Source organism: Passer domesticus, chromosome 32 (genome assembly GCF_036417665.1).
Source record: "Passer domesticus isolate bPasDom1 chromosome 32, bPasDom1.hap1, whole genome shotgun sequence".
Lineage (NCBI taxonomy): Eukaryota > Metazoa > Chordata > Aves > Passeriformes > Passeridae > Passer > Passer domesticus.
In genome coordinates this window covers 1,165,708-1,299,247 of record NC_087505.1, presented here as the reverse complement: position 1 = coordinate 1,299,247, position 133,540 = coordinate 1,165,708, and the positions used below count along the sequence as shown (strand labels likewise).

Below are 133,540 nucleotides of genomic sequence, written 5' to 3'. Positions count from 1 at the left end.
AGTTCAAACCAAAAGCTGCGGTTTGGTCCCAGGAGGGGAGGGAGGGTAAAATGGGGATAAAATAGGTAAAAAATACAAATTAATAATGTAAAAAGAAAGTGATTAAATGAGGTTTAAAGGGTTAAAATTCGGTTAAAATTTGGGATATAATGGGTTAAAATAGGGACTAAAAATGGGTTAAAATAAGGATTATAAAGGGTTAAAATAAGGATTATAAAGGGTTAAAAATAGGGATTATAAAGGGTTAAAATAGGGATAAAATTGGGGGGAAATGCAGGGATAAAAAAGGGATTAAAAGGAGCTAAAAATAAGGTGAAATGGGTTAAAATGGATTAAAAATATGAACAAAAAATTAGGTAAAAATAGGGATAAAATGGGGCAAAATAGGGGTAAAAATGGGTTTTAAAATGGGTTAAAAATACACATAAAAATGGGCTAAAAATTGGGATAATGGGTTTAAAAGGGTTACAAATAGGTGTAAAAAGGGTTAAATAGGGGTAAAAATAAGTTAAAAATAAACGGAAATGGGTTTAAAATAGGGGGTAAAATTGGTAAAAATGGGGATTAAAATTGGGAAAAAATAGGGATTAAAAATGGAGAAATATAGAAATTAAAATTAGGAAAAATAGGGGGAAAATGGGTTAAATATATGAAAATTGGTTAAAATAGGGATTAAAATTGGGAAAAAATAAGGATTAAAGAGGGTTAAAATAGGGGGGAAATGGGTTAAAATCTATAAAAGAATGGGTAAAAAGAGAGGGAAAAAATGGGTTCAAACCATGGAAAAAAGGGCAATGCTCCCCCGATCCCTGGGGAATGGCAGCTGGCATCAGAGGTGGCATCAGCAGGTGACAGGGGTGGCATCAGGAGGTGGCAGGGTGGCATCAGGAGGTGGCAGTGCTGGCCGTGCCCCAGGCCCTCTTTTCCACCAGGGCACAGTACCTGTCGGGCACCCCGCTGTCCCTGCGGGTGACAGAGGGGACATCAGCGGTGCCAGGATGGTGACAAGAGGTGGCACAGGCGGTGCCCGAGGTGGCACAGGGGGTGACAGAGGGGACATTCAGCGGTGCCAGGAGGTGACAAGAGGTGCCCGAGGTGGCACAGGCGGTGCCCGAGGTGCCCCCGCACCTGAGGCGCTGCAGTTTCTGCTGTCCCACTTGTGCCAGGTGCTCTGCCCGCTCCCGTGCCCGTGACAGCTCCCACTGTCCCTCCTCGATGGCCGCGGCTCTGTCGCGCCTGTCGCCGCTGTCGCGACTCCCGGATCTGCTCCTGCAGCGCCTCCCCGTGGGCGCGCTGTGCCCGCTGCCGTGCCAGCTGCTGGTCCTGCTCCCGGGCCAGCTGCTCCTGCTGGGCGCTGGGGACACGGGGACATTGTGACATTGGCACTGTGCCCGCTGCCGTGCCAGCTGCTGGTCCTGCTCCCGGGCCAGCTGCTCCTGCTGGGCACTGGGGACACGGGGACATCACTGTGACACTGGCACTGACACTGGCACTGTGCCCGCTGCCGTGCCAGCTGCTGGTCCTGCTCCCGGGCCAGCTGCTCCTGCTGGGCGCTGGGGACACGGGGGACATTGTGACATTGGCACTGTGCCCGCTGCCGTGCCAGCTGCTGGTCCTGCTCCCGGGCCAGCTGCTCCTGCTGGGCGCTGGGGACACGGGGACACCACTGTGACACTGGCATTGTCACTGTGCCCGCTGCCACTCCAGCTGCTGGCCCTGCTGGGCACTGGGGACACGGGGACATTGTGACACTGTGACATTGGCACTGTGCCCACTGCCGTGCCAGCTGCTCCTGCTGGGCACTGGGGGCACGGGGGATACGGGGACATTGGAACTGTGACACTGGGGACATGGGGACATCACTGGGACACTGGCACTGGGACACTGGCACAGTCCCCGGGGTGACACGGGGACACCGACACCGTCCCCTGGGCACACCTGGCACAGCTCCTGGGGTGACACCGGCGTCCCCAACCCCCCAGCTGTCCCCGTGCCACCCCCGGTGGTGCCACCCACCTGAGCATGGCGAGGAAGTCGCGGCGCTCCCGCGGCAGTGCCAGTGCCAGCTGCTGTCACCTCGTGTCCCCGTGCCACCCCCGGTGCCACCCCCGTGCCACCCACCTGAGCATGGCGAGGAAGTCGCGGCGCTCCCGCTGCAGTGCCAGTGCCAGCTGCTGTCACCTCGTGTCCCCAGTGCCACCCACCTGAGCATGGCGAGGAAGTCGCGGCGCTCCCGCTGCAGTGCCAGTGCCAGCTGCTGTCGCCGCTGTGTCGCCTGCTCGCGGCGGCCCCGCTGCAGCTCCTGCAGCAGCTCCGCGCGGCGCCGCTCCCGCTGCAGCTCCCGGCGCCGCCACTCCCGCTCCGCCGCCTCCTGGCTGCGCCTGCAGCGCAGGGCCTCCTGCGGGGACATTGGGGACATCGGGGACAGGGACAGGGTACACTGGGGGCATTGGGGATATTGGGGACATTTGGACATTGGGGACAGGAACAACTCCCGACAGCGCCGGTCCCGCTCCGCCGCCTCCTGGCTGCGCCTAGAGCGCAGAGCTTCCTGCGGGGACAGTGGGGACATCGGGGACAGGGACAGGGTACACTGGGGACATTGGGGATATTGGGGACACTGGGGACATTGGGGACAGGGACAGCTCCCGACAGCGCCACTCCTGCTCCGCCGCCTCCTGGCTGCGCCTGGAGCGCAGAGCTTCCTGCGGGGACACCGGGGACATCGGGGACAGGGACAGGGGACACTGGGAACACTTGGGACATTGGGGATATTGGGGACAGTGACAGGGACAGGGGGACACTGGGGGGCATTGGGGGACATTGGGGACACTGGGGACATTGGGGACAGGAACAGCTCCCGACAGCGCCGGTCCCGCTCCGCCGCCTCCTGGCTGCGCCTGGAGCGCAGAGCCTCCTGCGGGGACACCGGGGACACTGGGGACACTGGGGACATTGGGGACAGGAACAGGGGACACTGGGGACACTTGGGATTTTGGGGACAGGGACAGCTGCCGGTGCTGCCACTCCCGTCCGCCGCCTCCTGGCTGCGCCTGGAGCGCAGAGCTTCCTGCGGGACACCGGGGACACTTGGGATACTGAGGACACTGGGGACAGTGACAGGGACAGGGGACACTGGGGGCATTGGGGACACTGGGGACAGGGGACACTGGGGACACTTGGGATATTGGGGGACACTGGGGACAGAGACAGCTCCCGACAGCGCCGGTCTCGCTCCGCCGCCTCCCGGCTGTGATTGGAGCGCAGAGCTTCCTGAGGGGACATCGGGGACAGTGACAGGGACAGGAGACACTGGGGGCATTGGGGACACTGGGGACATTGGAGACAGTGACAGGGACAGGGGATATTGGGGACATTTGGGACAGGGACAGCTCCGGGCAGCGCCAGTCCTGCTCTGCTGCCACCTGGCTGCGCCTGGAGCGCAGAGCCTCCTGCGGGGACATTGGGGACACCGAGAACAGTGACAGGGGACATTGAGGACACGCGTGGCATTGGGGACAATTGGGACACTGGGGACAGGGACAGCTCCCGGCAGCGCCACTGCCGTTCTGCTGCCTCCTGGCTGCGCTTGGAGCGCAGAGCCCCGGGGAGGTGACAGCACCTGGGAGGTGACAGAGCCCCGGGGAGGGGACAGGGGTGGCAGTGCCACCCACCTGCTCCTCCTGCCAGCCCCGCTCGTGCTCCTGCGTGGCCTTGAGCCGCTCCAGCTCCCGCTGCCGCTCCCGCCGCAGCCGCGCCCGCTCCGCCTCCAGCGCCGCGTCCCGCTCCTGGGGACAGCGACAACGATGGGGACAGGGACAACGATGGGGACAGGGGGACAGGGACAGCGACACCGCTGGGGACAGGGACATCGCTGGGGACAGGGACAGAGGGACAGCGACACCGCTGGGGACAGGGACACCGCTGGGACAGGGGGACAGGGGACAGGGACACCGCTGGGGACAGGGGGACAGGGACACCGGGACAGCGACACCGCTGGGGACAGGGACACGGCTGGGGGACAGGGACACCGGGACAGGGACACCGCTGGGGTCACGAGGACACCACTGTGACACTGGCACAGCTGTGTCACAGGGACATCAGCTGGGGACAGGAGCACAGTGGGGGACAGAGCCCTGGGAAGGTGGCAAAGCCCTGGGGAGGTGACAAAGCTCCGGAAGGTGACAGCGCCCTGGGGAGGTGACAAAACCCCGGGGAGGTGACAGCGCCTTGGGGAGGGGACAGAGCCCCGGGAGGAGGAAATGCCACAGGAGGTGACAGCGCCTCATGGTGGGACAGCACCCGGGGGAGGTGACAGCACCCTGGGGAGGTGACAGCGCCCCGGGGAGGTGACAGTGCCCTGGGGAGGTGACAGTGCCCTGCCAGCCCCCCCTCACCCCCTTCTGGCGCTGCTCCTCCAGGGCCCGCAGCTCCGCTCGCCTGTCGCGCTCCCTGTCGCGCTGTCGCAGCCGCTCGTTCTCCGCGTCCACCGCCTTCATCTCGGCCAGGAGCTGCCGCTTGCGCTGCTGCTGCTGCTGCCAGGCCTGGCCGCACCGCGGGGACACCGCGGGGACACCGATCCCGTCACCGCAGAGCCCCGCTAACCCCGCCTTCCCATGGGGATCCCAGTTCCGTGGGACCCCCAAGCCCCTGGGATCCTCCATTTCCCGGGATGCCCAATTCCCTGGGATCCCAAACCCCTGGGATTCCCCTGCTATAGATCCAAATTCCATGGGATCCCAAACCTCTGGGATCTCCCATTCCCTGGGATTCCCCATTCCCCAGGATTCCCCTGCTATAGATCCCAATTCCCTGGGATCCCAAACCCCTGGGATTCCCCTGCTATAGATCCAAATTCCATGGGATCCCAAACCTCTGGGATCTCCCATTCCCTGGGATTCCCCATTCCCCAGGATTCCCCTGCTATAGATCCCAATTCCCTGGGATCCCAAACTCCTGAGATCCCCTTCATTACGACCCCCATTCCCTGGATCCAAACCCCTGGAATCTCCTTGCTATAAATCTCAATTCCCTGGGATCCCAAATCCCTGAGATCCCCCTCATCAGGACCCCCATTCCCCGGGATCCCCATTCCCTGGGATCCCAATCCCCTGGGATCCCAATCCCCTGGGATCCCAATCCCCCGGAATCCCCTTGCTATGGATCCCAATTCCCTGGGATCCCAAATCCCTGGAATCCCCCTCATCAGGACCCCCATTCCTTGGGACCCCCATTCCCTGGGATCCCCAGCAGCTCCGTGTCCCCTCCGGCTGATGCCACCACGTCCCCAAGGCCACCAGAGCCCCAATCCCACCCCACACTCTTCCCAACCCTTCTAACCCGAGTTCCCAAATTCCCGAATTCCCGCTGGGAATCTCCCACCGGGAATCTCCCACCTCGCGATCCTCCCTCTTCATCTGCTCCAGGTGCTCCAGGAACCTCTGGCCCTCCTGGAATTTCTGCTCAGCCCTCAGTGCCCGCTGCTCCTGCCGCTCCTCCATCTGCTGGAGCACCTCCAGCTTGGTGCTGGGAATTCGGGAAGCATTCGGGAATTACTTGGGAATTTGGGAATTCAGGAATTTGGGAATGGAAAATTCTGGTCTGGCTCCAGAACTGTGGAGTGCACGGGGTGGGGAAGGGAAAGGAGGGGGAAAGGGAAAGGAGGAGAAAGTGAAATGGAAAGGGGGGAAAAAATTCCCAGATCCACTGGGAATTTGGGAAGCATTCAGGAATTACTTGGGAATTCAGGAATTCGGGAATGGAAAAGTTCTGGTCTGGTTCCAGAATTGTGGAGTGTATGGGGTGGGGAAGGGGAAAGGAGGGGAAAGGGAAAGGAGGAGAAAGTGAAATGGAAAAGGGGAAAAGGGGAAAAGGAGAAAAAAAGGAAAGGAGAAAGAGGGAGAAATGAAAAAGTGGAAAAGGAGAGAGGGAAAGGAGGGAAAAGAAAGGAAAAGGGGAAAGGAGAAAGGGGAGAAAGGAAAAAGGCAAAAAAAAAAAGGGAAAAGAAGGAAAAGGATGGGAAAGAAAGGGAAAAGGGGAAGGGGAAAGAGGGAAAAAGAGAAAAGGAAGGAGGGAAAGAGGAAACAGAAAAGAAGGAAAAGGAAAAAGAGGAAAGGGGGAAAGGAAAAGGAGAAAGGGAAAAGGGAAGAGGAAAAAAAGAATGGGGAAAGAGAGAAGAGATAAGGGAAAAGGGATAAGGAAAAAAGAGGAGAGGGAAAAGACGGGAAAAGGGTAGAGGAAAAAGAAAGAGGAAAAGAAAAGAGGAAAAGGAAAGAGGAAAAGGAAAAGGAAGCACAGACCTGATGAGCTCCTGCTTCCTGCTGCGCTCCAGCTCCTCCTGCAGCTGCAGCTCCTTCTCCCGCTCGCTGTCCATGAGCCGCTCCAGGCGCTGCTCCTCCGCCCGCAGCTCCCCCTGCATCTGCCGCTTCTCTGCCAGCTGATGGTCCAGGATGGAGCTGCAGCGGGCACTCAGCAGGAGCTGTGGGAAATGGGAATGAGAAATGGGAAATGGAAAAAGGGAAGTCCTGGAGCAGCTGCTCCTGCCTGTCCAGGATGAGCTGCAGCGGGCACCCAGCAGGAGCTGTGGGAAATGGGAATGGGAAATGGGATAAGGACAAGGGAAAACGGGAAATGGAAGCCCTGGAGCTTCTCCAGCCTGTCCAGGGTGGAGCTGCAGTGGGCACCCAGCAGCAGCTGTGGGACATGGGAATGGGAATAGGGAATATTCTGGAAGGCCTGGCAGTACCGAGTTCAGGTGCCGCATCTCGTCCTCCTGCTCCAGCCTCATCCCGGCCGCGCGCTCCAGCAGCTCCCGGCGCTCCCGCTCCTGCTCCCGCTCCAGCTCCGAGCAGGCCTGAGCCTCCCGCAGCTCCTCCTGCCGCTGCTCCTCCCTGCGGGCCCGGCTGCGTGCCTCCTGCGGGACAGGGACACGGCTGGGACAGGGACACTGCTGGGGACACTGCTGGGGACAGGGACACTGCTGGGGACACTGCTGGGGACACTGCTGGGGACAGGGACAGTGCTGGGGACACTGCTGGGGACAGGGACACTGCTGGGGACAGGGACAGTGCTGGGGACACTGCTGGGGACACTGCTGGGGGACAGGGACACTGCTGGGGACACTGCTGGGGACACTGCTGGGGACAGGGACACTGCTGGGGACACTGCTGGGGACACTGCTGGGGACAGGGACACTGCTGGGGACACTGCTGGGGACACTGCTGGGGACACTGCTGGGAACAGGGACAGTGCTGGGGACACTGCTGGGGGACATTCCTGGGCTCCTGCGGGACAGGGACACTGCTGGGGACATTTTTTGGGACACTCCCAGGGACATTCCCAGAGCCTACTGCAGGGACAGGCCTGGGACATCCTGGGACATTCCCAGGCATTCCTGGGGGACATTCCTGGGGCATTCCTTGGGGACATTCCCAGGGCCTCCTGCAGGGACAGTCCCCAGGACATTCCAGGCGCCCTGGCACGAGGGGAGTGGGGAAAGTGGGGTCGGGAAATTCAGGCTTGGGAAATTCAGGATTGGGAAATTCAGGCTCGGGAAAAGCAGGACTGGGAAAATCGGGCTCAGGAAATTTGGGATCGGGAAATTGGGGCTCAGGGAATTGGAGATGCCCACAAAAGCCGCGTCCTGGCGGGATTTGAGGATCCGCAGCCGATCCGCGCGCTGTCGCCCCGGAGCCTGAGCCTCCTCCTGGATCCGCTGGAATTCCTTGGTGCCGATGATGAGCGAGGCCGGGGACCGATCCCTGGGAATTCTGGGGGACAGGGACCAGGATCAGGGACACGGGGACAGCTCCTGGGGTCCCCAAATCCCACCTGCGTTACCAAATCCCTCCAGATCCCCAAATCCCCTCAGGGTCCCCAAATCCCCCCTGAGCCCTGAAATTCCCGAGTCCCCAAATTCCCCCTGAATCCTGAAATTCCTGAATCCCCAGATTCCCTCTGAGTCCTGAAATTCCTGTCCCCAAATCCCCCCTGAGTCCTGAAATTCCTGAATCCCCAGATTCCCTCTGAGTCCCCAAATCCCACCTGGGTCTTCAAATCCTCTCCAAGTCTCCAGTTCCCTTCTGGGTCCAACTTGTCCCTGAGTCCCCAAATTCCCTGGGAATTCTGAGTCCCTGAGGGTCCCCAAATCCCCTCTGGGGTCCCCACATCCCCCCGAGCCTCACACGAGCTCCCGGACCACGTCCTTGGTGAAGACCCGGATGGTTTTGGGTTTGTCCTGAGGCGAGGGCACCGGGCCCGGGGCGCTCCTCACGTCCCGGAGCTGCACGATGGGGCTGGAGTGGTCTGAAATCTGTGGGAAAGGACGGGGTGAGACCCCAAAATCATCACCCAAATCCACCCTCAAAATCCCATAAAAATCACCTCAAAATCCCCCAAATTTTAGGGTGAGATTTTGAGCTGAGAGACCCCCAAATTCCTCCAAAATGGCTCCAGCTTCACCTTTTTCACATTCTCCCCCTCCTCCTGCTGCTCCGTGTCCCTGTCCTGGTCCGTGTCCCTGTCCCTGTCCCTGTCCTGCTGCTCGTCCCTGCCCAGCTCCGCGCTCCGCACGCGCCGCAGCTGCTCCTGTGGGGACATCGTGGGGACATCGCGGGGCATTCCCAGGAGCAGGAAAATCAGGAGCAGGAAGATCAGGAGCAGGAAAATCGGGATCAGGGAAAAGGGAATCGGGAAAAGCGGGATTGGGAAAATCGGGATGAAAAAAAACAAAAAGGGATTGGGAAAAGGGGGATCAGGAAAAGCGAGTGGGAAATTCGGGATCAGGAAGTTCGGAGTGGGGAAAAGCAGGGTCAGGAAAAAGAGGAGTGGGAATATTGGGAAAAGTGAATGGGAAATTTGGAAGTGGGAAATTTGGAATCAGGAAATTTGGGAGGGGGAAAAGCAGGGTCAGGAAAAAGAGGAGCGGGGAAATTCAGGATTGGGAAGATCAGGAAAACAGGGAAGACTGGGATCAGGGGATTTGGGATCAGGAAATTTGGGATGGGGAAAAGCAGGGTCAGGAAAAAGAGGAGCGGGAATATCGGGAAAAGTGAATGGGAAATTCAGAATGAGGAAATTTGGAATGGGGAAAAGCAGGATCGGGAAAAAGGAGTGGGGAATTCAGGATTGGGAAGATCAGGAAAACAGGGAATTTGGGCTCAGGGAATTGGAGATGCCCACAAAAGCCGCGTCCTGGCGGGATTTGAGGATCCGCAGCCGATCCGCGCGCTGCCGCCCCGGAGCCTGAGCCTCCTCCTGGATCCGCTGGAATTCCTTGGTGCCGATGATGAGCGAGGCCGGGGACCGATCCCTGGGAATTCTGGGGGACAGGGACCAGGATCAGGGACACACGGGGAAAAATATCCCGGATTTTGGGGGAAAAGTCACGGATTTTAGTAAAAAAATCACGGATTTTGGGGGGAAAAAATTCAAAATCTGGGGGGAAAAAAAACGGATTTGAAAGCAAATAATCCTGAATCTTGGGGGTAATGAATCCTCAATTTTGGGGAAAATATCCCCGATCTGGGGGGAAAATCCTCCAGATTTTCGGGAAAAAAATCCTGTGTTTTATTGATTTATTTTTTTTTAATTCTGAATTTTTGGTGAAAAAAAATCCCGAATTTGGGGGGACATAGTCCCGTATTTTATGGAAAAAATCGGGGAAAAATTGGCGGATTTGGGGAGCCTCACATGAGCTCCCGGATGAGGTCCCTGGTGATGACCCGGATGGTTTTGGGTTTGTCCCGGAGCGAGGGCAGCGCTCGGAGCGTGGCGGTGACATCCTGGAGCAGCACGATGGGGCTGGAGGCGCCCGCGGGCTGCGGGGAAGGATGGGGTGAGACCCCAAAATCCCCCCAAAAATCCCGTAAAAATCGCCCCAAAAATCCCGTAAAAATCCCCCCAAAAATCCCATCAAAATTCCCAGAAAATCCACGAAAATCAACGCCAAATCCCCTCAAAATCACCCTAAAACTCCTCTAAATTTTCCTAACTCACCCAAATCTCTTCAAATCCCCCAAATCACCACAACCCTCCCCCAAATCACCCCTAAATCCCCCCAAACCTCACCAAAATCACCCCAAAATGACCCAAAACCCCCCGAGATCAACCCCAAAATACCTCCGGTGCCCAAATCCCTCACCTGACGCCCTTCGCTTCCCCTCTCACTGCCCTCCCCCGGTGCCCCAATCCCCCCACCCCGGTGCCCCCCGGTGCCCAAATCCCCCCTCCCCAGCCCTGCCCGGTACCCCCGGTTCCCCTCCCGCTTCCCGACCCCTCACCCGGCGCTCTCCGGGCGGGCTCCGAGCCCCGGAGCTGCCGCGGAGCCTCCGCCGAGCCCGGGGGGGACGGGAGGGACCGGGGGGGTCGGGGGGGACCGAGGTGTCCCCGGGAGGTTTGGGGACACGGGACCCCGCGGTGTCCCCAGGGGGGTTTTGGGGGACACGGGACCCGCTGGGTTTGGGGACACGGGACCCCGCGGTGTCCCCGGGATGGCGGGGGGCGGATCCCGGGCAGGGGCGGCTGTCACTTGTCGCCATCGGTGGATGTCGCGACTGTCGCCAGGCCCGGCCGTGGGGGGCGGCAGCGGCTGTCGCGAGCTGTCCCCAACTGCCCCCGGCGCGAGCGGCGCTGTCCCCAACGTCCCCAACAGCCCCGGGGGGGTGGGGGATTGGGGGGGGTCCTGGAAATCCCCAAAATCCTGCAAAACCCCCCAAATCCCCGCCCAAAATCCCATAAAAATCCCCCCAAATTCCTCTCTATATTTCCACGACACCCCCCAAAATCAACCCCAAAATCCCTCCAGATCCCCCCAAAATCCCCCTAAACCCATCAAAATCCCCCCAGATCCCCCCAAATCCCCCTAAACCCATCAAAATCCCCCCAAAATGCCCCGAAACCCATCAAAATCCCCCCAAATCCCCCCAAAATCCCCCTAAACCCATCAAAATCCCTCCAAATCCCCCAAAATCCCCCTAAACCCATCAAAATCCCCCCAAATCCCCCCAAAATCCCCCTAAACCCATCAAAATCCCCCCAAATCCCCCCAAAATCCCCCTAAACCCATCAAAATCCCTACCCCAGCATCCCCCCAGCTCGCACGCAATTTTTATTTTTTAATAATAGGTACCATTAGGTGGTATTTTCTTACTGCCTGTCCCCGTGTGTCCCCTTAGGGTCAGGGGCCAGGTGCAGCACCCCAGAAAAACCCAATTTTCCCCAAAAGCAGCACAAGGCAGCGCCCCTGAGGGTGGGACAGCCCCGGAGCCCCCCCAGGAGCTTCAGGCAATGACCCCAATTACCCTAATTAAGAGGCAGGGATGGTGATTGTGGGGCAGAGAGTTACAGGAAGGTGTTGGGGGCTGAGCAGTGTTTAAAGTTTCTTTTTTTCAGGGCTTTTTAAGGCTATTTTAGGGGTTTTTGGTTTTTTTTTTTTTTTGGTGGTCTTTTTTTGTTTTTGTTTTTGTTTTTTTTTTGGTGTGGGAGTTTTTAAAGAATTTTCTGGGAATGTTTAGGATACTTTCAGAAGTTCTAAATTTTTTTAGGGTATTTTAAGGGCTTCCTATTTAGCACTAGTTAGAATTTCTTTGCCATTGTATCAGTTTCAATGGAGGTTACTGCCCCATTTCCTCATTTTTTTAAGAGGTTCACTTGAAGGAAGCTCTGCCTTTTTCAGCGTTTTAAGGCTTTAAAATTCCATTTCTGGGCACTTTTTCTGTGCCCCAGGACCAAATATCTCAGAGAAGGGTGAGCCTGGCATGTACTTAACCCTTCTGCTGCCTGGGAGGTTATTCTTTCCCTTATTTTTATTTATTAATTAGATAGCTCTAATTAGAGGTCCCAAGACCATTAATATCATGAATATTCTAATCATATGTGGAGACTACTTAGTAGTGACTAAGGAATAATTATGTAAATTAACAGCAAATTACCCAACTCACCTAGCTATGCTGCCTAAACAAAAAGTTTTATTTCTTACCAGTTTTCTGCCCTTTTGCTCCAAGTAGCTGTAGTTAAAAAAAATCAAACATTTTCATTCCTCTGAAGAGTTTTCTCCTACATCAATCCTCTTGAATTGGAGTCAGAAGAATGAAGCAGCTGCTCTGAGGGTGGGATTTGCCCCCTCCCTTTTTTTGGGGGTCATGGGAATGAGAGGTGGGCACCATCCGGGGTATATTAATGCCAGCTTGTGCTCGGGGATCTGCTAAGATAAAAAATCTCCTCTAATTTCAGAAAAAAAAAAGGCTTTTTCAGTAGTTCTGACCATCACTTCAGCAGGTGCATTTAGGTGAATAAAGAAAAACTGCCATGGGAAATATTGTAAAGCACACAGAATTGAACACAGGCACTATTTAAGTTCAGGATTTCAGGTTGGGAGTTCAGGTGCTGCTGCAATTTCTGCTTTTACTCTTGATTTTCCTTTCTAGGAGGAGTGCAACCAGGAATGACATCAAGGTGAGGAGAGCACGGTGAGCAGCAATCAGAAGCACAGATGGAGTTTTACTGCCCAATGCTCCACTTCAAGGACAGCCAGGAAATTCAGGGGTGAGTTTTATTTCCCAGGGAAAAGGCCAGGTTTGTGTCCAGGGGCCGGAGTGGCCGGTGCTGGCTGAAATTCCAAACGGATCGGGATTCCTACCAGAAGCAAGGTGCCACCATCAGCAACTCTGCTGCTTTGACAGTGCCAAGTGCCTCCTGCAAACTGACATCAGGAACCTGGCCTGGGGAGCTTTGTTTTGTGCAGGAAAGGGCTGCTGTCGGTGCTCTGAGGCTGGCTGGTCCATAGGGTTCTGAAAACCTAAAATCCCAGAGCTCCAGGCACAGTGAGCTGCAAAGGGGAACACAAAACTGCCACAACATGCCTTCCTCCACGGATTTTTCCTTGGAACCAGCCTCAGCCCAAGGCTGCTTTTACTGCCGTGGGTTAGGGTTAGGGTTAGGGTTACACCTAGGGCTAGGGTTTTGGAAACCACAAATCCCAGGGCTCCAGGCACACTGCAGCTGCTAAAGCCATCCCAAGGGGAACACAAAAGCACCACAACACGCCTTCCTTCACAGCTTTTCCCTTGGAACCAGCCTCAGCCCACAAGGGCCAGAGGCAAACTGACATCAGGGACCTGACACACAACTGCAGTTACAAGTGTTCCTTTATTCTCCTCAGTAGTACAAGCACTGTGGGTAGAGGCATCTGGTCCTTGTCCCCCTCCCTGTCCCCCTCCCTGTCCCCTGCTCCCTGTCCCCATCCCTGTCCCCCTCCCTGTCCCCATCCCTGTCCCCTGGTCCCTGTCCCCATCCCTGTCCCCTGCTCCCTGTCCCCATCCCTGTCCCCATCCCTGTCCCTCTCCCTGTCCCCATCCCTGTCCCCTGGTCCCTGTCCCCATCCCTGTCCCTCTCCCTGTCCCCCTCCCTGTCCCCTGTCCCCTGTCCCCATCCCTGTCCCTGTCCCTCCTGCTGTCCATGTCCCCATGTCCTTGCTCCTCTCCTCTCACGGCCTCCTCATGGTGCTCTCGATGAACGACTCCAGCACAAAGATGGTCTCATCCACCTGGTTCTCACTGGCGTCGATCCTGGGGGCACAGACATGTTGGGAGCTTTGTAACAAGCTGGCTCCGAGCTGAAGGTCACAGTGAGGTTAATTGGACCGAGATAGAGAACGAGGGGAGTTGCCATTCCAATTAAACTGTGTGTCCTTGGCCCATGGATGAAGTAATGCACAAAACCAGGAGGTAAAGCCAAACAGCTTGGGAAAAGTAGTGACAGCTGCACCAAAACAGCACGTGGATAGCTGGTAACTAATTAGCCAATGGTGAGCTGGGGTTTTGCACTATGCATGAGCTAATTAAAGGGTGTGTAATAATCGGCGATTCGGGAATAAAGACGAGACTTGTAGATCATCATCTGGTGAACGAGTCTTCCTTCTCTGTCACAGACAGTGACGGGCAGCCCCCCAGCAAGGTCCCCCAGCCTGTGCTCCCTTCCTGAATGGCTCCCTGTGCCCAAATTCCAGCTGGCATCACCTGCAAGTGCCCATCACCTGGGCAATCTCTGGATCCCAGAGCTGGGAAGGGCACAGGGATGGTGGGAACCAAATGGGAACCAAACTGACCAGACAGGAACCTGTGCCCCCTTCCCAAATGGTTCCCTGTGCCCAAATTCCAGCTGGGATCACTGGGAAGTGCCCATCACCTGGGCAGCTGCCACACCTGAGCAATCTTTGGGATCCCAGAGCTGGGAAGGGCACAGGGATGGTGGGAGCCAAATGGGAACCAAACTGACCAGACAGGAACCTGTGCCCCCTTCCCAAATGGTTCCCTGTGCCCAAATTCCAGCTGGCATCACCTGCAAGTGCCCATCACCTGGGCAATCTCTGGATCCCAGAGCTGGGAAGGGCAGAGGGATGGTGGGAACCAAATGGGAACCAAACCCTCCCAGAGAGGAACCTGTCCTGCCACAGACAGTGACGGGCAGCCCCCCACCGAGGTCCCCCAGCCCCATCCCACCCCCCCTCACTTGTTGACGTTGCGTTTCAGGTTCTCCAGCTGCTGCCTCTCGGGCCCCGTGATCATCTCCTCCACCTCGTGCAGCTGCGCCGCCTCGGCGCCCGTGGCCTGCATGGAGGCCAGGATGGCCTCCACACGCTGGGACTTCTCCAGGAGCCTCCTAGGAGGGAAGGTGGCCACGGGGAGGAGGAGGTGGTGGTGGTGGTGGCGGCGTGCCCGGCGTGCCAGGCCACCCCCGGGCACGGAGCTCACTTGTTCTCGCGCATCTCGTGCTGCCTCCGCTCCATCAGGTTGGCCACGCTCTGGGGAGGGAAGAGGTGGGGGAGCACTGTCACCACGATGTTTTTATAAAAAACCCTTTGCTGGGGTTTTTCTCCTGGTCTAGCTGAGAAACCTCAGGAAAGAAATGTGAGCAATAATTGTCTGGTGGCTGTGGGATGTGGTCTGGACACTGTTTACCATCAGGTGCATCTTTGCTTGGTCCATGGGAGTTGTTTCTATTTAACCAAAGATTGTTTGGGGACATGGTTTATTTTTATTATATAATAAAAAATAACCAATCAAAGATTGTCTGGGGACATGGTTTATTATTATATAATAAAAAATAACCAATCAAAGATTGTTTGGGGACATGGTTTATTATTATATAATAAAAAATAACCAATCAAAGATTGTCTGGGGACATGGTTTATTATTATTATATAATAAAAAATAACCAATCAAAGATTGTCTGGGGACATGGTTTATTATTATTATATAATAAAAAATAACCAATCAAAGATTGTTTGGGGACATGGTTTATTATTATTATATAATAAAAAATAACCAATCAAAGATTGTCTGGGGACATGGTTTATTATTATATAATAAAAAATAACCAATCAAAGATTGTTTGGGGGTATGGTTTATTATTATTATATAATAAAAAAATAACCAAAGTCCAGCTGTGTCAGACTCTCTGAGAGTCCCAAGCTTTTGTTATCACTTCCTTTTCCTTTTCTTTTCTCCTTTCCTTTCCTTTCTCCTTTCCTTTCCTTTCTCCTTTCCTTTCCTTTCTCCTTTCCTTTCCTTTTCCTTTCCTTTCCTTTCCTTTCCTTTCCTTTCCTTTCCTTTCCTTTCCTTTCCTTTCCTTTCCTTTCCTTTCCTTTCCTTTCCTTTCCTTTCCTTTCCTTTCCTTTCCTTTCCTTTCCTTTCCTTTCCTTTCCTCTCCTTTCCTCTCCTTTCCTCTCCTCCTTTTGCACCTAGGATATTTTATGAACAATCCTTTCTTAGGATTTTTCCTGTCCTGAGGAGCTGAGAGCCTCAGGAAAGAAATGCAAACAATAAAACCAATAACTCTCTGCTGCTGTGGAATGCAGCAGGGGCATTTCTCATTGGTTTATGCAGATTGGTTTTAATTAGTGACCAATCACTAATTGATTGGTCACTTATTTTTTATTTTATTCTTGTTTTGGCAGCCTTCTGATCTTCTCCTCTCTCTGTTCTTTCAGTATAGTTTTGATGTAATATTTTAATATAATATATAACATAATAAATCAGCCTTGTGATGAAAATGGAGCCTCGTGTGCTCACACAGGGGGAGTCTGCCAAGACAAGATCCTTTCTCTCTGTTCTTTTTGCTAGAGTTTTAGTATAGCATTATCATACAATATAATGTAATACAATATAATGTAATATGAAATGATATAATAATATAATATGATATGATATGATATGATAGAATATAATGTAAAGTAATGTAATATATATAATATAATTATATATTTATACATAATATAATATTTATATATAATATATATTCTATATATAATAGAATAGAATAGAATAGAATGTAATGTAATATAATGTATATAATGTAATATAATTATATATTTATACATAATATAATATCTATATATAATTATATATAGTCTATATATTATATAACTATATATAATATAATGTATATAATATAATATAATTATTTATATATACTATATAATATTTATATATAATTACATATATTTTCTATATATTATATAGTTATATATAATATAATTGTATATTTATATATACAATATAATATTTATATATAATTATAAATTTTTATATATTATATAGTTATATATAATATAACATAACATAATATAATACCCTGGGAATTCCTGCACAATTCCCTGCATTCCCTGGGAATTCCTGCAGGGGCTGCAATTCCTGCATTCCCTGGGAATTCCTGCACAATTCCCTGGGAATTCCTGCACAATTCCCTGCATTCCCTGGGAATTCCTGCACACGGGGCTGCAATTCCTGCATGCCCTGGGAATTCCTGCACAATTCCCTGCATTCCCTGGGAATTCCTGCACACCGGGCTGCAATTCCTGCATGCCCTGGGAATTCCTGCACAATTCCCTGCATTCCCTGGGAATTCCTGCACACCGGGCTGCAATTCCTGCATGCCCTGGGAATTCCTGCAGGGGCTGCAATTCCCTGCATTCCCTGGGAATTCCTGCACAATTCCTGCATTCCCTGGGAATTCCTGCACAATTCCTGCATTCCCTGGGAATCCCTGCACACGGGGCTGCAATTCCTGCATTCCCTGGGAATTCCTGCAGGGGCTGCAATTCCCTGCATGCCCTGGGAATTCCTGCACAATTCCTGCATGCCCTGGGAATTCCTGCACACGGGGCTGCAATTCCCTGCATTCCCTGGGAATTCCTGCACAATTCCCTGCATTCCCTGGGAATTCCTGCACAATCCCTGCATGCCCTGGGAATTCCTGCACAATCCCTGCATTCCCTGGGAATTCCTGCACAATTCCCTGCATTCCCTGGGAATTCCTGCACAATTCCCTGCATTCCCTGGGAATTCCTGAGCAGGATCTGTGATCCCTGGGGCCCGGGGCTCACCTTGTAGCACCTGTGCAGCAGCATCCGAGCAGCAGCCAGCGTGTTCACCGTGTACAGGTAAAAGGTGCGCGACGGAGCGTGGTCTGGAGTCTTGGGGATCTCCTGTGGGAGGGCACAGGGATGGTGGGAGCCCAATGGGAACCAAACTGACCAGAGAGAGCCCTTCCTGAATGGCTCCCTGTGCCCAAATTCCAGCTGGCATCACCTGGAAGTGCCCGTCACCTGGGCAGCTGCCACACCTGGGCAATCTGTGGGATCCCAGAGCTGGGAAGGGCAGAGGGATGGTGGGAGCCCAATGGGAACCAAACCCGACCAGAGAGAGCCTGTGCTCCCTTCCTGAATGGCTCCCTGTGCCCAAATTCCAGCTGGCATCACCTGGAAGTGCCCATCACCTGGGCAATCTGTGGCATCCCAGAGCTGGGAAGGGCACAGGGATGGTGGAAGCCAAAATGGAAGTATCCCATTCCCAAACGGTTCCCTGTGCCCAAATTCCAGCTGGCATCACCTGGAAGTGCCCATCACCTGGGCAATCTCTGGATCCCAGAGCTGGGAACCTGTGCTCCCTTCCCAAATGGTTCCCTGTGCCCAGATTCCAGCTGGCATCACCTGCAAGTGCCCATCACCTGGGCAATCTCTGGCATCCCAGAGCTGGGAATCACCTCCTGTGGAAGGGCACAGGGATGGTGGGAACAAAATGAACCTTCCCAAATGGTTCCCTGTGCCCAAATTCCAGCTGGCATCACCTGGAAGTGCCCGTCACCTGGGCAGCTGCCACACCTGGGCAATCTCTGGGATCCCAGAGCTGGGAAGGGCAGAGGGATGGTGGGAGCCAAATGGAAACCAAACCCTCCCAGACAGGAACCTGTGCCCCCTCCCTGAATGGCTCCCTGTGCCCAAATTCCAGCTGGCATCACCTGGAAGTGCCCGTCACCTGGGCAATCTCTGGCATCCCAGAGCTGGGAATCATCTCCTGTGGGAGGGCAGAGGGATGGTGGAAACCAAACACTCCCAGACAGGAACCTGTGCTCCCTTCCCAAACGGTTCCCTGTGCCCAGATTCCAGCTGGCATCACCGGGAAGTGCCCATCACCTGGGCAATCTCTGGCATTCCAGAGCTGGGAATCATCTCCTGTGGGAGGGCAGAGGGATGGTGGGAACCAAACCCTCCCAGAGAGGAACCTGTGCTCCCTTCCTGAATGGTTCCCTGTGCCCAAATTCCAGCTGGCATCCCCTGCCAGTGCCCGTCACCTGGGCAACCTGTGGCACCCCTCACCTGCAAGGTGACCAGGTTCTCCGAGAGCAGCCTGTAGAGCATGTCCTTGGCCTCCTTGGCTGGGATCATGGCAAAGTCCTCCACCTGCTTCTGCTCCAGGTGCTTCTTGCGCAGGAGCAGCCGGAAGATCCGGGCACAGCGGGAGCCAAACCTGGGCACCAGGGCTGGGGTCAGGGGGGGTGGCAAGGGGCTGGGCAGCCCAGGAGGAGGCTCCAGGAGCCCTTGGTCACCTCTCCTCCACGATGGACTCCAGCGTGGCCGTGGCCAGGGACACCAGGGCCTTGTGCAGGTCTGGGGGGGTTGAGGTCAAGGAGGAATCCGCAAAAATGCACCCAAGAATCGAGCGAGGTCGTGGCAAATCTGCCCAGAATTCCTACCCCAACATTCCACCCCAAATCATCCCAAAATCCTCCTAAGTCCCCACAAAATATCCCCCAAATCACCAAGAAATCCCCCTGAAAATCACCCAAAAAAACCCAAAATTACCCAAAAACACCCCAAAATGCGCCCAAAATCTGCCCAGAATCCCTACCCCAAAATTCCACCCCAAATCCCCTCAAAATCCTCCTAATTCCCCACAGAATATCCCCCAAATTCACCCCCAAATCACCAAGAAATCCCCCTGAAAATCACCCAAAAAACCCCAAAATCTGCCCGAAATCCCTACCCCAAAATTCCACCCCAAATCATCCCAAAATCCCCTCAAAATCCTCCTAATTCCCCACAAAATATCCCCCAAATTCACTCCCAAAATCCCCCAAATCACCAATAAATCCCCCTGAAAATCACCCAAAAAACCCCAAAATTACCCAAAAACCGCCAAAATGCGCCCAAAATCCCTACCCCAAAATTCCAGCCCAAATCCCCTCAAAATCCTCCTAATTCCCCACAACATATCCCCCAAATTCACCCCCAAATCACCAAGAAATCCCCCTGAAAATGACCCAAAAAACCCCAAAATTACCCAAAAACCCCCAAAATGTGCCCAAAATCCCTACCCCAAAATTCCAGCCCAAATCCCCTCAAAATCCTCCTAATTCCCCACAAAATATCCCCCAAATTCACCCCCAAATCACCAAGAAATCCCCCTGAAAATCACCCAAAAAACCCTCAAATTTACCCAAAAAAACCCAAAATGCGCCCAAAATCCCTACCCCAAAATTCCACCCCAAATCATCCCAAAATCCCCTGAAAATCCTCCTAATTCCCCACAACATATCCCCCAAATTCACTCCCAAAATCCCCCAAATCACCAATAAATCCCCCTGAAAATCACCCAAAAAAACCCCAAAATTACCCAAAAAAACCCACAATTACCCAAAAAACCCCAAAATTGCCCAAAATCCCCCAAATCCCCCAAAGGATACTGACAGTGTAGGTGCCCCCTCCACTGTCCCCCGACTTCCCCACAAACTCCAACTGCAAGGAGAAAATAGAGATTTTTACTTCAGGTTTGGAGTGGGAGGAGCAGGAAGATTTCAAGGAAAAAATATCTTTAACTTATAATGACAAGTTTTAACTTTTTAACTTAAAATTGTAACTTATAACTTAATATATTATAATTTAAATAACTCAAGTATTCTTAAATTACTTCAGCAGCTGTTAAATACCTTCACTGTCAGTAAAATAGAATACTGGATATTATTTAATACCTGATAAATAATTTCAATATCTTTTCAATATATTTATTGATTTAAAAATCTTCAGCACCTATTAAATACCTTTAATGTCAGTAAAATAAATACAGAATATCATTTAATACCTGATAAATAATTTCAATATCTGTTCAATATCTTTATTGATTTAAAAACCTTCAGCACCTGTTAAATACCTTCACTGTCAGTAAAATAGAATACTGGATATTATTTAATACCTGATGAATAACTTCAATATCTTTGATATCTGTTCAGGAACTTTAAATGTCAGTAAAATAAATACAGAATATTATTTAATACCTGATAATTTCAATATCTCTGATATCTGTTCAGGAACTTTAAATATCAGTAAAATAAATACAGAATATTATTTAATAACTGATAATTTCAATATCTTTGATATCTGTTCAGTAACTTTCAATGTCAGTAAAATAAATACAGAATATTATTGAATACCTAATAAATAATTTCAATATCTTTGATATTTGTTCAGTAACTTTAAATGTCAGTAAAATAAATACAAAATATCATTTAATACCTGATAATTTCAATATCTTTGGTATCTGTTCAATAACTTTCAATGTCAGTAAAATAAATACAGAATATTATTTAATACCGATAAATAATTTCAGTAACTTTGATATCTGTTAAATACCTTCAATGTCAGTAAAATAAATACAGAATATTATTGAATACCTGATAAATAATTTCAGTATTTTTGATAACTGTTCAATAACTTTAAATTTCAGTAGAATAGAATACAGAATATTATTGAATACCTGATAAATAATTTCAATATCTCTGATATCTGTTCAGTAACTTTAAATGTCAGTAAAATAAATACAGAATATTATTTAATACCTGATAATTTCAATATCTTTGATATCTGTTCAGTAACTTTAAGTGTCAGTAAAATAAATACAGAATATTATTTAATACCTGATAAATAATTTCAATATCTTTGATATCTGTTCAGTAACTTTCAATGTCAGTAAAATAAATACAGAATATTATTTAATAACTGATAATTTCAATATCTTTGGTATCTGTTCAGTAACTTTAAATGTCAGTAAAATAAATACAGAATATTATTGAATACCTGATAAATAATTTCAGTATCTCTGATATCTGTTCAGTAACTTTAAGTATCAGTAAAATAAATACAGAATATCATTTAATACCTGATAAATAATTTCAATATCTGTTCAATATCTTTATGGATTTAAAAACCCTCAGCACCTGTTAAATATCTTCACTGTCAGTAAAATAAATACAGAATATTATTTAATACCTGATAAATAATTTCAATATCTTTGGTATCTGTTCAGTAACTTCAAATGTCAGTAAAATAAATACAGAATATTATTGAATACCTGATAAATAATTTCAGTATCTTTGATATCTGTTAAATACCTTCAATGTCAATAAAATAAATACAGAATATTATTTAATACCTGATAATTTCAATATCTTTGATATCTGTTCAATAACTTTAAATGTCAGTAAAATAAATACAGAATATTATTTAATACATGATAAATAATTTCAATATCTTTTCAATATATTTATTGATTTAAAAACCTTCAGCACCTGTTAAATACCTTCAATGTCAGTAAAATAGATACAGAATATTATTTAATACCTGATAAATAATTTCAGTATCTTTGGTATCTGATCAGTAACTTTAAATGTCAGTAAAATAAATACAGAATATTCTTTAATACCTGATAAATAATTTCAATATCTCTGATATCTGTTCAGTAACTTTAAATGTCAGTAAAATAAATACAGAATATTCTTTAATACCTGATAATTTCAATATCTCTGATATCTGTTCAGTAACTTTAAATATCAGTAAAACAAATACAGAATATTATTTAATACCTGATAAATAATTTCAGTATTTTTGATAACTGTTCAATAACTTTAAATTTCAGTAGAATAGAATACATAATATTATTTAATACCTGATGAATAATTTCAATATCTTTTCAATATCTTTATTGATTTAAAAACCTTCAGCACCTGTTAAATACCTTCAATGTCAGTAAAACAAATACAGAATATCATTTAATACCTGATAAATAATTTCAATATCTTTGATATCTGTTAAATACCTTCAATGTCAATAAAATAAATACAGAATATCATTTAATACCTGATAATTTCAATATCTTTGATATGTGTTAAATACCTTCAATGTCAGTAAAATAAATACAGAATATTATTGAATACCTGATAAATAATTTCAATATCTTTGATATCTTTTCAGTAACTTTCAATGTCAGTAAAATAAATACAGAATATTATTTAATACCTGATAAATAATTTCAGTATTTTTGATGACTGTTCAATAACTTTAAATTTCAGTAGAATAGAATACAGAATATTATTTAATACCTGATGAATAATTTCAATATCTTTGATATCTGTTCAGGAACTTTAAATGTCAGTAAAATAAATACAGAATATTATTTAATACCTGATGAATAATTTCAATATCTGTTCAATATATTTATTTATTTAAAAACCTTCAGCACCTATTAAATACCTTTAATATCAGTAAAACAAATACAGAATATCATTTAATACCTGATAAATAATTTCAGTATCTTTGATATCTGTTAAATACCTTCAATGTCAGTAAAATAAATACAGAATATTATTTAATACCTGATAAATAATTTCAATATCTCTGATATCTGTTCAGGAACTTTAAATATCAGTAAAATAAATACAGAATATTATTTAATACCTGATAATTTCAATATCTTTGATATCTGTTCAGTAACTTTCAATGTCAGTAAAATAAATACAGAATATTATTGAATACCTGATGAATAATTTCAATATCTTTGATATCTGTTCAGTAACTTTAAATGTCAGTAAAATAAATACAGAATATTATTTAATACCTGATGAATAATTTCAATATCTGTTCAATATATTTATTAATTTAAAAACCTTCAGCACCTATTAAATACCTTTAATATCAGTAAAATAAATACAGAATATTATTGAATACCTGATAAATAATTTCAATACCTCTGATATCTGTCCAATAACTTTAAAATCCTTCAAGTACCTGTTAGAAACCTTCCCCAAACCCTCAGTGAAAATGTTTTAGCCCCGGAGGGAGGAGCGAGGGAGGACAAAGAAGGAGGAGAGGCAGGAGAAGCTCACCGGGTCATCGGCCAGCAGCGCCAGGTACTGGTCCAGCACCTGCTTCCCGATGTTGTACCCGGCTGGAAGAGACCTGAAAATCTAACAAAAATCAAAATGAAACCAGGGAATGTCAAGGGATTGCAGCCAGGGTGTTTTATGAGCAATCCTTTCTCAGGATTTCCCGTCCTGAGGAGCTGAGAGCCTCGGGAAGGAAATGTGACCAACAAAACCAATAACTGTGTGCTGGGAGTGCAGCAGGGGCATCTTCCCCTGGCCATGGGGATTGTTGTAATTGGTGACCAGTCCCAGCCTGTGCCGGGGCTGGGAGCAGGCACAGCATTTTGTTGTGCATTCCATTCCATTCCATTCCATTCCATTCCATTCCATTCCATTCCATTCCATCCCATTCCATTCCATTCCATTCCATTCCATTCCATTCCATTCCATCCCACTCCATTCCATTCCATTCCATTCCACTCCATTCCAATCCATTCCACTCCATTCCACTCCATTCCATTCCATCCCATTCCATTCCACTCCATTCCATTCCATTCCATTCCATTCCAATCCATTCCACTCCATTCCATTCCATTCCATTCCATCCCATTCCATTCCACTCCATTCCATTCCATTCCATTCCAATCCATTCCACTCCATTCCATTCCATTCCATTCCACTCCATTCCATTCCACTCCATTCCACTCCATTCCATTCCATTCCATTCCATCCCACTCCATTCCATTCCATTCCATTCCACTCCATTCCAATCCATTCCACTCCATTCCACTCCATTCCATTCCATCCCATTCCATTCCACTCCATTCCATTCCATTCCATTCCATTCCAATCCATTCCACTCCATTCCATTCCATTCCATTCCATCCCATTCCATTCCACTCCATTCCATTCCATTCCATTCCAATCCATTCCACTCCATTCCATTCCATTCCATTCCATTCCATTCCATCCCACTCCATTCCATTCCATTCCATTCCACTCCATTCCAATCCATTCCACTCCATTCCACTCCATTCCATTCCATCCCATTCCATTCCACTCCATTCCATTCCATTCCATTCCATTCCAATCCATTCCACTCCATTCCATTCCATTCCATTCCATCCCATTCCATTCCACTCCATTCCATTCCATTCCATTCCAATCCATTCCACTCCATTCCATTCCATTCCATTCCACTCCATTCCATTCCACTCCATTCCATCCCATTCCACTCCATTCCATCCCATTCCATTCCATCCCATCCCATTCCATCCCATTCCACTCCACTCCATCCCATCCCATTCCATTCCATCCCATTCCATTCCACTCCATTCCATCCCATTCCACTCCATTCCACTCCATTCCATTTTCTATTCCATTCTATTCTATTTTCTATTCTATTCCACTCTATTCTATTCTGTTTTATTCTATTTTCTATTCTATTCTATCCTATTTTCTATTCTATTCAATTTTCTATTCTATTCTATTTCTATTCTACTCCATTCCATTCTATTCCATTTTCTATTCTATTCCATTTTCTATTCTCTATTCCATTCTATTCTATTCCATTTTCTATTCCATTCTATCCTATTTTCTATTCTATTTTCTATTCTATTCTATTCCATTCTATTCTATTCTCTATTCTATTCTATTAATTTTCTATTCTGTTCTATTCTATTTCTATTCTATTTTCTATTCTATTCCATTTTCTGTTCTATTCTATTTTCTACTCTATCCTATTTTCTATTCTATTCTATTCCATTTTCTATTCTATTCTATTATATTCTATTATCTATTCTATTCTAATCTATTCTATTCTATTAATTTTCTATTCTATTCTATTCTATTCTATTCTATTCTATTCTATTCTATTCTATTCTATTCTATTCTATTCTATTCTATTCTATTCTCTATTCTATTCTAATCTATTCTATTTTCTATTCCATTCTATTCTATTCCATTCCATTCCATTTTCTATTCTATTTTCTATTCTCTATTCCATTCTATTCTATTCCATTTTCTATTCCATTCTATTCTATTTTCTATTCCATTCTATTTTCTATTCCATCCCATTCCATTCCATTCTTGTCCTTTGCAGCCTTCTGCTCATCCTCTCTGTTCATTTAGCACAGTTTTAATGCAGTATTTTAATATATAACCCAATTAATCATCCTTCTGATCAAAAATTTTAATATATAACCTAATCAATCATCCTTCTGATTAAAAATTTTAATATATAACCTAATCAATCATCCTTCTGATCAAAAATTTTAATATATAACCTAATCAATCATCCTTCTGATAAAAAAATTTAATATATAACCTAATCAATCATCCTTCTGATCAAAAATTTTAATATATAACCTAATCAATCATCCTTCTGATCAAAAATTTTAATATATAACCTAATTAATCATCCTTCTGATAAAAAAATTTAATATATAACCTAAATAATCATCCTTCTGAGCAAAAATTTTAATATATAACCTAATCAATCATCCTTCTGAGCAAAAATTTTAATATATAACCTAATCAATCATCCTTCTGATCAAAAAATTTAATATATAACCTAATCAATCATCCTTCTGAGCAAAAATTTTAATATATAACCTAATCAATCATCCTTCTGAGCAAAAAATTTAATATATAACCTAATCAATCATCCTTCTGAGCAAAAAATTTAATATATAACCTAATCAATCATCCTTCTGATCAAAAAATTTAATATATAACCTAATTAATCATCCTTCTGAGCAAAAATTTTAATATATAACCTAATCAATCATCCTTCTGATCAAAAAATTTAATATATAACCTAATTAATCATCCTTCTGAGCAAAAATTTTAATATATAACCTAATCAATCATCCTTCTGAGCAAAAAATTTAATATATAACCTAATTAATCATCCTTCTGAGCAAAAATTTTAATATATAATTAATCATCCTTCTGAGCAAATGGAGCCAAGCCCCGTGTGCCCACACCTGGAGCATTCTCAGAGGCAGACAGGATCGCAGGGGCTGGCAGGACCCACCTCGTTGGAGGAGAGGGGCTGCGTGTGGGGGGCCCCCGAGGCCGTGGTCACCTCGCTCATGCGCAGCATCGTCCGCACCACCTCGCTGCTGGTCTGCAGGGGGGAAACTGGGACTGGGGGGGCTGGGACTGGGGGGGGAACTGGGACTGGGGGGAAACTGGGATTGGGGGGGCTGGGACTGGGGGGGGAACTGGGATTGGGGGGGCTGGGACTGGGGGGGGGAAACTGGGATTGGGGGGAACTGGGATTGGGGGGGAACTGGGATTGGGGGGGGGAACTGGGACTGGGGGGGGACTGGGACTGGGGGGGGAAACTGGGATTGGGGGGGAACTGGGATTGGGGGGGAACTGGGATTGGGGGGGGGAACTGGGACTGGGGGGGGAACTGGGACTGGGGGGGGGAACTGGGACTGGGGGGGGGAACTGGGACTGGGGGGGGCTGGGGTGGGAAACTGGGACTGGGGGGGACTGGGACTGGGGGGGGAACTGGGACTGGGGGGGGAACTGGGACTGGGGGGGAACTGGGACTGGGGGGGAACTGGGACTGGGGGGGAACTGGGGTGGGAAACTGGGACTGGGGGGGGAACTGGGACTGGGGGGTAACTGGGACTGGGGGGGAACTGGGACTGGGGGGGGAACTGGGATGGGGGGGGAACTGGGACTGGGGGGGGAAACTGGGATTGGGGGGAACTGGGACTGGGGGGGAACTGGGACTGGGGGGGGAACTGGGACTGGGGGGGAACTGGGACTGGGGGGGAACTGGGACTGGGGGGGGGGAACTGGGACTGGGGGGGAACTGGAGAGAGAAACTGGGATTGGGGTGGGAAAGATGGAGTTGGAGTGGGGAAAGGAGTGGGAAAAGCAGGAATTGGAGTGGGAAAAGGAGAGAGAAAAGCAGGAATTGGAGTGGGAAAAGCAGGAATTGGAGTGGGAAAAACAGGAATTGGAGTGGGAAAAGGAGAGAGAAAAGCAGGAATTGGAGTGGGAAAAGCAGGAATTGGAGCTGGAATTGGAGTGGGAAAAGCTGGAATTGGAGTGGGAAAAGCAGGATTTAGAGTGGGAAAAGCAGGATTTAGAGTGGGAAAAGCAGGATTTAGAGTGGGAAAAGCAGGATTTAGAGTGGGAAAAGCAGGATTTAGAGTGGGAAAAGCAGGATTTAGAGTGGGAAAAGCAGGATTTAGAGTGGGAAAAGCAGGATTTAGAGTGGGAAAAGCAGGATTTAGAGTGGGAAAAGCAGGATTTAGAGTGGGAAAAGCAGGATTTAGAGTGGGAAAAGCAGGATTTAGAGTGGGAAAAGCAGGATTTAGAGTGGGAAAAGCAGGATTTAGAGTGGGAAAAGCAGGATTTAGAGTGGGAAAAGCAGGATTTAGAGTGGGAAAAGCAGGATTTAGAGTGGGAAAAGCAGGATTTAGAGTGGGAAAAGCAGGATTTAGAGTGGGAAAAGCAGGATTTAGAGTGGGAAAAGCAGGATTTGGAGTGGGAAGAGCTGGCACTGGAGTGGGAAAAGCAGGAATTGGAGTGGGAAAAGCTGGAATTGGAAAAGCTCAGTTCCAGACTGGGAAAAGCAGGAATTGGAGTGGGAAAAGCAGGATTTAGGGTGGGAAAAGCAGGAATTGGAGTGGGAGAGCTGCAGAGTGGAGGCACAGACCTGGTCCATGCGGCTGGCCACGGCGCTGACCAGGGCCTGGTCACGGAAGTGCTGGTGGAAACGCTCCAGGTTCACCTGCCAGTAAATGCCATCATCTGGGGGAGCCTGGGGGGAAAAGGGACAAAAAGTGGGGGAAATGGGCAGGAAAAGTGGGAAAGGGGCAGGAAAAGTGGGAAAGGGGCAGGAAAAGTGAGGGAAATGGGCAGGGAAAGAGAGGGAAATGGGCAGGGAAAGTGAGGGAAATGGGCAAGAAAATGGGGCAGGAAAAGAGACGGAAATGGGGCAGGGAAAGTGAGGGAAATGGAACAGGAAAAGTGAGGGAAATGGGGCAGGAGAAGTGATGGAAATGGGGCAGGAAAAGAGAGGGAAATGGAACAGGAAAAGAGAGGGAAATGGAACAGGAAAAGTGAGGGAAATGGAACAGGAAAAGTGAGGGAAATGGAACAGGAAAAGTGAGGGAAATGGAACAGGAAAAGAGAGGGAAATGGGGCAGGAAAAGTGATGGAAATGGGCAGGAAAAGAGAGGGAAATGGAACAGGAAAAGAGAGGGAAATGGGGCAGGAAAAGTGATGGAAATGGGGCAGGGAAAGAGAAGGAAATGGGGCAGGAAAAGAGAGGGAAATGGGGCAGGAAAAGAGAGGGAAATGGGCAGGAAAAATGGGAAATGGGCAGGGAAAGTGAGGGAAATGGGGCAGGAAAAGAGAGGGAAATGGGCAGGAAAAGAGAGGGAAATGGGCAGGAAAATGGGGCAGGAAAAGTGGGAAAGGGGCAGGGAAAGAGAGGGAAATGGGGCAGGAAAAGAGAGGGAAATGGGCAGGAAAAGAGAGGGAAATGGGCAGGAAAATGGGGCAGGAAAAGTGGGAAAGGGGCAGGGAAAGAGAGGGAAATGGGGCAGGAAAAGAGAGGGAAATGGGGCAGGGAAAGTGGGAAAGGGGCAGGGAAAGAGAGGGAAATGGGGCAGGGAAAGAGAGGGAAATGGGGCAGGGAAAGAGAGGGAAATGGGGCAGGAAAAGTGATGGAAATGGGGCAGGGAAAGTGATGGAAATGGGCAGGAAAAGTGGGAAAGGGGCAAGGAAAGAGAGGGAAATGGGGCAGGAAAAGTGAGGGAAATGGGCAGGGAAAGTGGGAAAGGGGCAGGAAAAGGGAGGGAAATGGGCAGGAAAAGTGGGAAAGGGGCGGGAAAAGAGAGGGAAATGGGCAGGAAAAGTCGGAAAGGGGCAGGAAAAGAGAGGGAAATGGGGCAGGAAAAGTGATGGAAATGGGCAGGAAAAGTGAGGGAAATGGAACAGGAAAAGAGAGGGAAATGGGCAGGAAAAGTGGGAAAGGGGCAGGGAAAGAGAGGGAAATGGGCAGGAAAAGTGGGAAAGGGGCAGGGAAAGTGGGAAAGGGGCAGGAAAAGAGAGGGAAATGGGGCAGGAAAAGAGAGGGAAATGGGGCAGGAAAAGAGAGGGAAATGGGGCAGGAAAAGAGAGGGAAATGGGGCAGGGAAAGTGGGAAAGGGGCAGGGAAAGAGAGGGAAATAGGGCAGGAAAAGAGAGGGAAATGGGCAGGAAAAGTGGGAAAGGGGCATGGAAAGTGAGGGAAATGGGCAGGAAAAGTGGGAAAGGGGCAGGAGAAGTGGGAAAGGGGCAGGAAAAGTGAGGGAAATGGGGCAGGGAAAGAGAGGGAAATGGGGCAGGGAAAGAGAGGGAAATGGGGCAGGAAAAGAGAGGGAAATGGGCAGGAAAAGAGAGGGAAATGGGGCAGGAAAAGTGGGAAATGGGCAGGGAAAGTGAGGGAAATGGGGAAGAAAAGGGGGCAGGAAAAGAGAGGGAAATGGGGCAGGAAAAGAGAGGGAAATAGGACAGGAAAAGAGAGGGAAATGGGACAGGAAAAGAGAGGGAAATAGGCAGGAAAAGTGGGAAATGGGGCAGGAAAAGTGAGGGAAATGGGCAGGAAAAGTGGGAAATGGGCAGGGAAAGTGAGGGAAATGGGGCAGGAAAAGAGAGGGAAATGGGGAAGGAAAAGTGAGGGAAATGGGGCAGGAAAAGTGGGAAATGGGGCAGGAAAATGGGGCAGGAAAAGAGAGGGAAATGGGGAAGGAAAAGAGAGGGAAATGGGGCAGGAAAAGAGAGGGAAATGGGGCAGGAAAAGAGAGGGAAATGGGGCAGGAAGCTAAGGAAGAGCAGACACAAAAGTGAGGCATGGGAGCCAAGAAAATTAGTAAAAAGAGCCTCGGAAAATGAGGGAAAAGCCAAAAAAATGAGGAAAAAGAGTGAGGAAAATGAGGAAAGAGAGATACAAGAAATGAGGTTAAAGAGCTACAGAAAATGAGGGAAAAGAGCCAGGAAAAATGAGAAAAAAAGAGCCATGAAAAATGAGGAAAAATAGGCACCAAACTGAGGGATGGGAGCCAGGAAAATGAGGAAAACACCACCAAAAATGCCCCCGTGGTTTCCCCAGGAGATGTTTGGGTGCCACCCTTGCCAGGAGGGCACCACCAGCCCTGGCAGTACCTCGGAGCTTCCTCCCTCCTGCTTCTGCCTTTTGGCTTTGTGCTCTCCCTCCTCTTCCTCGTCGCACGAGTGTCGCCTCTTCCCTTTCCCTGTAACCCCCAAAATTACATGCAAATTATATGCAAATTATAGGTAAATCACAATGTAGACTATATGTAAATTATATGCAAAATAGATGTAAATGTATGTGAATTTAATGTAAACTATATGTAAAATACATGTAAGTTATATGTAAACTGTATGTAAAGTATGCATACATTATATGTAGACTATATGTTAATTATATGTAAATCATATCGAAGCCATATGTAAATTATATATAAGCCATATGTAAAGTATATGTCCATTATATGTAAAATATATGTACACTATATGCAAATTATATGTAAACCTCATGCAAAGCATATGTACATTATATGCAAATTATATGTAGATTATATGCAAACAATATGTAAAGTATGTGTACATTATATGTAAGTTACATGTAAATTATATGTAAGCCAGACGTAATATATGTGTACATTATATGTAAATTATATGTAAATAAATCATATGTTACGTATACATAATTTTAAATAATTTCAAAAAATTAAATTGCAATTTTAAATAATTTTACATTAACTTTTAAACATTTTATTTTAATTGAATTATACTTATTACATTAAATTATGCTTTTTAAATAACTTAAGAATCATTTTTAAAAATTATAATTTTAAAATAATTTTTTAAATTTAAAATGTAATTTACACGTAACACAAATCAACAACTCCTACTTAACCCTACCAGCCCAAATCCCCCAAAAATCCCAATTCCCCAGCCCAGAATCCCAAGAGTTCGGGGTCTCACCCGCGAGGCTGATGCGTGGCACCACGTACATGTCCTTGTCAGCGATGGCCAGGGCCGGGGCCGGGGGCACCTTGGCGTTCTGGGGCACCTCGGGGGCCGCGGGGCACCTCTGGATGAAGTGCGTGTCTGCCAGGCGCACGAAGGTGTTGGACACCTCCGCGTAATCCATGGTCTTCCCGTCTAGGAGGGAGGAGAGACACCACGGGTGGCATCTGAGGTGGTCCTGAGGTTCTGGAGAACGTGGTCGTGCTGTCCTCACTGCCACCTGCACCCACAGAGCCATTCCCACACACAAATCACACCCAAGAGCAGATCCTGGATGTTCCTGAGGTTCTGGAGAACATGGTCGTGCTGTCCTCACTGCCACCTGCACCCCACAGAGCCATTCCCACACACAAATCACATCCAAGAGCAGGTCCTGGATGTTCCTGAGGTTCTGGAGAACATGGTCGTGCTGTCCTCACTGCCACCTGCACCCCACAGAGCCATTCCCACACACAAATCAATCCCTGGTTTTTCAGAAGCTTCCAACCCTCCATGAGCACGTCCAAGAGCAGATCCTGGATGTTCCTGAGGTTCTGGAGAAGATGGCCGTGCTGTCCTCACTGCCACCAGCACCCCACAGAGCCATTCCCACACACAAATCACACCCAAGAGCAGATCCTGGATGTTCCTGAGGTTCTGGAGAACATGGTCGTGCTGTCCTCACTGCCACCTGCACCCCACAGAGCCATTCCCACACACAAATCAATCCCTGGGTTTTCAGAAGCTTCCAACCCTCCATCAGCACGTCCAAGAGCAGATCCTGGATGTTCCTGAGGTTCTGGAGAACATGGTCGTGCTGTCCTCACTGCCACCAGCACCCCACAGAGCCATTCCCACACACAAATCAGTCCCTGGTTTTTCAGAAGCTTCCAACCCTCCATGCTCTCCATGAGCAGGTCCAAGAGCAGATCCTGGATGTTCCTGAGGTTCTGGAGAACATGGCCGTGCTGTCCTCACTGCCACCAGCACCCCACAGAGCCATTCCCACACACAAATCACACCCAAGAGCAGATCCTGGATGTTCCTGAGGTTCTGGAGAACATGGTCGTGCTGTCCTCACTGCCACCTGCACCCCACAGAGCCATTCCCACACACCAATCAGTCCCTGGTTTTTCAGAAGCTTCCAACCCTCCATGAGCACGTCCAAGAGCAGATCCTGGATGTTCCTGAGGTTCTGGAGAACATGGTCGTGCTGTCCTCACTGCCACCAGCACCCCACAGAGCCATTCCCACACACAAATCACATCCAAGAGCAGGTCCTGGATGTTCCTGAGGTTCTGGAGAACATGGTCGTGCTGTCCTCACTGCCACCAGCACCCCACAGAGCCATTCCCACACACAAATCACATCCAAGAGCAGATCCTGGATGTTCCTGAGGTTCTGGAGAACATGGCCGTGCTGTCCTCACTGCCACCAGCACCCCACAGAGCCTGTGGGACCCAAATCAATCCCTGGTTTTCCAGAAGCTTCCAATCCTCCATGAGCACGTCCAAGAGCAGATCCTGGATGTTCCTGAGGTTCTGGAGAAGGTGGCCATGCTGTCCTCACTGCCACCTGCACCCCACAGAGCCTGTGGGATCACATTCCCACACACAAATCAATCCCTGGGTTTTCAGAGGCTTCCAACCCTCCATGAGCAGGTCCAAGAGTAGGTCCTGGATGTTCTTGAGGCTCAGGAGAACGTGGCCATGCTGTCCTCACTGCCACCTGCACCCCGCAGAGTCTTTGGGATCACATTCCCACACACAAATCAATCCCTGGTTTTTCAGAAGCTTCCAACCCTCCATGCTCTCCATGAGCAGGTCCAAGAGCAGATCCTGGATGTTCCTGAGGCTCAGGAGAACACAGTGACACCATGGCCACCGCTACCGCCTGGCTGTGGACACCCTACAGTGCCTCTGGTCCCGTTCACATGCTAATCCTGCTCCCAAATCCCATTTTTTGGGGAGGAAGGAGCTTCCTTCCCACCTTCCGTGGTCTTGGTGAGGCAGTCAGCCACCCTGGCCACTGCACAGCTCATGGGAAGTTGCCCATGGAGCAGAAGTTCCTTCACCAGCAGCTCCCTGGGGTCACCATAAACCTCTCCTGGGTCCTCCAAAGAACACTCTATGGTACCTCTGATCCCATCCATCGTTCCCAAATCCCATTTTTTTGAGTGAGGACCTTCCTCCCCACCTTCCATGGTGTCGGTGAGGCGATCAGCTCATGAGAAGTTGCCCGTGGACCACAACAGCTCCTCTGGATCCTTCAAGGAACATCCTACACCATCTCTGATCCCATCCATCGTTCCCAAATCCCACTTTTTTGAGGGACAACCATTGTTTTCCCACCTTCCATGGTGTCGGTGAGGCGGTCAGCCACCCTGGCCACGGCGCAGCTCATGGGCAGGCAGCCGTGCAGCAGCAGCTCCTCCACCAGCAGCTCCCTGGGGTCACCATAAAGCTCTCTTGGATCCCTCAAAGAACATCCTATGGTACCTCTGATCCCATCTATCAGTCCCAAATCCCATTTTTTTGAGTGAGGACCTTCCTTCCCAGCTTCCATGGTGTCGGTGAGGCGATCAGCTCATGAGAAGTTGCCCGTGGACCACAACAGCTCCTCTGGATCCCTCAAAGAACACCCTACACCATCTCTGATCCCATCCATCGTTCCCAAATCCCACTTTTTTGAGGGACAACCTTCCTTCCCACCTTCCATGGTGTCGGTGAGGCGGTCAGCCACCCTGGCCACGGCGGAGCTCATGGGCAGGCAGCCGTGCAGCAGCAGCTCCTCCACCAGCAGCTCCCTGGGGTCACCATAAAGCTCTCTTGGATCCCTCAAAGAACATCCTATGGTACCTCTGATCCCATCCATCGTTCCCAAATCCCATTTTTTTGAGGGAAGACCTTCCTCCCCACCTTCCATGGTCTCGGTGAGGCGATCAGCTCATGGGAAGTTGCCCGTGGACCACAACAGCTCCTCTGGATCCCTCAAAGAACATCCTACAGTAATGCTGATCCCATCCATCATTCCCAAATTTTTCTGAGCTTCCTTCCCACCTTCCATGGTGTTGGTGAGGCGGTCAGCCACCCTGGCCACGGCGGAGCTCATGGGAAGTTGCCCATGGAGCGGAAGTTCCTCCACCAAGAGCTCTCCTACAGAACCCTCTATGGTACCTCTGATCCCATCCATCATTCCCAAATCCCATTTTTTTGAGTGAGGAGCTTCCTTCCCACCTTCCATGGGCTTGGTGAGGCGATCAGCTCATGAGAAGTTGCCCGTGGACCACAACAGCTCCTCTGGATCCCTCAAGGAACACCCTACACCATCTCTGATCCCATCCATCGTTCCCAAATCCCATTTTTTTGAGGGAGAACCTTTGTTTTCCCACCTTCCATGGTGTCGGTGAGGCGGTCAGCCACCCTGGCCACCACACAGCTCATGGGAAGTTGCCCATGGACCACAACAGCTCCTCTGGATCCCTCAAGGAACACCCTACACCATCTCTGATCCCATCCATCGTTCCCAAATCCCATTTTTTTGAGGGAGAACCTTTGTTTTCCCACCTTCCATGGTGTCGGTGAGGCGGTCAGCCACCCTGGCCATGGCACAGCTCATGGGCAGACACCCATGGAGCAGCAGCTCCTCCACCAGCAGCTCCCTGGGGTCACCATAAAGCTCTCTTGGATCCCTCAAAGAACATCCTATGGTACCTCTGATCCCATCCATCGTTCCCAAATCCCACTTTTTTGAGTGAGGACCTTCCTTCCCACCTTCCATGGTGTCGGTGAGGCGATCAGCTCATGAGAAGTTGCCCGTGGACCACAACGGCTCCTCTGGATCCCTCAAAGAACACCCAACAGTGCCTTTGATCCCATCATCCCATCCACCAACTGAGATCCCAAACTTTCGGGATCTGACCCCACCTTCCATGGTGTTGGTGAGGCGATCAGCCACCCTGGCCACGGCGGAGCTCATGGGAAGTTGCCCATGGAGCGGAAGTTCCTCCACCAAGAGCTCTCCTACAGAACCCTCTATGGTACCTCTGATCCCATCCACCATTCCCAAATCCCATTTTTTTGAGTGAGGAGCTTCCTTCCCACCTTCCATGGGCTTGGTGAGGCGATCAGCTCATGAGAAGTTGCCCATGGACCACAACAGCTCCTCTGGATCCCTCAAGGAACACCCTACACCATCTCTGATCCCATCCATCGTTCCCAAATCCCACTTTTTTGAGGGAGAACCTTTGTTTTCCCACCTTCCATGGTGTCGGTGAGGCGGTCAGCCACCCTGGCCACGGCGCAGCTCATGGGCAGGCAGCCGTGCAGCAGCAGCTCCTCCACCAGCAGCTCGCCCGGGTCCCCGTAGAGCGCCTTGGCCGTGTAGATGTAGCGCGGGTGGCGCAGCAGGCGCAGCACGCGCGGGCCCTGCGCCTCGTACTCCACGGGGCCGCGCGGCTGCGCCTGGAAACGCGCCAGGCCGTGCTGGATCAGGACACACAGCGCCTTCTTCACCTGTGGGACGCGGGAGAATAAAATAAATAAATAATGAAACAATAAAATAAATAAATAATTAATTAATCCAGGCCGTGCTGCAGCAGCACACACAGCGCCTTCTTCACCTGCCGGACACGGGAGAATAAAATAAATAAATAATGAAACAATAAAATAAATAAATAATTAAATTATAAATTAATCCAGGCCGTGCTGGATCAGCACACACAGAGCCTTCTTCACCTGCCGGACACGGGAGAATAAAATAAATAAATAATGAAACAATAAAATAAATAAATAATTAAATTATAAATTAATCCAGGCCGTGCTGGATCAGGACACACAGCGCCTTCTTCACCTGCCGGACACGGGAGAATAAAATAAATAAATAATGAAACAATAAAATAAATAAATAATTAATTAATCCAGGCCGTGCTGGATCAGGACACACAGCGCCTTCTTCACCTGCGGGACACGGGAGGGGGAGAAAAGTAAAAAAATAATAATAAAATAATGAAATAATAAAATAAAATTAAATAACAATAAAATAAATAATAAAACAATAAAATGAATAAATAATTAAATGATACATTAATCCAGGCCGGGCTGGATCAGCACACACAGGGCCTTCTTCACCTGCTGGACAGAGCAGGGGGGAAAAGTAAAAAAATAATAATAAAATAATGAAATTTAAAAAAAAAAAAAAAAGAAGAAATAATGAAATAATAAAATAATAAAATAACAAAATAAATAATAAAAAATAATTAAATTATTCAACAATAAATTAATCCAGGCTGTGCTGGATCAGCACACACAGCGCCTTCTTCACCTGCCGGGCACAGGAGAATAAAATAAATAATAAGACAATAAAATGAATAAATAATTAAATGATACATTAATCCAGGCCGTGCTGCAGCAGCACACACAGCGCCTTCTTCACCTGCTGGACAGAGGGAGGGATGAGGCTCGGCAAGGGGGGAAAAGTAAAATAATAAAATAAAGTGGGGACTTGTAGTGGGAGTAACGCTGTGAGTGTTCATGGGAATAATGGGAACAGACCCAGCCCTTTAATGGGAATGATGGGAATAATGGGAATTAATAACCCCAGCCCTGTGAATGGGAATAATGGGAATAATGGGAATTACCCCAGCCCTGTTAATGGGAATGATGGGAACAATGGGAATAATGGGAATAATGGGAATAATGGGAATAACCCCAGCCCTGTTAATGGGAATAATGGGAACAAACCCATGCCTTTTAATGGGAATAATGGGAATAACCCCAGCCCTGTTAATGGGAATTACCCCGACACTTTTAATGGGAATAATGGGAATTACCCTGTGCCTGTTAATGGGAATAACCCCATGTCTTTTAATGGGAATTACCCCACCCATTTTAATGGAAATTACCCCAGCCCTGTTAATGGGAATAATGGGAATGAATAACCCCAGCCCTCTTAATGGGAATTACCACATCCCTTTCCATGGGAATAATGGGAATAAACCCATGTCTTTTAATGGGAATTATGGGAATAACCCCATCCCTGTTAATGGGAATTATGGGAATTATGGGAATTACCCCAGCCCTTTTAATGGGAATTATGGGAATTAATAACCCTGTCCCTGTTAATGGGAATAATGGGAATAACCCCATCCCTGTGAATGGGAATTATGGGAATAACCCCAGCCCTTTTAATGGGAATAATGGGAATAAACCCATGTCTTTTAATGGGAATTATGGGAATTACCCCAGCCCTGTTAATGGGAATAATGGGAATTACCCCAGCCCTTTTAATGGGAATAATGGGAATTAAAAACCCTGTCCCTGTTAATGGGAATAATGGGAATTACCCAAGCCCTGTTAATGGGAATAATGGGAATAACCCCATCCCTGTGAATGGGAATTATGGGAATTATGGGAATAACCCCGTCCCTTTTAATGGGAACAAACCCCTATTAATTTCCAATTAACTCAAACCCCACCTTAACCTCCAACCATTTCCCCTTCATTTCAGCCACCACGAGCTCATTCCCACACCAAAACCCCCTCCTCCAGGTGCCCCGCACCTGGTCCGGGAGCAGCCCCGTGTCCCCCAGCAGCAGCCGCAGCGGCCGCGGCCCGGTCCGCAGCAGCGAGCTCCCCACTTTCTCCACGATGTCCCCGAAGTGCTCCTGCAGCAGGAGCGAGCAGAGCCGCAGCTCGGCCTGGGTCATGGCGGCGGGCCCGCAACGGCCGCGGAGGAGCGGGAGAACGAGCGGCTGGATGGAGAGCGAGAGGGGGAACAGCGGCTGATCCTGCTGCAGGGCTCCTGCACCCTGTCCCGGTGCTCCCCGCCGCCCTCAGCGCCCGGCGCGGCCTAGGCCGCCATCACCGCCGCCATCACCGCCGCCATGACAACGGCCCCGCGCCGCCTCCACTTCCTGTTGCGTCACTTCCGCTGCCGCCACCCGGCGCCGCTAGGCTGCCAATGGGAGGCTCCCACCAGGGGGCGCCACGCCGCGGCGCGCCCCGCTGGGGCCGCTCTATCCCGCCCGCCCGCGCTTTGTAGAATGGGCGCGGAGCAGACGAGTTCGCCGGAAGTGCGGGGCCGCTCTGCGCCGCGCTCGCTGCTCTGGGAGGAGTGACGGCAGCGGCGGCCGTGAGGGAAGATGGCGGAGGCGGCGGCGGCGGCGGCGGTGCAGCAGCACCGGTTCTTTTGCCACAGCTGCAAGGGCGAGGTCAGCCCCAAGCTGCCGGTGAGCCCCGGGAAGGGAGGCTCGGAGAGGGGCAGCCCCGAGCGGGGAGGGCCGGGGGGAGCGGGGGCAGGGGCAGGGGTGATGCCCCAATGGCTCCCCTGAGGGAGGGGGGAGCTGCAGCCCCCGAAGTTGTTCCCACACGGAGCAGGAGATTCCCTGAGGAATGTCCTGGTCCCGATGGAAGGGGATCGTTCCGGAACCCTCGTTCCGTTCCCGTCCCGCTCTGCTCGGCCGGCGGAGAGGGGGTTGTCCATTACTGCTGAATTGTCCCGGGGAAAATCCAGGGAATTGTCCCGGGGAAAATCCAGGGAATTATCTCAGTTCCTGGGAATAATCCAGGGAAATATCCCAAGGAAAATCCAGGGAATTATCCCAGCTCCTGGAAATAATACAGGGAATTATCCCGGGGAAAATCAAGGGAATTATCTCAGTTCCTGGGAATAATACAGGGAATTATCCCAAGGAAAATCCAGGGAATTGTCCCAATTCCTGGGAATAATCCCTGGAAATATCTCAGGGAAAATCCAGGGAATTATCCCAGGTCCTGGGTATATCCCAAGGAAAATGCAGGGAATTATTCCAAGGAAAATCCAGGGAATTATCCCAGTTCCTGGGAATAATACAGGGAGAATCCAGGGAATTATCCCGGGGAAAATCCAGGGAATTATCCCAGTTCCTGGGAATGATACAGGGAAATATCCCAGGGAAAATCCAGGGAATTATCCCAAGGAAAATCCAGAAAATTATCCCAATTCCTGGGAATAATCCCTGGAAATATCCCGGGGAAAATCCAGGGAATTATCCCAGCTCCGGGAAATAATACAGGGAAATATCCCAAGGAAAATCCAGGGAATTATCCCAGAGAAAATCCAGGGAATTATCCTAAGGAAAATCCCTGCAATTTTCCCAATTCCTGGGAATGATCCAGGGAAATATCCCAAGGAAAATCCAGGGAATTATCCCGGGGAAAATCAAGGGAATTATCTCAGTTCCTGGGAATAATCCCTGGAAATATCTCAGGGAAAATCCATGGAATTATCCCGGGGAAAATCAAGGGAATTATCTCAGCTCCTGGGAATAATCCAGGGAAATATCCCAAGGAAAATCCAGGGAATTATCCCAGCTCCTGGAAATAATACAGGGAAATATCCCATGGAAAATCCAGGGAATTATCTCAGTTCCTGGGAATAATCCCTGGAAATATCTCAGGGAAAATCCAGGGAATTATCCCAGGTCCTGGGTATATCCCAAGGAAAATGCAGGGAATTATTCCAAGGAAAATCCAGGGAATTATTCCAAGGAAAATCCAGGGAATTGTCCTAAGGAAAATCCCTGCAATTTTCCCAGTTCCTGGGAATGATCCAGGGAATTATCCCGGGGAAAATCCAGGGAATTATCCCAATTCCTGGGAATAATCTCTGGAAATAACTCAGGGAAAATCCACGGAATTATCCTGGGGAAAATCAAGGGAATTATCCCAGTTCCTGGGAATATCCCAAGGAAAATCCAGGGAATGATCCCCGGGAAAATCAAGGGAATTATCCCAGGGAAAATGAAGGGAATTATCCCAGTTCCTGGGAATATCCCAAGGAAAATCCAGGGAATTATCCCCAGGAAAATCAAGGGAATTATCCCAGGGAAAATGAAGGGAATTATCCCAGTTCCTGGGAATAATACAGGGAAAATCCAGGGAATGATCCCAAGGAAAATCCCTGCAATTTTCCCAGTTCCTGGGAATGATACAGGGAATTATCCCAAGGAAAATCCAGGGAATGATCCCCAGGAAAATCCAGGGGATCTGCAGGATCCCACCCGCCATCTGTTCCCCTTCCCTCCCTGCAGAGTTCTTTATCCCAAATTCCATTTTTATCTCTCTCCAGCTCCTGGCTGCCAAGCTGAGGCTTTCCATATGGACTCCAGCAGCAAAAATAGTCCAAAAATAAAAATATCCCAACGCTTCCAGGGATGCACCAGCACCCACCTGCTGCTGGTGATGGGAAAATTTCATCCAACCCCCAAAAAAAAATGATCCAAAAATTCAAAAGTCTCCTCCAGGATTTGGATTTGGGAGGAGCTCCCACGAAACCCACGCTGAAAATTTGGATTATTGCAATAAAAAGTCTTGGATGCTCCCAGTTCCTGGGATGTGGGGAGATCCATGAGAATCTTTTTTTTGGGTTTTTTTTTTCTTCAATCTGGGATAAAACTGGGAATGGGAATAGGGAAGATTTTTCTTCTTGGAAGGAATTTTGTTCCTGGCCTCTGCATTCAATTTTCCTGTCTGCTGCCCAAATTTCAGGGGATTTTCTGATTTTTTTCAGATTTTTTTCTGATTTTTTTCAGATTTTTTGCTGTTGTTTTGAGCTCCGTGGCATCTGGGATCAGGAATCTTCCTGAAGGGGAAGATTTTTCTTTAGAATTTCAAAGTTTTTGGGTTTAATTTCCACTCTTTTTGTCTTCCCAGGAGTACACCTGCCCTCGCTGCGAGTCTGGCTTCATCGAGGAAGTCACTGATGATTCCAGGTACCAGAAAATCCAGGGATATTCCATTTATAACAGGGAGATTCCGTGTGAAAAATGCTATTTTTGCTCTTTTTTTCATGTATTTTTCCTCTTTTTTCTTTTACAAAAAAAAAAACAAACAAAAAAACCCAACCTTTTTTTTGTCTTCTTGATATTTTTATCCTTTTTGGGGTTTTTTTTTCCCTTCTTGATTTTTTTCTTACCATTTTTAGTATTTAGGAATTAAAAAACCTGTGGGTTTTTTTTTCCTAAAGAAAATAAAATTATTAGTATTTTTTAGTATTTAGGGAAAAAATATTTTTTCATTATTTTTGGTGCTTGCCCTTTTTTTTATACTTTTTTTTTTGTCTTTTTTCCCTCTTTTTAATATTTTTCTTACTGTTTTTAATATTTAGGGGAAAAAAAATCCCTTTTCATTATTTTTTGTGTTTGCCCTTTTTTAACATTTTTAATCAATTTTTTCCCCTTTTTCTTTTTTTTTTATTACCCTTTTTATGGAAAGAAAAAAAAAACCTTTTAATTTTTTATTTTTAACCATTTTCCCTCTATTTTTTTAACCCTTTCTGGGGATATTTCAGCAAACACAGGAGGGATTTGGGAAACACAGAGGGGAATTTTAGGAATAATCCCTGCCCTCATTTTCCTCTTTTTCCCAGTTTTTTTGACAGCAATTCCCTGGACGACAGCCCCTCCTCTCAGTTCTCAGAGGTGAGTTTTCCCTTTTTTTCCCTCTTTTCCTGAGAATTTCCAGGATTTGGGGGAGTTTTTCTCCCCCAAATTGGCATTTGAGAGGAAGATGAGGATTCAGGGAAGAGCCTTGCCCTGGTGCTGGCAGATCCTGGGAATTTTTGGGATGCTCAGCCAGGTGTGGAGTCTCTCCCTGCTCCCAGATTTTTCAGAATTTTTCCATTTTAAAATCTGAATTTGTAGGGAATTCACTCAATCCTGAGCCAAAAATGGGGTCACCAAACAGTCAGAATTCCAAGCTGGATCCTTCCTTCCCTGCTCCAGGCATCCAGCTGGGTCCCTCCCCCTCTTCTTCTGGATCCATTTCTCCAAAATATTGCTTGGAGATCAGTTTGTGTCCTGGAAATTCCTGAGTTTCAGAGAGATCCAGTGGGAAAGGGCTGGGAATCCAGTGGGGAAAGGGCTGATCCTCTGGAATTCCAGTGGGAAAAGGGCTGGGAATCCAGTGGGAAAAAGCTGATCCTCTGGAAATCCAGTGGGAAAAGGGCTGATCCTCTGGAATTCCAGGGGGAAAGGGCTGATCCTCTGGAATTCCAGGGGGAAAGGGCTGATCCCCTAGAAATCCAATGGGAAAAGGGTTGATCCTGTGGGAATCCAGTAGGAAAAGGGCTGGGAATCCTGTGGGAAAAAGCTGATCCTCTGGAATTCCAGTGGGAAAAGGACTGATCATCTGGAATTCCAGGGGGAAAAGGGCTGGAAATCCAGGGGAAAAGGGCTGATCCTCCGGAATTCCAGGGGGAAGGATTGATCCTTTGGGAATCCAGTGGGAAAAGGGCTGGGAATCCAGTGGAAAAGGGGCTGATCCTCTGGAATTCCAGTAGGAAAAGGGCTGATCCTGTGGGAATCCAGTAGGAAAAGGGCTGGGAATCCTGTGGGAAAAAGCTGATCCTCTGGAATTCCAGTGGGAAAAGGGCTGATCGTCTGGAATTCCAGTGGGAAAGGATTGATCCTTTGGGAATCCAGTGGGAAAAGGGCTGATCCTCTGGAATTCCAGGGGAAAAGGGCTGATCCTCTGGAATTCCAGGGGAATTGCCTCCAGGAAAAGGCTGCCCCAGTATCCCAACCCTCAGATTGTATCCAGGTAGGAACCCTTGGCTCCTCCCCCCGCCCACAGCACCTCCCAATGACATCACGGAATTTCATCAGCCACGCAGCGACACTCAATTAACAGAGCGAATAATTAATTACAGACCAGCCCAACCACCCAATTAACACCAGGGAAAAGGGCTGATCCTCTGGAAATCCATTGGGAAAAGGGCTGATCCTCTGGAAATCTAATGGGAAAAGCATTGATCCTCTGGAATTCCAGGGGGAAAGGGTTGATCCTTTGGGAATCCAGTGGGAAAAGGGCTGATCCACTGGAAATCCAGGGGAAAAGGGCTGATCCTCTGGAATTCCAGTGGGAAAAGGGCTGATCCTGTGGGAATCCAGTGGGAAAAGGGCTGGGAATCCAGTGGGAAAAGGGCTGATCCTCCGGAATTCCAGGGGGAAGGATTGATCCTTTGGGAATCCAGTGGGAAAAGGGCTGATCTTCTGGAATTCCAGTGGAAAAAGGGCTGAGAATCCAGTGGGAAAAGGGCTGATCCTCTGGAAATCTAATGGGAAAAGCATTGATCCTCCGGAATTCCAGGGGGATATGGGCTGATCCTTTGGGGATCCAGGGGGAAAAGGGCTGGGAATCCAGTGGGAAAAGGGCTGATCCTCTGGAATTCCAGTGGGAAAAGGGCTGGGAATCCATTTGAAAAGGGCTGATCCTCTGGAATTCCAGGGGAATTTCCTCCAGGAAAAGGCTGCCCCAGTATCCCAACCCTCAGATTGTATCCAGGTAGGAACCCTTGGCTCCTCCCACAGCACCTCCCAGTGACATCACGGAATTTCATCAGCCACGCAGCGACACTCAATTAACAGAGCGAATAATTAATTACAGACCAGGCCAACCACCCAATTAACACCGGCTAATTACCCCGCCTCTAACAGCTCTGGGACCACCTGGACCACGCGATGTTCTTCCCGGATTTCCGGCCCTTCCTGAGCGGCGCCTCCCTGGACGCCGAGGGCAGGGACGTGGACCGGGGTCCCCCGGCCGAGCTTTGGGGTCCCCCGGCCGAGTTTTGGGGTCCCGGCCGCCCCCCACGGCTGCCCGTGGCCCGCAGGTACCGGGCACGGGGCAGCTCCCGGCCCGAGCGCTCGCCCGCCATCGAGGGGTGAGCCAGAGGGGCGGGGGCAGGAGGGGGAAGGGGGTGGGAAAGGGGGTTTGGGGTTTGGGAAAAGTGTGGGTTTGGGAAAAATCTGGGGTTGGAAAGGGGTTTTTGGGGTTTGGGAAGGGGGTTTGGGGTGGGAAAGGGGGTTTTTGGGGTTTGGGAAGGGGGTTTTGGGGTTTGGAAAAAATCTGGGTTTGGGAAAACTGGGTTTGGAAAGGGGGTTTGGGAAAATTGGGGTTGGAAAGGGGTTTTTAGGGTTGGAAAGGGGTTTTTGGGGTTTGGAAAAATTTGCTATGGAAAGGGGTTTTTGGGATTTGGAAAGGGGTTTTTGGGGTTTGGGAAAATTGGGTTTGGGAAGGGGTTTTTGGGGTTTGGGAAGGGGGCTTGGGGTTTGGGAAAATTGGGGTTGGAAAGGGGTTTGGGAAAATTGGGGTTGGAAAGGGGTTTGGGAAAATTGGGGTTGGAAAGGGGTTTTTGGGGTTTGGGAAGGGGGCTTGGGGTTTGGGAAGGGGTTTTTGGGGTTTGGGAAAGGGGTTTTTGGGGTTTGGGAAAAATTGGGGTTGGAAAGGGGTTTTTAGGGTTGGAAAGGGGTTTTTGGGGTTTGGGAAAATTGGGGTTGGGAAGGGGTTTTTGGGGTTTGGAAGGGGGTTTGGGGTTTGGGAAGGGTTTTTGGGGTTTGGAAAGGGGTTTTTGGGGTTTGGGAAGGGGGTTTTGGGGTTTGGGAAGGGGGTTTTGGGGTTTGGGAAGGGGGTTTGGGGTTTGGGAAGGGGGCTTGGGGTTTGGGAAAATTGGGGTTGGAAAGGGGTTTTTGGGCTTTGGAAAGGGGTTTTGGGGTTTACTAAAAGGTTTGTGGGGTGGGGGGTTGGGGGGGAGATTTGGGGTAAGAAACGTCGGGTTGGGAATGTTGTGGGGTGGGTGTTGGTGAGAGGGGAGCAGAATTGAAAATAAATGTAGAAATTAAAGTAAGCTTAGATATAAGTTTAGAAATTAGAAATAAATTTAAGAATTAGAAGTAAATTTAGAAATTAGAAGTAAGCTTAGAAATTAGAAATAAGTTTAGAAATTAGGAATAAATTTAGGAATAAGTTTAGAAATTAGGAATAAGTTTAGAAATTAGAAATAAATTTAGGAATTATAAATAAATTTAGAAATAAATAAGTTTAGAAATTAGGAATAAGTTTAGAAATTAGAAATAAATTTAGAAATAAGTTTAGAAATTAAGAATAAGTTTTGAAATTAGAAATAAGTTTGGAGATTAGAAATATATAAGTTTATAATTAGGAATAAGCTTGGAAATTAGAAATAAATTTAGAAATAAGTTTAGAAATTAGAAGTAAGCTTAGAAGTAAGTTTAGAAATTAGAAATAAATTCAGAAATTAGAAGTGATTTTAGAAATAAATTAGAAATAAATTTAGAAATTGGCTTCTGATTGTGATGGGCATGAGCTACAACCCTTCCATTGCCTCACTTTCACCTTTGGAAACAAAATAAAAGTTTTTGAATAAAAGTTTTTGCCAACCCCTCTCAGTTACCCCTGCCTGGGCCAGGAAAAGGGAATTGTCCAACTCTGGTTGGAATTCACCCAGGGATTGTCCCAGCATGAACCACTCACCCCCAGAGCAGCAATTCCTGCTTTTCCTTCCCTTTTTTTTCCCCTCCCACCATTTATTCCCTCCCTCAACTCCTTTTCCCACCTTGTTTTCCTCCCCCTGCCTCGTTCCCCAGGATAATCCAGCAGATCTTCGCCGGCTTTTTTGCCAACTCCGCCATTCCTGGCTCCCAGCACCCCTTCTCCTGGTGGGTACCACCCCCCCAGCCCACCCCAGTGAGCCGTGCCCGCTCTGGGAATCCGGGAATTTGGGGAATTTTGGGAATTTTTGGGGATTTCCCCTTGGCAGGAGCGGGATGCTGCACTCCAGCCCCGGCGATTACGCGTGGGGACAGAGCGGCCTGGACGCCATCGTCACCCAGGTGAGGGGCAGCCGTGCCAGGGGGGCAGCTCCAGGGGCACCTGCCCACACCTGAGCGTGGCATTGTCCTCTGCACAGCTCCTGGGACAGCTGGAGAACACGGGGCCGCCGCCAGCAGACAAGGAGAGGATCTCCTCGCTGCCCACCGTGCCCGTGACGCAGGAGCAAGTCGGTGGGTGGCTGCCAAAGCCACAGCCAGGGGCACGGGGGTCCCAGTTGGGCACCCTGAGGTCCCTCCTTGGCACCCTGAGCTCCCTTTGTCACCCTGAGCTCTGTCACCCTGAGCTCCCTTTGTCACCCTGAGCTCTCTGTGACACCCTGAGCTCTCTGTGACACCCTGAGCTCCCTTTGTCACCCTGAGCTCTGTCACCCTGAGCTCCCTTTGTCACCCTGAGCTCTCTTTGGCACCCTGAGCTCTCTTTGTCACCCTGAGCTCTCTGTGACACCCTGAGCTCTGTCACCCTGAGCTCCCTTTGTCACCCTGAGCTCTCTGTGACACCCTGAGCTCTGTCACCCTGAGCTCCCTTTGTCACCCTGAGCTCTCTGTGACACCCTGAGCTCTGTCACCCTGAGCTCCCTTTGTCACCCTGAGCTCTCTGTGACACCCTGAGCTCTCTGTGACACCCTGAGCTCCCTTTGTCACCCTGAGCTCTGTCACCCTGAGCTCCCTTTGTCACCCTGAGCTCTCTTTGGCACCCTGAGCTCTCTTTGTCACCCTGAGCTCTCTGTGACACCCTGAGCTCTGTCACCCTGAGCTCCCTTTGTCACCCTGAGCTCTCTGTGACACCCTGAGCTCTGTCACCCTGAGCTCCCTTTGTCACCCTGAGCTCTCTGTGACACCCTGAGCTCTGTCACCCTGAGCTCCCTTTGTCACCCTGAGCTCTCTGTGACACCCTGAGCTCTCTGTGACACCCTGAGCTCCCTTTGTCACCCTGAGCTCCCTTTGTCACCCTGCACCCTTCTCCAGAGTGTTTGGGGAGTCCTAAAATGTGCCATTCTGACTCTTCCCCTCCCCATGATGATGATTTCCCCCTCCCCACGATAATTTCCCCCTCCCCACAATAATTTTCCCCTCCCCATGATGGTTTTTTTCCCCTCCCCATGATGATTTTCCTGTCCCCATGATTTTCCCATGATGTTTTCTTTCCCCTCCCCACGATGATTTTCCCATCCCTATTATGTTTTTTCCCCTCCCCATGATGATTTCCCCCTCCCCACGATGATTTTTTTCCCCTCCTCACAATGATTTTCCCCTCCCCATCATGGTTTTTTTCCCCTTCTCATGATGATTTCCCCTCTCCATGATGTTTTTTTACCCCTCCCCATGATTTCCCCCTCCCCGTTATGTTTTTTTCCCCTCCCCACGATGGTTTTTTTTCCCCTCCCCATGATAATTTCCCCCTCCCCACAATGATTTTCCCCTCCCCACAATGTTTTTTTTCCCCTCCCAATGATAATTTTCCCCTCCCCATTATGTTTTTTTCCCCTCCCAATGATAATTTTCCCCTCTCCATTATGTTTTTTTCCCCTCCCCATGATGATTTTCCCCTCCCTACGATGATTTTCCCCTCCCAAATCCCTGGTTTTGCTCTCAACCCCTCCTTCCCTCTCAGACCAGCTCTCCCCACGCTCTGCTCTGGAATTGCCATGGAATTCTGCCTGGGAGGTGTCTCAGAGCAATCCTGGCTTTGCAGTCCAAAATCCCATGAATTTTTCAGCCCAGGATCCCTCCCCTCCCGGAACCCAACTCCTCCATTGTGGTCAAAGCAGACAATTCCACCCAGGACATTTTTATCCTGTGGTTTTCCACACCCTCCTGTCCTCCTCTTTTCTGGGAAGCCGAGGAGCAGCTGCAGTTCCACGTGGCTGAGCCCACAGAGAGGCCAGAAATCATGGAATTCTGAATATCCAAGGATCCCCGGGGTCACCAAAGGAGCTCAGGGGTTCCTCGATCCCTGGGTGCTCCATCCCCCATGGATTTTGTGTGGATGGATCATGGCAGGAATTCCTTGATCCCTGGATGAGCTCATGTGCCCAGAGGATTTTGTGTGGATGGATCCTGGCAGGAATTCCTTGATTCCCTGATTCCCTGGCAGGATTCCCTTGATCCCTGTCAGGAATTCCTTGATCCCTGTCAGGATTCCCTTGATTCCTTGATTCCCTGTCAGGAATTCCTTGATCCCTATCAGGATTCCTTGATCCCTGTCAGGAATTCCTTGATCCCTGTCAGGATTCCTTGATTCCTGTCAGGAATTCCTTGATCCCTGTCAGGATTCCCTTGATCCCTGTCAGGAATTCCTTGATCCCTGTCAGGATTCCTTGATCCCTGTCAGGAATTCCTTGATCCCTGTCAGGATTCCTTGATTCCTGTCAGGAATTCCTTGATCCCTGTCAGGAATTCCCTGATTCCCTGTCAGGATTCCCTTGATCCCTGTCAGGAATTCCTTGATCCCTGTCAGGAATTCCTTGATCCCTGGCAGGAATTCCTTGATCCCTGTCAGGATTCCCTTGATCCCTGTCAGGAATTCCTTGATCCCTGTCAGGAATTCCTTGATCCCTGGCAGGATTCCCTTGATCCCTGTCAGGATTCCCTTGATCCCTGTCAGGAATTCCTTGATCCCTGTCAGGAATTCCTTGATCCCTGGCAGGATTCCCTTGATCCCTGGCAGGATTCCCTTGATCCCTGTCAGGATCCCTTGATCCCTGGATGAGCTCATGTTCCCAGAGGATTTTGGATGGATGATGGATGGATGGATGGATCCTGTCAGGAATTCCTTGATCCATGTCAGGATTCCTTGATCCCTGTCAGGATCCCTTGATCCCTGGCAGCATTTCCTTCCCTCCATCCTCCACCAACCACCCACAAACCCCAGCACCCCCCTTCCTGCCGCGACCCCTTTACTCCCCCCACCCCCCACCCTGAGCCGACCCCACAGAAGCCCCTCCCCATCCCCGATCCCTTTTTCCTGGCCCTGACTCCCTGTTTTCCACAGACACAGGGCTGGAGTGCCCCGTGTGCAAGGAGGATTACACCGTGGCCGAGCAGGTCCGGCAGCTCCCCTGCAACCACGTCTTCCACAGCAGCTGCATCGTGCCCTGGCTGGAGCTGGTAAAATCCCCCAAAAAAAAATCCTATCTTCATGGTTTGATCTTTTATTTTTGTGTTAGGAGGTGGAATTTTGGGTTTGAGCTCCAATTTCTCATCTGTATTATACACACAATAGAATATATTACATTTATTGGGTGATGAGTTGTGCAATATTCAATTAACAAGCTACAAAATAAACCCTCATTTTCTCTTGAAGGTCTTTAAGGCCAAAATGTCCAATTAAGGATTGACACTTCAATTATTTGTGTTTTTAACCTAATAACTAGGTTAAAATGCAGACTTTTCTAATTTATTATTTATTTCTAATTAATTATTTCTAACTACTCAAGCTTACAAAAAAGAAGGTGAAAAACCAAGCCCGCAATGCAGACTTTTATAATTAATTATTTCTGACTACTCAAACTTACAAAGAAGAAGGTGAAAACCCAAGCCCGCAATGCAGACTTTTCTAATTAATTATTCCTTACTAATTAATTATTTCTGACTACTCAAGCTTACAAAAAAGAAGGTGAAAAACCAAGCCCGCAATGCAAACTTTTCTAATTAATTATTTTTTTCTAATTAATTATTTCTAACTATTCAAACTTACAAAGGTGAAAAACCAAGCCCGCAATGCAGACTTTTATAATTAATTATTTCTAATTAATTATTTCTAACTACTCAAACTTACAAAGAAGAAGGTGAAAAACCAAGCCCGCAATGCAAACTTTTCTAATTAATTCTGTTTTTCTAATTAATTATTTCTAACTACTCAAACTTACAAAAAAGGTGAAAAACCAAGCCCGCAATGCAAACTTTTCTAATTAATTATTTTTTTCTAATGAATTATTTCTAACTATTCAAACTTACAAAGGTGAAAAACCAAGCCCGCAATGCAGACTTTTCTAATTCATTTTTTCTAATTAATTATTTCTAATTAATTATTTCCAACTACTCAAACTCATAAAGAAGAAAGTGAAAAACTTCCTAAAACTAAACTAATTGTCCTAAAATTTCTATTTTGCCTCACAAATATTAAATATAAACATAAATTACTGCATGCTCAAACCTTAAACTCGAATTTTTCCGCCCCGATCTTCAGCGTTAGGAAAAAAATTTGGAATTTTTCTCCACGCCTTCATGTCAAACCTCACATTTCCTTGTTGGATCAGCACAGAAAATTTAAATTTTCAGCATTTTGGGGTAAAAACTTTGTGTTTCCCCCACAGCATGACACGTGTCCTGTGTGCAGGAAGAGCCTGAAGGGCGAAGATTCCAGCAGGCAAATCCCAAACCCCGACTCCTCCGACAGCCCCGTGCAGGAGAGATGGACTTTCTGACCCTCCTGAAAAGTTCTGGAACATTCCAGAAGCTTCCAGAGGCATCCCAGACTCGAGGTGTACATTGAGAATTCCAACAAACCCCCCCCTTGAGTAGCAGGAATTTGGGGGCCCGCCCTGTGGGATTGCGGCACCGAGCGCTCTCCTCCCAGGAATTTCTCCTTCTGCTCCACGGAATTGCCTCGTTAGCCCTAAATTGGGGGATTTTTGGGAGTGATTTGATTTCATTTTTTTTTGTAGCAGGAAAGGTTTGGTTGGTTTTTGGGTTTGGTTTTTGATCCAAAGAGGGGCTCCCAGTCCCCCCTCGTCGCCTTCTCTGGAAAAAGGTTGGGGTAAAAAAAAGGGGATTTTTGGGATCTTCCTGCACTCCAGGAGATTGGAATTGCAGCCACGAGAGATTTTTATTGCCCCGTTTTGGGATGGAATCCTTGGGGGTCTGTGAAATCATGGCAGGTGGGAGAAGGAAGGTTCTGGAAGCCTTCCTTAGGGGGGGGTTGGACCCTCAGGAGCCCCCGGGAAAGGCTCTGGGGACGCTGTGGTATCAGGAATGCTCTGAGCAGGATTTTGGCTCATCCTGGACTATTTTTGGGGTTGATTTGGGGTTTTTCTGACCCTTTTCCACGTTGCCTGTGGCCCCAGGTGTGTCCAAACCCCCCCACGAGTCATTCCAGGCAGGAATTCTGGACCACTCCCCCCCCCATAACTTAAGGAAACTCTTTCTTTTTCCTGATGATTTGGTGGTTTTGGGGGTTTTGTTTCCCATTTCCTGTGACTTTTCCAGGTCTGAATCCTGGGATTTTCCTCATCCTCGTGGGATCCACTGGCTGCCCTTTGGGGGGGGACGTTGTGACCCCCCTCCCACGTTCCCAAACCCCTTGGGCTCAGTGGTTCCACACCCACGTGGATTTAATTCCTGATTTTTCTTTGCTCTTCCGTCCAATAAAGGCCTTTCTCAATGAATTCCCATTCCCAAATCATCCTTGGAGCTGGGAAATTGGGGCAGGAGCTTGGGAGGGGGCAGAAATGAGCTCAGAAAAAGCTTTTTTGGGAAGGAAAACCCCGATTTGCTCAGTTTTCCCCCAAGGTTGGGGATCCCAACACCTCCTGGACACTTTGTCCCTGTCCTCCCTCCCTGCCCTGGGACACCCCAATCCTAGGACAGGCCTGGATCTACAAAATTAGGAAAATTCAGCTGGATTTATAAATTTATCCCAGTGCTTTTCTCTTCTCCAGCATTTCCAGCTGCCCTGGTGATGGGGATTTCTGGAGGGGGTCAGAAATTTCCCTTTTTCCACTTCTTTTCCCCACTCATTTCCTGCTTCCACTTCTTCCCTCTTCCACATCCTGCTGGAAATCAGGAATTCCAAGATTCCTGATCCTCAAAATCCTGGATTTGAGCCTGGCTTTGAGTCTGGATTTGAGCCTGGTTTTGAGCCTGGATTTGACCAGGATTTGACCAGGATTTGAGCAGGATTTGAGCCTGGATTTGACCTGGATTTGAGCCTAGATTTGAGCCTGGCTTTGACCTGGATTTGACCAGATTTGACCTGGATTTGACCAGGATTTGACCTGGATTTGAGCCTAGATTTGGGCCTGGATTTGGCCTGGATTTGACTTGGCTTTGACCTGGTTTTGAGCCTGGTTTTGAACCTGGATTTGAGCCTGCATTTGATCAGGATTTGAGCCTAGATTTGGCCTGGCTTTGACCAGGATTTGAGCCTAGATTTGGGCCTGGATTTGACCAGGATTTGACCTGGATTTGAGCCTGGATTTGGCCTGGGATTGAGCCTGGCTTTGACCAGGTTTTGAGCCTGGCTTTGAGCCTGGATTTGAGCCTGGCTTTGACCTGGCTTTGACCAGGATTTGAGCCTGGATTTGGCCTGGATTTGACCAGGATTTGAGCCTGGCTTTGAGCCTGGATTTGACCTGGCTTTGACCAGGATTTGAGCCTGGCTTTGACCTGGCTTCGAGCAGGGGCTGGGGTTTGGATCTCCCCCTCCCTCTGTGTCCCATCTGGGATCATTCCAGGTTTTCCCCCTGGATGAAGGAACATTCCAGCTGCCAGCAGTTCCCCAGGCTGCAGCTTTATTGCTGGAGCTGCTCCATTCCAGGCCGTTCCCGCTTCTCCCACGCCCAGCTGTCCCCTGCTCCATCCTCGGGGGGCTCCAGCGCGTCCTTGTCATCCCTGCACCGATCCCAAACCTTGGGACGTGGCCCAGAGGGTCACGGGGATGTCCTTGTGCCACCAGCAGAGCTGTCACCTCAGTGCTCTTCGTCCTCATCCTCCTCATCCTCCTGCCGGGAGGGCTTCGGGTGGGAGAAGAATCCGAGCTGGGGGGAAAAGAGGGATGGGAATGGGAATGGGAAATGGGGAATGGGGAATGGGGAATGGGAATGGGGAATGGGAATGGAAAATGGAAAACAGGGAATGGACCCTTCCCTCCCCCAGGGTGACACTGTGACCCTCCCAAAGTGACACTGTGACCCTCCCAAAATGGCATCCTCATCCTCCTCCTCCTCCTCTTCCTCCCAGGAGGGTTTTGGGTGGAAGAATCCCGGGTGGGGGAGAGGAGGGATGGGAATGGGGAATGGGGAATGGAAATGGGAAATGGGGAATGGGGAATGGGAATGGGGAATGGACCCGTCCCTCCCTCAGGGTGACACCGTGACCCTCCCAAGGTGACAACATCCTCATCCTCCTCCTCCTCCTCCCGGGAGGGATTTGGGTGGGAGAAGAATCCGAGCTGGGGGAGAGGAGGGATGGGAATGGGGATGGGAAATGGGAATGGGGAATGGGGAATGGGAAATGGGGATGGAAAATGGAAAACAGGGAATGGACCCGTCCCTCCCCCAGGGTGACACTCCCAGAGTGACATCGTGACCCTCCCAAGGTGACACCGTGACCCTCCCAAGGTGACAACATCCTCATCCTCCTCCTCCTCCTGGGAGGGCTTTGGGTGGGAGGAGAATCCCAGCTGGGGGAGAGGAGGGATGGGAATGGGGAATGGGGAATGGGGATGGAAAATGGAAAACAGGGAATGGACCCGTCCCTCCCCCAGGGTGACACTGTGACCCTCCCAAAGTGACATTGTGACCCTCCCAAGGTGACAACATCCTCCTCCTCCTCCTCCTGGGAGGGCTTTGGGTGGGAGGAGAATCCCAGCTGGGGGAGAGGAGGGGTGGGAATGGGGAATGGGAATGGGAAATGGGGAATGGGGAATGGGAATGGGAATGGGGAATGGGAATGGGAATGGGGAATGGGAATGGGAAATGGGAATGGGGAATGGGGAATGGGAATGGGGAATGGGAATGGGAATGGGGAATGGGAATGGGAAATGGGAATGGGGAATGGGGAATGGGGAATGGGGAATGGGAATGGGGAATGGGAATGGGAATGGGGAATGGGAATGGGAAATGGGAATGGGGAATGGGGAATGGGGAATGGGGAATGGGAATGGGAATGGGGAATGGGAATGGGAAATGGGAATGGGGAATGGACCCTTCCCTCCCCCAGGGTGACACTGTGACCCTCCCAAGGTGACACCATGCCCCCTCCCCTCATTGTCACCCCAAGGTGCCACTGTGCCCCGCCCTCAGTGTCACCCCAAGGTGCCACCGTGCCCAACCCTAGTGTCACCACTCAATGCCATCGTGCTCCCACTCAGTGTCACCCCAAGGTGCCATCATGCCCCCCTTGGTGCCACTGTGCTCCCCCTCATTGTCACCCCTGGGTGTCCCCCCTGGGTGCCCGGTGTCCCCCCCGGTGCCACCCCCGGGTGCCACCCCCGGGTGCCCCCTCACCCTCCAGAGGCCCAGGCTGAGCAGGGCCAGCAGCAGGAGCCCCCCCAGGGCGCTGCCCCCCAGGATCCAGAGGGACACGGGCACGCGGCGGCCCCGCAGCACCTCCAGCACCAGCTGGGGAAATGGGGGAAAAAATGGGGATTTGGGGGGAAAAATGGGGATTTTGGGGGGGGAAATGGGGATTTTGGGGGGGAAAATGGGGATTTTGGGGGGGAAAATGGGGATTTTGGGGGGGGAAATGGGGATTTGGGGAGGAGAAATGGGGAATTGGGGGGAAGAATGGGAAATTGGGGGGGAAAAACAGGAAAGTGGGAGGGGAAATGGGGATTTGGGGGGGAAAAAATGGAATTTTGGGGGGGGAATGGGAATTTTGGGGATAAAAATGGGAAATTGGGGGAGGAAGAATGGGAAATTGGGGGGAAAAATGGGAAATTGGGGGGGGAAATGGGGATTTGGGGGGGAATGGGGATTTGGGGGGAAAATGGGGATTTGGGGGGAAAAATGGGAAATTGGGGGGAAGAATGGGGATTTGGGGGATAAAAATGGGAAATTGGGGGGAAAAAAATGGGGATTTTTGTGGGTAAAATGGGGATTTGAGGGGGAAAAAATTGGAATTTTGGGGGAAAAAATTGGAATTTTGGGGATAAAAATGGGAAATTGGGGGGGGGAAATGGGAAATTGGGGGAAAATGGGAAATTGGGGGAAAAATGGGGATTTTGGGGGAAAAAATGGGGATTCTGGGGGGAAAAATGGGGATTTGGGGAAAAATGTGAAATTGGGGGGGGGAATGGGGATCTAGGGGAAAAAATGGGGATTTAGGGGGGATAAAAATGGGGATTTGGGGCGGAATGGGGATTTTGGGGGGGAAAATAGGGAATTTGGGGGGGGAAATGGGGAATTGAGGGGGGAAAAAGGGGGATTTGGGGGGGGGGAAATGGGGAAATTGGGAGAAAAATGGGGGAAAATGGGAATTTTGGGGGAAAAAATGGGAAAATGGGGGGGAAAAATGGGGATGGGGGAACAGGGAATTTGGGAGGGAAAAACCAGGATTGAGGGATGGGGAAAGAGGGAAATTTGGGGAGGGAAACAGGGATGAGGGGGGGAAATGGGAATTTGGGGGGGGGGGGGAATGGGAATTTGGGGGGGGAAAATTGGAATTTGGGGAGGGAACCAGGGATGGGGGGATGGGGAGCTGGGGGGGTCCCACCTCCCTGCGCTGAGCCCCCTCCTCCAGCACCAGCAGCCCCCCCCCGACCCCCAGCCAGACGCTGCTGACGATCCTCAGGCTCCGGAATTTCAGCTGGGAATGGGGAAAAATGGGAAAAAAACAGACAGCAGGGCACGGATTGGAGCAGAAAATGAAATAAAGTTAAATTGAATATGTATAAAATTAAAGAAAATAATAATAAAATTAAAGAAAATAATAATAAAGTTAAATAAAACAATAATAAAATTAAATATAATAATGATAAAATTAAATAAAACAATAAAATAAAAAATAATATAATATAACATTAATATAATATAATATAATATAACATTAATATAATATAATATAATATAATATAATATAATATAATATAATATAATATAATATAATTAAATATAATATAATTAAATTGAATATGTATAAAATTAAAGAAAATAATAATAAATGTAAAGAAAATAATAATAAAGTTAAATAAAACAATAATAAAATTAAATATAATAATGATAAAATTAAATTAAACAATAAAATAAAAAATAATATAATATAATATAATATAATATAATATAATATAATATAATATAATATATAATACAATGTAATGTAACAATAAATTTTATAATATATATTTTATAATATAATATAACAATAATTAAATTAAAAACAATACAAATAAAATTAAATGAAGCAACAAAATAAAATTAAAATATAATACATAATAATTATATAGAATTGTTATATATAATTATTAAATATAATATATATTATATATATTATTATATATATAATGATTATATACAACAATAATAAAATTAAATACAATAACATTAAATAAGCTAATAAAATACAATAAAAATAAAACATAATACACTAATAAAATTAACTAAAACAATAACAAAATTAAATAAAACAATATCAAAATTAAATAAAACCATAAAATTACACTACATAATAACACAATAAAATTTAAAACGAACATTTTATTATGATTTTAATAAACACCTAATACTAAAAAGGAACACAAACAATTTTCTGACTCAGTTTCAATGACCTTGGCTCACCGTGCTGAAGAATCTCTCGTGGAGGCTCCTGCGGAGCTGCACGGCGGCGCCGCCGCCCCGGCCCAGCCCGGCCAGGCTGCAGCGCAGCTCCTGGCAGCGGCTGTTGGAGCAGTCCTGGCCACGGGGGAGGGGGGACCCTGAGCCCCAAAGCCCTGAGCCCCCAAACCCCCGGGAGCGTGGGGACCCCTGAGCCCCAAAGCCCTGAGCCCCCAAACCCCCTGGGAGCGTGGGGACCCCTGAGCCCCAAAGCCTTGGGAGCCCCCCAAAACCCCCAAATCCCTGAGCCCCCCAAAGCTCCTGGGAGTGTGGGACCCCCTGAACCCCCAAAACCCCTGGGAGTGCAGGGACCCCCCCCAAAACCCACAAATCCCTGAGCCCCCCAAACCCCTGGGACTGCTGGGGACCCCCTGAGCCCCCCAAATCACCTGGGAGCGTGGGGACCCCTGAGCCCCAAAACCCTGGGAGCCCCCCAAAACCCCTGGGAGCGTGGGGACCCCTGAGCCCCAAATCCCTGGGAGCCCCCCAAATCACCTGGAAATGGTGGGGACCCCCTGAGCCCCCAAATCCCTGAACCCCCAAACCCCTGGGAGCGTGGGGACCCCTGAGCCCCAAAACCCTGGGAGCCCCCCAAAACCCCTGGGAGCGTGGGGACCCCTGAGCCCCAAATCCCTGGGAGCGTGGGACCCTCTGAACCCCAAAACCCTGGGAGCGTGGGACCCCCTGAGCCCCCCAAAACTCCCCCCGAGCCCCCCAAAGCCCCTGGGAGTGTGGGGACCCCCCCCAAAACCCCCAAATCCCTGAGCCCCCAAACCCCCTGGGAGCGTGGGGACCCCTGAACCCCAAAGCCCTGGGAGCCCCCCAAATCACCCGGGAGTGCTGGGGACCCTCTGAGCCCCCAAAACCCCCGGGAGCCCCCCAAAGCCCCTGGGAGTGCTGGGGATCCCCAGAACCCCAAAGCCCCTGGGAGTGTGGGACCCCCTGAGCCCCCCAAAACTCCCCCCGAGCCCCCCAAAGCCCCTGGGAGTGCTGGGGACTCCCCGAGCCCCCAAATCTCCTGGGAGTGTGGGGACCCCCTGAACCCCCAAAGCCCTGAGCCCCCCAACCCCCTGGGAGTGCTGGGGACCCCCCATAACCCCCAAATCCCTGAGCCCCCCAAAGCCCCTGGGAGTGCTGGGGACCCCCTGAGACCCCAAAGCCCTGGGGACCCCCCTAGCCCCCCAAATCCCTGAGCCCCCCAAAGCCCTGGAAATGGTGGGGACCCCCCTGAGCCCCCAAAGCCCTGAACCCCCAAAGCCCCTGGGAGTGTGGGGACTCCCCTAAGCCCCCCAAACCCCCTGGAGTGCTGGGGACCCCCCCAAACCCCCTGGCAGTTTTGGGGACCCCCCCAGCCCTACCAGCCTCTCTGTGCTCGGCAGCTCCTCGGGGGGCACCGGCACCACCGGGGTCCCTTTATCGGGGGGGTGCAGCCTGCAGGTGGCCTGAGGGGGGGGCACGGGGGGGGCTCAGGGGACACGGGGACCCCCCGATGTCCCCCCCGGTGTCCCCCAACTCACGTTGTCGGGCAGCACCTCGGTGACAGCCAGCATGGTGGCCCCGGCGTGGCCCAGCGCGGGCAGGGCCATGTGCAGGGTCACGTTCTCCAGGGGGTAGCACCCCAAATTCTGCACCTGGATTGGGGGGTTTTTTTGGGGGGGGGGGTGAAGCAGGGCTGCCCCCCCCCCGTGCCCATCATCATCATCATCATCATCATCATCCTCATCTGCTCACCTTGACTGCGGTGCTGAACTCGGGGCCGGGGCTGGCGGTGAGGGGGGCCAGGGGGTGAAGCTCGTAGCGGTGCAGGGTGGTGGTGCTGGGGGGGCACGGGGGGGTCACCCCACTCCCTGACCCCCCCTCTGTGACCCCCCTACGCGGGGGGGCCCCTTCCCTGACCCCCCCTCACTCTGCAGGTTGGTGTTTTTGGGGAGGGGGTGCACAGAGGGGTCACATCCATCATGGGTGTCCCCATCAGTGACCCCCCCTCATTCTGCAGGTTGGTGTTTTTTTGGGGGGGGGACACATCCATGGTGGGGGTGTCACCCCCTTCCTGACCCCCCACCTTTGTGACCCCCCCTCACTCTGCAGGTCGGTGTTTTTTGGGGAGGGGGTGCACAGAGGGGTCACATCCATCATGGGTGTCCCCTTCTGTGACCCCCCCACTGTGCAGGGTGGTGTTTTTTGGGGGGACAGAACGCATCCATGGGGGTGTCACCCTCCCTGACCCCCTCTCTGTGACCCCCCCACTCGGGGGGGCCCCCTCCCTGACCCCCCCTCACTCTGCAGGTTGGTGTTTTTGGGGAGGGGGTGCACAGAGGGGTCACATCCATCACGGGTGTCCCCATCAGTGACCCCCCCTCATTCTGCAGGTTGGTGTTTTTTTGGGGGGGGGACACATCCATGGTGGGGGTGTCACCCCCTTCCTGACCCCCCACCTTTGTGACCCCCCCTCACTCTGCAGGTCGGTGTTTTTTGGGGAGGGGGTGCACAGAGGGGTCACATCCATCATGGGTGTCCCCTTCTGTGACCCCCCCACTGTGCAGGGTGGTGTTTTTTGGGGGGACAGAACGCATCCATGGGGGTGTCACCCTCCCTGACCCCCTCTCTGTGACCCCCCCACTCGGGGGGGGCCCCCTCCCTGACCCCCCCTCACTCTGCAGGTTGGTGTTTTTGGGGAGGGGGTGCACAGAGGGGTCACATCCATCACGGGTGTCCCCTTCTGTGACCCCCCCACTGTGCAGGGTGGTGGTTTTGGGGGGCCACGGGGGGGTCACCCCATTCCCTGACCCCCCTGTGACCCCCTCACTCTGCAGGTCGGTGTTTTTTGGGGAGGGGCGCACACAGGGGGGGTCACATCCCCTCTTGTGACACCCTCACACACATGGGGGTCCCTTCCCTGACCCCCCCCCACTCTGCAGGTCGGTGCCTTTTTTTGGGGGGTCACATTGGGGGGCTCACCCCCCCCGTGTGCCCCCCCCCAGCCCCACCTGGACAGGAACAGGCTGGCCTCGTAGCGGATGGGGACGGACAGCCGGACCTCGTTGTCCTGCGGCGTCACCTCGGTGCTGTCACTGGAGGGGATTGGGGGGGACACTGGGGAGTGTCCCCCAAATCCCAGCCCCGCCCCCAGGGATCGGCCCCGCCCCCCAGGGCTCGGTCCCGCCCCCCAGGGCTCGGCCACGCCCCCCAGGGCTCGGCCACGCCCCCCAGGGCTCGGCCACGCCCCCCAGGGATCAGCCACGCCCCCCAGGGATCAGCCACGCCCCCCCAGGGATCAGCCACGCCCCCCCCAGGGATCAGCCACGCCCCCCCAGGGATCAGCCACGCCCCCCCAGGGATCAGCCACGCCCCCCCAGGGATCAGCCACGCCCCCCCAGGACTCGGCCCCGCCCATACCTGGTGGCCCGGAGCGTGAGCTCGGCGCGGTCCAGCAGCACGGAGCAGCTGAACTCCAGCTCCAGCGTGAAGGACACCTGGGGGCGAGGGGGCTTGGGGGTCCCGAGGGGCTTTGGGGGACGGGACCCTCCTCAGGGACTGGGGGGGGACACTCCGGAGGGACCCCTCACGGATTGGGTGCGAGAGTTTGGAGGGATTTGGCGGGATGTGGTGGGACATTTTGGAGAGACTCCTCATGGATTTGGTGGGACAGTTTGGAGAGACTCCTCATGGATTTGGTGGGACAGTTTAGAGAGACTCCTCATGGATTTGGTGGGACAGTTTGGAGAGACTCCTCATGGATTTGGTGGGACAGTTTGGGGGAGCTCCTCAGGGATTTGGTGGAAGAGTTTGGAGGTATTTGGTGGGACAGTTTGGAGGTGCTTCTCAGGGGTTTGGAGGAGGTCCTCAGGGATTTGGTGGGACACTTTGGAGAGGTTCCTCAGGGATTGGATAGCAGAGTTTGGAGGGATTTGGTGGGACAGTTTGGAGTAGTTCCTCATGGGTTTGGTGGAGAGTTTGGAGGAGCTTCTCACGGATTTGGTGGGAGAGTTTGGAGTAGTTCCTCATGGATTTGGTAGGACAGTTTGGAGGAGCTTCTCACGGATTTGGTGGGACATTTTGGAGAGACTCCTCACGGATTTGGTGGGAGAGTTCGGAGGGATTTGGTGGGACAGATTGGAGAAGTTCCTCATGGATTTGGTGGGACACTTCAGAGGAGCTGCTCAAGGATTTGGTAGGAGTTTGGAGGGATTTGCTGGGACATTTTGGAGGGGTTCCTCAGGGATTTGGTGGAGGGTTTGGAGGGACTTGGCGGGATGTGGTGGGACAGTTTGGAGTAGTTCCTCATGAATTTGGTGGAGAGTTTAGAGGAGCTCCTCACGGATTTGGTGGGACAGTTTGGGGGAGCTCCTCATGGATTTGGTGGGAGAATTTGGAGAGACTCCTCACAAATTTGGTGGGACAGTTGGGAGGGATCTGGTGGGACATTTTGGAGGTGCTTCTCAGGGGTTTGGTGGAGAGTTCGGAGGGATTTGGTGGGACAGATTGGAGAAGTTCCTCATGGATTTGGTGGGACACTTCAGGGGAGCTGCTCAAGGATTTGGTAGGAGTTTGGAGGGATTTGCTGGGACATTTTGGAGGGGTTCCTCAGGGATTTGGTGGAGAGTTTGGAGGGATTTGGTGGGACAGATTGGAGTAGTTCCTCATGGGTTTGGTGGGACAGTTGGGAGGTGCTCCTCAGGGATTTGCTGGAGAGTTTGGAGGGGCTCCTCAGGAATTTGATGGAGATTTTGAAGGGCTCCTCAGGGACTTGGGCTCCCCCCAGGCTGGAGAAGCCGAGGTTCCCTGGGGGTCTCTGGGGGTCCTACCTTGGCCTGCGAGCGGAACACGGGGTACCCCACGCTGCAGCGCCGGCGGTGCCCGCCCAGGGCTGAGCACTCCAACTTCACCGAGCTGGGCTCCTGCCGGGGGACACCACGGGGACGTGGAGATGGGGGGCTTGGGACACGGGGGGGTGGCAGCAATGGACCCCTGGGGGGCCACAGGGCACCTGCAGAACATGATCTGCCACCTGGGAGGAGCTGGGGACACCACGGACCCCAATTCCCACCTGGGAGGAGCTGGGGACACCACGGACCCCAATTCCCACCTGGGGACACCATGGAGCCCCAGTTCCCACCTGGGAGGAGTTGGGGACACTGTGGAGCCCCATGTCCCACATGAAGAGGTTGGGGACACCATGGAGCCCCAGCTGCCAGCTGGGAGAGGTTGGGGACACCGTGGACCCCCCCCTTGAAATGGGTTTGGGGACCCAAGGGACTCCAACCCATCCCACCTGCAATGGGCTGGGACAAGGATGACCCAGAGGTTCTCCAAAGACCTGGGTCTCCACCTTTACCCTGGGGGGAGATTTTGGAGGGGCTCCTCAGGAACTTGGTGGGACATTTTGTAGGGATTTGGTGGGACACTTTGGAGGGGCTCCTCATGGATTTGGTGGGACACTTTGGAGCACTCCTCACGGATTTGGTGGGACATTTTGGAGAGATTTTGTGGGACATTTTGGAGCACTCCTCATGGGTTTGGTGGGACACTTTGGAGGAGCTCCTCATGGACTTGGTGGGACATTTTGGAGGAGATCCTCAGGGACTTGGTGGGACACTTTGGAGGAGATCCTCAGGGACTTGGTGGGACATTTTGGAGGAGCTCCTCATGGACTTGGTGGGACACTTTGGAGGGGTTCCTTAGGCACTTGGTGGGACATTTTGGAGGAGCTCCTCAGGGACTTGGTGGGACACTTTGGAGGGGTTCCTTAGGCACTTGGTGGGGCTCCTCAGGGATCGGGCTCCCCCCAGGCTGTACCTGGAGCACGAGGCTGGAGAAGTGGAGGTTCCCAGGCAGGTGCAGCCACAGGCTGGCGTTGTAGGCGTTCTCCTGCCGGTTCTCCAGCTCCACCTCCACCAGCATCCTCCTCCGGCCCTTCCGCAGGATGTAGGGGCTCTGCCTGGAGGCCAGGGGGGTCACGGGGGGCTCTTGGGGTCCCAGGGACACCACGAGGACACTGGGGGGACACCAGGGGTACCTGGAGCCCACGATGTCCGTGGTGGCCTTGAGCACCAGGTCGGTGACGCACTCGTCGTCGTCGCCGCAGTCCTTGAAAAACGGGATCTGGAAGGAGCCAGGGGTGATCCGGGGGTGATCCCAGAGTCTGGGGGTGATCCCAGGGTGATGCCAGTGCCCAGGGGTGATCCTGGGGTCCAGGGGTGTCCCCGGTGCCCAGGGAGAGATCCCAGTGCCCAGGGGTGACCCCAGTGCCCAGGGGTGATCCCAGTGTGATCCCAAAGTCTGGGAGTGATCCCCATGCCCGGGGGGTGATCCTGGTGCTGATCCCAGTGCCCCGGGGAGGATCCCAGTGCGATCCCAGTGCCTGGGGGTGATCCCAGTGCCCAGGAGCAATCCTAGTGTGATCCCAGTTCCCAGGGGGTGATCCCAGTGTCTGGAGATGATCCCAAAGTCTGGGGGTGATCCCAGTGTGACCCCAGTGCCCAGGGGGAGATCCCAGAGCCCAGGGGTGACCCCAGTGTGATCCCAGAGTCTGGGGGTGACCCCAGTGTGATCCCAGTGCCCTGGGGTGATCCCAGTGTGACCCCAGTACCCAGCAACAATCCCAGTGTGATCCCAGTTCCCAGGGGGTGATCCCAGTGTCTGGGGATGATCCCAAAGTCTGGGGGTGATCCTGGGGTCCAGGGGTGATCCCAGTGCAATCCCAGAGTCTGGGGGTGACCCCAGTGTGATCCCAGTGCCCGGGGGTGACCCCAGTGTGATCCCAGTGCCCAGGGGTGATCCAGGGGTGATCCCACTGCCCAGGGGTGATCCCAGTGTGATCCCAGAGTCTGGGGGTGATCCCAGTGTGATCCCAGTACCCGGGAGTGATCCCAGTGCCCAGGGGTGACCCCAGTGTGATCCCAGAGTCTGGGGGCGATCCCAGTATGATCCCAGTACCCGGGAGTGATCCCAGTGCTTGGGGATAACCCCAGTGTGACCCCAGTGCCCGGGAGCGACCCCAGTGCCACCCCAGTGCCCCCAGCCCCCACCCCACCACCCCCTCCCAGCACGCACCAGTTTGCGCAGCGAGGTGGGAGCCGCCGCGTCCAGCACGGGCCCGGCGGCCGCGTCCAGCGCCCAGCTGAGGCTGAGGCTCAGGGGCCGCAGGTACTCCGAGGTGTCCTGCGGGGCCGGGGGGGTCCCGTCAGCCCGGCTGCCGCGGGACCCCCGCCGCGGGGCCGCCGGGACTCACCAGGACGTGGAAGGGCACGCGGGCGCAGCTCTGCCCGCCCGCAGCGAGCTCCACGCGGCGCCGCAGCAGCCGCCGGCCGCCCGCGTCGAAGGCGGCCCGCGAGCCCGGGAGCTGCTCCTCCAGGGACACGTTGTAGCGGAGAGCTGCGGGACAGGGGCGCCTCAGGGGCCGGGACACTCCCAGCGCCCTTTGGGATGGCTCTGGACACTCTGGGAGGCTCCAGGACCCTTTGGGATGGCTCTGGATTCTCCAGGACCCTTTGGGATGGCTCTGGGGTGCTCCAGGACACTTTGGGAGGCTCCAGGACCCTTTGGGATGATCTTGGAATGCTCCAGAACATTTGGGATGGCTCTGGGATGCTCCAGGACACTTTGTTATGGCTCTGGGGTGCTCCAGAACCCTTTAGGATGCTCCAGAACCTTTGGGATGTTCTGGGGTGCCTCCAGAACCCTTTGGGATGCTCTGGGATGCTCTGGGGTGCTCCAGGACATTTTGGGATGCTCCAGAACCTTTGGGATGGCTCTGGGATGCTCCTGAGATGCTCTGGGGTGCTCCAGAACCCTTTGCGATGCTCCGGCGTGCTCTGGGGTGCTCCAGGACACTTTGGGATGCTCTGGGATCCCCCAGGACACTTTGGATGTTTCTGGGATGCTCCAGAACATTTGGGATGGCTCTGGGGTGCTCCAGAACCCTTTGGGATGCTCCGGAATGCTCCAGAACCTTTGGGATACTCTGAGATGCTCTGGGATGCTCCAGAACCCTTTGCTATGGCTCTGGGGTGCTCCAGAACCTTTGGGATGCTCCAGAACCCTTTGGGATGCTCCTGAGATGCTCTGGGATGCTCCAGAACCCATTGGGATGCTCTGGAATGCTCCAGGACCCTTTGGGATGCTCTGGAATGCTCTGGGGTGCTCCAGGACACTTTGGGAGGCTCCAGAACCCTTTGGGATGCTCCAGAACCTTTGGGATGCTCTGGAATGTTCTGGGATGCTCCAGAACCCTTTGGGATGCTCTGGGGTGCCCCCAACCCATCCAGGGCCTCTCCAAGGACCCCCCCAGCCCCCCGCAGCCCCCCGGGCCCCTCACTCACCCACAGGCAGGCCGGGGGGGGCTCCGGGGCCGCGGCCGTGGCCGCGGAAGCAGAGGCGGGCGCGCAGGCAGACGGCGCCGGAGCCGCCGCGCCGGCAGTTGCGCCGCGTGACGCTGACGGCCGCCGGCTGCACCGACACGGCCGCGGCCACGCGCAGGATCCGGCGGGACCTGCGGGGCACGGCCACGGCGGGCGGCTCAGCGGGCACGGCCCGAGCCCGCTGAGCGCGGGGAGAGCCGCCAGGGTTCTGGGAGCAGAGCGGGGGCTGGCCAGGGGAAACTGAGGCACGGAGTGTCGCGCCATGGCCCGCGTGGCACTGTTCCTGGGGTGTCCTGTCCCTTCTGCATGTCCCTGTCCCTTCTCCATGTCCCCGTTCCCACGGTGCCCCTGTCCCCATTCCTGAGGTGTCCCTGTTCCTGTTCCCAGGGTGTCCCTGTCCCTTCTCCACATCCCTGTTCCCAAGGTGTCCCTGTCCCCATTCCCAAGGTGTCCCTGTTCCTGTTCCTGGGGTGTCCCTGTCCCTTGTCCATGTCCCCATTCCCAAGGTGTCCCTGTTCCTGTTCCCGGGGTGTCCCTGTCCCTTCTCCATGTCCCTGTTCCCAGGGTGTCCCCACCCCCATTCCTGGAGTGTCCATGTCCCTTCTCCATGTCCTTGTCCCCTCTCCATGTCCCCATTCCCACAGTGTCTCTGTCCCCATTCCTGAGGTTCCCTGTCCTTTCTCCATGTCCCCGTTCCCACAGTGTCCCTGTCCCCATTCCCAAGGTGTCCCTGTTCCTGCTCCCGGGGTGTCCCTGTCTTTCTCCGTGTCCTTGTGCCCTCTCCATGTCCCCATTCCCAAGGTGTCCCTGTCCCCATTCCCAAGGTGTCCCTGTCCCCTCTCCATGTCCCTTCTCCATGTCCCCTTCCCCAGGTTGTCCCTGTCCTCATTCCTAGCTGTCCCTGTCCCCATCCCCATTCCCAGGTGTCCCTGTCCCCTTCCCCTGTCCCCATTCCCGGGCTGTCCCTGTCCCTTGTCCCTGTCCCCATTCCCAGGCTGTCCCTGTCCCCATTCCCGGGCTGTCCCTGTCCCTTGTCCCTGTCCCCATTCCCGGGCTGTCTCTTCTCCATGTCCCTGTCCCCCTTCCCCTGTCCCTTGTCCCTGTCCCCATCCCTGGCTGTCCCTGTCCCCATTCCCAGGGTGTCCCTGTCCCCATTTCCCGGTGTCCCCATCCCCATCCCCGGCTGTCCCTGTCCCCTCGCTGTCCCCTCCCTGTCCCCTCCCCTGTCCCCATTCCCAGGTGTTCCCTGTCCCCATTTCCCGGTGTCCCCTGTCCCCATTCCCTGTCCCCATCCCCGGCTGTCCCTGTCCCCATTCCCGTCTGTCCCCATCCCCATGGTGTCCCTGTCCCCATCCCCGGCTGTCCCTGTCCCCCTCCCTGTCCCCATTCCCTGTCCCCTCCCTGTCCCCGCTCACCGCAGCACCACGGCCGCCCCCTGCGCCCCCACGGCCACGTCCACCAGTCCGTCCCCGTCCATGTCCGTCCGTCCGTCCACGCTGACCCGAAGTAGCGCAGGCTCCAGCCCAGCGCGGCCGCCTCGATGCGCTGGGGGCGGCAACTGAGGGGTTTAAACTCGTCTGGGGGCTCAGAGGGGTTTACAACACAGAATCGGCCGTTTTAAATAGAAAATGTTGAAATAAAGGAAATGTTGAAATAAAGGTAATAAAATAGGAAATCAAGTGAAAATAAAATCAAGTAAAATAGATATAAACTTTTAAAATGAAGTTAATAAAATAGGAAATCAAGTGAAAATGAAATCAAGTAAAAATAAAATCAAGTAAAATAGATATAAACTTTTAAAATAAAGGTAAATAAAACAGGAAATTCAGTAAAATCAAGTAAAAATAAAAATAAACTCTTAAAGTTAAATAAAATATAAAATCAAGTAAAAAAGAAAATAAAATATATGTAAACCTTTAAAATAAAGTTAAATTCAAGTAAAAATAAATTCAAGTAAAAAAAATAAAGTAAAATAGATATAAGCTTTTAAAATAAAGGTAAATAAAATAGGAAATCAAGTGAAAATAAAAATAAAGTTAAATATAAACTTCAAAAATAAACTTAAAATATAAAATCAAGTAAAAAAGAAAATAAAATAAATCAAAAATTTTAAAATAAAGTTAAATAAAATACAAAATCAAGTAAAAAATAAAATAAATATAAACTTTAAAATAAATAAAATATAAAATCAAGTAAAAATAAAATCAAGCAAAAATAAAATAAATTAAATATAAACTTTTAAAATAAAGTTAAATAAAATAGCTGCCCTCAAGTTTTTTGAGGTCCTATGAGGTGGCTTTTCACCTCATTGAGAGAAACTTTTTTGGGGCTTTTTTTCCTTTTTGGGGGCTTTTTTCCTTTTTTTGGAGCTTTTTTTCCTTTTTTTTTGGTGGGACAAAGGCTAATTTTGCCACTCTGGCATTAGTGGGCACACCCCTACACCTGGCACCCCAGCCCGTGGCCGTGCCCACCCTGCCAGGTGCTCTCACCTGCGTTTGGGCGGGGCAGCAGGGTCTGCTCCAGGTAAAAACACCTCAAAAAGCACTTCAGCTCTTTTTTTTCTCCCACAAAAACACTTTAGTTCTTTTGTTCTCTTCTTTTTCTACCTGATGCTTCAGGCGGGACTTTTTGGCTTCTCTTCAATGAGCTGCCCTCAAGTTTTGGGTGAAGTCCCTGAGGTCCTATGAGGTGGCTTTTCACCTCATTGAAAGAAACTTTTTTGGGGCTTTTTTTCCTTTTTTGGAGCTTTTTTCCCTTTTTTTTTGGTGGGACAAAGGCTAATTTTGCCACTCTGGCATTAGTGGGGCACACCCCTACACCTGGCACCCCAGCCCGTGGCTGTGCCCACCCTGCCAGGTGCTCTCACCTGCGTGTGCTGGGGCAGGAGGGTCTGCTCCAGGTAAAAACACCTCAAAAAGCACTTCAGCTCTTTTTTTTCTCCCACAAAAACACTTTAGTTCTTTTGTTCTCTTCTTTTTCTACCTGATGCTTCAGGCGGGACTTTTTGGCTTCTCTCCAATGAGCTGCCCTCAAGTTTTTGGAGGTCCTATGAGGTGGCTTTTCACCTCATCATAGAGAGAAACCTTTTTGGGGGCTTTTTTCCTTTTTTTTGGTGGGACAAAGGCTAATTTTGCCACTCTGTCATTAGCGGGGCACACCCCTACACCCCAGCACCACAAATTCTGGCATGCCCGTGGCCGTGCCCACCCTGCCGGGCGCTCTCACCTGCGTTAGGCGGGGCAGCAGGGTGCCAGGGGCGGTGTGGAACACGTAGAGAGCCCCTCGGTGCCCGTCCTCCAGCGGAGCGCCCACCACGGCCCCGGCCAGCCCGTCCTGGCCCAGGTCGGGCACGGCGCCCAGCGCGGACCCGAACCGGGAGTGCTGCGGCCTCGCCTCGGGGAGCAGCGACCCCGCGGGGCTCAGGCGGCCCTGGGGGGTCAGGGGGTGCCCTCGGTACCCCCACGGGGCAGGCGCCCCCTCGGTGCCGCTGCGTCCCCGCCATTCCCTGAGTTCCTTCAGTGTCTTGGCAGCGCGGTGGTGCGCCCGGTGCCCGCCCCAGTGCGCCCCAGTTCAACCAGTCCAGCTCACCTGCCCCATGCCCCCAGACCCACCCCAGCCCCTCTTACCTGCCCCACACCATAAACACACACCCTCCTCCTGCCCCTCTCACCTGCCCCACACCCCCAGACCCTCCCGGTGCCCCCTCACCTGCCCCACACCCCCAGACCCACTCCAGCCCCCTCACCTGCCCCACAACCCTAAGTTCACACCTGTCCCAAACCCCCAGACCCAACCCAGTCCCGCTCACCTGCCCCACGCCATGAACACAGACCCTCTTCCTGCCCCCCTCACCTGCCCCGCGCCCCCAGAACCAACTCAGCCCCTCTCACCTGCCCCACACCCCCAGGCTCACTCCAGCCCCCTCATCTGCCCCACACCGTAAACACAGAACCACCCCCTGCCCCTCTCACCTGCTCCACAACCCCAGACCCACACCTGTCCTCTCATCTGCCCCACACCATAAACACAGACCCTCCTCCTGCCCCTCTCACCTGCCCCACACCCCCAGGTTCCCACCTGCCCCACACCCCCAGACCCCCCCGTGCCCCCTCACCTGCCCCACCCGGTACACGTACACCCTCCCGGTGCCCCCTCACCTGCCCCACGCCCCCAGCCCCACCCCAGCCCCCCTCACCTGCCCCACACCCCCAGACCCTCCCGGTGCCCTCTCATCTGCCCCACGCCCCCAGACCCACCCCAGCCCCCCTCACCTGCCCCACGCCCCCAGACCCTCCCGGTGCCCCCTCACCTGCCCCACACCCCCAGGTTCCCACCTGCCCCACGCCCCCAGACCCCCCCCGTGCCCCCTCACCTGCCCCACCCGGTACACGTACACCCTCCCGGTGCCCCCTCCCCTGCCCCACGCCCCCAGACCCCCCCGTGCCCCCTCACCTGCCCCACCCGGTACACGTAGACCCTGCCACGCTCCCAGCCCTGCCCCCCCAGGTAGGAGGGCGCTGCCACCAGCAGCAGCTCGCTGTCCCCATCTCCCTCCAGGTCCAGGGCCAGCACCTCGCTGCCGAAGTAGGAGCCGATCTGGGGGTGCAGGGGGCTGTGAGGCTCTGGGGGGGGCCAAACCCCCCTCCCCAGAGCCCCCCAAGCCCCCCAGCACCCCTCACCTGGTCCCCCACCAGCGCCTGGGCCACCGTCACGGCGCCCGAGGGGTCCAGCTGGAAGAGGACGACCTTGCCCTTGTGCTGGAAGCGGGGGGCTCCGGCCACCAACAGGCGCTGCCCCCCCGGCAGCTGCAGCGAGGACACCGAGTACCCTGGGGGGGAGAGGGTCAGAGCCCCGGGGGGACAGGGGGGTCCCGGGGCACCCCAAAGTCCGGGGTTGGGGTGAACCTGGGGCACCCCAAATATCCAGGACATGGAGCATCCCAGAGCACCCCAAAATCCGGGTTTGGAGCGTCCCCAGGGCACCCCAAAATCCGGGTTTGGGGTGAACCTGGGGCACCCCAAATATCCGGGTTTGGAGTGAACCTGGGGCACCCCAATATCCGGGTTTGGGGCATTCCTGAAGTGTCCCCAGAGTACCCCAAATATTCGGGTTTGGAATGTCCCGGGGGCACCCCAAAATCTGGGTTTGGAGCGTCCCCAGGGCATCCCAAATATCCGGGTTTGGGGCACCCCAAAATCCGGGTTTGGGGTGAACCTGGGGCACTCCAAATATCCGGGTTTGGAGTGAACCTGGGGCACCCAAATATCCGGGTTTGGGGCATTCCTGAAGTGTCCCCAGAGCACCCCAAATATCCGGGTTTGGAGCGTCCCAGGGCACCCCAAAATCCGGGTTTGGGGTGAACCTGGGGCACCCCAAATATCCAGGACATGGAGCATCCCCAGGGCACCCCAAAATCCGGGTTTGGGGCATTCCTGGAGTGTCACTCAGGAACCCCAAATATCCAAGTCTGGAATGTCCCTGGGGCACCCCAAATTTCCAGGACATTTTTGTATCATCACCAAACACCCCAAATATCCGGGTTTGGAGCATCCCCAGGGCACCCCAAATATCCGGGTTTGGGGCATCCCTGGAGTATGGAGTGTCCCCAGGGCACCCCAAATTTCCAGGACATTTCTGTATCACCAAATCGCCCCCAAACATCCATTCCACAAAGCACCCCCACTTCACCCCTGATCTGCAGGCCGTGGAGCACCCCCGATTCACCCCAAAACTGGAGGAATGGAACACCCAGATTCACCCCAAATCTGGAGGAAAGGGGCACCCCTGGCTCACCCCAAATCTGGAGGAACAGAGCACCCTGCTTCACCCCAAATCTGGAGCACGGAGCACCCCTGGCTCACCCCAAATCTGGAGGAATGGAACACCCTGGCTCACCCCAAATCTGAAGGAAGGGAGCACCCCCGATTCACCCCAAATCTGGAGGAACAGAGCACGCCCTGCTCACCCCAAATCTGGAGGAAGGGAACACCCTGATTCACCCCAAATTTGGAGGAACGGAGCACCCCGATTCACCCCAAATCTGCAGGCCGTGGAATACCCCCGATTCACCCCAAATCTGGAGCACGGAGCACCCCCGGCTCCCCCAAATCTGGAGGAACAGAGCATCCCTGATTCACCCCAAATCTGGAGCACGGATCACCCCTGGCTCCCCCAAATCTGGAGGAACGGAACACCCCTGGCTCACCCCAAATCTGAAGGAAGGGAGCACCCCCGATTCACCCCACATCTGGAGGAACAGAGCACCCCGATTCACCCCAAATCTGGAGCACGGATCACCCCTGGCTCCCCCAAATCTGGAGGAACGGAACACCCCTGGCTCACCCCAAATCTGGAGGAACGGGGCACCCCTGGCTCCCCCAAATCTGGAGGAACAGAACACCCCTGCTTCACCCCAAATTTGGAGGAACGGGGCACCCCGACTCACCCCAAATCTGGAGCACGGATCACCCCTGGCTCCCCCAAATCTGGAGGAACAGAGCATCCCTGATTCACCCCAAATCTGCAGGCCGTGGAACACCCCCGATTCACCCCAAATCTGGAGCAGGGAGCACCCCTGGCTCACCCCAAATCTGGAGCAGGGAGCACCCCCGGCTCCCCAGGCCCCCCGGACCCCGTACCCAGGTAGGCCGCGTGGTTCCTCAGCCGCAGCGGGAATTCCTCCTGGAAGGCCTCGCGCGCCGGCACCACGCGCCCGCGCCGCCGCTCCTCCAGCACTCCCCCCTCCCAGGCGTGGGCTCCCACCATCCCAAAGAGCATCCCGTCCTGCCGGCGTGGGAATCCATGGGGTCAGAGGATTTTAGGGAAGGCGGGGAAAAGAAAGGCCTCAGAAAGAGTAAGGAGAACGAAATGCTAAAGCAGCAGAAAAGAGTTATCGGCAGACATGGGAAATAGAACAATAAAGCTGTGGAGTTGGGCTTTCTAAGTTGCAAAAAGGTATATTTTAGTAAATGTTTAGAAGGTTAAATATGAATAGGGCTCTGTGCTTTGTCTTTTATAAACCATTGTATGAGAGAAAAAGTTGCTATTGTTTTAACCAAAGCTATGTGTGCTTCATGTGGCTGGATAGAACGACTGTCAATATGCTTTTGCTCTTTGTAATTGGCTGAAACTGGGTCTGAAAATATCTTATAATATGTTTTAACATTAAGTTTCCTCGGCCTTCTATCTGGATCCATTGCCATAGCCATGTAATGAGACTGATGCTGCTTAAATAAACAGCTCACGACGCTGTTCAGGCGTGGTCCCATTCTGTTTGTGTCTGTAAATAATTGCTGGCATGGCTCGGTGGCTCTGAGCCCTGCCAATGTCACCCAGGGGTGACACAGGTTGTTTGCCACCTTTCCCAGGGGTCACAGAGAGAAACAACTTCCCCAAGGCTGTGAGAAGCTCCGGGGAAAGAATTAGGAATGATTTTTATCTCACGTTGCTGCGCCTGGTGTTTGTGATGGCGTTAATGTGTGTGGATTACCAGAGGGCGGCTCCTTAATTAGCCAGCGTTTTGATTAAAGGACCAACCTAGAGAACTAGAACACGGAAAGGAACGGGCGTCCTAACAAAGTGGATTTAGCCTTTCTGACTCGCTATCTGCCAGGATCACCTCGAGGTGGTGGATGGAGAAGCCGATCTGGGACATCTCCAGCTCGAAGGCGCTCTCGTTGTCGCCGTGGGTGCCTGGGCAGGCAAGGAAGGAAACTCAGCTCCTCCAGCTGGGACCCCCAGCCCTTCCCACCACCCCAGCCTCCAACCAGCACCTTCCAGGCTGAAGATCCGATCCCCCAGAGCGTCCACGATGTCGCTGAGGGCAGCCTCATCCGTGACGTTGAAGAAATACTTCTCGTCGGGGTCGCTGGCGATGGACTTGATCTCCCGGATGAAATCCTGGGGATCCTGCTGCCGCCGCAGGTAGTGCCCCAGCACCTGAGGGGGGCACGGGGCTCAGCAGGAGCACCCCGGGGCGCAGGGGAGGCAGGGGTGGGTGGCAGGGGGCTCACGGCGACGGCGTAGCGGGTGACGTTGCGCCGCTCGCACTCGGCCAGCGCGGCGGGCAGCTCGTCGCCGTCGTGGGACTCGCCGTCCGTCACCACCAGCAGCAGCCGCGCCGCGCCCGGGCGCCCGCCCCGCGCCGCGCTGAACGACTGGGTGCTGCGGGAGAGCAGGCCCCGCTCAGCCCCCAGTGCTGGCCCTGCTCCCAGCCCTCATCCCGATCCTGATCCAAATCCAAATCCTGACCCTGATCCCAGCCCTCATCCCGATCCTGATCCAAATCCAAATCCTGACCCTGATCCCAGCCCTCATCCCGATCCCGATCCCAATCCTGGCCCTGATCCCAGCCCTCATCCTGATCCTGATCCCAATCCCAATCCTGACCCTGCTCCCAGCCCTCATCCTGATCCTGATCCAAATCCTGGCCCTGCTCCCAGCCCTCATCCTGATCCTGATCCCAATCCCAATCCTGGCCCTGCTCCCAGCCCTCATCCTGATCCCAGTCCCAACCCCGATCCCAATCCTGGCCCTGCTCCCAGCCCTCATCCTGATCCTGATCCTGATCCCAGTCCCAACCCCGATCCAAATCGTGACCCTGCTCCCAGCCCTGATCCTGATCCCAATCCCAATCCTGGCCCTGCTCCCAGCCCTCATCCTCATCCCAGTCCCAACCCCAATCCCAATCCAAATCCTGACCCTGATCCCAGTCCCAACCCCAATCCCAATCCTGGCCCTGCCCCCAGCCCTCATCCTGATCCTGATCCCAATCCAAATACTGACCCTGCTCCCAGCCCTCATCCTGATCCCAGTCCCAACCCTGACTCCAACCCTAATCCAAATCCTGACCCTGCTCCCAACCCTGATCCTGATCCCAGTCCCAACCCCAATCCAAATCCTGACCCTGCTCCCAGTCCTGGATCCCGGTCCCAATCCCAATCCTGACCCTGCTCCCAGCCTTGATCCTGATCCTGATCCCAACCCTGACCCCAACCCCAATCCAAATCCTGGCCCTGCTCCCAGCCCTCATCCTCCTCCCAGTCCCAACCCCAATCCCAATCCAAATCCTGGCCCTGCTCCCAGCCCTGATCCTGATCCCAGTCCTAACCCCAATCCCAATCCTGACCCTGCTCCCAACCCTGATCCTGATCCTGACCCCACCTGGATCCCACCCCAATCCCACCTGGATCCCGCCCCAATCCCACCCCAATCCCCCCCAGAGCCCACCCCAATCCCGACTGGATCCCGACCCCGATCCCACCCTGATCCCGCCTGGATCCCGACCCCAATCCCACCCCAATCCCCCCCCGACCCCCCCCGATCCCCCCGAGCCCACCATGCCTCCCGGATGGCCATGGCCGTCCTGGTCTCCCTCCCCTCCTGCCGCGTCAGGTTCCGCGCGGCCTCCAGCAGCCTCTGGGCCGTGGGGTGCTGCCCCAGCGCCCACTCCTGCACCACGTGCTCCCCGTACTGCAGCACCCCCACCTGCAACGGGGAGAGCCAGAGTGAACCCCAAAATATCCCCCAAAACCACTGGGAACCCCCAAACCCACGGGGATCCCTCAATTCCCCAGGGTGCTGCCCCAGAGCCCACTCCTGCACCACGTGCTCCCCGTACTGCAGCACCCCCACCTGCAACGGGCAGGGTCAGAGGGAACCCCAAAAAATCCCCCAAACCCACAGGAACATCCCCAAAAACCCACCGGGACCCCTCAATTCCCCAGGGTGCTGCCCCAGAGCCCACTCCTGCACCAGGTGCTCCCTGTACTGCAGCACCCCCACCTGCAATGGGCAGGGTCAGAGGGAACCCCAAAATATCCCCCAAAACCACAGGAACATCCCCAAAAACCCACCGGGACCCCCCAATTCCCCAGGGTGCTGCCCCAGAGCCCACTCCTGCACCAGGTGCTCCCTGTACTGCAGCACCCCCACCTGCAATGGGGAGGGTCAGAGGGAACCCCAAAATATCCCCCAAACCCACAGGGAACCCACAGGGAACCCCCAAACCCACAGGGACATCCCTCAAATCCCCAGGGAATCCCCAAAGTTCATGGGGAACCCTCAAATCCCCCGGGAGGACAATGCCATCACCCCAAGGAACGATGCCATCACCCCAGGGGACAATGCCATCATCCCAAGACTGGCACTACCCCAAGGACAACAGCATTGCCCTGAGGACAGTCACCTTGCCCTGGGGACACCGTGGTGCCACCAAGGTGCCACACCAGGTGCCACCTTTCCAATGACAATGCCATCACCCCAGGGACAACGCCATCACCCCAGAGGACAATGCCATCACCCCAAGGACAACAGCACTGCCCTGGGGACACCCCCCCTTGCCCTGGAGACACCCCCCCAGCCCTGGGGACACCATCCCAGCCCTGGGGACACCCTGGTGCCACCAAGGTGCCAACCAGGTGCCATCACTCCAACAATGCCATCACCCCAGGGGCGATGCCATCACCCCAAGGGACAATGCCATCACCCCAAGGACAACAGCACTGCCCTGGGGACACCCCCCAGCCCTGGGGACACCATGGTGCCACCAAGGTGCCACACCAGGTGCCACCTTTCCAATGACAATGCCACCACCCCAAGGACAACAGCACAGCCCTGGAGACACCCCCCCAGCCTTGGGGACAGTCCCCCAGCCCTGGGCACACCGTGGTGCCACCAAGGTGCCACACCAGGTGCCACCTTTCCAATGACAATGCCATCACCCCAAGGACAACAGCACTGCCTTGGAGACAGTCACCTTGCCCTGGGGACAATCCCCTAGCCCTGGGGACACCCCCCCAGCCCTGGGGACACCATGGTGCCACCAAGGTGCCACACCAGGTGCCATCACCCCAGGGGTAATGCCATCACCCCAAGGGACAATGCCATCACCCCAAGTACAACAGCACTGCCCTGGAGACAGTCACCTTGCCCTGGGGACAATCCCCTAGCCCTGGGGACACCCCCCCAGCCCTGGGGACACCCCCAGTCCCGGGCACACCGCGGTGCCACCAGGGCGCCCCGCCCTGACCTGGGTCTGCCCGGGCCCGACGAAGAAGCGGCCCAGGATGTTGCCCAGGAACGCCTGCACCTCCTCCCAGGGGTAGATGCTGTTGGAGCCGTCCAGCACCACGACGATGTCCATGAAGGTGGGGCAGCCTGGCAGGGGACACGGTGACAGCGGGGGTGGCACGGCCCGGCGGCGCCCAGGGCGTGCCAACCCCACTCACGCTGCGCTGTGGGTGCCACGGTGCCCACGGGCCGGAGCTCCCGGTCCAGCCGGAGGCAGCGGCCGGTGCTGAACACGGAGGTGCCACATTCCTGCGACCACAGCGGGGCACACGCCTTGGGGACGGCGGTGACGTCACGCTGATGTCACGCTGACGTCACGCCGATGTCACCCCCCCCGCCCTGCCTCAGTTTCCCTCGGCTCACCACGACCCCGCCGTCCTCGGAGTCTGCCAGGGTCATGCCGAGGTGGCCGGCGCTGCTGCTGAGCCACGGCACGGCAGCGCCTGGGGGACAGCGGGGGCGAAAACGGGGACCCCGAAAAGCTCAGCAGGGGCTGGGCTGGGGCTGGGGGGGCTCCCCGTACTGGAACGGGGAGGGTCAGAGGCAGGGGGAGCCCCAAAATATCCCTTGAAGCGCCGGGGAGCCCCCAAAGCCACAGGGAACCCCCCCAAAGCCACAGGGACCCCAAATCCACGGGGAACCCCCAAAGTCCACAGGGAACCCCCAAACTCACGGAAACCCCAAACCCACAGGGACCCCAAACCCGCGGGGAACCCCCAGGGAACCCCTAAACCCATAGGGAACCCTAAAACTACAGGGAACCCCCAGGGAACCCCCAGGAAACCCCCAAATCCAAAGGGACCCCCAAACCCACGGGGAATCCCAAAGTCCACAGGGAACCCCCAAAGCCACAGGGAATCCCCAAATACACAGAGAACCCCCAACCCCCCAGGGACCCCCAAACCCACGGGGAACCCCCTAAACCCATAGGGACCCCAAATCCCCCGGGAACTCCCAGGGAACCCCCAAACCCACAGGGAACCTCCAGAGAACCCCCAAATCCATAGGGATCCCCAAACCCACAGGGACCCTCCAAATCCACAGGGACCCCCTAAACCCATAGGGAACCCCAAAACCCACAGGGACCCCCAAATACACAGAGAACCCCCAAAACCATAGGGAATCCCAAAGTCCACAGGGACCCCAAAGCCACAGGGAACCTCCAGGGAATCCCCAACCCCACAGGGAACCCTAAAACCACAGGGAACCCCCAGGGAACCCCCAGGAAACCCCCAAATCCAAAGGGACCCCCAAACCCACGGGGAATCCCAAAGTCCACAGGGAACCCCCAAATACACAGGGAACCCCCAAATACACAGGGAATCCCAAAGTCCACAAGGAACCCCCAGGGAACCCCCAAAGCCACAGGGACCCCTCAAATCCACAGGGAACCCCCAAGGAACCCCCAAACCCATAGGGAACCCCCAAACCTACAGGGACCCCAAACCCACGGGAACCCCCAAACCCACAGGGAACCGCCAAAGCCACAGGGAACCCCCAAATCCACAGGGAGCCCCCAAATACACAGAGAACCCCCCAAAAACCACAGGGACCCCTCAAATCCTCAGGGACCCCCAAATCCAAAGGGACCCCCAAACCCACAGGGAACCCCAAAGTCCACAGGGAACCCCCAAACCCACAGGAAACCCACAGGGAACCCCCAAATCCATAGGGAGCCCCCAAAACCACAGGGAGCCCCCAAATACACAGAGAACCCCCAAAACCACAGGGACCCTTCAAACCCCCAGGGACTCCCTAAAACCACAGGGACACCCCTCAAACCCCCTCTCCCCACCTTTCCTGCCTCAGTTTCCCCACTCCTGCCTCAGTTTCCCCACTCCTGCCTCAGTTTCCCCCACTCCTGCCTCAGTTTCCCCCACTCCTGCCTCAGTTTCCCCCACTCCTGCCTCAGTTTCCCCTTGTCCCTTTTGTCCCCCGGGCCTCACCCACTTCTTGTCCCCATCACCCCCCCCAGTAGCCAAACTGGGACTCTGGTGGCCCCTGGCACCCCCAAAGCCCCGGGGGCACCCCCCAAGCCCCCGGGGGCACCCCAGATGTCCCCCCCAGCCCCGGTACCGAGGTTGGCCTTGGCACAGGAGGAGTTCTGGGGTCCCATGTGGCACTTGTAGACGTCACCTCGGCCGTCGCCGTCCCACGGGGCCCCCACCAGGAGCCTGGGGGGGACAAAAAGGGGTGGGGGGGGACCCAGGGGACACCGGGGATGTCCCCCCACCCAGCCTGGACACAGCCGGCCGCGTGTTTTTTAGGGAGGGGGGCACCGTGCCAGGCTGTGCCACCCACGTCTGTCTGTCTGTCTGTCCGGCCGCAGCCTCCTGCCCCTCCCGTGCTTCCCCTTCCCAGCCCCAACCGCCCTCCCTCCCCTCCCTGCCTCAGTTTCTCTTTTACAAAGTCCCTTCCCGCCTCAGTTTCCCCGTTCCTCCCTCAGTTTCCCCGTCCGTGCCTCAGTTTCCCCTTTCCCCCTCAGTTTCCCCTTTCCCCCCTCATTTTTTCCCGTTCCCCCCTCAGTTTCCCCGTCCGTGCCTCAGTTTCCCCTTTCCTGCCTCAGTTTCCCCGTTTCTGCCTCATTTTTCCCCGTTCCTCCCTCATTTTTTTCATTCCTGCCTCAGTTTCCCCTTCCCCCCTCAGTTTCCCCATCCCTGCCTTGATTTCCTTTTCCCCACCCCTTTTCCCTCTCCCCATTGCAATTTACCCTTTCCTGACTCAGTTTCCCCTTTCCCGCCTCATTTTTTCCCGTTCCTGCCTCAGTTTCCCCTTTCCCCCCTCAGTTTCCCACTCGTGCCTCAGTTTCCCCTTTCCTCCCTCAATTTCCCCATTCCTCCCTCAGGTTCCCCTTTCCCGCCTCATTTTTTCCCCGTTCCCCCCTCAGTTTCCCCTTTCCTGCCTCAGTTTCCCTTTCCTGCCTCAGTTTCCCCTGCCATGCCTCAGTTTCCCTGTTCCCCCCTCAGTTTCCCCTGCCGTGCCTCAGTTTCCCTGTTCCCCCTCAGTTTCCCCTGCCGTGCCTCAGTTTCCCCAGCCGTGCCTCAGTTTCCCCAGCCGTGCCTCAGTTTCCCCTTTCCCCCCTCATTTTTTCCCCGTTCCTGCCTCAGTTTCCCCGTCCGTGCCTCAGTTTCCCTTCCCTGCCTCAGTTTCCCGGCCGTGCCTCAGTTTCCCCGGGCTCACTCACCACCTGTCCCCGCGGCCCCCCCGCTGCAGCACCCGGTAGCCAAACTGGGACTCCGGTGGCCCCCGGAAGAGCCTCGGCCGCCCCACGTCGATGTTGAACCCCCGGGCGAGCCCTGCCGAGGTCGAGGGGGTGGAAAATCCCTTTTTTGCCTTTTTTTTCCCCAAAAAATCCCCATTAAAAATAAGACTTTTCCATTTAAAATTCCGGGTTTCAGTTCCCCTTACGAGTTCCGCTTCCCCGCCTCGAGCCCGCCCTGAACCCAAAGGGATTTTGGTGCTTTTTCCTCCAAAATGAATCAGGAGGGGGGAAATTGCCAAAATTTGGTCAATTTTCAAGAGATTTTGGTGTTTTCTCTCTCTCAAAAAACTCCAAAATAAATTATGAGGGAGAAATGACTAAAATTGGTCAATTTTAAAGAGATTTTGGTGTTTTTTCCCTCTCAAAAAGCTCCAAAATAAATTAGGAAGGGGGAAAATCACCAAAATTGGTCAATTTTAAAGAGATTTTGGTGTTTTTTTCCTCCAAAATAAACTAGGAGGGGGGAAATTGCCAAAATTTGGTCAATTTTAAAGGGATTTTGGTGTTTTTTCCCTCTCAAAAAACTCCAAAATAAACTAAGTGGGGGAAATGACTAAAATTGGTCAATTTTAAAGAGATTTTGGTGTTTTTTCCCTCCAAAAAAGCTCAAAAATAAATTAAGAGGGGGGAAATGACCAAAACTGGCCGTTTTTACCCCAAAAACCCCCCTGAAAATTCAAAAGTGGTCAATTTTAAAGGGATTTTGGTGTTTATTTCCCTCCAAAATAAATCAGAAGGGGGGAATTGCCAAAATTTGGTCAATTTTAAAGAGATTTTGGAGTCTTCTCCCTCCAAAAAAGCTCAAAAATAAATTAAGTGGGGGGAAAATCACCAAAATTGGTCAATTTTAAAGAGATTTTGGTGTTTTTTTCCCTCTAAAGAAACTCCAAAATAAATCAGGAGGGGACAAATTACCAAAATTCGCTGGTTTTAAAGAGATTTTGGTGTTTTCTCCCTCCAAAAAAGCTCAAAAATAAATTAAGTGGGGGGAAAATCACCAAAACTGGTCAATTTTAAAGAGATTTTGGTGTTTTTTCCCCCTCAAAAAGCTCCTAAATAAATTCTGAAGGGGGAATTGACCAAAACCGGTCGGTTTTACCCCAAAACCCCCCCGAAATTCCAAGAGCGAGGAGGAGCAGGGAGCCCCACGTGGCCGCACTCGCTCCATCCAAACCCCAACCCCAATTTCATCCCAAATCCCAAATCCCAGCCTGGAAAAAACCCCAAAATCCCCCAAAATAAAGTGAATTTTTGGGGTTACCTGGGAGCAGGAGCAGCGCCAGGAGCAGCCCCCGCTTCCCCCCCATCGCTGCAGCTCCGGCAAAATCCCGATTTTGGGGTTTTTTGCCTCTTTTTTTTTTCCAGTTTATTTTTCCCTCCGCCTTCGTCTCCAATTGGCTGCTAAAAATAAATGCGGTTTTGGGGTGGGGGGAGGTAAAATTTCAGGGAAAAAACCAGGCAAAGTGGTAAAAAACAGGAAAAAAGGAGAAGGGAGGAGGCGGGCGCGGGATTTTTATTTTTTGGGGGGTTCTGGGTGCTCGAAGGGGATTTTTTTCACTTTTTTTATGGGAAAAATGAGGGGGGAAAATCGGAATTTTTTCCACAGAGGTGGCGGTGACAGCAGGAAATTCCCCTGGGGACAGGCAGGGGGAAAAAGGAATTTTGGGGGGGTTTGGGTGGATTTTGGGCGGATTTTGGGTGGATTTTGGGTGGATTTTGGGGGGGTTTTGGGCGGGTTTTGGGCGGGTTTTGGGAGGGTTTTGGGAGGGTTTTGGATGAATTTTGGGGGGGTTTTGGGTGAATTTTGGGTGAATTTTGGGTGAATTTTGGGTGAATTTTGGGTGAATTTTGGGTGAATTTTGGGTGAATTTTGGGTGAATTTTGGGTGAATTTTGGGGTGGATTTTGGGGTGGATTTTGGGGTGGATTTTGGGGTGGATTTTGGGGTGGATTTTGGGGTGGATTTTGGGGTGGATTTTGGGGTGGATTTTGGGGGGGTTTTGGGTGGATTTTGGGGGGGGTTTTGGGTGGATTTTGGGCGGATTTTGGGTTGCCACGTCCTCAGGGTGACACTGCCACCAGCCGGGCTGAGTTAAAAAAAATAAAATAAAAAAAAAAAATAAAAACATAAAAAGGGAAAAATTCCAACCCGGCGGTTTTGGGACAGAGGGAAACTTGTGCTGCCAGGGGCTGCGGGAAGGGCAGGAATTAAAAAAAAAAAATTAAAAAGAAGCTCAAGGAATGAGGAGAAAAATGGACAAACAGCGACTGTGCAGCGCCGGGACAGACAGACAGAGGCACGGGGAAACTGAGGCATGGGGAGACTGAGGCACGGGGAGACTGACAGGGGGAAACTGAGGCACGGGAAGACCGAGCATGGGGAAACTGAGGCACGGTGAGACTGAGGCACGGGGAGACTGACAGGGGGAAACTGAGGCACGGGGCAGCCGGCTCAGCCCAGTGCCCCCAGTTCAGCATTCCCAGTACAGCCCAGTTCAGCATTCCCAGTTCGGACCAGTGCTCCCAGTTCAGGGGCAGGGTTAGGGGGGCACCAGAACCAGGTTTAGGAGGGTTTAGAACCAGGTTTAAGGGGATCAGAACCAGGTTTAAGGGGATCAGAACCAGGTTTAGGTGGGATCAGAACCAGGTTTAGCACCAGAACCAGGTTTAGGGGGATCAGAACCAGGTTTAGGGGCACCAGAACCAGGTTTAGGGGCACCAGAACCAGGTTTAAGGGGATCAGAACCAGGTTTAGGGGGATCAGAACCAGGTTTAGGGGCACCAGAACCAGGTTTAGGGGCACCAAAACCAGGTTTAGGGGCACCAGAACCAGGTTTAAGGGGATCAGAACCAGGTTTAAGGGGATCAGAACCAGGTTTAGGGGCACCAGAACCAGGTTTAGGGGCACCAGAACCAGGTTTAGCCTTCAATCCTGCTCCCAAAAATTCCTGCTCTCCCAAGGACAGACCCAAGGACAACCTTTAATTTAATAATTTAACAATTCCCAGCTCCCAAAAATTCCTGCTCTCGCAGACCCTGCCTGAATTTCCCCCCAAAACCATGGATTTATTTATTCCTGACAATTCTTTTCCCCATTCCCCACTCCCTGCACTCAGATTTTTTTATAAGGCAGGAAAAAATTGTCCGAACTATTTGGGGTTGGATCCATTATCTGGTACCAGAACCACCCCAACCCCATTTTCCCCCAAAAAAACCACGAGAAACTTTCAGCAATCCGTATTTTCCAGCCCCAAATCCCACATTTTCCAGCCCCAAATCCACATTTTCCAGCCCCAAATCCCACATTTTCCAGCCCCAAATCCCACATTTTCCAGCCCCAAATTCCATGTTTTCCAGCCCCAAATTCCATGTTTTCCAGCCCCAAATCTTCCCTGTTAGCCGGCTCCAGGTGAAAGGCTCTTCCCAGACAGAAAGTGGGAATGTTCAATCCCTATTTTTTTCCCTAAAATTGCTGGAAAAGTCAATGGGAAAAATCACATTTTGGGGGCTGATGTCCCTGTGGGATCCAACACTGGGACTCTGTGGTTCCAAAGAGTCAGGAATGACAAGAATGGCACCAATCAGTCACCTCCAAAGGTACCACATCCCCCCAAAATCCCCCAAAAACTACGGCTTGAGCTTGAGCCAGGGGTGAAGGATGGTGAGGATGGAGAGCAGGGAGGAGCTGAGCCCACAGAACCCCACATTTTCCAGCCCCAAATACCAAATGCGCCCTTTGGGATGCTTCTGGACACTCTGGGAGGCTCCAGGACCCTTTGGGATGCTCCTGGAATGCTCCAGAACATTTGGGATGCTCTGGGATGCTCCAGGACACACGAACCATGCCCTTTCCCCGGAGAAACAAAACTCACCAGGCCAGGTTCCTGATGTCAGTTTGCAGCAGGCACTTGGCACTGCCAAACCAGACACAGTTGCCTGTGGGGGCACCTTGCATCTGGGAGATATCCTGAAGCATGCGGAATTTCAGCAGGCAGCCGGCCACTCCGGGCCACCGGGCCCTGGACACGAACCATGGCCTTTCCCCTGAGAAACAAAACTCACCAGGCCAGGTTCCTGATGTCAGTTTGCAGGAGGCACTTGGCACTCTCAAACCAGACACAGTTGCCTGTGGGGGCACCTTGCATCTGGGAGATATCCTGAAGCATGCGGAATTTCAGCAGGCAGCCGGCCACTCCGGGCCACCGGGCCCTGGACACGAACGATGCCCTTTCCCCACAGAAACAAAACTCACCAGGCCAGGTTCCTGATGTCAGTTTGCAGGAGGCACTTGGCACTGTCAAACCAGACACAGTTGCCTGTGGGGGCACCTTGCATCTGGGAGATATCCTCAAGCATGCGGAATTTCAGCAGGCAGCCGGCCACTCCGGGCCACCGGGCCCTGGACACGAACCATGCCCTTTCCCCTGAGAAACAAAACTCACCAGGCCAGGTTCCTGATGTCAGTTTGCAGGAGGCACTTGGCACTCTCAAACCAGACACAGTTGCCTGTGGGGGCACCTTGCATCTGGGAGATATCCTGAAGCATGCGGAATTTCAGCAGGCAGCCGGCCACTCCGGGCCACCGGGCCCTGGACACGAACCATGGCCTTTCCCCTGAGAAACAAAACTCACCAGGCCAGGTTCCTGATGTCAGTTTGCAGGAGGCACTTGGCACTCTCAAACCAGACACAGTTGCCTGTGGGGGCACCTTGCATCTGGGAGATATCCTGAAGCATGCGGAATTTCAGCAGGCAGCCGGCCACTCCGGGCCACCGGGCCCTGGACACGAACGATGCCCTTTCCCCTGAGAAACAAAACTCACCAGGCCAGGTTCCTGATGTCAGTTTGCAGGAGGCACTTGGCACTGTCAAACCAGACACAGTTGCCTGTGGGGGCACCTTGCATCTGGGAGATATCCTGAAGCATGCGGAATTTCAGCAGGCAGCCGGCCACTCCGGGCCACCGGGCCCTGGACACGAACGATGCCCTTTCCCCTGAGAAACAAAACTCACCAGGCCAGGTTCCTGATGTCAGTTTGCAGGAGGCACTTGGCACTGTCAAACCAGACACAGTTGCCTGTGGGGGCACCTTGCATCTGGGAGATATCCTGAAGCATGCGGAATTTCAGCAGGCAGCCGGCCACTCCGGGCCACCGGGCCCTGGACACGAACGATGGCCTTTCCCCTGAGAAACAAAACTCACCAGGCCAGGTTCCTGATGTCAGTTTGCAGGAGGCACTTGGCACTCTCAAACCAGACACAGTTGCCTGTGGGGGCACCTTGCATCTGGGAGATATCCTGAAGCATGCGGAATTTCAGCAGGCAGCCGGCCACTCCGGGCCACCGGGCCCTGGACACGAACCATGCCCTTTCCCCTGAGAAACAAAACTCACCAGGCCAGGTTCCTGATGTCAGTTTGCAGGAGGCACTTGGCACTCTCAAACCAGACACAGTTGCCTGTGGGGGCACCTTGCATCTGGGAGATATCCTGAAGCATGCGGAATTTCAGCAGGCAGCCGGCCACTCCGGGCCACCGGGCCCTGGACACGAACCATGCCCTTTCCCCTGAGAAACAAAACTCACCAGGCCAGGTTCCTGATGTCAGTTTGCAGGAGGCACTTGGCACTCTCAAACCAGACACAGTTGCCTGTGGGGGCACCTTGCATCTGGGAGATATCCTGAAGCATGCGGAATTTCAGCAGGCAGCCGGCCACTCCGGGCCACCGGGCCCTGGACACAAACGATGCCCTTTCCCCTGAGAAACAAAACTCACCAGGCCAGGTTCCTGATGTCAGTTTGCAGGAGGCACTTGGCACTGTCAAACCAGACACAGTTGCCTGTGGGGGCACCTTGCATCTGGGAGATATCCTGAAGCATGCGGAATTTCAGCAGGCAGCCGGTCACTCCGGGCCACCGGGCCCTGGACACGAACGATGCCCTTTCCCCTGAGAAAAAAAACTCACCAGGCCAGGTTCCTGATGTCAGTTTGCAGGAGGCACTTGGCACTCTCAAACCAGACACAGTTGCCTGTGGGGGCACCTTGCATCTGGGAGATATCCTGAAGCATGCGGAATTTCAGCAGGCAGCCGGCCACTCCGGGCCACCGGGCCCTGGACACAAACGATGCCCTTTCCCCTGAGAAACAAAACTCACCAGGCCAGGTTCCTGATGTCAGTTTGCAGGAGGCACTTGGCACTGTCAAACCAGACACAGTTGCCTGTGGGGGCACCTTGCATCTGGGAGATATCCTGAAGCATGCGGAATTTCAGCAGGCAGCCGGCCACTCCGGGCCACCGGGCCCTGGACACGAACGATGCCCTTTCCCCTGAGAAACAAAACTCACCAGGCCAGGTTCCTGACGGCAGTTTGCAGGAGGCACTTGGCACTGTCAAACCAGACACAGTTGCCTGTGGGGGCACCTTGCATCTGGGAGATATCCTCAAGCATGCGGAATTTCAGCAGGCAGCCGGCCACTCCGGGCCACCGGGCCCTGGACACAAACCATGGCCTTTCCCCTGAGAAACAAAACTCACCAGGCCAGGTTCCTGATGTCAGTTTACAGGAGGCACTTGGCACTCTCAAACCAGACACAGTTGCCTGTGGGGGCACCTTGCATCTGGGAGATATCCTGAAGCATGCGGAATTTCAGCAGGCAGCCGGCCACTCCGGGCCACCGGGCCCTGGACACGAACGATGCCCTTTCCCCTGAGAAACAAAACTCACCAGGCCAGGTTCCTGACGTCAGTTTGCAGGAGGCACTTGGCACTCTCAAACCAGACACAGTTGCCTGTGGGGGCACCTTGCATCTGGGAGATATCCTGAAGCATGCGGAATTTCAGCAGGCAGCCGGCCATTCCGGGCCACCGGGCCCTGGACACGAACGATGCCCTTTCCCCTGAGAAACAAAACTCACCAGGCCAGGTTCCTGATGTCAGTTTGCAGGAGGCACTTGGCACTCTCAAACCAGACACAGTTGCCTGTGGGGGCACCTTGCATCTGGGAGATATCCTGAAGCATGCGGAATTTCAGCAGGCAGCCGGCCACTCCGGGCCACCGGGCCCTGGACACGAACCATGGCCTTTCCCCTGAGAAACAAAACTCACCAGGCCAGGTTCCTGATGTCAGTTTGCAGGAGGCACTTGGCACTCTCAAACCAGACACAGTTGCCTGTGGGGGCACCTTGCATCTGGGAGATATCCTGAAGCATGCGGAATTTCAGCAGGCAGCCGGCCACTCCGGGCCACCGGGCCCTGGACACAAACGATGCCCTTTCCCCTGAGAAACAAAACTCACCAGGCCAGGTTCCTGATGTCAGTTTGCAGGAGGCACTTGGCACTCTCAAACCAGACACAGTTGCCTGTGGGGGCACCTTGCATCTGGGAGATATCCTGAAGCATGCGGAATTTCAGCAGGCAGCGGCCACTCCGGGCCACCGGGCCCTGGACACGAACGATGGCCTTTCCCCTGAGAAACAAAACTCACCAGGCCAGGTTCCTGACGTCAGTTTGCAGGAGGCACTTGGCACTCTCAAACCAGACACAGTTGCCTGTGGGGGCACCTTGCATCTGGGAGATATCCTGAAGCATGCGGAATTTCAGCAGGCAGCCGGCCACTCCGGGCCACCGGGCCCTGGACACGAACCATGCCCTTTCCCCTGAGAAACAAAACTCACCAGGCCAGGTTCCTGATGTCAGTTTGCAGGAGGCACTTGGCAGTGTCAAACCAGACACAGTTGCCTGTGGGGGCACCTTGCATCTGGGAGATATCCTGAAGCATGCGGAATTTCAGCAGGCAGCCGGCCACTCCGGGCCACCGGGCCCTGGACACGAACCATGCCCTTTCCCCTGAGAAACAAAACTCACCAGGCCAGGTTCCTGATGTCAGTTTGCAGGAGGCACTTGGCACTCTCAAACCAGACACAGTTGCCTGTGGGGGCACCTTGCATCTGGGAGATATCCTGAAGCATGCGGAATTTCAGCAGGCAGCCGGCCACTCCGGGCCACCGGGCCCTGGACACAAACGATGGCCTTTCCCCTGAGAAACAAAACTCACCAGGCCAGGTTCCTGATGTCAGTTTGCAGGAGGCACTTGGCACTGTCAAACCAGACACAGTTGCCTGTGGGGGCACCTTGCATCTGGGAGATATCCTGAAGCATGCGGAATTTCAGCAGGCAGCCGGCCACTCCGGGCCACCGGGCCCTGGACACGAACCATGGCCTTTCCCCTGAGAAACAAAACTCACCAGGCGAGGTTCCTGATGTCAGTTTGCAGGAGGCACTTGGCACTGTCAAACCAGACACAGTTGCCTGTGGGGGCACCTTGCATCTGGGAGATATCCTGAAGCATGCGGAATTTCAGCAGGCAGCCGGTCACTCCGGGCCACCGGGCCCTGGACACGAACGATGCCCTTTCCCCTGAGAAAAAAAACTCACCAGGCCAGGTTCCTGATGTCAGTTTGCAGGAGGCACTTGGCACTGTCAAACCAGACACAGTTGCCTGTGGGGGCACCTTGCATCTGGGAGATATCCTGAAGCATGCGGAATTTCAGCAGGCAGCCGGCCACTCCGGGCCACCGGGCCCTGGACACGAACCATGGCCTTTCCCCTGAGAAACAAAACTCACCAGGCCAGGTTCCTGATGTCAGTTTGCAGGAGGCACTTGGCACTGTCAAACCAGACACAGTTGCCTGTGGGGGCACCTTGCATCTGGGAGATATCCTGAACCATGCGGAATTTCAGCAGGCAGCCGGCCACTCCGGGCCACCGGGCCCTGGACACGAACGATGCCCTTTCCCCTGAGAAACAAAACTCACCAGGCCAGGTTCCTGATGTCAGTTTGCAGGAGGCACTTGGCACTCTCAAACCAGACACAGTTGCCTGTGGGGGCACCTTGCATCTGGGAGATATCCTGAAGCATGCGGAATTTCAGCAGGCAGCCGGCCACTCCGGGCCACCGGGCCCTGGACACGAACCATGGCCTTTCCCCTGAGAAACAAAACTCACCAGGCCAGGTTCCTGATGTCAGTTTGCAGGAGGCACTTGGCACTCTCAAACCAGACACAGTTGCCTGTGGGGGCACCTTGCATCTGGGAGATATCCTGAAGCATGCGGAATTTCAGCAGGCAGCCGGCCACTCCGGGCCACCGGGCCCTGGACACGAACGATGCCATTTCCCCTGAGAAACAAAACTCACCAGGCCAGGTTCCTGATGTCAGTTTGCAGGAGGCACTTGGCACTGTCAAACCAGACACAGTTGCCTGTGGGGGCACCTTGCATCTGGGAGATATCCTGAAGCATGCGGAATTTCAGCAGGCAGCCGGCCACTCCGGGCCACCGGGCCCTGGACACGAACGATGCCCTTTCCCCTGAGAAACAAAACTCACCAGGCCAGGTTCCTGATGTCAGTTTGCAGGAGGCACTTGGCACTGTCAAACCAGACACAGTTGCCTGTGGGGGCACCTTGCATCTGGGAGATATCCTGAAGCATGCGGAATTTCAGCAGGCAGCCGGCCACTCCGGGCCACCGGGCCCTGGACACAAACGATGCCCTTTCCCCTGAGAAACAAAACTCACCAGGCCAGGTTCCTGATGTCAGTTTGCAGGAGGCACTTGGCACTCTCAAACCAGACACAGTTGCCTGTGGGGGCACCTTGCATCTGGGAGATATCCTGAAGCATGCGGAATTTCAGCAGGCAGGCGGCCACTCCGGGCCACCAGGCCCTGGACACGAACCAAGGCCTTTCCCCTGAGAAACAAAACTCACCAGGCCAGGTTCCTGATGTCAGTTTGCAGGAGGCACTTGGCACTGTCAAACCAGACACAGTTGCCTGTGGGGGCACCTTGCATCTGGGAGATATCCTGAAGCATGCGGAATTTCAGCAGGCAGGCGGCCACTCCGGGCCACCAGGCCCTGGACACGAACCAAGGCCTTTCCCCTGAGAAACAAAACTCACCAGGCCAGGTTCCTGATGTCAGTTTGCAGGAGGCACTTGGCACTGTCAAACCAGACACAGTTGCCTGTGGGGGCACCTTGCATCTGGGAGATATCCTGAAGCATGCGGAATTTCAGCAGGCAGCCGGCCACTCCGGGCCACCGGGCCCTGGACACGAACCATGCCCTTTCCCCTGAGAAACAAAACTCACCAGGCCAGGTTCCTGATGTCAGTTTGCAGGAGGCACTTGGCACTCTCAAACCAGACACAGTTGCCTGTGGGGGCACCTTGCATCTGGGAGATATCCTGAAGCATGCGGAATTTCAGCAGGCAGCCGGCCACTCCGGGCCACCGGGCCCTGGACACGAACCATGGCCTTTCCCCTGAGAAACAAAACTCACCAGGCCAGGTTCCTGATGTCAGTTTGCAGGAGGCACTTGGCACTGTCAAACCAGACACAGTTGCCTGTGGGGGCACCTTGCATCTGGGAGATATCCTGAAGCATGCGGAATTTCAGCAGGCAGCCGGCCACTCCGGGCCACCGGGCCCTGGACACGAACCATGGCCTTTCCCCTGAGAAACAAAACTCACCAGGCCAGGTTCCTGATGTCAGTTTGCAGGAGGCACTTGGCACTGTCAAACCAGACACAGTTGCCTGTGGGGGCACCTTGCATCTGGGAGATATCCTGAAGCATGCGGAATTTCAGCAGGCAGCCGGCCACTCCGGGCCACCGGGCCCTGGACACGAACCAAGGCCTTTCCCCTGAGAAACAAAACTCACCAGGCCAGGTTCCTGATGTCAGTTTGCAGGAGGCACTTGGCACTCTCAAACCAGACACAGTTGCCTGTGGGGGCACCTTGCATCTGGGAGATATCCTGAACCATGCGGAATTTCAGCAGGCAGCCGGTCACTCCGGGCCACCGGGCCCTGGACACGAACGATGCCCTTTCCCCTGAGAAAAAAAACTCACCAGGCCAGGTTCCTGATGTCAGTTTGCAGGAGGCACTTGGCACTGTCAAACCAGACACAGTTGCCTGTGGGGGCACCTTGCATCTGGGAGATATCCTGAAGCATGCGGAATTTCAGCAGGCAGCCGGCCACTCCGGGCCACCGGGCCCTGGACACGAACCATGGCCTTTCCCCTGAGAAACAAAACTCACCAGGCCAGGTTCCTGATGTCAGTTTGCAGGAGGCACTTGGCACTGTCAAACCAGACACAGTTGCCTGTGGGGGCACCTTGCATCTGGGAGATATCCTGAAGCATGCGGAATTTCAGCAGGCAGCCGGCCACTCCGGGCCACCGGGCCCTGGACACAAACCATGGCCTTTCCCCTGAGAAACAAAACTCACCAGGCCAGGTTCCTGATGTCAGTTTGCAGGAGGCACTTGGCACTCTCAAACCAGACACAGTTGCCTGTGGGGGCACCTTGCATCTGGGAGATATCCTGAAGCGTGCGGAATTTCAGCAGGCAGCCGGCCACTCCGGGCCACCGGGCCCTGGACACGAACGATGCCCTTTCCCCTGAGAAACAAAACTCACCAGGCCAGGTTCCTGATGTCAGTTTGCAGGAGGCACTTGGCACTGTCAAACCAGACACAGTTGCCTGTGGGGGCACCTTGCATCTGGGAGATATCCTGAAGCATGCGGAATTTCAGCAGGCAGCCGGCCACTCCGGGCCACCGGGTCCTGGACACGAACGATGCCCTTTCCCCTGAGAAACAAAACTCACCAGGCCAGGTTCCTGATGTCAGTTTGCAGGAGGCACTTGGCACTGTCAAACCAGACACAGTTGCCTGTGGGGGCACTTGCATCTGGGAGATATCCTGAAGCATGCGGAATTTCAGCAGGCAGCCGGCCACTCTGGGCCACCGGGCCCTGGACACGAACGATGCCCTTTCCCCTGAGAAACAAAACTCACCAGGCCAGGTTCCTGATGTCAGTTTGCAGGAGGCACTTGGCACTGTCAAACCAGACACAGTTGCCTGTGGGGGCACCTTGCATCTGGGAGATATCCTGAAGCATGCGGAATTTCAGCAGGCAGCCGGCCACTCCGGGCCACCGGGCCCTGGACACGAACGATGCCCTTTCCCCTGAGAAACAAAACTCACCAGGCCAGGTTCCTGATGTCAGTTTGCAGGAGGCACTTGGCACTCTCAAACCAGACACAGTTGCCTGTGGGGGCACCTTGCATCTGGGAGATATCCTGAAGCATGCGGAATTTCAGCAGGCAGCCGGCCACTCCGGGCCACCGGGCCCTGGACACGAACCATGGCCTTTCCCCTGAGAAACAAAACTCACCAGGCCAGGTTCCTGATGTCAGTTTGCAGGAGGCACTTGGCACTCTCAAACCAGACACAGTTGCCTGTGGGGGCACCTTGCATCTGGGAGATATCCTGAACCATGCGGAATTTCAGCAGGCAGCCGGTCACTCCGGGCCACCGGGCCCTGGACACAAACGATGCCCTTTCCCCTGAGAAAAAAAACTCACCAGGCCAGGTTCCTGATGTCAGTTTGCAGGAGGCACTTGGCACTGTCAAACCAGACACAGTTGCCTGTGGGGGCACCTTGCATCTGGGAGATATCCTGAAGCATGCGGAATTTCAGCAGGCAGCCGGCCACTCCGGGCCACCGGGCCCTGGACACGAACCATGGCCTTTCCCCTGAGAAACAAAACTCACCAGGCCAGGTTCCTGATGTCAGTTTGCAGGAGGCACTTGGCACTGTCAAACCAGACACAGTTGCCTGTGGGGGCACCTTGCATCTGGGAGATATCCTGAAGCATGCGGAATTTCAGCAGGCAGCCGGCCACTCCGGGCCACCGGGCCCTGGACACGAACGATGGCCTTTCCCCTGAGAAACAAAACTCACCAGGCCAGGTTCCTGATGTCAGTTTGCAGGAGGCACTTGGCACTCTCAAACCAGACACAGTTGCCTGTGGGGGCACCTTGCATCTGGGAGATATCCTGAAGCATGCGGAATTTCAGCAGGCAGCCGGCCACTCCGGGCCACCGGGCCCTGGACACGAACCAAGGCCTTTCCCCTGAGAAACAAAACTCACCAGGCCAGGTTCCTGATGTCAGTTTGCAGGAGGCACTTGGCACTCTCAAACCAGACACAGTTGCCTGTGGGGGCACCTTGCATCTGGGAGATATCCTGAACCGTGCGGAATTTCAGCAGGCAGCCGGTCACTCCGGGCCACCGGGCCCTGGACACGAACGATGCCCTTTCCCCTGAGAAAAAAAACTCACCAGGCCAGGTTCCTGATGTCAGTTTGCAGGAGGCACTTGGCACTGTCAAACCAGACACAGTTGCCTGTGGGGGCACCTTGCATCTGGGAGATATCCTGAAGCATGCGGAATTTCAGCAGGCAGCCGGCCACTCCGGGCCACCGGGCCCTGGACACGAACCATGCCCTTTCCCCTGAGAAACAAAACTCACCAGGCCAGGTTCCTGATGTCAGTTTGCAGGAGGCACTTGGCACTCTCAAACCAGACACAGTTGCCTGTGGGGGCACCTTGCATCTGGGAGATATCCTGAAGCATGCGGAATTTCAGCAGGCAGCCGGCCACTCCGGGCCACCGGGCCCTGGACACGAACGATGCCCTTTCCCCTGAGAAACAAAACTCACCAGGCCAGGTTCCTGATGTCAGTTTGCAGGAGGCACTTGGCACTGTCAAACCAGACACAGTTGCCTGTGGGGGCACCTTGCATCTGGGAGATATCCTGAAGCATGCGGAATTTCAGCAGGCAGCCGGCCACTCCGGGCCACCGGGCCCTGGACACGAACGATGCCCTTTCCCCTGAGAAACAAAACTCACCAGGCCAGGTTCCTGACGGCAGTTTGCAGGAGGCACTTGGCACTGTCAAACCAGACACAGTTGCCTGTGGGGGCACCTTGCATCTGGGAGATATCCTCAAGCATGCGGAATTTCAGCAGGCAGCCGGCCACTCCGGGCCACCGGGCCCTGGACACGAACCATGCCCTTTCCCCTGAGAAACAAAACTCACCAGGCCAGGTTCCTGATGTCAGTTTGCAGGAGGCACTTGGCACTGTCAAACCAGACACAGTTGCCTGTGGGGGCACCTTGCATCTGGGAGATATCCTGAAGCATGCGGAATTTCAGCAGGCAGCCGGCCACTCCGGGCCACCGGGCCCTGGACACGAACCATGCCCTTTCCCCTGAGAAACAAAACTCACCAGGCCAGGTTCCTGATGTCAGTTTGCAGGAGGCACTTGGCACTCTCAAACCAGACACAGTTGCCTGTGGGGGCACCTTGCATCTGGGAGATATCCTGAACCATGCGGAATTTCAGCAGGCAGCCGGCCACTCCGGGCCACCGGGCCCTGGACACAAACGATGCCCTTACCCTGAGAAACAAAACTCACCAGGCCAGGTTCCTGATGTCAGTTTGCAGGAGGCACTTGGCACTGTCAAAGCAGACACAGTTGCCTGTGGGGGCACCTTGCATCTGGGAGATATCCTGAAGCATGCGGAATTTCAGCAGGCAGCCGGCCACTCCGGGCCACCGGGCCCTGGACACAAACGATGCCCTTTCCCCTGAGAAACAAAACTCACCAGGCCAGGTTCCTGATGTCAGTTTGCAGGAGGCACTTGGCACTGTCAAACCAGACACAGTTGCCTGTGGGGGCACCTTGCATCTGGGAGATATCCTGAAGCATGCGGAATTTCAGCAGGCAGCCGGCCACTCCGGGCCACCGGGCCCTGGACACGAACGATGCCCTTTCCCCTGAGAAACAAAACTCACCAGGCCAGGTTCCTGATGGCAGTTTGCAGGAGGCACTTGGCACTGTCAAACCAGACACAGTTGCCTGTGGGGGCACCTTGCATCTGGGAGATATCCTGAAGCATGCGGAATTTCAGCAGGCAGCCGGCCACTCCGGGCCACCGGGCCCTGGACACGAACGATGCCCTTTCCCCTGAGAAACAAAACTCACCAGGCCAGGTTCCTGATGTCAGTTTGCAGGAGGCACTTGGCACTGTCAAACCAGACACAGTTGCCTGTGGGGGCACCTTGCATCTGGGAGATATCCTGAAGCATGCGGAATTTCAGCAGGCAGCCGGCCACTCCGGGCCACCGGGCCCTGGACACGAACCATGGCCTTTCCCCTGAGAAACAAAACTCACCAGGCCAGGTTCCTGATGTCAGTTTGCAGGAGGCACTTGGCACTGTCAAACCAGACACAGTTGCCTGTGGGGGCACCTTGCATCTGGGAGATATCCTGAAGCATGCGGAATTTCAGCAGGCAGCCGGCCACTCCGGGCCACCGGGCCCTGGACACGAACCAAGGCCTTTCCCCTGAGAAACAAAACTCACCAGGCCAGGTTCCTGATGTCAGTTTGCAGGAGGCACTTGGCACTCTCAAACCAGACACAGTTGCCTGTGGGGGCACCTTGCATCTGGGAGATATCCTGAAGCATGCGGAATTTCAGCAGGCAGCCGGCCACTCCGGGCCACCGGGCCCTGGACACGAACGATGCCCTTTCCCCTGAGAAACAAAACTCACCAGGCCAGGTTCCTGACGGCAGTTTGCAGGAGGCACTTGGCACTCTCAAACCAGACACAGTTGCCTGTGGGGGCACCTTGCATCTGGGAGATATCCTGAAGCATGCGGAATTTCAGCAGGCAGCCGGCCACTCCGGGCCACCGGGCCCTGGACACAAACCATGGCCTTTCCCCTGAGAAACAAAACTCACCAGGCCAGGTTCCTGATGTCAGTTTGCAGGAGGCACTTGGCACTCTCAAACCAGACACAGTTGCCTGTGGGGGCACCTTGCATCTGGGAGATATCCTGAAGCATGCGGAATTTCAGCAGGCAGCCGGCCACTCCGGGCCACCGGGCCCTGGACACGAACGATGCCCTTTCCCCTGAGAAACAAAACTCACCAGGCCAGGTTCCTGACGGCAGTTTGCAGGAGGCACTTGGCACTCTCAAACCAGACACAGTTGCCTGTGGGGGCACCTTGCATCTGGGAGATATCCTGAAGCGTGCGGAATTTCAGCAGGCAGCCGGCCACTCCGGGCCACCGGGCCCTGGACACGAACGATGGCCTTTCCCCTGAGAAACAAAACTCACCAGGCCAGGTTCCTGATGTCAGTTTGCAGGAGGCACTTGGCACTCTCAAACCAGACACAGTTGCCTGTGGGGGCACCTTGCATCTGGGAGATATCCTGAAGCATGCGGAATTTCAGCAGGCAGCCGGCCACTCCGGGCCACCGGGCCCTGGACACGAACGATGGGCTTTCCCCTGAGAAACAAAACTCACCAGGCCAGGTTCCTGACGTCAGTTTGCAGGAGGCACTTGGCACTCTCAAACCAGACACAGTTGCCTGTGGGGGCACCTTGCATCTGGGAGATATCCTCAAGCATGCGGAATTTCAGCAGGCAGCCGGCCACTCCGGGCCACCGGGCCCTGGACACGAACCATGCCCTTTCCCCTGAGAAACAAAACTCACCAGGCCAGGTTCCTGATGTCAGTTTGCAGGAGGCACTTGGCACTGTCAAACCAGACACAGTTGCCTGTGGGGGCACCTTGCATCTGGGAGATATCCTGAAGCATGCGGAATTTCAGCAGGCAGCCGGCCACTCCGGGCCACCGGGCCCTGGACACGAACGATGCCCTTTCCCCTGAGAAACAAAACTCACCAGGCCAGGTTCCTGATGTCAGTTTGCAGGAGGCACTTGGCACTCTCAAACCAGACACAGTTGCCTGTGGGGGCACCTTGCATCTGGGAGATATCCTGAAGCATGCGGAATTTCAGCAGGCAGCCGGCCACTCCGGGCCACGGGGCCCTGGACACGAACGATGCCCTTTCCCCTGAGAAACAAAACTCACCAGGCCAGGTTCCTGATGTCAGTTTGCAGGAGGCACTTGGCACTCTCAAACCAGACACAGTTGCCTGTGGGGGCACCTTGCATCTGGGAGATATCCTGAACCATGCGGAATTTCAGCAGGCAGCCGGTCACTCCGGGCCACCGGGCCCTGGACACAAACGATGCCCTTTCCCCTGAGAAAAAAAACTCACCAGGCCAGGTTCCTGATGTCAGTTTGCAGGAGGCACTTGGCACTGTCAAACCAGACACAGTTGCCTGTGGGGGCACCTTGCATCTGGGAGATATCCTGAAGCATGCGGAATTTCAGCAGGCAGCCGGCCACTCCGGGCCACCGGGCCCTGGACACGAACCATGCCCTTTCCCCTGAGAAACAAAACTCACCAGGCCAGGTTCCTGATGTCAGTTTGCAGGAGGCACTTGGCACTGTCAAACCAGACACAGTTGCCTGTGGGGGCACCTTGCATCTGGGAGATATCCTGAAGCATGCGGAATTTCAGCAGGCAGCCGGCCACTCCGGGCCACCGGGCCCTGGACACGAACCATGCCCTTTCCCCTGAGAAACAAAACTCACCAGGCCAGGTTCCTGATGTCAGTTTGCAGGAGACACTTGGCACTCTCAAACCAGACACAGTTGCCTGTGGGGGCACCTTGCATCTGGGAGATATCCTGAACCATGCGGAATTTCAGCAGGCAGCCGGCCACTCCGGGCCACCGGGCCCTGGACACAAACGATGCCCTTTCCCTGAGAAACAAAACTCACCAGGCCAGGTTCCTGATGTCAGTTTGCAGGAGGCACTTGGCACTGTCAAAGCAGACACAGTTGCCTGTGGGGGCACCTTGCATCTGGGAGATATCCTGAAGCATGCGGAATTTCAGCAGGCAGCCGGCCACTCCGGGCCACCGGGCCCTGGACACGAACGATGCCCTTTCCCCTGAGAAACAAAACTCACCAGGCCAGGTTCCTGATGTCAGTTTGCAGGAGGCACTTGGCACTCTCAAACCAGACACAGTTGCCTGTGGGGGCACCTTGCATCTGGGAGATATCCTGAAGCATGCGGAATTTCAGCAGGCAGCCGGCCACTCCGGGCCACCGGGCCCTGGACACGAACCAAGGCCTTTCCCCTGAGAAACAAAACTCACCAGGCCAGGTTCCTGATGTCAGTTTGCAGGAGGCACTTGGCACTCTCAAACCAGACACAGTTGCCTGTGGGGGCACCTTGCATCTGGGAGATATCCTGAAGCATGCGGAATTTCAGCAGGCAGCCGGCCACTCTGGGCCACCGGGCCCTGGACACGAACGATGCCCTTTCCCCTGAGAAACAAAACTCACCAGGCCAGGTTCCTGATGTCAGTTTGCAGGAGGCACTTGGCACTCTCAAACCAGACACAGTTGCCTGTGGGGGCACCTTGCATCTGGGAGATATCCTGAAGCATGCGGAATTTCAGCAGGCAGCCGGCCACTCCGGGCCACCGGGCCCTGGACACGAACCATGGCCTTTCCCCTGAGAAACAAAACTCACCAGGCCAGGTTCCTGATGTCAGTTTGCAGGAGGCACTTGGCACTGTCAAACCAGACACAGTTGCCTGTGGGGGCACCTAGCATCTGGGAGATATCCTGAAGCATGCGGAATTTCAGCACGCAGCCGGCCACTCCGGGCCACCGGGCCCTGGACACGAACCATGGCCTTTCCCCTGAGAAACAAAACTCACCAGGCCAGGTTCCTGATGTCAGTTTGCAGGAGGCACTTGGCACTGTCAAACCAGACACAGTTGCCTGTGGGGGCACCTTGCATCTGGGAGATATCCTGAAGCATGCGGAATTTCAGCAGGCAGCCGGCCACTCCGGGCCACCGGGCCCTGGACACGAACCAAGGCCTTTCCCCTGAGAAACAAAACTCACCAGGCCAGGTTCCTGATGTCAGTTTGCAGGAGGCACTTGGCACTCTCAAACCAGACACAGTTGCCTGTGGGGGCACCTTGCATCTGGGAGATATCCTGAAGCATGCGGAATTTCAGCAGGCAGCCGGCCACTCCGGGCCACCGGGCCCTGGACACGAACGATGCCCTTTCCCCTGAGAAACAAAACTCACCAGGCCAGGTTCCTGATGTCAGTTTGCAGGAGGCACTTGGCACTCTCAAACCAGACACAGTTGCCTGTGGGGGCACCTTGCATCTGGGAGATATCCTCAAGCATGCGGAATTTCAGCAGGCAGCCGGCCACTCCGGGCCACCGGGCCCTGGACACGAACCATGCCCTTTCCCCTGAGAAACAAAACTCACCAGGCCAGGTTCCTGATGTCAGTTTGCAGGAGGCACTTGGCACTCTCAAACCAGACACAGTTGCCTGTGGGGGCACCTTGCATCTGGGAGATATCCTGAAGCATGCGGAATTTCAGCAGGCAGCCGGCCACTCCGGGCCACCGGGCCCTGGACACGAACCATGCCCTTTCCCCTGAGAAACAAAACTCACCAGGCCAGGTTCCTGATGTCAGTTTGCAGGAGGCACTTGGCACTGTCAAACCAGACACAGTTGCCTGTGGGGGCACCTTGCATCTGGGAGATATCCTGAAGCATGCGGAATTTCAGCAGGCAGCCGGCCACTCCGGGCCACCGGGCCCTGGACACGAACGATGCCCTTTCCCCTGAGAAACAAAGCTCACCAGGCCAGGTTCCTGATGTCAGTTTGCAGGAGGCACTTGGCACTGTCAAACCAGACACAGTTACCTGTGGGGGCACCTTGTATCTGGGAGGTATCCTGATCCGTTCGGAATTTCAGCAGGCAGCCGGGCACTCCCGGCCGTGGACATGAACGATGGCCTTTTCCCTGAGAAACAAAACTCACCAGGCAAGGTTCATAGTGTCAGGTTGTATGTAGGTTCTTTTGGGCTGTTCATTTCTATAGTGCAGGATTCCTCTCCTACACAGGTGTCCACATCTGGTGCTAGCCACAATGACTCCATTTGGCCTGGAACTTACCGTCTTTAGACCCTCACTTTTTTTCCCAATTCACTCTGTGACCTCAGGCCCTTTTTAAATGTATTCCACTGCAGTTTTAAAACTCTGCATTTTCAGGGAGTATCCCTTCTGATTCTCACCCTGAAAGTGTTCCAAAAACCCCTGATATAGCCCTTATAACCTCCTTAGAATACCCTAAAATGCCCAGAATGTACTGAGAAGCCTTCTAGAATCCCTTACATATCCTTAGAAGTTGTGGAAAAACCTTGAGAAAAACCAGCTCAGCCTCCATGGCCCAGCTGTTGCTCTCAAACCCTCTGATGTCTTCCCTACCTTTTTGCAGTGGGTCTTGTTGTCTTCTGAGGGTTCTGTCCTTGTCCTGCTGTGAGGGTTGTAGTCTTGTGCCAGCAGGAGGATTCCTGTCTGCTCTCGCTCTTAGGGTTGCTGGGTTGTGCTGCTGTTGGGGGAAAAGGCTGTTCTTTGGGGGGCTGGTTAGGGTGAGGCTAGGGCTGGGGTGAGAGGTGCTGCACCTGTGCCCTAACCCTACCTGGTACCCTGTGTCCTTTGCACCCCGAACCCTCAGTGGCAGCTCTCCACCTGTCAAGGCCCCCCCACCCACACGTCTGTGTGTCACCCTAACCCCCCGACATTGTCCCTTAGCCCCCTAACCTCCACCGAGCACTCTCCACCCAGGTAGGGGTGGTTTTTAGGGTGACGTTAGGGCTGGTGTGAGGGCTGCTTCACCTCTCACGCTCAGGCACCCCCCACTTTGCCCCTCGAGGCACCCCCTGCCCCTCAGCCTCTTTGTGTCACCCCCGAGTTCCCCACTGCAGCCTCTCAGAGTCTCTGTGCCACCCTGGAGCCACCCCTTTGCTCCTAAAGGCCCCTTCTCCCTCTCAGCTGCCCCCATGCTCTGTGCCACCCTCCAGCCCCCTCCCCTCAGCCCGCAGCCCCTGGTGACACCCCGCAGCCCACAGACGTTGTCCCTACCTGTTTTATTTGGGTGCTGACCTGCTGCCAGGGCCGCACTGTCCCCGCCTTCCAGCTCCCACGAGCCGCTGGATGCCTCGTGGAGTGAGGGGCAGGGCCGGGGACGGGAGAAGGGCGGGGAGAGAGCTGGGCATGGGCCGGAGGGGAAAAGAGCGGCGTGTTGCGGGGTGGGGGGAAAGAGGGAACGCGGCAGGGCGGGAGGGGAGAGGGTGAGAGACGGGACAGGGGCGGGAGGGGGAGAGGAGAAGAACGGCGCTAGGGAAGGGGGGGAGAGGGACGGGACAGGGCGGGAGGGGAGAGGGTGAGAGACGGGACAGGGGCGGGAGAGGGAGAGGAGAAGAACGACGCTAGGGAAGGGGGGAGAGGGGCAGGGAGAGGGACGGGGCAGGGCGGGAAATTCGCCGAGGAGTGCCGGGAGAAGAAGGGGACACGGCAGAAGAAGGCTGAGGGGAGGAGAAGGCACCCCAAATCTCCCAGACAAATGTAGCAGCCAAATAAAACTGTAGTCAGCCTTAGAGTGCCAAAGTGAAACAAGGAACCCGGGCTGGTGAGTTTTGTTTCTCAGGGAAAAGCCCAGCATTGCTGTTCAGCTGCCTTTGGCCCTGAGTGGCCGACTGTCTGCTGAAGTGCCGCACAGCACAGGATTCCACCCAGACGTAAGATGCCCCCCCCCCCTACAAACACTGGCTGCTTTGACAGTGCCAAGTGCCTCCTACAAATTAACACCCGGAACCTGGGCATTTATTTGCCATTGTATCAGTTTCAGTGGAAGCAATTGTCCCATTTTCTAATTTTAAACAGGTTCACTTGAAGGAAGTTCTGCCTTTTTCAGAATTTTAAAGGTTTAAATTTGCATTTCAGGGCATTTCTTTCCACTCTCTAGGACCAAGTATCTCAGAGAAGGGCCAGGCTGGTACCTGGGTAGCCCTAATGCTAGGAGACTATTATTTTTCTATTTTTTCTTTATGATATAGATAGCCCTAATTCAAGGCCCCAAGGAGAGTGAGATCGTTCATATAATTAGTACTGTTCTCTACCTTAGTTAGTCACACTTGAAGCTCCGCTCAGTACTCACCAAGAAATAATTATGTAAGTTAACAACAAATTATGCAATTTATCTAATCATGCAACCTAAACACAAAGTTTTATTTCTTACCAGCGTCTGCCCTTTTAGTCCAAACAGTTGTAGCAAAAAGAAAACACTGTCATTTCTCTGAAGAGTTTTCTCCTACAACAAGCCCCTTACCCCTCTCAAATTCAGGTGAGTGGAGCCAAACAGCTGCAGCTGCTTTGAGGGCTTTTATACCTGGTGGGATTTGCCCCTCCCTCTTCCCAGGTGCTGTGGTAACGAGAGGCGGGGCCCATCAGGGGTATATTAACCCCAGCCTTTGCTAAGGGGCTTCATTCTCTCTCTGGGATCTGCTAAGGTAAGAGCTCTCTCAGCTTATATCAGCTTGTTTTCAGCAGGTGCTTTTGGGTATGTAAAGCAACAGGAGCTTTGAAGTTACTGTGAGGAAAACAGCATGGAGCATAAAGAGTATTTAAGTTCATTATTTTTGGATTGTGGGTTCAGGAGTGGTAAGGTGCTTTTGTAATTTCTGCTTTTGTTCTTGGGTTTTTTTGTTTTTTTTTTTTTTTTTTTTTTTGTTTTTTGTTTTTTTTTAGGAGGAATGCAACTTTCTGAAATTCCAGATTGTGTCAAGTGGAGTACTTTTTTCAGCAGATTCCTAATATCACAAAAGGGATTTGCTCTGTGTCCAAGATGATATTTGAGATTGAGGCTTCAAATGAGTTAAGCATTGTGATTAGGAGAGGGAGGGTGAAGAGCTTTTAATGACTCTGTTTAGGAGTTATTGCGGGTGGTTTTGAGGGCAGCAGGGTGAGAAACAGTGTCTACAGCACACAAGCTGATCCACTGCAGTCAGAGAAATGCTATGTAACTTTCTCTCTCTAACCCAGGTGCCACTCACAATAACACCCTTGGACTCAGTATGAAGCCAGAGACTCAAGGACCTAGGCACACTCAGGAGAGGACAAGTAGCCGACTTGCTGGGAGTTGGCCCATATAACACAAAGCTCATATGTTGTTTTTGGTTTACTTTATTGCAGCTGACTGAGAGGTTAACAGGCAATCGTGGCAGAGGTGCTCTATGGCATACTCATTTCAGGTCCAGCATGGACTCACATCACCGGTCATCCAAAAGATAAGTTGGGGCCACAGCCTGGAGATGGGATGATAGGAGAGTAGTGGGTTGGAAATTCCTGGGACTAGGTTTGCTGCTCTTGTGAGCCCTGTGGAGGTATTGCAGGACCCTGTGATGAAGCCTTAAAATTTTCTATTTAAAGGTTGCTTCTGAGTAGCCCTCAGGAATGACCAAGGAGTTGTGGTGAGTCGGGGAGGTATTGAGGAGGAGCCGGGGTCCGCTCAGTTCTCAGCTGTGCTACATCACCTCGTCTCCTCTGAGACGACGGCGTCAGTCTCGGAGTTCGGCCGAAGCGTGCGGCCTGAGGAGCCGGTCACTCTTAGGAGGCGGTGAGTAGCAGACTTGTTGGGTTTTGGTCGATGTGCTGCTAAGATGACGCACTGATGTCTGGTTTTCTTTATCCTGACATACTAGGAGACGACAGCCCAGTGACAGCAGGAACCTCCCAGACAGCCTGGTGGCCTTCCTTTGCACCCGATGTGGATTCTCATTCCTGGACAGCCAAGAGATAAGTCGAGGGCTATGACTCAGAGGGGATGGAAGGGGGCTGCTGCATCAGGACTCCCTGGGACGGATTTTTGAGTCATGCTTGGAGATGAGGCTATCCAGGAAAAGTCATCTTACGGCCACACAAAAGCCAAGTGTCACTTTTGATCCCAGTGCTGTGGTCAGCAGGGCAGAGCAGTCCCGGTGTGTATTGTGTCACTTGTCTATTGTGCATTATGTGTTGTTTGGGTATCTCATGTCTTTTACCGTAGCCCTTTGAGTGGCCTGTCAGAAACCCTGGCATCATTCTTGGCATCTGTCATCTCTGCATTTCTTGGCCTGGCACCAATGCCATAGGACTTTTGTCTCAGGCTCTCTGATAGGCATGAGAAGCGCATCTCTCTTTAGGAGCTTCGGGTCAGATATCTTTGAAGGTCTTGTTCTGAGCTGAAGGGACAGCTGCAGCCCACAAGGATCCATTATTGCGTATTCGGACTTGTAAGGAAGCAAGGATAGGTAGAGGATTCTGACCGTACGATTCTTGGGCATCCATCTTTGCAGTTCTTGCAATAAATCAATCAGTTAGCATCTTCTTCCTCCAGGGTTCTGTGAGCCTCATCAGCTCGCTGTTGGTCTCACCTCAGTCCTCTCATTTTGCAATCTCTCGGTCCTTGCAGTCATTCTTCTTGCCAAGAGATTTCTGTCCCTGTTGTGTCCCCATTGTTTGTCACGTCCTGTCCTGTGTCACGGGTGTCTGCACATATTTGTGCTGGAGCTGCTCTGCCCTGCAGCATAGCCTGGTGTGACAGGACAAATCCTGGGGGCTTGAAATTTGTAGTGTGGGGTGTCGTTGGATTCCAGATAGGATTTGTAGATGGGCACAAGATGTTTGGAGGTGTGAAGTTATCCTGCAGCCGATAGACCTTTGTCCTGACTTTCTTTCAGATGCAGATGGATAAAATCCATGGCAGAGCACCCCATCCCAGGTGAGTGGGTTGCCCCGAGCAGGTCAGTCCCTGTTTGTCTGTGCAGGGGGAGTGTAAATGGTGACTGTGTTACAGCATTGTTGTTTTTCTTTATTTTTAGGAAGTAAAGCCATCTAGCAGCAGCCAAGGCAAAGTGGGCAAAGTGAGCAGTGACTAGTGGACAGAAGTTGTTGTTACTGCTGAAATCTCCATTTCTGGTGCAACTCTAAGCATGCATTCTCATTTGTGTGCTTTAGGCAATCCATTTGGAGTATACGTGACTCTGTCACACACTGGCCAATGGACTGTGATCGTTGCTCTTTAGAGATCTGTGGAAGTATTACTGGACTCGGTGATGAAGCCTCTGCCTTTTCTATTTAAAGGAGTATTCCGGGTGGCCTTTGGCAATGCCTGAGGAGTTGTGCTGAGTCGGGAATAGGGAGGAGGAGCGGGGGTCCACTCTGGTTCCAGCAATGCCACATCACCTTTTCTCCTCTCAACCGAGGCGAACCTTGCGACGATGGTGTCAGCCTCTGAGTGCAGCCGAAGCGTGCGGCATTCATAAGAGACCCAGGCATTGCTAGGAGAACGGTGAGTAACAGAATTGTTGGGTTTTGGCCGATGCGCTGCCAAGATCAGGCACTGATGCTCGGTTTTCTTGAATGCAGCTGACTAAGAGACAACGGCCCGGTGACAGCAGGAACTTCCCAGGCAGCCTTCTTTGGCACCTGACCCAGACCATCATCCGCAGATAAGTCGAGGGCTATGACCCAGAGAGGGCATGGTAGTGGGGTGCTGGGTTGGAACTCACAGGGAGGGGTTTTTGAGTCAGCTTTGCGGATGAGGATATCCAAGAAGTGTCCCCTTAGGCCACATAAAGGGAAAGCGTCACTTTTGATCCCAGCGCTGACGTGCGCAGGGCAGAGCAGTTCCGGTGTGTAGCATGTCACTTGTGAGTCGTGCCTTGTGTTGTTTGTATGTCTCATGTTGCACATCTTTTACCTTAGCCCTTTGAGTGGCCTATCAGAAACCCCGGCATCATTCTTAGCATCTGTGACCCTGCGTTCCTTGGTCTGGCACCAGTGCCATAGGACTTTTGACTCAGGAGCTCAGACAGGCATCGGAATTGCATTTCTCATTAGGAGCATCCAGTCTGATGTCTTTGAAGGTCTTGTTCCGAGCCGTACAGACAGCTGTGCCTCACACGGATCCATTATTGAAGATTAGGAGTTGTAAGAACGTGAGGATACGTAGAGGATTCTGACCGCAGCATTCACAGGCATCCATCTTTGCAGTTCTTTGAAGAAAAGATTCAGTTAGCATCTTCGTCCTCCAGGGTTCTCTGAGCCTCATCGGCTCACCATCGGTCTCACCTCAGTCATTTCATTTCGGATTCTGTCAGTCCTTGCAGTCATTCTTCTTACCAAGTGATTTCTGGTCCTGTTGTATCCCCTTTGTTTGTCACGTCCTGTCCTGTGTCACGGGTGTCTGCACATATTTGTGCCAGAGCTGCTCTGCCCTGCCGCATAGCCTGGCACGATAGGACAAATCCTGGGGGCTTGCAATTTGTAGTGTGGGGTGTCGTTGGATTCCAGATAGGATTTGTAGATTGGCACAAGATGTTTGGAAATATCTCAGAGGAAAGGCCATCATTCGTGTCCAGGGCCCGGTGGCCCGGAGTGGCCGGCTGCCTGCTGAAATTCCGCACGGGTCAGGATACCACCCAGATGCAAGGTGCCCCCACACACTGCTATGTCTGGTTTGACAGTGCCAAGTGCCTCCTGCAAACTGACATCAGGAACCTGGCCTGGTGAGTTTTGTTTCTCAGGGGAAAGGGCATCGTTCGTGTCCAGGGCCCGGTGGCCCGGAGTCGCCGGCTGCCTGCTGAAATTCCGCACGGATCAAGATATCTCCCAGATGCAAAGTGCCCCCCCAGACAGCTGTGTCTGGTTTGAGAGTGCCAAGTGCCTCCTGCAAACTGACATCAGGAACCTGGCCTGGTGAGTTTTGTTTCTCAGGGGAAAGGGCATCATTCGTGTCCAGGGCCCGGTGGCCCGGAGTGGCCGGCTGCCTGCTGAAATTCCGCATGCTTCAGGATATCTCCCAGATGCAAGGTGCCCCCACAGGCAACTGTGTCTGGTTTGACAGTGCCAAGTGCCTCCTGCAAACTGAGATCAGGAACCTGGCCTGGTGAGTTTTGTTTCTCAGGGGAAAGGGCATCGTTCTTGTCCAGGGCCCGGTGGCCCGGAGTGGCCGGCTGCCTGCTGAAATTCCGCATGCTTGAGGATATCTCCCAGATGCAAGGTGCCCCCACAGGCAACTGTGTCTGGTTTGACAGTGCCAAGTGCCTCCTGCAAACTGACATCAGGAACCTGGCCTGGTGAGTTTTGTTTCTCAGGGGAAAGGGCATCGTTCGTGTCCAGGGCCCGGTGGCCCGGAGTGGCCGGCTGCCTGCTGAAATTCCGCATGCTTCAGGATATCTCCCAGATGCAAGGTGCCCCACAGGCAACTGTGTCTGGTTTGACAGTGCCAAGTGCCTCCTGCAAACTGACATCAGGAACCTGGCCTGGTGAGTTTTGTTTCTCAGGGGAAAGGGCATCGTTCGTGTCCAGGGCCCGGTGGCCCGGAGTGGCCGGCTGCCTGCTGAAATTCCGCATGCTTCAGGATATCTCCCAGATGCAAGGTGCCCCCACAGGCAACTGTGTCTGGTTTGACAGTGCCAAGTGCCTCCTGCAAACTGACATCAGGCACCTGGCCTGGTGAGTTTTGTTTCTCAGGGGAAAGGGCATCGTTCGTGTCCAGGGCCCGGTGGCCCGGAGTGGCCGGCTGCCTGCTGAAATTCCGCATGCTTCAGGATATCTCCCAGATGCAAGGTGCCCCCACAGGCAACTGTGTCTGGTTTGACAGTGCCAAGTGCCTCCTGCAAACTGACATCAGGAACCTGGCCTGGTGAGTTTTGTTTCTCAGGGGAAAGGGCATCGTTCGTGTCCAGGGCCCGGTGGCCCGGAGTGGCCGGCTGCCTGCTGAAATTCCGCATGCTTCAGGATATCTCCCAGATGCAAGGTGCCCCCACAGGCAACTGTGTCTGCTTTGACAGTGCCAAGTGCCTCCTGCAAACTGACATCAGGAACCTGGCCTGGTGAGTTTTGTTTCTCAGGGGAAAGGGCATCGTTCGTGTCCAGGGCCCGGTGGCCCGGAGTGGCCGGCTGCCTGCTGAAATTCCGCATGCTTCAGGATATCTCCCAGATGCAAGGTGCCCCCACAGGCAACTGTGTCTGGTTTGACAGTGCCAAGTGCCTCCTGCAAACTGAGATCAGGAACCTGGCCTGGTGAGTTTTGTTTCTCAGGGGAAAGGGCATCGTTCGTGTCCAGGGCCCGGTGGCCCGGAGTGGCCGGCTGCCTGCTGAAATTCCGCATGCTTCAGGATATCTCCCAGATGCAAGGTGCCCCCACAGGCAACTGTGTCTGGTTTGACAGTGCCAAGTGCCTCCTGCAAACTGACATCAGGAACCTGGCCTGGTGAGTTTTGTTTCTCAGGGGAAAGGGCATCGTTCGTGTCCAGGGCCCGGTGGCCCGGAGTGGCCGGCTGCCTGCTGAAATTCCGCATGCTTCAGGATATCTCCCAGATGCAAGGTGCCCCCACAGGCAACTGTGTCTGGTTTGACAGTGCCAAGTGCCTCCTGCAAACGGACATCAGGAACCTGGCCTGGTGAGTTTTGTTTCTCAGGGGAAAGGGCATCGTTCGTGTCCAGGGCCCGGTGGCCCGGAGTGGCCGGCTGCCTGCTGAAATTCCGCATGCTTCAGGATATCTCCCAGATGCAAGGTGCCCCCACAGGCAACTGTGTCTGGTTTGAGAGTGCCAAGTGCCTCCTGCAAACTGACATCAGGAACCTGGCCTGGTGAGTTTTGTTTCTCAGGGCAAAGGGCATCGTTCGTGTCCAGGGCCCGGTGGCCCGGAGTGGCCGGCTGCCTGCTGAAATTCCGCATGCTTCAGGATATCTCCCAGATGCAAGGTGCCCCCACAGGCAACTGTGTCTGGTTTGACAGTGCCAAGTGCCTCCTGCAAACTGACATCAGGAACCTGGCCTGGTCAGTTTTGTTTCTCAGGGGAAAGGGCATCGTTTGTGTCCAGGGCCCAGTGGCCCGGAGTGGCCGGCTGCCTGCTGAAATTCCGCATGCTTCAGGATATCTCCCAGATGCAAGGTGCCCCCACAGGCAACTGTGTCTGGTTTGACAGTGCCAAGTGCCTCCTGCAAACTGACATCAGGAACCTGGCCTGGTGAGTTTTGTTTCTCAGGGGAAAGGGCATCGTTCGTGCCCAGGGCCCGGTGGCCCGGAGTGGCCGGCTGCCTGCTGAAATTCCGCATGCTTCAGGATATCTCCCAGATGCAAGGTGCCCCCACAGGCAGCTGTGTCTGGTTTGAGAGTGCCAAGTGCCTCCTGCAAACTGACATCAGGAACCTGGCCTGGTGAGTTTTGTTTCTCAGGGGAAATGGCATCGTTCGTGTCCAGGGCCCGGTGGCCCAGAGTGGCCGGCTGCCTGCTGAAATTCCGCATGCTTCAGAATATCTCCCAGATGCAAGGTGCCCCCACAGGCAGCTGTGTCTGGTTTGACAGTGCCAAGTGCCTCCTGCAAACTGACATCAGGAACCTGGCCTGGTGAGTTTTGTTTCTCAGGGGAAAGGGCATCGTTCGTGTCCAGGGCCCGGTGGCCCGGAGTGGCCGGCTGCCTGCTGAAATTCCGCATGCTTCAGGATATCTCCCAGATGCAAGGTGCCCCCACAGGCAACTGTGTCTGGTTTGACAGTGCCAAGTGCCTCCTGCAAACTGAGATCAGGAACCTGGCCTGGTGAGTTTTGTTTCTCAGGGGAAAGGGCATCGTTCGTGTCCAGGGCCCGGTGGCCCGGAGTGGCCGGCTGCCTGCTGAAATTCCGCATGCTTCAGGATATCTCCCAGATGCAAGGTGCCCCCACAGGCAACTGTGTCTGGTTTGACAGTGCCAAGTGCCTCCTGCAAAGTGACATCAGGAACCTGGCCTGGTGAGTTTTGTTTCTCAGGGGAAAGGGCATCGTTCGTGTCCAGGGCCCGGTGGCCCGGAGTGGCCGGCTGCCTGCTGAAATTCCGCATGCTTCAGGATATCTCCCAGATGCAAGGTGCCCCCACAGGCAACTGTGTCTGGTTTGACAGTGCCAAGTGCCTCCTGCAAACTGAGATCAGGAACCTGGCCTGGTGAGTTTTGTTTCTCAGGGGAAAGGGCATCGTTCGTGTCCAGGGCCCGGTGGCCCGGAGTGGCCGGCTGCCTGCTGAAATTCCGCATGCTTCAGGATATCTCCCAGATGCAAGGTGCCCCCACAGGCAACTGTGTCTGGTTTGAGAGTGCCAAGTGCCTCCTGCAAACTGAAATCAGGAACCTGGCCTGGTGAGTTTTGTTTCTCAGGGGAAAGGGCATCGTTCGTGTCCAGGGCCCGGTGGCCCGGAGTGGCCGGCTGCCTGCTGAAATTCCGCATGCTTCAGGATATCTCCCAGATGCAAGGTGCCCCCACAGGCAACTGTGTCTGGTTTGACAGTGCCATGTGCCTCCTGCAAACTGACATCAGGAACCTGGCCTGGTGAGTTTTGTTTCTCAGGGGAAAGGCCATCGTTCGTGTCCAGGGCCCGGTGGCCCGGAGTGGCCGGCTGCCTGCTGAAATTCCGCATGCTTCAGGATATCTCCCAGATGCAAGGTGCCCCCACAGGCAACTGTGTCTGGTTTGACAGTGCCAAGTGCCTCCTGCAAACTGACGTCAGGAACCTGGCCTGGTGAGTTTTGTTTCTCAGGGGAAAGGGCATAGTTCGTGTCCAGGGCCCGGTGGCCCGGAGTGGCCGGCTGCCTGCTGAAATTCCGCATGCTTCAGGATATCTCCCAGATGCAAGGTGCCCCCACAGGCAACTGTGTCTGGTTTGACAGTGCCAAGTGCCTCCTGCAAACTGACATCAGGAACCTGGCCTGGTGAGTTTTGTTTCTCAGGGGAAATGGCATCGTTCGTGTCCAGGGCCCGGTGGCCCGGAGTGGCCGGCTGCCTGCTGAAATTCCGCATGCTTCAGGATATCTCCCAGATGCAAGGTGCCCCCACAGGCAACTGTGTCTGGTTTGACAGTGCCAAGTGCCTCCTGCAAACTGACATCAGGAACCTGGCCTGGTGAGTTTTGTTTCTCAGGGGAAATGGCATCGTTCGTGTCCAGGGCCCGGTGGCCCGGAGTGGCCGGCTGCCTGCTGAAATTCCGCATGCTTCAGGATATCTCCCAGATGCAAGGTGCCCCCACAGGCAACTGTGTCTGGTTTGACAGTGCCAAGTGCCTCCTGCAAACTGACATCAGGAACCTGGCCTGGTGAGTTTTGTTTCTCAGGGGAAATGGCATCGTTCGTGTCCAGGGCCCGGTGGCCCGGAGTGGCCGGCTGCCTGCTGAAATTCCGCATGCTTCAGGATATCTCCCAGATGCAAGGTGCCCCCACAGGCAACTGTGTCTGGTTTGACAGTGCCACGTGCCTCCTGCAAACTGACATCAGGAACCTGGCCTGGTGAGTTTTGTTTCTCAGGGGAAAGGGCATCGTTCGTGTCCAGGGCCCGGTGGCCCGGAGTGGCCGGCTGCCTGCTGAAATTCCGCATGCTTCAGGATATCTCCCAGATGCAAGGTGCCCCCACAGGCAACTGTGTCTGGTTTGACAGTGCCAAGTGCCTCCTGCAAACTGACATCAGGAACCTGGCCTGGTGAGTTTTGTTTCTCAGGGGAAAGGCCATCGTTCGTGTCCAGGGCCCGGTGGCCCGGAGTGGCCGGCTGCCTCCTGAAATTCCGCATGCTTCAGGATATCTCCCAGATGCAAGGTGCCCCCACAGGCAACTGTGTCTGGTTTGATAGTGCCAAGTGCCTCCTGCAAACTGACATCAGGAACCTGGCCTGGTGAGTTTTGTTTCTCAGGGGAAAGGGCATCGTTCGTGTCCAGGGCCTGGTGGCCCGGAGTGGCCGGCTGCCTGCTGAAATTCCGCATGCTTCAGGATATCTCCCAGATGCAAGGTGCCCCCACAGGCAACTGTGTCTGGTTTGACAGTGCCAAGTGCCTCCTGCAAACTGAGATCAGGAACCTGGCCTGGTGAGTTTTGTTTCTCAGGGGAAAGGGCATCGTTCGTGTCCAGGGCCCGGTGGCCCGGAGTGGCCGGCTGCCTGCTGAAATTCCGCATGCTTCAGGATATCTCCCAGATGCAAGGTGCCCCCACAGGCAACTGTGTCTGGTTTGACAGTGCCAAGTGCCTCCTGCAAACTGAGATCAGGAACCTGGCCTGGTGAGTTTTGTTTCTCAGGGGAAAGGGCATCGTTCGTGTCCAGGGCCCGGTGGCCCGGAGTGGCCGGCTGCCTGCTGAAATTCCGCATGCTTCAGGATATCTCCCAGATGCAAGGTGCCCCCACAGGCAGCTGTGTCTGGTTTGACAGTGCCAAGTGCCTCCTGCAAACTGACATCAGGAACCTGGCCTGGTGAGTTTTGTTTCTCAGGGGAAAGGCCATCGTTCGTGTCCAGGGCCCGGTGGCTCGGAGTGGCCGGCTGCCTGCTGAAATTCCGCATGCTTCAGGATATCTCCCAGATGCAAGGTGCCCCCACAGGCAACTGTGTCTGGTTTGACAGTGCCAAGTGCCTCCTGCAAACTGACATCAGGAACCTGGCCTGGTGAGTTTTGTTTCTCAGGGGAAAGGCCTTGGTTCGTGTCCAGGGCCCGGTGGCCCGGAGTGGCCGGCTGCCTGCTGAAATTCCGCATGCTTCAGGATATCTCCCAGATGCAAGGTGCCCCCACAGGCAACTGTGTCTGGTTTGACAGTGCCAAGTGCCTCCTGCAAACTGACATCAGGAACCTGGCCTGGTGAGTTTTGTTTCTCAGGGGAAAGGGCATCGTTCGTGTCCAGGGCCCGGTGGCCCGGAGTGGCCGGCTGCCTGCTGAAATTCCGCATGCTTCAGGATATCTCCCAGATGCAAGGTGCCCCCACAGGCAACTGTGTCTGGTTTGAGAGTGCCAAGTGCCTCCTGCAAACTGACATCAGGAACCTGGCCTGGTGAGTTTTGTTTCTCAGGGGAAAGGGCATCGTTCGTGTCCAGGGCCCGGTGGCCCAGAGTGGCCGGCTGCCTGCTGAAATTCCGCATGCTTCAGGATATCTCCCAGATGCAAGGTGCCCCCATAGGCAACTGTGTCTGGTGTGACAGTGCCAAGTGCCTCCTGCAAACTGAGATCAGGAACCTGGCCTGGTGAGTTTTGTTTCTCAGGGGAAAGGCCATCGTTCGTGTCCAGGGCCCGGTGGCCCAGAGTGGCCGGCTGCCTGCTGAAATTCCGCATGCTTCAGGATATCTCCCAGATGCAAGGTGCCCCCACAGGCAACTGTGTCTGGTTTGACAGTGCCAAGTGCCTCCTGCAAACTGACATCAGGAACCTGGCCTGGTGAGTTTTGTTTCTCAGGGGAAAGGGCATCGTTCGTGTCCAGGGCCCGGTGGCCCGGAGTGGCCGGCTGCCTGCTGAAATTCCGCATGCTTCAGGATATCTCCCAGATGCAAGGTGCCCCCACAGGCAACTGTGTCTGGTTTGAGAGTGCCAAGTGCCTCCTGCAAACTGACATCAGGAACCTGGCCTGGTGAGTTTTGTTTCTCAGGGGAAAGGGCATCGTTCGTGTCCAGGGCCCGGTGGCCCGGAGTGGCCGGCTGCCTGCTGAAATTCCGCATGCTTCAGGATATCTCCCAGATGCAAGGTGCCCCCACAGGCAGCTGTGTCTGGTTTGACAGTGCCAAGTGCCTCCTGCAAACTGACATCAGGAACCTGGCCTGGTGAGTTTTGTTTCTCAGGGGAAAGGGCATCGTTCGTGTCCAGGGCCCGGTGGCCCGGAGTGGCCGGCTGCCTGCTGAAATTCCGCATGCTTCAGGATATCTCCCAGATGCAAGGTGCCCCCACAGGCAACTGTGTCTGGTTTGAGAGTGCCAAGTGCCTCCTGCAAACTGAGATCAGGAACCTGGCCTGGTGAGTTTTGTTTCTCAGGGGAAAGGGCATCGTTCGTGTCCAGGGCCCGGTGGCCCGGAGTGGCCGGCTGCCTGCTGAAATTCCGCATGCTTCAGGATATCTCCCAGATGCAAGGTGCCCCCACAGGCAACTGTGTCTGGTTTGAGAGTGCCAAGTGCCTCCTGCAAACTGAGATCAGGAACCTGGCCTGGTGAGTTTTGTTTCTCAGGGGAAAGGGCATCGTTCGTGTCCAGGGCCCGGTGGCCCAGAGTGGCCGGCTGCCTGCTGAAATTCCGCATGCTTCAGGATATCTCCCAGATGCAAGGTGCCCCCACAGGCAACTGTGTCTGGTTTGACAGTGCCAAGTGCCTCCTGCAAACTGACATCAGGAACCTGGCCTGGTGAGTTTTGTTTCTCAGGGGAAAGGGCATCGTTCGTGTCCAGGGCCCGGTGGCCCGGAGTGGCCGGCTGCCTGCTGAAATTCCGCATGCTTCAGGATATCTCCCAGATGCAAGGTGCCCCCACAGGCAACTGTGTCTGGTTTGACAGTGCCAAGTGCCTCCTGCAAACTGACATCAGGAACCTGGCCTGGTGAGTTTTGTTTCTCAGGGGAAAGGGCATCGTTCGTGTCCAGGGCCCGGTGGCCCGGAGTGGCCGGCTGCCTGCTGAAATTCCGCATGCTTCAGGATATCTCCCAGATGCAAGGTGCCCCCACAGGCAACTCTGTCTGGTTTGACAGTGCCAAGTGCCTCCTGCAAAGTGACATCAGGAACCTGGCCTGGTGAGTTTTGTTTCTCAGGGGAAAGGCCATCGTTCGTGTCCAGGGCCCGGTGGCCCGGAGTGGCCGGCTGCCTGCTGAAATTCCGCATGCTTCAGGATATCTCCCAGATGCAAGGTGCCCCCACAGGCAACTGTGTCTGGTTTGACAGTGCCAAGTGCCTCCTGCAAACTGAGATCAGGAACCTGGCCTGGTGAGTTTTGTTTCTCAGGGGAAATGGCATCGTTCGTGTCCAGGGCCCGGTGACCCGGAGTGGCCGGCTGCCTGCTGAAATTCCGCATGCTTCAGGATATCTCCCAGATGCAAGGTGCCCCCACAGGCAACTGTGTCTGGTTTGAGAGTGCCAAGTGCCTCCTGCAAACTGACATCAGGAACCTGGCCTGGTGAGTTTTGTTTCTCAGGGAAAGGGCATCGTTCGTGTCCAGGGCCCGGTGGCCCGGAGTGGCCGGCTGCCTGCTGAAATTCCGCATGCTTCAGGATATCTCCCAGATGCAAGGTGCCCCCACAGGCAACTGTGTCTGGTTTGAGAGTGCCAAGTGCCTCCGGCAAACTGACATCAGGAACCTGGCCTGGTGAGTTTTGTTTCTCAGGGGAAAGGGCATCGTTCGTGTCCAGGGCCCGGTGGCCCAGAGTGGCCGGCTGCCTGCTGAAATTCCGCATGCTTCAGGATATCTCCCAGATGCAAGGTGCCCCCACAGGCAACTGTGTCTGGTTTGACAGTGCCAAGTGCCTCCTGCAAACTGACATCAGGAACCTGGCCTGGTGAGTTTTGTTTCTCAGGGGAAAGGGCATCGTTCGTGTCCAGGGCCTGGTGGCCCGGAGTGGCCGGCTGCCTGCTGAAATTCTGCATGCTTCAGGATATCTCCCAGATGCAAGGTGCCCCCACAGGCAACTGTGTCTGGTTTGACAGTGCCAAGTGCCTCCTGCAAACTGACATCAGGAACCTGGCCTGGTGAGTTTTGTTTCTCAGGGGAAATGGCATCGTTCGTGTCCAGGGCCCGGTGGCCCGGAGTGGCCGGCTGCCTGCTGAAATTCCGCATGCTTCAGGATATCTCCCAGATGCAAGGTGCCCCCACAGGCAACTGTGTCTGGTTTGACAGTGCCAAGTGCCTCCTGCAAACTGACATCAGGAACCTGGCCTGGTGAGTTTTGTTTCTCAGGGGAAAGGGCATCGTTCGTGTCCAGGGCCCGGTGGCCCGGAGTGGCCGGCTGCCTGCTGAAATTCCGCATGCTTCAGGATATCTCCCAGATGCAAGGTGCCCCCACAGGCAACTGTGTCTGGTTTGACAGTGCCAAGTGCCTCCTGCAAACTGACATCAGGAACCTGGCCTGGTGAGTTTTGTTTCTCAGGGGAAAGGGCATCGTTCGTGTCCAGGGCCCGGTGGCCCGGAGTGGCCGGCTGCCTGCTGAAATTCCGCATGCTTCAGGATATCTCCCAGATGCAAGGTGCCCCCACAGGCAACTGTGTCTGGTTTGACAGTGCCAAGTGCTTCCTGCAAACTGACATCAGGAACCTGGCCTGCTGAGTTTTGTTTCTCAGGGGAAAGGGCATCGTTCGTGTCCAGGGCCCGGTGGCCCGGAGTGGCCGGCTGCCTGCTGAAATTCCGCATGCTTCAGGATATCTCCCAGATGCAAGGTGCCCCCACAGGCAACTGTGTCTGGTTTGACAGTGCCAAGTGCCTCCTGCAAACTGACATCAGGAACCTGGCCTGGTGAGTTTTGTTTCTCAGGGGAAAGGGCATCGTTCGTGTCCAGGGCCTGGTGGCCCGGAGTGGCCGGCTGCCTGCTGAAATTCCGCATGCTTCAGGATATCTCCCAGATGCAAGGTGCCCCCACAGGCAACTGTGTCTGGTTTGACAGTGCCAAGTGCCTCCTGCAAACTGAGATCAGGAACCTGGCCTGGTGAGTTTTGTTTCTCAGGGGAAAGGGCATCGTTCGTGTCCAGGGCCCGGTGGCCCGGAGTGGCCGGCTGCCTGCTGAAATTCCGCATGCTTCAGGATATCTCCCAGATGCAAGGTGCCCCCACAGGCAACTGTGTCTGGTTTGAGAGTGCCAAGTGCCTCCTGCAAACTGACATCAGGAACCTGGCCTGGTGAGTTTTGTTTCTCAGGGGAAAGGGCATCGTTCGTGTCCAGGGCCCGGTGGCCCGGAGTGGCCGGCTGCCTGCTGAAATTCCGCATGCTTCAGGATATCTCCCAGATGCAAGGTGCCCCCACAGGCAACTGTGTCTGGTTTGACAGTGCCAAGTGCCTCCTGCAAACTGACATCAGGAACCTGGCCTGGTGAGTTTTGTTTCTCAGGGGAAAGGGCATCGTTTGTGTCCAGGGCCCGGTGGCCCGGAGTGGCCGGCTGCCTGCTGAAATTCCGCATGCTTCAGGATATCTCCCAGATGCAAGGTGCCCCCACAGGCAACTGTGTCTGGTTTGACAGTGCCAAGTGCCTCCTGCAAACTGACATCAGGAACCTGGCCTGGTGAGTTTTGTTTCTCAGGGGAAAGGGCATGGTTCGTGTCCAGGGCCCGGTGGCCCGGAGTGGCCGGCTGCCTGCTGAAATTCCGCATGCTTCAGGATATCTCCCAGATGCAAGGTGCCCCCACAGGCAACTGTGTCTGGTTTGACAGTGCCAAGTGCCTCCTGCAAACTGACATCAGGAACCTGGCCTGGTGAGTTTTGTTTCTCAGGGGAAAGGGCATCGTTCGTGTCCAGGGCCTGGTGGCCCGGAGTGGCCGGCTGCCTGCTGAAATTCCGCATGCTTCAGGATATCTCCCAGATGCAAGGTGCCCCCACAGGCAACTGTGTCTGGTTTGACAGTGCCAAGTGCCTCCTGCAAACTGACATCAGGAACCTGGCCTGGTGAGTTTTGTTTCTCAGGGGAAAGGGCATCGTTCGTGTCCAGGGCCCGGTGGCCCGGAGTGGCCGGCTGCCTGCTGAAATTCCGCATGCTTCAGGATATCTCCCAGATGCAAGGTGCCCCCACAGGCAACTGTGTCTGGTTTGACAGTGCCAAGTGCCTCCTGCAAACTGAGATCAGGAACCTGCCCTGGTGAGTTTTGATTCTCAGGGGAAAGGGCATTGCTCGTGTCCAGGGCCCGGTGGCCCGGAGTGGCCGGCTGCCTGCTGAAATTCCGCATGCTTCAGGATATCTCCCAGATGCAAGGTGCCCCCACAGGCAACTCTGTCTGGTTTGACAGTGCCAAGTGCCTCCTGCAAACTGACATCAGGAACCTGGCCTGGTGAGTTTTGTTTCTCACGGGAAAGGCCATCGTTCGTGTCCAGGGCCCGGTGGCCCGGAGTGACCGGCTGCCTGCTGAAATTCCGCATGCTTCAGGATATCTCCCAGATGCAAGGTGCCCCCACAGGCAACTGTGTCTGGTTTGAGAGTGCCAAGTGCCTCCTGCAAACTGACATCAGGAACCTGGCCTGGTGAGTTTTGTTTCTCAGGGGAAAGGGCATCGTTCGTGTCCAGGGCCCGGTGGCCCGGAGTGGCCGGCTGCCTGCTGAAATTCCGCATGCTTCAGGATATCTCCCAGATGCAAGGTGCCCCCACAGGCAACTGTGTCTGGTTTGAGAGTGCCAAGTGCCTCCTGCAAACTGACATCAGGAACCTGGCCTGGTGAGTTTTGTTTCTCAGGGGAAAGGGCATCGTTCGTGTCCAGGGCCCGGTGGCCCGGAGTGGCCGGCTGCCTGCTGAAATTCCGCATGCTTCAGGATATCTCCCAGATGCAAGGTGCCCCCACAGGCAACTGTGTCTGGTTTGACAGTGCCAAGTGCCTCCTGCAAACTGAGATCAGGAACCTGGCCTGGTGAGTTTTGTTTCTCAGGGGAAAGGGCATCGTTCGTGTCCAGGGCCCGGTGGCCCGGAGTGGCCGGCTGCCTGCTGAAATTCCGCATGCTTCAGGATATCTCCCAGATGCAAGGTGCCCCCACAGGCAACTGTGTCTGGTTTGACAGTGCCAAGTGCCTCCTGCAAACTGACATCAGGAACCTGGCCTGGTGAGTTTTGTTTCTCAGGGGAAAGGGCATTGCTCGTGTCCAGGGCCCGGTGGCCCGGAGTGGCCGGCTGCCTGCTGAAATTCCGCATGCTTCAGGATATCTCCCAGATGCAAGGTGCCCCCACAGGCAACTGTGTCTGGTTTGACAGTGCCAAGTGCCTCCTGCAAACTGACATCAGGAACCTGGCCTGGTGAGTTTTGTTTCTCAGGGGAAAGGGCATCGTTCGTGTCCAGGGCCCGGTGGCCCGGAGTGGCCGGCTGCCTGCTGAAATTCCGCATGCTTCAGGATATCTCCCAGATGCAAGGTGCCCCCACAGGCAACTCTGTCTGGTTTGACAGTGCCAAGTGCCTCCTGCAAACTGACATCAGGAACCTGGCCTGGTGAGTTTTGTTTCTCACGGGAAAGGCCATCGTTCGTGTCCAGGGCCCGGTGGCCCGGAGTGACCGGCTGCCTGCTGAAATTCCGCATGCTTCAGGATATCTCCCAGATGCAAGGTGCCCCCACAGGCAACTGTGTCTGGTTTGACAGTGCCAAGTGCCTCCTGCAAACTGACATCAGGAACCTGGCCTGGTGAGTTTTGTTTCTCAGGGGAAAGGGCATCGTTCGTGTCCAGGGCCCGGTGGCCCGGAGTGGCCGGCTGCCTGCTGAAATTCCGCATGCTTCAGGATATCTCCCAGATGCAAGGTGCCCCCACAGGCAACTGTGTCTGGTTTGACAGTGCCAAGTGCCTCCTGCAAACTGAGATCAGGAACCTGGCCTGGTGAGTTTTGTTTCTCAGGGGAAAGGGCATCGTTCGTGTCCAGGGCCCGGTGGCCCGGAGTGGCCGGCTGCCTGCTGAAATTCCGCATGCTTCAGGATATCTCCCAGATGCAAGGTGCCCCCACAGGCAACTGTGTCTGGTTTGACAGTGCCAAGTGCCTCCTGCAAACTGACATCAGGAACCTGGCCTGGTCAGTTTTGTTTCTCAGGGGAAAGGGCATCGTTTGTGTCCAGGGCCCAGTGGCCCGGAGTGGCCGGCTGCCTGCTGAAATTCCGCATGCTTCAGGATATCTCCCAGATGCAAGGTGCCCCCACAGGCAACTGTGTCTGCTTTGACAGTGCCAAGTGCCTCCTGCAAACTGACATCAGGAGCCTGGCCTGGTGAGTTTTGTTTCTCAGGGGAAAGGGCATCGTTCGTGTCCAGGGCCTGGTGGCCCGGAGTGGCCGGCTGCCTGCTGAAATTCCGCATGCTTCAGGATATCTCCCAGATGCAAGGTGCCCCCACAGGCAACTGTGTCTGGTTTGACAGTGCCAAGTGCCTCCTGCAAACTGACATCAGGAACCTGGCCTGGTGAGTTTTGTTTCTCAGGGGAAAGGGCATCGTTCGTGTCCAGGGCCCGGTGGCCCGGAGTGGCCGGCTGCCTGCTGAAATTCCGCATGCTTCAGGATATCTCCCAGATGCAAGGTGCCCCCACAGGCAACTGTGTCTGGTTTGACAGTGCCAAGTGCCTCCTGCAAACTGACATCAGGAACCTGGCCTGGTGAGTTTTGTTTCTCAGGGGAAAGGGCATTGCTCGTGTCCAGGGCCCGGTGGCCCGGAGTGGCCGGCTGCCTGCTGAAATTCCGCATGCTTCAGGATATCTCCCAGATGCAAGGTGCCCCCACAGGCAACTGTGTCTGGTTTGACAGTGCCAAGTGCCTCCTGCAAACTGACATCAGGAACCTGGCCTGGTGAGTTTTGTTTCTCAGGGGAAAGCCCATCGTTCGTGTCCAGGGCCCGGTGGCCCGGAGTGGCCGGCTGCCTGCTGAAATTCCGCATGCTTCAGGATATCTCCCAGATGCAAGGTGCCCCCACAGGCAACTGTGTCTGGTTTGACAGTGCCAAGTGCCTCCTGCAAACTGACATCAGGAACCTGGCCTGGTGAGTTTTGTTTCTCAGGGGAAAGGGCATCGTTCGTGTCCAGGGCCCGGTGGCCCGGAGTGGCCGGCTGCCTGCTGAAATTCCGCATGCTTCAGGATATCTCCCAGATGCAAGGTGCCCCCACAGGCAACTGTGTCTGGTTTGACAGTGCCAAGTGCCTCCTGCAAACTGACATCAGGAACCTGGCCTGGTGAGTTTTGTTTCTCAGGGGAAAGGGCATCGTTCGTGTCCAGGGCCCGGTGGCCCGGAGTGGCCGGCTGCCTGCTGAAATTCCGCATGCTTCAGGATATCTCCCAGATGCAAGGTGCCCCCACAGGCAACTGTGTCTGGTTTGACAGTGCCAAGTGCCTCCTGCAAACTGACATCAGGAACCTGGCCTGGTGAGTTTTGTTTCTCAGGGGAAAGGGCATCGTTCGTGTCCAGGGCCCGGTGGCCCGGAGTGGCCGGCTGCCTGCTGAAATTCCGCATGCTTCAGGATATCTCCCAGATGCAAGGTGCCCCCACAGGCAACTGTGTCTGGTTTGACAGTGCCAAGTGCCTCCTGCAAACTGACATCAGGAACCTGGCCTGGTGAGTTTTGTTTCTCAGGGGAAAGGGCATCGTTCGTGTCCAGGGCCCGGTGGCCCGGAGTGGCCGGCTGCCTGCTGAAATTCCGCATGCTTCAGGATATCTCCCAGATGCAAGGTGCCCCCACAGGCAACTGTGTCTGGTTTGAGAGTGCCAAGTGCCTCCTGCAAACGGACATCAGGAACCTGGCCTGGTGAGTTTTGTTTCTCAGGGGAAAGGGCATCGTTCGTGTCCAGGGCCCGGTGGCCCGGAGTGGCCGGCTGCCTGCTGAAATTCCGCATGCTTCAGGATATCTCCCAGATGCAAGGTGCCCCCACAGGCAACTGTGTCTGGTTTGACAGTGCCAAGTGCCTCCTGCAAACTGACATCAGGAACCTGGCCTGGTGAGTTTTGTTTCTCAGGGGAAAGGGCATCGTTCGTGTCCAGGGCCCGGTGGCCCGGAGTGGCCGGCTGCCTGCTGAAATTCCGCATGCTTCAGGATATCTCCCAGATGCAAGGTGCCCCCACAGGCAACTGTGTCTGGTTTGACAGTGCCAAGTGCCTCCTGCAAACTGACATCAGGAACCTGGCCTGGTGAGTTTTGTTTCTCAGGGGAAAGGGCATCGTTCGTGTCCAGGGCCCGGTGGCCCGGAGTGGCCGGCTGCCTGCTGAAATTCCGCATGCTTCAGGATATCTCCCAGATGCAAGGTGCCCCCACAGGCAACTGTGTCTGGTTTGACAGTGCCAAGTGCCTCCTGCAAACTGACATCAGGAACCTGGCCTGGTGAGTTTTGTTTCTCAGGGGAAAGGGCATCGTTCGTGTCCAGGGCCCGGTGGCCCGGAGTGGCCGGCTGCCTGCTGAAATTCCGCATGCTTCAGGATATCTCCCAGATGCAAGGTGCCCCCACAGGCAACTGTGTCTGGTTTGACAGTGCCAAGTGCCTCCTGCAAACTGACATCAGGAACCTGGCCTGGTGAGTTTTGTTTCTCAGGGGAAAGGGCATCGTTCGTGTCCAGGGCCCGGTGGCCCGGAGTGGCCGGCTGCCTGCTGAAATTCCGCATGCTTCAGGATATCTCCCAGATGCAAGGTGCCCCCACAGGCAACTGTGTCTGGTTTGACAGTGCCAAGTGCCTCCTGCAAACTGACATCAGGAACCTGGCCTGGTGAGTTTTGTTTCTCAGGGGAAAGGGCCATCGTTCGTGTCCAGGGCCCCGGTGGCCCGGAGTGGCCGGCTGCCTGCTGAAATTCCGCATGCTTCAGGATATCTCCCAGATGCAAGGTGCCCCCACAGGCAACTGTGTCTGGTTTGACAGTGCCAAGTGCCTCCTGCAAACTGACATCAGGAACCTGGCCTGGTGAGTTTTGTTTCTCAGGGGAAAGGGCATCGTTCGTGTCCAGGGCCCGGTGGCCCGGAGTGGCCGGCTGCCTGCTGAAATTCCGCATGCTTCAGGATATCTCCCAGATGCAAGGTGCCCCCACAGGCAACTGTGTCTGGTTTGACAGTGCCAAGTGCCTCCTGCAAACTGACATCAGGAACCTGGCCTGGTGAGTTTTGTTTCTCAGGGGAAAGGGCATCGTTCGTGTCCAGGGCCCGGTGGCCCGGAGTGGCCGGCTGCCTGCTGAAATTCCGCATGCTTCAGGATATCTCCCAGATGCAAGGTGCCCCCACAGGCAACTGTGTCTGGTTTGACAGTGCCAAGTGCCTCCTGCAAACTGACATCAGGAACCTGGCCTGGTGAGTTTTGTTTCTCAGGGGAAAGGCCATCGTTCGTGTCCAGGGCCCCGGTGGCCCGGAGTGGCCGGCTGCCTGCTGAAATTCCGCATGCTTCAGGATATCTCCCAGATGCAAGGTGCCCCCACAGGCAACTGTGTCTGGTTTGACAGTGCCAAGTGCCTCCTGCAAACTGACATCAGGAACCTGGCCTGGTGAGTTTTGTTTCTCAGGGGAAAGGGCATCGTTCGTGTCCAGGGCCCGGTGGCCCGGAGTGGCCGGCTGCCTGCTGAAATTCCGCATGCTTCAGGATATCTCCCAGATGCAAGGTGCCCCCACAGGGTGTCTGGTTTGACAGTGCCAAGTGCCTCCTGCAAACTGACATCAGGAACCTGGCCTGGTGAGTTTTGTTTCTCAGGGGAAAGGCCATCGTTCGTGTCCAGGGCCCCGGTGGCCCGGAGTGGCCGGCTGCCTGCTGAAATTCCGCATGCTTCAGGATATCTCCCAGATGCAAGGTGCCCCCACAGGCAACTGTGTCTGGTTTGACAGTGCCAAGTGCCTCCTGCAAACTGACATCAGGAACCTGGCCTGGTGAGTTTTTGTTTCTCAGGGGAAAGGGCCATCGTTCGTGTCCAGGGCCCGGTGGCCCGGAGTGGCCGGCTGCCTGCTGAAATTCCGCATGCTTCAGGATATCTCCCAGATGCAAGGTGCCCCCACAGGCAACTGTGTCTGGTTTGACAGTGCCAAGTGCCTCCTGCAAACTGACATCAGGAACCTGGCCTGGTGAGTTTTGTTTCTCAGGGGAAAGGGCATCGTTCGTGTCCAGGGCCCCGGTGGCCCGGAGTGGCCGGCTGCCTGCTGAAATTCCGCATGCTTCAGGATATCTCCCAGATGCAAGGTGCCCCCACAGGCAACTGTGTCTGGTTTGACAGTGCCAAGTGCCTCCTGCAAACTGACATCAGGAACCTGGCCTGGTGAGTTTTGTTTCTCAGGGGAAAGGGCATCGTTCGTGTCCAGGGCCCGGTGGCCCGGAGTGGCCGGCTGCCTGCTGAAATTCCGCATGCTTCAGGATATCTCCCAGATGCAAGGTGCCCCCACAGGCAACTGTGTCTGGTTTGACAGTGCCAAGTGCCTCCTGCAAACTGACATCAGGAACCTGGCCTGGTGAGTTTTGTTTCTCAGGGGAAAGGGCATCGTTCGTGTCCAGGGCCCGGTGGCCCGGAGTGGCCGGCTGCCTGCTGAAATTCCGCATGCTTCCAGGATATCTCCCAGATGCAAGGTGCCCCCACAGGCAACTGTGTCTGGTTTGACAGTGCCAAGTGCCTCCTGCAAACTGACATCAGGAACCTGGCCTGGTGAGTTTTGTTTCTCAGGGGAAAGGGCATCGTTCGTGTCCAGGGCCCGGTGGCCCGGAGTGGCCGGCTGCCTGCTGAAATTCCGCATGCTTCAGGATATCTCCCAGATGCAAGGTGCCCCCACAGGCAACTGTGTCTGGTTTGACAGTGCCAAGTGCCTCCTGCAAACTGACATCAGGAACCTGGCCTGGTGAGTTTTGTTTCTCAGGGGAAAGGGCATCGTTCGTGTCCAGGGCCCGGTGGCCCGGAGTGGCCGGCTGCCTGCTGAAATTCCGCATGCTTCAGGATATCTCCCAGATGCAAGGTGCCCCCACAGGCAACTGTGTCTGGTTTGACAGTGCCAAGTGCCTCCTGCAAACTGACATCAGGAACCTGGCCTGGTGAGTTTTGTTTCTCAGGGGAAAGGGCATCGTTCGTGTCCAGGGCCCGGTGGCCCGGAGTGGCCGCTGCCTGCTGAAATTCCGCATGCTTCAGGATATCTCCCAGATGCAAGGTGCCCCCACAGGCAACTGTGTCTGGTTTGACAGTGCCAAGTGCCTCCTGCAAACTGAGCATCAGGAACCTGGCCTGGTGAGTTTTGTTTCTCAGGGGAAAGGGCATCGTTCGTGTCCAGGGCCCGGTGGCCCGGAGTGGCCGGCTGCCTGCTGAAATTCCGCATGCTTCAGGATATCTCCCAGATGCAAGGTGCCCCCACAGGCAACTGTGTCTGGTTTGACAGTGCCAAGTGCCTCCTGCAAACTGACATCAGGAACCTGGCCTGGTGAGTTTTGTTTCTCAGGGGAAAGGGCATCGTTCGTGTCCCAGGGCCCGGTGGCCCGGAGTGGCCGGCTGCCTGCTGAAATTCCGCATGCTTCAGGATATCTCCCAGATGCAAGGTGCCCCCACAGGCAACTGTGTCTGGTTTGACAGTGCCAAGTGCCTCCTGCAAACTGACATCAGGAACCTGGCCTGGTGAGTTTTGTTTCTCAGGGGAAAGGGCATCGTTCGTGTCCAGGGCCCGGTGGCCCGGAGTGGCCGGCTGCCTGCTGAAATTCCGCATGCTTCAGGATATCTCCCAGATGCAAGGTGCCCCCACAGGCAACTGTGTCTGGTTTGACGAGTGCCAAGTGCCTCCTGCAAACTGACATCAGGAACCTGGCCTGGTGAGTTTTGTTTCTCAGGGGAAAGGGCATCGTTCGTGTCCAGGGCCCGGTGGCCCGGAGTGGCCGGCTGCCTGCTGAAATTCCGCATGCTTCAGGATATCTCCCAGATGCAAGGTGCCCCCACAGGCAACTGTGTCTGGTTTGAGCAGTGCCAAGTGCCTCCTGCAAACTGACATCAGGAACCTGGCCTGGTGAGTTTTGTTTCTCAGGGGAAAGGGCATCGTTCGTGTCCAGGGCCCGGTGGCCCGGAGTGGCCGGCTGCCTGCTGAAATTCCGCATGCTTCAGGATATCTCCCAGATGCAAGGTGCCCCCACAGGCAACTGTGTCTGGTTTGAGCAGTGCCAAGTGCCTCCTGCAAACTGACATCAGGAACCTGGCCTGGTGAGTTTTGTTTCTCAGGGGAAAGGGCATCGTTCGTGTCCAGGGCCCGGTGGCCCGGAGTGGCCGGCTGCCTGCTGAAATTCGCATGCTTCAGGATATCTCCCAGATGCAAGGTGCCCCCACAGGCAACTGTGTCTGGTTTGACAGTGCCAAGTGCCTCCTGCAAACTGACATCAGGAACCTGGCCTGGTGAGTTTTGTTTCTCAGGGGAAAGGGCATCGTTCGTTCCAGCCCGGGCCCGGTGGCCGGAGTGGCGGCTGCCTGCTGAAATTCCGCATGCTTCAGGATATCTCCCAGATGCAAGGTGCCCCCACAGGCAACTGTGTCTGGTTTGACAGTGCCAAGTGCCTCCTGCAAACTGACATCAGGAACCTGGCCTGGTGAGTTTTGTTTCTCAGGGGACAAGGGCATCGTTCGTGTCCAGGGCCCGGTGGCCCGGAGTGGCCGGCTGCCCTGCTGAAATTCCGCATGCTTCAGGATATCTCCCAGATGCAAGGTGCCCCCACAGGCAACTGTGTCTGGTTTGACAGTGCCAAGTGCCTCCTGCAAACTGACATCAGGAACCTGGCCTGGTGAGTTTTGTTTCTCAGGGGAAAGGGCATCGTTCGTGTCCAGGGCCCGGTGGCCCGGAGTGGCCGGCTGCCTGCTGAAATTCCGCATGCTTCAGGATATCTCCCAGATGCAAGGTGCCCCCACAGGCAACTGTGTCTGGTTTGACAGTGCCAAGTGCCTCCTGCAAACTGACATCAGGAACCTGGCCTGGTGAGTTTTGTTTCTCAGGGGAAAGGGCATCGTTCGTGTCCAGGGCCCGGTGGCCCGGAGTGGCCGGCTGCCTGCTGAAATTCCGCATGCTTCAGGATATCTCCCAGATGCAAGGTGCCCCCACAGGCAACTGTGTCTGGTTTGACAGTGCCAAGTGCCTCCTGCAAACTGACATCAGGAACCTGGCCTGGTGAGTTTTGTTTCTCAGGGGAAAGGGCATCGTTCGTGTCCAGGGCCCCGGTGGCCCGGAGTGGCCGGCTGCCTGCTGAAATTCCGCATGCTTCAGGATATCTCCCAGATGCAAGGTGCCCCCACAGGCAACTGTGTCTGGTTTGAGCAGTGCCAAGTGCCTCCTGCAAACTGACATCAGGAACCTGGCCTGGTGAGTTTTTGTTTCTCAGGGGAAAGGGCATCGTTCGTGTCCAGGGCCCGGTGGCCCGGAGTGGCCGGCTGCCTGCTGAAATTCCGCATGCTTCAGGATATCTCCCAGATGCAAGGTGCCCCCACAGGCAACTGTGTCTGGTTTGACAGTGCCAAGTGCCTCCTGCAAACTGACATCAGGAACCTGGCCTGGTGAGTTTTGTTTCTCAGGGGAAAGGGCATCGTTCGTGTCCAGGGCCCGGTGGCCCGGAGTGGCCGGCTGCCTGCTGAAATTCCGCATGCTTCAGGATATCTCCCAGATGCAAGGTGCCCCCACAGGCAACTGTGTCTGGTTTGAGCAGTGCCAAGTGCCTCCTGCAAACTGACATCAGGAACCTGGCCTGGTGAGTTTTGTTCTCAGGGGAAAGGGCATCGTTCGTGTCCAGGCCCGGTGGCCCGGAGTGGCCGGCTGCCTGCTGAAATTCCGCATGCTTCAGGATATCTCCCAGATGCAAGGTGCCCCCACAGGCAACTGTGTCTGGTTTGACAGTGCCAAGTGCCTCCTGCAAACTGACATCAGGAACCTGGCCTGGTGAGTTTTGTTTCTCAGGGGAAAGGGCCATCGTTCGTGTCCAGGGCCCGGTGGCCCGGAGTGGCCGGCTGCCTGCTGAAATTCCGCATGCTTCAGGATATCTCCCAGATGCAAGGTGCCCCCACAGGCAACTGTGTCTGGTTTGACAGTGCCAAGTGCCTCCTGCAAACTGAATCAGGAACCCTGGCCTGGTGAGTTTTGTTTCTCAGGGAAAGGGCATCGTTCGTGTCCAGGGCCCGGTGGCCCGGAGTGGCGGCTGCCTGCTGAAATTCCGCATGCTTCAGGATATCTCCCAGATGCAAGGTGCCCCCACAGGCAACTGTGTCTGGTTTGACAGTGCCAAGTGCCTCCTGCAAACTGACATCAGGAACCTGGCCTGGTGAGTTTTGTTTCTCAGGGGAAAGGGCATCGTTCGTGTCCAGGGCCCGGTGGCCCGGAGTGGCCGGCTGCCTGCTGAAATTCCGCATGCTTCAGGATATCTCCCAGATGCAAGGTGCCCCCACAGGCAACTGTGTCTGGTTTGACAGTGCCAAGTGCCTCCTGCAAACTGACATCAGGAACCTGGCCTGGTGAGTTTTGTTTCTCAGGGGAAAGGGCATCGTTCGTGTCCAGGGCCCCGGTGGCCCGGAGTGGCCGGCTGCCTGCTGAAATTCCGCATGCTTCAGGATATCTCCCAGATGCAAGGTGCCCCCACAGGCAACTGTGTCTGGTTTGACAGTGCCAAGTGCCTCCTGCAAACTGACATCAGGAACCTGGCCTGGTGAGTTTTGTTTCTCAGGGGAAAGGGCATCGTTCGTGTCCAGGGCCCGGTGGCCCGGAGTGCCGGCTGCCTGCTGAAATTCCGCATGCTTCAGGATATCTCCCAGATGCAAGGTGCCCCCACAGGCAACTGTGTCTGGTTGACAGTGCCAAGTGCCTCCTGCAAACTGACATCAGGAACCTGGCCTGGTGAGTTTTGTTTCTCAGGGGAAAGGGCATCGTTCGTGTCCAGGGCCCCGGTGGCCCGGAGTGGCCGGCTGCCTGCTGAAATTCCGCATGCTTCAGGATATCTCCCAGATGCAAGGTGCCCCCACAGGCAACTGTGTCTGGTTTGACAGTGCCAAGTGCCTCCTGCAAACTGACATCAGGAACCTGGCCTGGTGAGTTTTGTTTCTCAGGGGAAAGGGCATCGTTCGTGTCCAGGGCCCGGTGGCCCGGAGTGGCCGGCTGCCTGCTGAAATTCCGCATGCTTCAGGATATCTCCCAGATGCAAGGTGCCCCCACAGGCAACTGTGTCTGGTTTGACAGTGCCAAGTGCCTCCTGCAAACTGACATCAGGAACCTGGCCTGGTGAGTTTTGTTTCTCAGGGGAAAGGGCATCGTTCGTGTCCAGGGCCCGGTGGCCCGGAGTGGCCGGCTGCCTGCTGAAATTCCGCATGCTTCAGGATATCTCCCAGATGCAAGGTGCCCCCACAGGCAACTGTGTCTGGTTTGACAGTGCCAAGTGCCTCCTGCAAACTGACATCAGGAACCTGGCCTGGTGAGTTTTGTTTCTCAGGGGAAAGGGCATCGTTCGTGTCCAGGGCCCGGTGGCCCGGAGTGGCCGGCTGCCTGCTGAAATTCCGCATGCTTCAGGATATCTCCCAGATGCAAGGTGCCCCCACAGGCAACTGTGTCTGGTTTGACAGTGCCAAGTGCCTCCTGCAAACTGAGCATCAGGAACCTGGCCTGGTGAGTTTTGTTTCTCAGGGGAAAGGGCATCGTTCGTGTCCAGGGCCCGGTGGCCCGGAGTGGCCGGCTGCCTGCTGAAATTCCGCATGCTTCAGGATATCTCCCAGATGCAAGGTGCCCCCACAGGCAACTGTGTCTGGTTTGACAGTGCCAAGTGCCTCCTGCAAACTGACATCAGGAACCTGGCCTGGTGAGTTTTGTTTCTCAGGGGAAAGGGCATCGTTCGTGTCCAGGGCCCGGTGGCCCGGAGTGGCCGGCTGCCTGCTGAAATTCCGCATGCTTCAGGATATCTCCCAGATGCAAGGTGCCCCCACAGGCAACTGTGTCTGGTTTGACAGTGCCAAGTGCCTCCTGCAAACTGACATCAGGAACCTGGCCTGGTGAGTTTTGTTTCTCAGGGGAAAGGGCATCGTTCGTGTCCAGGGCCCGGTGGCCCGGAGTGGCCGGCTGCCTGCTGAAATTCCGCATGCTTCAGGATATCTCCCAGATGCAAGGTGCCCCCACAGGCAACTGTGTCTGGTTTGACAGTGCCAAGTGCCTCCTGCAAACTGACATCAGGAACCTGGCCTGGTGAGTTTTGTTTCTCAGGGGAAAGGGCATCGTTCGTGTCCAGGGCCCGGTGGCCCGGAGTGGCCGGCTGCCTGCTGAAATTCCGCATGCTTCAGGATATCTCCCAGATGCAAGGTGCCCCCACAGGCAACTGTGTCTGGTTTGACAGTGCCAAGTGCCTCCTGCAAACTGACATCAGGAACCTGGCCTGGTGAGTTTTGTTTCTCAGGGGAAAGGGCATCGTTCGTGTCCAGGGCCCGGTGGCCCGGAGTGGCCGGCTGCCTGCTGAAATTCCGCATGCTTCAGGATATCTCCCAGATGCAAGGTGCCCCCACAGGCAACTGTGTCTGGTTTGACAGTGCCAAGTGCCTCCTGCAAACTGACATCAGGAACCTGGCCTGGTGAGTTTTGTTTCTCAGGGGAAAGGGCATCGTTCGTGTCCAGGGCCCGGTGGCCCGGAGTGGCCGGCTGCCTGCTGAAATTCCGCATGCTTCAGGATATCTCCCAGATGCAAGGTGCCCCCACAGGCAACTGTGTCTGGTTTGACAGTGCCAAGTGCCTCCTGCAAACTGACATCAGGAACCTGGCCTGGTGAGTTTTGTTTCTCAGGGGAAAGGGCATCGTTCGTGTCCAGGGCCCGGTGGCCCGGAGTGGCCGGCTGCCTGCTGAAATTCCGCATGCTTCAGGATATCTCCCAGATGCAAGGTGCCCCCACAGGCAACTGTGTCTGGTTTGACAGTGCCAAGTGCCTCCTGCAAACTGACATCAGGAACCTGGCCTGGTGAGTTTTGTTTCTCAGGGGAAAGGGCATCGTTCGTGTCCAGGGCCCGGTGGCCCGGAGTGGCCGGCTGCCTGCTGAAATTCCGCATGCTTCAGGATATCTCCCAGATGCAAGGTGCCCCCACAGGCAACTGTGTCTGGTTTGACAGTGCCAAGTGCCTCCTGCAAACTGACATCAGGAACCTGGCCTGGTGAGTTTTGTTTCTCAGGGGAAAGGGCATCGTTCGTGTCCAGGGCCCGGTGGCCCGGAGTGGCCGGCTGCCTGCTGAAATTCCGCATGCTTCAGGATATCTCCCAGATGCAAGGTGCCCCCACAGGCAACTGTGTCTGGTTTGACAGTGCCAAGTGCCTCCTGCAAACTGACATCAGGAACCTGGCCTGGTGAGTTTTGTTTCTCAGGGGAAAGGGCATCGTTCGTGTCCAGGGCCCGGTGGCCCGGAGTGGCCGGCTGCCTGCTGAAATTCCGCATGCTTCAGGATATCTCCCAGATGCAAGGTGCCCCCACAGGCAACTGTGTCTGGTTTGACAGTGCCAAGTGCCTCCTGCAAACTGACATCAGGAACCTGGCCTGGTGAGTTTTGTTTCTCAGGGGAAAGGGCATCGTTCGTGTCCAGGGCCCGGTGGCCCGGAGTGGCCGGCTGCCTGCTGAAATTCCGCATGCTTCAGGATATCTCCCAGATGCAAGGTGCCCCCACAGGCAACTGTGTCTGGTTTGACAGTGCCAAGTGCCTCCTGCAAACTGACATCAGGAACCTGGCCTGGTGAGTTTTGTTTCTCAGGGGAAAGGGCATCGTTCGTGTCCAGGGCCCGGTGGCCCGGAGTGGCCGGCTGCCTGCTGAAATTCCGCATGCTTCAGGATATCTCCCAGATGCAAGGTGCCCCCACAGGCAACTGTGTCTGGTTTGACAGTGCCAAGTGCCTCCTGCAAACTGACATCAGGAACCTGGCCTGGTGAGTTTTGTTTCTCAGGGGAAAGGGCATCGTTCGTGTCCAGGGCCCGGTGGCCCGGAGTGGCCGGCTGCCTGCTGAAATTCCGCATGCTTCAGGATATCTCCCAGATGCAAGGTGCCCCCACAGGCAACTGTGTCTGGTTTGACAGTGCCAAGTGCCTCCTGCAAACTGACATCAGGAACCTGGCCTGGTGAGTTTTGTTTCTCAGGGGAAAGGGCATCGTTCGTGTCCAGGGCCCGGTGGCCCGGAGTGGCCGGCTGCCTGCTGAAATTCCGCATGCTTCAGGATATCTCCCAGATGCAAGGTGCCCCCACAGGCAACTGTGTCTGGTTTGACAGTGCCAAGTGCCTCCTGCAAACTGACATCAGGAACCTGGCCTGGTGAGTTTTGTTTCTCAGGGGAAAGGGCATCGTTCGTGTCCAGGGCCCGGTGGCCCGGAGTGGCCGGCTGCCTGCTGAAATTCCGCATGCTTCAGGATATCTCCCAGATGCAAGGTGCCCCCACAGGCAACTGTGTCTGGTTTGACAGTGCCAAGTGCCTCCTGCAAACTGACATCAGGAACCTGGCCTGGTGAGTTTTGTTTCTCAGGGGAAAGGGCATCGTTCGTGTCCAGGGCCCGGTGGCCCGGAGTGGCCGGCTGCCTGCTGAAATTCCGCATGCTTCAGGATATCTCCCAGATGCAAGGTGCCCCCACAGGCAACTGTGTCTGGTTTGACAGTGCCAAGTGCCTCCTGCAAACTGACATCAGGAACCTGGCCTGGTGAGTTTTGTTTCTCAGGGGAAAGGGCATCGTTCGTGTCCAGGGCCCGGTGGCCCGGAGTGGCCGGCTGCCTGCTGAAATTCCGCATGCTTCAGGATATCTCCCAGATGCAAGGTGCCCCCACAGGCAACTGTGTCTGGTTTGACAGTGCCAAGTGCCTCCTGCAAACTGACATCAGGAACCTGGCCTGGTGAGTTTTGTTTCTCAGGGGAAAGGGCATCGTTCGTGTCCAGGGCCCGGTGGCCCGGAGTGGCCGGCTGCCTGCTGAAATTCCGCATGCTTCAGGATATCTCCCAGATGCAAGGTGCCCCCACAGGCAACTGTGTCTGGTTTGACAGTGCCAAGTGCCTCCTGCAAACTGACATCAGGAACCTGGCCTGGTGAGTTTTGTTTCTCAGGGGAAAGGGCATCGTTCGTGTCCAGGGCCCGGTGGCCCGGAGTGGCCGGCTGCCTGCTGAAATTCCGCATGCTTCAGGATATCTCCCAGATGCAAGGTGCCCCCACAGGCAACTGTGTCTGGTTTGACAGTGCCAAGTGCCTCCTGCAAACTGACATCAGGAACCTGGCCTGGTGAGTTTTGTTTCTCAGGGGAAAGGGCATCGTTCGTGTCCAGGGCCCGGTGGCCCGGAGTGGCCGGCTGCCTGCTGAAATTCCGCATGCTTCAGGATATCTCCCAGATGCAAGGTGCCCCCACAGGCAACTGTGTCTGGTTTGACAGTGCCAAGTGCCTCCTGCAAACTGACATCAGGAACCTGGCCTGGTGAGTTTTGTTTCTCAGGGGAAAGGGCATCGTTCGTGTCCAGGGCCCGGTGGCCCGGAGTGGCCGGCTGCCTGCTGAAATTCCGCATGCTTCAGGATATCTCCCAGATGCAAGGTGCCCCCACAGGCAACTGTGTCTGGTTTGACAGTGCCAAGTGCCTCCTGCAAACTGACATCAGGAACCTGGCCTGGTGAGTTTTGTTTCTCAGGGGAAAGGGCATCGTTCGTGTCCAGGGCCCGGTGGCCCGGAGTGGCCGGCTGCCTGCTGAAATTCCGCATGCTTCAGGATATCTCCCAGATGCAAGGTGCCCCCACAGGCAACTGTGTCTGGTTTGACAGTGCCAAGTGCCTCCTGCAAACTGACATCAGGAACCTGGCCTGGTGAGTTTTGTTTCTCAGGGGAAAGGGCATCGTTCGTGTCCAGGGCCCGGTGGCCCGGAGTGGCCGGCTGCCTGCTGAAATTCCGCATGCTTCAGGATATCTCCCAGATGCAAGGTGCCCCCACAGGCAACTGTGTCTGGTTTGACAGTGCCAAGTGCCTCCTGCAAACTGACATCAGGAACCTGGCCTGGTGAGTTTTGTTTCTCAGGGGAAAGGGCATCGTTCGTGTCCAGGGCCCGGTGGCCCGGAGTGGCCGGCTGCCTGCTGAAATTCCGCATGCTTCAGGATATCTCCCAGATGCAAGGTGCCCCCACAGGCAACTGTGTCTGGTTTGACAGTGCCAAGTGCCTCCTGCAAACTGACATCAGGAACCTGGCCTGGTGAGTTTTGTTTCTCAGGGGAAAGGGCATCGTTCGTGTCCAGGGCCCGGTGGCCCGGAGTGGCCGGCTGCCTGCTGAAATTCCGCATGCTTCAGGATATCTCCCAGATGCAAGGTGCCCCCACAGGCAACTGTGTCTGGTTTGACAGTGCCAAGTGCCTCCTGCAAACTGACATCAGGAACCTGGCCTGGTGAGTTTTGTTTCTCAGGGGAAAGGGCATCGTTCGTGTCCAGGGCCCGGTGGCCCGGAGTGGCCGGCTGCCTGCTGAAATTCCGCATGCTTCAGGATATCTCCCAGATGCAAGGTGCCCCCACAGGCAACTGTGTCTGGTTTGACAGTGCCAAGTGCCTCCTGCAAACTGACATCAGGAACCTGGCCTGGTGAGTTTTGTTTCTCAGGGGAAAGGGCATCGTTCGTGTCCAGGGCCCGGTGGCCCGGAGTGGCCGGCTGCCTGCTGAAATTCCGCATGCTTCAGGATATCTCCCAGATGCAAGGTGCCCCCACAGGCAACTGTGTCTGGTTTGACAGTGCCAAGTGCCTCCTGCAAACTGACATCAGGAACCTGGCCTGGTGAGTTTTGTTTCTCAGGGGAAAGGGCATCGTTCGTGTCCAGGGCCCGGTGGCCCGGAGTGGCCGGCTGCCTGCTGAAATTCCGCATGCTTCAGGATATCTCCCAGATGCAAGGTGCCCCCACAGGCAACTGTGTCTGGTTTGACAGTGCCAAGTGCCTCCTGCAAACTGACATCAGGAACCTGGCCTGGTGAGTTTTGTTTCTCAGGGGAAAGGGCATCGTTCGTGTCCAGGGCCCGGTGGCCCGGAGTGGCCGGCTGCCTGCTGAAATTCCGCATGCTTCAGGATATCTCCCAGATGCAAGGTGCCCCCACAGGCAACTGTGTCTGGTTTGACAGTGCCAAGTGCCTCCTGCAAACTGACATCAG

General features: G+C 54.0%; 4 protein-coding genes and 2 long non-coding RNA genes across 7 annotated transcripts; 2 read left to right on the top strand and 4 right to left on the bottom strand.

Annotated features, from left to right (window-relative positions):
- Window positions 1-83: 83 nt before the first annotated feature.
- Window positions 84-10,538, bottom strand: LOC135288067 (cilia- and flagella-associated protein 45-like). The gene is made up of 14 exons (XM_064401350.1): window positions 10,281-10,538; window positions 9,691-9,977; window positions 9,181-9,319; window positions 8,461-8,586; window positions 8,184-8,311; window positions 7,631-7,769; window positions 6,746-6,913; window positions 6,300-6,478; window positions 5,397-5,526; window positions 4,398-4,544; window positions 3,675-3,788; window positions 2,205-2,398; window positions 1,129-1,354; window positions 84-963 (listed from the first exon to the last, which is right to left on the bottom strand). Exons 1-14 carry the CDS (start codon window positions 10,536-10,538, stop codon window positions 727-729), a joined length of 2,472 nt encoding a protein of 823 aa, XP_064257420.1. The 3' UTR covers window positions 84-726.
- Window positions 10,539-13,410: 2,872 nt separating this feature from the next.
- Window positions 13,411-38,257, bottom strand: POLR3C (RNA polymerase III subunit C). 2 transcript variants are annotated; one of them, XM_064401458.1, is made up of 14 exons: window positions 38,081-38,257; window positions 35,780-36,035; window positions 31,498-31,677; window positions 30,652-30,740; window positions 28,157-28,261; window positions 26,510-26,602; window positions 23,494-23,574; window positions 20,023-20,074; window positions 18,886-18,946; window positions 18,656-18,806; window positions 17,384-17,485; window positions 14,751-14,800; window positions 14,509-14,658; window positions 13,411-13,565 (listed from the first exon to the last, which is right to left on the bottom strand). In XM_064401458.1, exons 1-14 carry the CDS (start codon window positions 38,225-38,227, stop codon window positions 13,484-13,486), a joined length of 1,599 nt encoding a protein of 532 aa, XP_064257528.1. In that variant the 5' UTR covers window positions 38,228-38,257; the 3' UTR covers window positions 13,411-13,483. The 2 variants fall into 2 exon arrangements, with proteins under 2 accessions (XP_064257528.1, XP_064257527.1); XM_064401457.1 differs by lacking the exons at window positions 35,780-36,035; window positions 38,081-38,257 and adding an exon at window positions 33,873-34,141.
- Window positions 38,258-38,378: 121 nt separating this feature from the next.
- RNF115 (ring finger protein 115) lies at window positions 38,379-51,579 on the top strand. Its single transcript, XM_064401459.1, is given in 11 exon segments — window positions 38,379-38,487; window positions 38,489-38,652; window positions 38,655-38,749; window positions 41,214-41,272; window positions 41,929-41,980; window positions 43,997-44,223; window positions 45,947-46,018; window positions 46,120-46,192; window positions 46,270-46,363; window positions 49,185-49,300; window positions 50,509-51,579. Coding segments are annotated over 11 exon segments (1,146 nt in total). The 5' UTR covers window positions 38,379-38,404; the 3' UTR covers window positions 50,620-51,579.
- ITGA10 (integrin subunit alpha 10) lies at window positions 50,906-81,019 on the bottom strand. Its single transcript, XM_064401460.1, is given in 31 exon segments — window positions 50,906-52,950; window positions 54,421-54,534; window positions 55,628-55,720; window positions 56,689-56,802; window positions 58,083-58,166; window positions 58,242-58,355; window positions 58,456-58,540; window positions 59,712-59,795; window positions 60,121-60,197; window positions 61,530-61,622; window positions 62,521-62,662; window positions 62,741-62,826; window positions 63,778-63,885; window positions 63,956-64,098; window positions 65,046-65,215; window positions 66,500-66,584; window positions 66,587-66,629; window positions 68,310-68,513; window positions 69,537-69,680; window positions 69,764-69,912; window positions 71,723-71,867; window positions 72,703-72,776; window positions 72,857-73,022; window positions 73,097-73,247; window positions 74,422-74,570; window positions 76,114-76,241; window positions 76,313-76,427; window positions 76,518-76,597; window positions 78,231-78,328; window positions 79,339-79,450; window positions 80,678-81,019. Coding segments are annotated over 31 exon segments (3,465 nt in total). The 5' UTR covers window positions 80,724-81,019; the 3' UTR covers window positions 50,906-52,881.
- A 17,963-nt stretch (window positions 81,020-98,982) lies between these two features.
- LOC135288416 (uncharacterized) lies at window positions 98,983-100,238 on the bottom strand. The gene is made up of 3 exons (XR_010351536.1): window positions 100,149-100,238; window positions 99,492-99,615; window positions 98,983-99,299 (listed from the first exon to the last, which is right to left on the bottom strand). It is a non-coding gene; the product is annotated as an uncharacterized LOC135288416 (long non-coding RNA).
- A 1,581-nt stretch (window positions 100,239-101,819) lies between these two features.
- Window positions 101,820-105,445, top strand: LOC135288262 (uncharacterized). Its single transcript, XR_010351467.1, has 5 exons — window positions 101,820-102,681; window positions 102,767-103,824; window positions 103,925-103,966; window positions 104,061-104,394; window positions 104,472-105,445. It is a non-coding gene; the product is annotated as an uncharacterized LOC135288262 (long non-coding RNA).
- Window positions 105,446-133,540: the final 28,095 nt, after the last annotated feature.

What these genes read in the sequence shown, in the direction of transcription:
- LOC135288067 (XM_064401350.1), bottom strand. Translation starts at nt 10,538, where the DNA reads ATGGCGACAAGTGACAGCCGCCCCTGCCCGGGATCCGCCCCCCGCCAT. An exon ending in CCCGCCAGGACGCGGCTTTT is followed by an intron (nt 8,587 to 9,180) that starts GTGGGCATCTCC and finishes ATGTCCCCACAG; the next exon opens with GAGCAGCTGCGGCGCGTGCG. An exon ending in CCCGCCAGGACGCGGCTTTT is followed by an intron (nt 6,914 to 7,630) that starts GTGGGCATCTCC and finishes CCTGTCCCGCAG; the next exon opens with GAGGCACGCAGCCGGGCCCG.
- POLR3C (XM_064401458.1), bottom strand. Translation starts at nt 38,227, where the DNA reads ATGACCCAGGCCGAGCTGCGGCTCTGCTCGCTCCTGCTGCAGGAGCAC. An exon ending in CGGGGCTGCTCCCGGACCAG is followed by an intron (nt 36,036 to 38,080) that starts GTGCGGGGCACC and finishes CGCGTCCCACAG; the next exon opens with GTGAAGAAGGCGCTGTGTGT. An exon ending in AGCCCCTCTCCTCCAACGAG is followed by an intron (nt 23,575 to 26,509) that starts GTGGGTCCTGCC and finishes GATTTTTGTTAG; the next exon opens with ATTTTCAGGTCTCTTCCAGC.